This window comes from Cajanus cajan, chromosome 4 (genome assembly GCF_000230855.2).
Source record: "Cajanus cajan strain Asha chromosome 4, NIPB_CcT2T_4, whole genome shotgun sequence".
Taxonomy (NCBI): Eukaryota; Viridiplantae; Streptophyta; class Magnoliopsida; order Fabales; family Fabaceae; genus Cajanus; species Cajanus cajan.
The window spans coordinates 3,311,031-3,443,745 of NC_138520.1; the positions used below are offsets into that span (position 1 = coordinate 3,311,031).

The following is a 132,715-nucleotide window of genomic DNA, read 5'->3' on the forward strand; positions in this document are numbered from 1 at the left end:
TCTTCCTTTCCTCTTCCATCTCTATTTTAGTTTTCCCCTCTTTGTTTTGAGAGGTTCTATCCATTGTATTGGGGTTTTGATGTAACCAACAAACTCTATTGTAATCCTTTTGTGTTTAATGTTATATATGTTTTGTTTCATTCCTTGTTGTGTATGATTCTATGCTTAATGCTTGCTTTGGCTTGATCACCCTTTGCATGATTTAAGGTTTCATTGAGTATTGGGAAATATCCTTGAAACTAGTTATGAACATATGCCTAGTGGGAATTGTACCTAGGGATAGGGCTTGACCCATTAGTAGTCTTAAAACCCTAACCGGTAATGCGGGTGGAGGTATTGAGTACTCAAGGGATTGATATTCAATATTTTGCACCTAGGCTCTTTCTCTAAGGAATTAGGTCTGAGTAAATTTATGGTTGACTGAACAATGGATGTAACAAGAGACATAGGATTCACTAGTGTTTGTTTGGTGAAATCAAACCCCCACAACTTCAAGTGTCCATTTTACCATTTCTCACCCCATTTCATTTCTAATTCATTCATTTGTGTTTTAACAATTCCAGTAGTTTTGTTCTTAAATTCATATTCATATTTATTGGGATTGTTCTCAAGTCACAAGTAGCCAATGAATGCTTAGTTTACCTTCTAATCCCTGTGGATACGATATTTTTACTACTTGTACGGCCGGTACACTTGCCGTGTTTGAGTCCGTTGAGGGAAGTAATCTAATCTATAATTATAAATAAAAGTACTTCAACGGAATTATCAACAAGTTTTTGGCGCCGTTGCCGGGGATTAGAATGGCAAATTGAGTATTTATAGCTATTTGTGACTTGTTTGTTTATATGTAAATATGTTTTGTGTTATATGTTGTTTGTGTTATGTATTGTTTGTGTTACTTGTTAAGTGTGTGAATCATGTTTGAAATGAGTAAATATAGGTTATACTTTGTTTGGAGTGTGAGATATGAGGTAATTCTGGTTCTGGTTGGTTACAAGGTTCCCTTCAAAGCAAATTTAGGCAAAATGTAACCATTTCAGAGTACCACGCCCAGCGCGAGTTTGTGCTGCGCCCGGCGCGGTATCAGAATTTGAACCTCGTTGGCCTTTTACTGATATGGAGCCCGGCGCGAGTTTGTGCTGCGCCCGGCGCGAGCACTCTCCTGAACCTATATTTCTCTGTTTTCAAGCATGTTTCTTTGTGGTTAATTTTGGTCTAAGGTTGTTCTTCATTTTTGATATAATTGTATGGTCATCATTGTATACTATGCTCACCATGTTCTTCATGATTATACTCTTTCACAACTTCTGGTTACTAGGACTTGCAGGCATATACTGGTTGGCCTGGGGACCAGGCTTCTAAATGTGGGGGAGTGGAGCTGCTGATGCAGATGCGGTTGAGCACTTACTGAGGAAGATGACCAAATTTGATGGAAATAGATGAAGCTCACCTTAGTTCACCTCTGTTTGCAATTTATTTTTCTGTTGTTATTTTCAGTATTTTAATTGTTTTTGGATTACTCTGGTTGGTACATCTTTTTGAATATCCTGCTAGAGCATGGTTTTTAATCTTGTTGAATACTTGTTTTGTATGTGATCAATTTTGGATTGAGGTTTGCTTAATGTTTATGGTGTGTGTACTTTAGACATTTTCAAGTCATATTAGAGCTTTAGTTCATGATTAGTTGCATACGGGTTTCAATGTTGATCATAGACTGAGCTGAGTGTGATAATCTGTGGATGCCAACCGAGTGAGGTCTGAGCCTAAATACTGATGAGAGAAACTACACTTATGTTGCATGATAGACTTTGCTTGAGTTTCCCGGGTGGTTTGCTAGTGTAGTGTATTTACATGATCAAGGCATTTCTATATTTTGATAACCATCTAAGCCAAAAAGCCATATTTATTTTTCTTTTGACCCATATCTTCCTAAGCTTAAACACTCAACCTTCCACTTATCCCAACTTTGAAAAATTAACCTTAAATCCTTGTTTTGGTTAAGAGAGTATATTGATGACATCAAATAAGTTTGGGGGAGTTGAAGAATGAAGAAATTTGAGAAAGAAGAAGTATGTGGTCAGTAAAAAAAAAAAAAAAAAAAAAAAAAAATTTGAAATAAGATGCAAAAGTGTACAGATGCATCATATAAAGGCTAATGGCTGGAATTGGTTGAGGGCATGTGCTAAAATGATACATTGGGGTATGGAGAAAGAAATTATTGAAGAAATTTCAAGTACTCTCTTAAGCTATAGCACCCTTATTCCTTGAAAAACCATGAAACCGCTATGCTTGACCCTAATTACCTTAAATTGCCCTAATAAAGCCCTTGTGATAAGTGTCTGCATGTGTATTACCATTGGTTTCATTTGGAAACGAAGAGCAAAGTTGAATCCTGTGGCGTGAGTAGTAGATATGAGAGAAACACTCACCCCTATACACTAGTGTGCATATGAGAGAAACACTTTCCTAGTGAGGATGCATTCATAGATAGTCATTAGCTTTTCTCAGTTCTTTGATCTCTTTTGAAACTTTTGTTTGCACATTGTCATGTTCCATTGCAATAATTGTGGCTGAAAATTCGTTTAAGGTTCATGCTTGTGAAATGAAATTGTAAGTGAACCAAGAATAAGGAATTTGACACACATGCATTGCTTGTTATCTGCTTGATTAATTACCTTTTGCTTGAGGACAAGCAAGGTTCTAAGTTTGGGGGAGTTGTTAAGTCTCAATTTTACCTCTTTTTGGATGAGACTTATACAAGATTTAATGATCAAATTCTTCCATTCTTTGTATCATTGCATTTTAATTGTTCTCATTTTGGTTTCTTTTGTATATGCAGGTATTCAAGTAGAGAATTGAGGATAACAAGGCCAAAAGGAGTGGAAATCAAAAGAATTAAGGAGCAGAGCAGGCAACCGCGCCGGGCGCCGTATTAATCTCGCCGGGCGGGCATAAAATAGAGTACTCTCAGCCTTTGGAAACCTCGCGCCGGGCGCAATTTAGAATTGCGCCGGGCGCAATTCAAGGCCGCGAGCACATTGAGCATCAGGGGAAGCCCGCGCCGGGCGCGAAGTGTAACGCGCCGGGCGCAATAACCCTAATTTGTCTCCTCAGGCTGCATAAAAGGAAAATTTCGAGGGTTTTCTCCCTAATTCGCCCAGGGGCGCCTCCAGGAGCTCTGCAGGAGGGATTCTCAGGCTTCGGAAGCCTCCCACGGTGGATCATTCCTTCGGTTCTTCCTTTCCTCTTCCATCTCTATTTTAGTTTTCCCCTCTTTGTTTTGAGAGGTTCTATCCATTGTATTGGGGTTTTGATGTAACCAACAAACTCTATTGTAATCCTTTTGTGTTTAATGTTATATATGTTTTGTTTCATTCCTTGTTGTGTATGATTCTATGCTTAATGCTTGCTTTGGCTTGATCACCCTTTGCATGATTTAAGGTTTCATTGAGTATTGGGAAATATCCTTGAAACTAGTTATGAACATATGCCTAGTGGGAATTGTACCTAGGGATAGGGCTTGACCCATTAGTAGTCTTAAAACCCTAACCGGTAATGCGGGTGGAGGTATTGAGTACTCAAGGGATTGATATTCAATATTTTGCACCTAGGCTCTTTCTCTAAGGAATTAGGTCTGAGTAAATTTATGGTTGACTGAACAATGGATGTAACAAGAGACATAGGATTCACTAGTGTTTGTTTGGTGAAATCAAACCCCCACAACTTCAAGTGTCCATTTTACCATTTCTCACCCCATTTCATTTCTAATTCATTCATTTGTGTTTTAACAATTCCAGTAGTTTTGTTCTTAAATTCATATTCATATTTATTGGGATTGTTCTCAAGTCACAAGTAGCCAATGAATGCTTAGTTTACCTTCTAATCCCTGTGGATACGATATTTTTACTACTTGTACGGCCGGTACACTTGCCGTGTTTGAGTCCGTTGAGGGAAGTAATCTAATCTATAATTATAAATAAAAGTACTTCAACGGAATTCTCAACAAGTTTTTGAAGTATACATATATATTTTTATGATGTGTGTCGGTATAAATAGAGAGAGAGTTGTTATGTGTTCTGACTTGGAGAGAAATTCATTTATATAAGTTAGCTTCAACACAAATATTTAGTATGTTGATCGAGATGATATGGCTAGCTTTGATTACAAGTTAGCTTGCCTCACACGGTCGTTATCTTCTCTCCTGCGTGGACACTAACACCGCAAGCATTTATCCATTCAATTCATCTATTATACGGTACTTAATTAATTACTCAACCACTTCTTTGGGATTTTGGTCATTGTTCAAGTCAAACCAAGCTTTTACACATGATTTTTAAACCAATCATTAACGATGTTCTAAATCCAAATGGATAGGGAAATTGAGTTGGAAATGACTCGAAGGTTCTTGCAGGAATCACCTAAGCGCGTCCAGAATTGAGGGATCATTGAAAAATTAATAGCGCATTTGTTTCGCGAATTAAAATACTATTTTGACAATGTCAAATGGGAAGGTAGAGTTCTTTTTCTTACACTTGTTTTTTAAAAAATATTTTTAAAGATATTATTTTGGAAAAAGTAGTTAACTCATGTTTTAAAATATTTTGATTCACATGTTAAGAGGTGAAAACGTTATATTTCTATAAAACAAATTATTAGATAATCCTTAATTATATAGCAGTTAATTAGTTTCTATAAAATATGTAATCAAATATTTTTTTTTTTGTGAATTGAAAACTTAAATGCAATTGTATAATGATTGGTTAAGACATAGACATATGATAATCTTAAACTATTTAATAATTTATCTCATTTTCATGAAAAGGTGAGAAAATATTCCTCCCTCCATTTTTTATTCATAGTCGTTTTGTCATAATTTGTCATTTTTTTCATTGCCATTTTACTAAAATTAATGACTTATCAATTTTTTATTTTTATTTTTACCCTTGATAATTAATGTATGTTTACTGAACAATGTGTCTATTTATTTTTAATGTTTACCAATTTTTTCTCCAACTACTTATGCAAAGTTAATGTTATATTTAAAAGAGCAATATGTTTTCAACGAAATACTATAAAAAAATAGAGGGTAGAATAGGAAAGTAAGTAATAAATATTTTTTAAAACTAAGATATCAATTATTTCCTTAAATCCCGTGCAAAATCTTAAACGACTATGAATAAAAAACGGAGGGAGTATATTAAATTTAATTATAACTTTCATTCTGACCTCTATTTTTTATTTTAAAATTTAAAATATTCATGAGAATGTTTTAATTTAACCGAGTCTTTTTTAATATTTTTAAAAATAACATTTCTGATTTTATTATTTCTCGAAATATGCCCGGATTTAAAAAATTAATAAATAATTAATTATTAGATGATAGTAAGATGTACGAAACGTAATGGGTTTAGAGGTCTTACTAGACAAGCAAGAGTTATTATAATTTTGTTAGGTAATTTTAATTTGTACTGTAATTTATTCGTACGTTAACTATACTAGCAAAATATGAGATTGTAATTAGACAATCTTATTACTTAAACATATGCTCTATTAATGATTCATCTATTCAATTTTTTTTAATATAAAAATATATATATTTATTGGATAACTAACATTGTAAGTTAAGTTAATTGGTTGAAACAAATATTTTTTGACTTTTGAAAAATGTCATTAAATATAATTATCACTAAGGACTATTTAATTCTAGGATAAAACTTAAATATAATTTCTTAAATGTCATCAGTATTATTTTTAGAATTCAAATTTTATTTTAATAATATATATAAATGTATATTAATGAGACCTACATTAAATATAAGTGCATAATATTGAAATAAAACTTTAACTCTCACATTTAAAAAATTGCATTTAAATTTTATCTTTAATTTTATGAATATCTTTAAAATAAAATTTCAAAATTTGATACTATTAATTATAATCAATTAATTTAACTAGTTTCATTAATTTTGATAAATTAAATATTTGTTTCTTAAATATAAAAATGGATGTAGTGATATTAAAAATAGCGTGGAAATAAGTTACAACACGCATACAAATCATAAATGTTGTCCAATTAAATGGGGATGATTTTGGAAAATTCAAATTCAAGTTGCTTTGCGAAACAGGTGGCAGGTCCTGAAATGAGATAACTATTGATTACAGGGCATTTTGTGTACACATATCACATATTAGCATGGCCTCTTCATACTTGCCTTCAATATTTGCCACGTCACTACGGACCTTCTAATTTCATCAATATTTCTAAGAACAAGTTATCCACTTCATCCATACAGATTTTCATTTCCTTTCAAGAAGCAATGCAAAATAATTGAGTGATTACATCAGCAACAGTGATCCACCTTCCTAATTTACTTATTTGAAATTAAAAAAATTATATATGCATTCTTTGTTTAATTTTTATTATTATTAACAAAATATTGAATTTTCTGAATTTTCTTTTTTATTTATTATATATGATTTTAATGAAATTTAATCAATAATAAAAAATAAAGACTCACAACTATGCAAGGTGGTATTAATAAGACATGTATATTTTATTTTAATTAGTGATTTGAAGTAACAAAAGAATATGATTATCCTATTTTACTATCTATTTTATATTCTTAAACCAGAGCAATTTTTATTTTACAAAAAAGTTAGATTATAAAGCAATCTTCTATAATAATGTGTGTATATATTATATCATTAAACAATGTTAAATCAATATATATTTGGCTGCATTCCTTTTTTTTGCAGGGAATGTTTTGGAGACGGTTTTAAAACAAAGTTTTCGATGTATTTGGAAGGTAAAAGCTTCAAAAAAAGCAATTGTTTTTGCATGGTAATTATTGTTGAATTTGCTACCAGTTCGAGCAAGTTTAGTAAGGTGTGGTATTCCTGTTATTAATGATTTTTGCACTTTATGTAATAATGAGGCAGAGAACGTATGTCATCTTTTTTCACACTGCAGAATTTCATGTAAAATTTGGTATTTGGTCCTTCATTGGCTTGGTATTTCACCGTGCTTACCTAATGCTTTGGATGAATTATTGTTAAGTATGGGTGGATTTGCATTTGGGAAGAAGCAGGGAAGGATATTCACAACTATTTGGATTTCTGTTATATGGAGTTTATGACTTCATAGGAACCGTATTGTTTTTAATAATGGGATGCTGGATATAATGAAAATTTTTTAGGCCATTAAATATCGATCTTGAAAATGGTTGTGTGTGGATTTGAAGAGGGATCAATTATTGTATGTTAATTGGCTTATGGATCCTATTTCTTATATCAAGTGTGTATCCTAGCACCGTAATTTATAAACAGGTTGGAATTCCTTTGGTAATCTTTTATGGAAAGTAAGGGGTTATATTGCCTTGCGGTTTGAGTTGCAACATATTCAGGATGATAGAAAGTGGACACATGGATGATTGACTCTATAGGCTTCCATGTAATTGATCACTCAATGATTGCAGTAGGACACATCAATGTCATTATCAACATGCAATGGGTCATGTGGGAGACATGCTTTACACCATATCGCAACAAAAATTTGTATTACTCATGATAGGAACATATAATTTTGGAGTAGTATAAGACTCTCATTTCTTATTTCTCAACATTTTTGTATTTGGGTTTGGCACCCCTAGTACCTCCTTAATACATTTCTTTTAGCTGATAAAAAAAAATTGTATATATAATTGGGAGCATATATAAAGTAATAAGAAAAATCTTTATAAGAGAATGTTAAAATAATTTATTTGAATCATATAAATATCATGGTTTTTAAAAACATATCAAAGTGACTAGTTGAACCGGTTCAATTGGGAATCAATTCTCAACTAATTTGATTGATATTCAAAATTATTTAGCAATAAATTGGTTCAAAATTGATAAATTTGATAAAATTGAATTAAACGGTTCAATTAATATATATATATATATATATATATAATATATACATATATTTAAAATATTTTAATAAAAATATATATTTAATATTTCTTATAAATATAATTTAATTATTTAGTTAATTTTTAATTTTGAATATTTTTATCTTTTACAATTTATATTATATTGATTTGATATTTTTTTATTTTAAATGTATTCTTGTTATTATTAATAGATATTGTCATATTTTATTAAAATTTAAATATAAATATTATATTATATTATATTATATTTTGAACTTAAATATCATATCACATGTTCAAATTTTATAAGTATCATTTTATTTTAATTTTTATTGTTATAAAATCATGATATTATATATTTATTTAATATTATTTTTGTATTAATAATAATAATTATTTTATTAATATTAGATCGTAATTTAATCATTGAATTTTGAATATTTAGACCGGTTGAATGATTAATCCAATTTTTAAAAAATTCAAAAACATATACCAATTATTAGGTTTAATTTTTTTTATATTTATATAAACATTTTTTAAAAATAAACACATGAGTTTGTCTTTTAATATTAACATTTCATTATTTGATTTAATGTACATAATTTACTCTTATTATTTTCTCATAATAAAATTATCTCATTTAATATGACTCGTATATATAAATAAATAAAGAAAAAAACATAAAACAAAAAATAGCAAGAAAAACTATAATATTAATTATTCATGTATAATTAGTTAAATGATACAAATTTAAATTATCACATCATTAAAATGAAAATTGTTTTCACATAATTCACTCAATATATACATGTGCGTAATATGTTTGTTTATATTAATAAATGCAAACAAAATTATATATATATATATATATATATATATATTATTTTTTTAAGATGACATGATTATTTATTTGATAGTGATGTGATAATTGTAAATGTTGAAGGTGAGAGTTGATCTACAAATTCATTAATACGAGTTCTAAAATAACACGAGATTCATTATTAAGTTATTTAACACATTTGATATAAATATAAAAATATCCTTATAATATATATTTTAGTTAGTAAGATAAAAAATTAATAAATAACTCTAAAAAACTTAAGTATATTACGTAATTTTAATTAAAAGTGTTTATAAATATGAGCTTTAAACATAAATTAATCTAAACTAACCTAATTATTTTGCATAATTTTTTTTTAGTGTTTGTATCAAATTTAACTCATGTAAGTTGAATAATAAAATTTTGATTTTCAAATTCAACCTAATTAAATTTTACTCATACTCATTGTATATTATAAAATTTATTATATATAATTATATATTTAAAGTAAAAAAAAATACAAATTAAAGTGTATAGTCTTATCTCAAATTATCTTTCTACATCAAATTATAAGACTCGTACCTTTCTTGTTATTCTTCTCACTCATCTCCTTCTCTATTTCCCTTTCAACTCAATTTTTTTTTTCTTCAGTTAAGCAACCTCAAATTCAAGGATTCCCATAGATGCTGGACAATAGAGAAAGTAGAAAGCCTTGAAGCCCGGAGTTGGTTCGCATCACCATTTCTCTTCTTCTTCTTCTTCTTCTTTTTCTTCCCTGTGAGCTCGAAACCAGAATTCTTCTCCCTTCGAGATAAGCGAAGCTAGAATCTTGGACTATTGTTTGAATTGAAACGTAATATTTGTTAGATTCTTGGAAAATTTGAGTTTTGGGGGTGGGTTCAAGGTTGGTTGCATGTTGAAAGCTGAAACTTTGTAATTGTTCTTGATGATCTCTTGAATCTTGGTGCATGCATGTAGTGTGTCTTGGGGTTTCTGAGTTGTATAAACAAAATGAGTAAAGATTATGAAGGTATATCGTGTTTAGAGGTAAAGATTGATAGATTTTTGGTGAAAAACGAAGAGTGAAGTCATGGGAGGGCAGGAAGCTCTACATTTTTCGCTGGAGCCCTGAACCGGTGCTGCAGTTGTGGGAGAAATTGTCTTGGCAGAGACTTGGAGCTGCAGCTCCAGATTGGGCGCTGCAGCCCTGAGAGAAAATAAAAACTGGAAGAGAGTTAGAGCTAAAACGCTGAATTGATCGCTGCAGAGGTGGGGCTATATGGCCGAATTTGGTCTTAAGGTCTTCACAAAAGTTGTAGTCTTGGATGTTAGCTTTCCAATGGCACCGAAATCACCCATAAAAGAGGTCTAGAACTCCAGATATAGCTGTTTTAGTGAACAGGGGTCAAGTTGTCAGCATTGGTTATAGTTGTTGCAGTTTTTAGAATTTTTAACAAGGTAGATGATGGAATTAGGACTTGGTATCTTCATGAGAGTTGTAGGAAATCTTCTTATCTTTCATATGAGATAAGAATGAGCATGATAGAAGTAGTATAACTTCGTATATTCTGCTTTATATGAAGGTTGTCATTTCATAATAAGTGATTTGGTTAAGTTGAAAGTTATTTTGTTAAGTTGAAAGTTATTTTGGGTGCTTAGGTTGATTGATGTTGTTTGAGTGTGTAAGTTGGCATGATAGATGAGTTGTAAACATGTAGTATGAGTTGTATTATGTGATGAAAATGTTGTGTGTTGATAATAGATGATTAAATATTGATTAATGATGTTATTGGTGATGCTTTTGTGATGAAGATGAGATGTAAATGAGATGCATGAGTAGCTCTTATGTGTTGTGAATGTTGTATGTGGTTAGAAATGATTGCACAGTATGGGTTGAAATGTTTTGTGTTGAAAGATGATGTTGTGTAGCATGTTGAGGATACTTAGTAGTGAGATGTGAGATGCATGTTGTAGTTGAGTTGTGAAGTTGTAGTTGTATATAGGTGCTAAATGAGTTGAAGAGTTATACGTTGAATGAGTTGTTGTGCTAAATAGAAATGTGTTGAATATATGGTATATTGTTAAAGTTGTTATATGTTATGTGTGGACTATTTATATGTTGTGAAATATGATGAGATGATCTAGCTTGAGAGTTGTGAAGTGCATGATGATAATGTTGTGAGTTGTGAGAAGCATGATGTGCAGTGTGTAGATGTGTTAAAATTTATATAAAAGTTATTAGTAGACTGTGTTGCTAAGTTGTTACATGAGAGTTATATGTTGTTATAAAGTTGTATGTTGTACTATGTGTTGAAAATATATTACTTTATGATGACTGAGTTGTAAATTGTGAGTTGAGCTATTAAGTTGTTGAGTTGACTGTGTTGTTCAAAGTTGAAATGAGTTGATAATTAAGCTGATGAGATGATAACAATGTTGTTAAGGTTGTGAGTTGACTGTGTTGTTCAAGTTGAAAGTTGATTGAGATGATGAGTTGATAACTGTGTTGTTGTGCTATGATGACGAGTTGTTGATCACTAGGATTAGGGGAGAGGTTTTTGAAGTTGCTCATCCCATTGTGTGGATTGAGAGTGTTGTAGTGCTCTAAGAGCCCAATTTTTTGAAAACCCTCATTGGGAAGTTGTCCCTTAGAGTGGATGATGTGTTATTCTCCTCTAGGACTTAGTTGGTCCCGTGTGTGAGCAAGGTCGAGGCACACATGTATGAAGTGACCACAGTATAGGTGCCAGGTCGAGCTATACCAATTACAAGCGGCCAATTCGAGTAAAGTACGAAGTTGGGAACTTAGTTTCTAACCGAGTATCGGAGGGTTGTAGTATTTGGAGGATAGTTAGTAGACTAATCCCATAGGTGGCTTAGTTAAGCTAACTAATGTCGTGGTAAGCCTAAACCCAACTGTCCTATCCTAACATAATACTATACTTACTTGTTTAAGTGGCAAAGTCTGATAAACCGTTATCGTGTTGTGAATTTTTATCCAAATTTATTATTTACCAAGCAAGCCCAAAAAGGTTCTATGATGTCGATTCGGTAGGATCTAACCACTTAAACTACTCACCCTGTGTTGTAGGAGATCTCCGAGTTGAAATGCGTGACGACGCATATGTGCTGATGAGTTGATATTTTGATGATATAAGTTGTATGTGTTGATGAGTTGATATTGTGATGATATGAGTTGTATGTGTTGACGTGTTGTGAAGATGCTGTTGAGATGCATGTTGTCTATGTGTTGTGTGTTGCATGATGAATAAGTTGTTATTGCTGGTAGTGACATTGTGTTGTAGGTTGCTTTTATATTTGTACGTTGTTTTAGTATTATGTATTGTATGTTGAACAAGTTGATGAAAATGATGACAGTGATGCTAAATTGCATGTGTTGTGTGTTGAACTATTTGATGATGATAGTGATGTTAAGTTGCTAATGTTGTAAGTTGTTTTCCTATATATGTGTTGTTTATGTGTTGTGTGTTGTATGTTGAACAAGTATGATAATGATGATAGTGTGGTTAGATTACCTATGTTGTAAGTTGCTTTTAAATATATATGTTGTTGAGAGGTATGTAATACATGTATTGTTTGTTGTTATGTTGAATATGGTGACTATTATTATGAGTTGTTTATTTTTCTCTAGCTTACCCTTGCATGTTTGCATGTGATTTGGACAGCGATGATCATACAATGTATGAGAGCAAGACAGAGATAGGCTGAGAGATAGCTACTAGAAGCCAGGAGGTGCTTGGAGTGAATATGTTCTTTTGTAGGCTACCTTATATTAATAAATTTTGTTGTATATAATTAGATTTTTTTGGTTGCTTATTTAGCAACTTGTGTTGTAAATATTCTTATTATACTATTTTAATATATATTGTAGTAGTGTGTTATGTTATTCTACAGTGTGACGACTAAGGCAGATCGTTACACACATAACACAAATATACAAGAAAAAATTAATATATAATTTTTTTAAAGTTATAATAATAAAATTTAATTTAGAAGCACTGTGCTGTTGTTTGTTTTTGTAAGTTTAGCAACAAGTTGTAGTTTTTTCTATGATTACATTCACACCGCATATATTTGGACGAGTCTTAGAACAAATAAAACACATAAATACACTATTTAATCTTAAAAAAACTTATATATATATATATATATATATATATATATATATATATATATATATATATAGGAAACATATCAAGTGAGAGAGAATTTATTATAAAAGATAAGATGGTTAAAATATAGTCCTTAGATTAATTCCATCTCACTTGATTAAACTCCAAATTTTAACTCTTAGATTAATCAAGTGAGAGGAAATTAATCTAAGGGTTATATTTTAACCCTCTAATCTCTCGTAATAAATTTCCTCTCAGTTAATATGCTCTCTATATATATATATTCTTTAATGCTTTCATTTTCTTTCTCATACCAAATATATCATTTATATACACTAATATTTTATTTTGGATAATATACATGTTAAATGTCTAATTATATATAATTAAAATTTAAAAAAATTATGTATATAAATAAATATTATATTTGAATACGTAAATTATATTTAATATTTAAATAAATAAATATTTTTAAATATATAAATTATATATATTACTAATTATAAATGAAGTGTGATAATTCTTCACAAGCACTTGTACAAAAGAAAATAGAGAGAAAAAACTGAAGTTACCATTTTGTACAAAAGAAGAAAAAGAAATTTGTACTGGAGAGAGGGTAATACAGTAAAGGAATATTTTGACTGTCAATTAAAGAGAAGAATAGAGAAGAGAATTAGGTTTCGTAAGCCAGCTACTGCCACACTTTGTTTCTGTTTCCGCCGAGTTGCAAAACAGAAAAGAGGAGAGGCCAAGAGAAGAGATCGCAGGTTGCGTCCAGAGTGAAACGCAAGAGGTTGAAGAAGAGGCCCTTGCTATCCACATCACATACCTTCGCAATTTCATTTTGATCACGCTTGCTTTGCCCCTTTCTACACTCACAAACCCTAACCTATTTTTTTCTTCTTGTTTTAATGTTATTTATCTTGGCTCTTCAATTTAATTTTTGATTTTTGATACAATTTTTGTCCACAGATTCGTTTATTTATCTGCCAATTTATTTATCCATGCTCTTGTTTATACACTGATCGATCATCTATCTATCTATCTCTTTTTGGCGAAATCGGAAACCCTAATCGGCAATGGTTACCACCACAGTTGATTCTTCCTCTAATCATCACTCCCCCACTAGTGTTGCAGAAAACCCTAACTTCCCGCGAAAAAACCTGCCTTCACCGTGGGCCCAGGTTGTTCGCGGTGCTGATTCCGAGCCTAACCACCAATCGCCGCCTTCTTCTTCCTCTTCGTCGTCCCTTGATTCTGTTACTTCCAATGGGGCCTCTGCAGCCGTTGATGCCTGCGATGCTGCTGTGAAACCCGCATGGAAGAGACCCTCCAATGAGGTCGCGGATGTTGGGCCTGGGCCTGTAATGGGCGCTGTCTCTTGGCCCGCGTTGTCCGAGTCCACCAAGCCCGCTGCTAAATTAACATCTGAATCCTCTGCTAAGACTGCCACTGACGATGGGTCACTCACCACCCCTCAGGTTTGGTTTGTTCACAGGCCTAATTCTATGTTTAGCTCATTGTCCTCAGATTCTGTTAATCTGACGAAAGAAACAAATTTCATGATTAATCTGAGGGGTTTCTAGGGTTCATAATGTGTTAATGTTGTTTCTCTGTTCCTAAACTTCTGGGCGTTATTACATTTTGAACTATCCAAAATCACCTAAAACATGTTTTTTTTTGTTAATTTTCTCATGTTTGTTTTCGTGTGAAAGAGTTGAAAATTTGACTGAATTAAAATAAATTTAGATAGCTTGCATAAAAAAAATTATATCGAAGTTCACTGCTGACTTTCCTTTGGAATTGAAACATCTTAAGCATAAATCACATCACTTCAAAATCAACTTTAACCAAAATCAATTTTGCGAAACAAAATTCATTTAAAATCAATTTTGTCAAAACACTCAAACACACATAATATGTCCTCCAGGAACTTCTGTATTTACAGAAAATAGTTTACATCCTTTCTGTTGTTTTGCAGGGGCCTGTTATTTCAGACTCCCCTCAGAAACAAGGTACTGGTAATGTGAAACCTAGTCCTGCAATGAACCATGGTATGGTTAATAGGCAAAGATCAATGAAGCGTGGAGGGGCTAATAGCAATAATGTTGTGCCTGGTCCTGCTCAGAACAACTTCTCTACACCTTCCCCAAATCTTTCTCCACCACCTCCACCACCCTTTCCTGTGCTTCAGATGCCTCCAAGTACATTTGCGCATGGGATACCAGGGGCTCCAGTTCCTATACCTAGGGATCCTTACAGGAATAATAACTGGGATACAAGGCCTCCACTTGGGGGTTTTATGCCGCCAATGAATGAGCATCGGAGTCCCTCTCGCAGGAGCAATGCCGGGCACCATCCGCGGGATGGTTCCTATCATAACAGTTATGGCAACAGGCGTGATCAGGATCGTGGGAGTTATGCAAATACTAGAGATACTCATGTAAATCAACAGAGGATACCTCCTAGGGGATTAATGAGGCCCCCACCACCTAATCCTGCTTCATTCATGGGGCCTCAGCCTATCCGTCCCTTTCCAAACCCTGCTGGTTTTCCTGGTCAGTTTGTTTATTCTATTTTTAATTATGTTACCACAACAAAACAATCTAATCATCTCTTCCTTTATAGAATTCTATTATTTCCCAACACTACAATTTGAATCCTTTGGGGGCATGCCATTCTTCACACATGCACCTCCGCCTGCAATGTTCTTCCCGGTTGCAGAAACTCCGCTCACCAATACAATAGTCAACCAAATTGATTATTACTTTAGGTAATTTATTTTGTTCTGCTATTCATTAGTTTGCCAACAAATCCTGGCTATTGAATTTTCTATTATTGCTTATTGTTTTTGACAGTGATGCTAATTTAGTGAAGGATGAGTATTTAAGGTCCAACATGGATGAACAGGGATGGGTTCCTATTACTTTGATTGCAAGCTTCCCACGTGTGAGTTAATTGTGCCTGATCAACATTTTTTTCTGTCAAGTCTTTGAGTATATGATACAGTGTATGATATATGTTGAAACCAGAATTCATAGCTAAAACATTTGTATAGTGGTGGTCTTTTGATATACTTATTGGTTGTTGTATAGTATGGTTGAATGATTTTAGTCGTATACAAACCATTTGTTTGCTGTGGATATTTTTAATAGATCCTTATTTACCTTTAAGGAATTTTGGCTTTCATATCTAATGGTAATGTTTATTACCTTAGAAGCAGTTGTAGTTGTAGAAACTGAAGATAAAATTTTACAGAATAATTAAGCTGAAAAAAGAATTAAAAAGAATGCATTTACTGAGTGCTTTAAAGAATACATTCTGATTTTCTTATATTAAATTGCCTAGCTTTTTATTGGAATTAATGTGGCATCTATGTGTTGCTTTACTTTAATACTTGATATCTATGCTCTGAGCTCTACATCTCACCAGCAAAGATCCCCTGTGGGTTTAATATTTTTCATCAATTATTTCACCACTGTTAAAGCAACCCATTGCCATAGGAAGCATTGTCCTTAGATTGAAATGTTATTTAACATGCATAGACTGATGGTAGGAACAACTATGGATTTCACAAAGCTTTAAAATGGTGTTAAAGTGTTCTCTATTTCCAAGTCATTTATTTATTATTGTTATTGTCACAATTTTATTGCTCCTTTTCATGAACTTTTCTTTTTCAACATATACAATGCCATTGGTATTAATGTTGGGAGGAACAAGTCTCCAATGACTATGTGCTTTGGTTAGCTATGGACTTGGTATTCAAGTTTGGATTTTAAATGATCTAAACAATTACAGCTTTTTCCATTTCATTTTATGCCCGATACTAATTTATGTTTTGGATTGATCCTTGACCCTTATATTGCCAATAGTTATCATATACCATCAACGTTATGTGATTTGATTAAACTTTCATAGGTAAAGATTATCCTGGGTTTCTTTTTGCTCTAAAGATTATCTTTTTGCAGGTTAGAAGTTTGACAAGCAACATTAAACTGATACTGGATTCATTGAGAACTTCCACTGTCGTGGAAGTGCAGGCAAGTTAATTTCTTATTAAGTATTGTGTCATCCTCTTTCTGCTTTCACTGAACACACATTCTACACATTTCATTTTTGTTCATTCCAATGTTAGAGATGCAGTGGAGGTATGTTTGAATTATATTTTAATTAACGCTATTCAATTTGTTATATTTTCTATTTAGTTATTTCTGCCCTATCGTATTTGGTGTAGGGCGACAAGTTGAGGAGGCGTAATGAGTGGATAAAGTGGCTGCCCTCAGCTCAACTTCGTGCCAAGGCTGGTTCAATATCCCCTAGCGGATCAAGTTCTAATAACCTAGCAGCTGATTTTGAGAAGATCACAGTAGATGAGACTATTACAGAAGATGTTAATTCTGTGCCTACCACAAATGATGCTGCTGCTGAAGGAGAGTTCTCCAGTCAGTCCCAAGTTCCAAATGGTGATGCTACTACTGCAAGTAGCAACTAAAATTCAGCACAATTTATCTACCCATCCCAAAATACTTGGCCCATTCTAGTATCTGGCCCTGTGTGACTCTTGATTTTAAAAGGGTTTTTTTTTTGGAGGGGTTGGTAGGATAGGTTGTTTGGAAGTTTGATTCCTTTCTACAGTGACTGAGGTCGATTTTGGTAGCAATTGAATCAAATAGGGAAAGAAATAAGAATTCTTCGGAATTATTATGGTCTAAAGAAAAAGAAAGAAGTAAACGAGACAGAAGAAATCTAGAATTTTGATGGAGGTGAATTTATTGAGTTTTTTTTTTTTGTATAGCTTTATATTTGTTGCGGCTGATTTATTCTTTATTTTCTGCTGGTTTTGGGTGGGATGTGTGGGTAAAGTAATTTTTTTTTTATCAATGGAATTGTTTTGAGCTCGTACTAACTGTATGTTCTTTCACTTCTGTGTGCTTCCGTAACACGGGTTGTAGATTGTTTGATAGTTTTGCGCTTTCATACTTCTGGCCTAATTATTTGTGATTTCTTGATTTGCTTATTTCTCTATACTGTCTCACTTATTTTTTTTGTCGAGTATAATAGTCATGTATTCTCAGATTAAATGTTTTTATAATATTAACTAATAAGAAGTAATTCTTTGTATGAATTCTAAGATAATAAACGTTTATGCAACATTAACCAGCAAGGAATCATTCTTTGTATGAATTTTAAGATAATTAGTATCAAAGTCCATTAAATTTATAGTCAGTGTATAGTTTGTTTTTATTTGCAGTTTGGTTTGGTTTATGTTTTTATAGTTAAAAGCAAAACGAGTCAAATTATCTTCTAATATTCTTATGTTGATATGCTTTTTTTTTATTTATTTATAATAATATGGGTTTTTTTGTTAATTCACTGTTTATAACCATGTTAATATTACTTTCAAGGATTGGTTATGACTAGGTTATTAGTTGCTTTGTTGTTAATTATTAAATTAAAGACAATATAGAAGTCATAAATAAATGAAATTAAATAAAAAAATGAATCAAATTGAATTGTAATTTATTAGTTTGTTTTAATTAGATTTGATAAGTTATTTTAGGAAAATATTATTATGATTAATTCAATTGTTTTATAGTTTTAAAAATCAAACCAAATCTAACATAACGAAACTTATACTTCAGCTGTGATAAACTGATAGCAGGCGTTACACTGCACATGACTCGAGTTTCCTCCAGGCACTTTGCTGTTTGTCCAGTATTATGCTAATTTTGGTCTGATTACTTTATAAAATATACCAGTAAATGTAAAATGGAAACTACATGTGACTTCCTCCGTATTCTCATTCATCTTTTCTATACAGCATAGCATGATATTAATGAAACCATTGAAGAGAAAATAACCTACGCACTATAGCGTAAAAACTTAATCACGATTCATTATATATAATAAATTTGTTTATCTTTATGAGAATTATCTTAAATGTTATACAATGATTTTTTCTATTAGTTAATTGTGTATTTTTAAATATCAATTTAAAATTATGTTCAATTGAAAAATGTATTTTCTTATATAAATTTTTTTTTTAGTGTAATTTTTGTTTCAACTCATGTTGAGTTGAACTCAACTAGTTCCTAAAAGATTTTACACCGACGATACATCAATATTAAATTCAGTTTAGAGGAGATTTTAGTCTATGCATTGATGGTGAAAATGTAATAATAATGTAAAAGAAGTTTTACATTGTAGTTCAATCTCAAGTATCATATATGATAAATTTATTGACTTTTATAATAATTATCATAAAAGTTGTCAAATAACTATTTTTTATTGATTAATAATGTAAAACTTTTTACACTCTGTATATAAATAATACATTTAATTAGGAAGATAAGACAACGTTGATAGTTTAAAAGTTTTTACACTAACAATAGTATCATTCAGTTATGTAAAGAAAATGGTCTATGTACTAATAATAATGCATAATTGTTCTATACTATCATTCAATCATAAATTATTATGTATGATAAATTTGTTATTGAGTTCAATGATAACTATTCTAAAAGTGATACAAATGATAATTTTTTATTAGTTGGTAGTGTATAATCTTTAACTCCAATTAAGAAAAGAAAATAGTCATTAAAATAGTTTTACATTATCATTTAATTATAAATTATATGTTTACATGCTATTTAAAATAATTATTATAAAATTAATAAATTTATTATTCATGATTTACATGATCATTATTTTTCTTAGTGGTGTTTGTAGACAAAGAACCACAATGTAATTTACTCATTGAGCGTACAACTTGGTCTATATTAACTGCAAGTAGCCTTATGCTCAGAATATCAAAATATAATTAGTCAAGTAGTTCAGAATATTTTAATCAATTATCTTCATGAACAATCCAAAACGTTTGAGCTGTAGAACAATCCCCCAAAAGATGATAGGTTCACTATGTTATCCACTAATAACAAGCTAAAGCTGGATAATACATCTGAGAAACAGTCGCAGAATGATTATAGGAAATCAAATAAAATTCAGGATAATATTTTAAAATAAAATTAAAAATAATTGAATTTTTCTTATAACTAAGAGTAAAAAAAAAAAGAGTGAATATTTAAATGCACATGATTTGTATAAAAAAGTTTATTAATAACTTTATAAAAAAAATTAACTAATCATGCCTCCTATAATATATTTCAACTGAGTTATGTTTTCGTTGAAGTAAAATAACTTGGTTAAACTAGAATTGTGAAAATGGATCACAAATCGTGAGTCAAGTTGATTTACCACAGTCGGATTGAACTCAAAAGGATTTATAAATTTTAATATCACTGAAAATAAAAAATAAAAATGAACTCACCGGCCACATCCCATTACATAAAAAAAAAAATTTAATCCAGAGTCCAGTGAGCCTAGCTAGGCATGGAAACGGGGTGGGAGCGGGTTTTACATTACCCGCTCCCGCTCCCTCAGATTTAAACTGCCCCCGCCCCCGTTCTCGATACTCGCTGGGAGTAAAATCTGGCCGAATGGTACACATCCCATCAGTCTATCCCCACAGTTGAAGTCGGCACGGTTGATGGTCGAGACAACCACATCATATCGGCACACATCATGTCGGCACGGCCAATAATTAAGACGATTCATATCCAGCTGGCACGAGATGGGTTACCTCGACTCGTCTTGGTGTTTCTGATTCCCGATACTCGTTTGGCATTCCCGATAGGCGAAAGGACCTAAAGAGCAGTTTATGGACCACATAATCATCCTTAATCACAGATTAGGGGATAATTATGCATACGTACTAATTAGCGGTGTATTACCTAATTTGGTAATCCTAGTACAAGGCCCATAGAAGACATGGTCCATTAATGTCAGTATAAATAGTTCACATCTCGAGATAATGTCACTGATTATTAATTACTATCGATATTCGTGCTTATCTTGACTTGAGCGTCGAAGTGTCTTTTGCAGGTATCCTCCTCCTTACCAGAATATTTGCTTAGAACTCTTGTTTAGCCTTCAAAGTACGAAAAAATTACTAAGATGCCCTTTAGATAAGTACAAAATTAATCTTTGACAGACTAATTTAATGACAAAAAAATTGAAAAGACTAATTTGTTAACATTTTTTAAGTTAATGTGGTGGCACGAAAATTTAGGGATCAAATTAAGGATTTATTCATTATAAAAGCATCGGCTCTTCTGTAACTAAGGAACTGAATCAATCTTTTTGACATCCAATGAACCGAATAAATCTAATAAATAGAATATTCGATGAATTCATTATTTTTGATAAATTTTATGATTCTAGCTACCTACTCCAAGCATATTGCGCTTCGGTGAGAGGTAGTAGAATCAAAATAACCCCAAGTGTGTGGTTCAGCGATAGGAGTTGATCCACGCTTAAGGAAGGTAAGGGGTTCGAATCCTGCCTTTGTGTATACAGTCGCGTTAAATCTTGGGGTCAGCTATCCCACCCTTTGAGGTGCATCCAACGTAGCGTGGAGATTAGTCACTGCTATCAGCGGTGAATACTCCAGGAACGAACAAAAAAAAAAGTAGAATCAAAACGTATTAAAAAAATTGAGGATTATGAAACAACTATAATTAAATAGTTAAATGGAACAAATATAAAGTGATGGCTTAAATACAATTTCAGCATAAAAAATGTATTTTATTTTATTTTAATCTTATTAAAGTACATATTTTTAATAAGTTAAAAAAAAATTAAGCCTAAAGTTGTATATTGTGTGCCGATGCGTTATTGTCGTTTAAAACTTTAATTTTGAAGAATTTAGAAATTTATTGAATTAAACTTACACATATTATGAGTGAACACCCAATTTAATCTCTAAAAATTAGTAGATGTGGCAATAAGTTCATGAAATATTTTTTATCACACCTGAATTTGTAAATTTTAACTCTGTTATACAAGTTAATATTTTCACTATACTCAATTATTAATCCTATTGATCTTTTGGCCATTTAACAGTTATTTATTATGTTACGTTGTCACATATTTTCTCTCTAAGTTAGTTGTTCTTTCTCCTAAACACCTAAATTTGGGTTTAGGATCTTGTTAATAATCAATCTTTTCTAATAAATAATGTTTTTCTTTGCATCTTTGTGCAATAAAAACATAATATAAATATCCAGAGAAATGTTAGTTCTAATTTGTCTCTAGAAGATTTTTGTAATGTTTATCTATCCGTGGGTGTGCACAATGAAACATACCAATATTTCATCAAACCAAAGTTTTTAGTATTAGTAAGTGGGAGAGAGGATAGATGCATTATGATCCACACTAGGTGATTAGGATAAATAAGTGGGAGATAGAATACATGTCAACGTGAGAGTTAACTATTAACTAGTAATGAGATTAATATAACTAGTAATTGAGTATAATTAAAGAACTAACTTGCATAACAAAATTAAAATTTAGGAACTTAAATGCCACAAAATTTTTTTTAGAGACTCATCGATCACCTCCACCATCTTTTTAGGAACTAATTTGAGTGTTTACTCCATATATTATCTTTGCATTGTATAGGAAAAATGTGGTTGGAAGAGAAAACTTCACTAGGATCTGGTTTCTCGATGAATATTAGTTATTGACGAAGTCAATAAATATTCTGTACCAATGACATGGTTACCAAAAAAAAAAAATTATCTTCACAAATTGTAACTCCTTAATTATATTTATTTGTTCACACACGCTTATATAAATTATTGAATAAATCACCTGGATCAATATAATATTAATGAGATTAAATGAGTATATATTGAGTCTTAGATTTAAATCATAGTGTTATAATTGAAAATTTGATAAATAAAAAAATATAAATTATTGAATAATAAATGATCTTGTAACATTTTAAAATGGCCTTAGTGACTAATTGTATATGAGGGTATGTATTATGAGAAAATTATTTTTTATTTCGAAGTGAGAAGAGTAAAACGGATAAAAAGAAAAAAAATGTGATAAGAGAAAATATTTACAATATAATTATGTGAATTTAATTAATATATACATGTGTTATCGGCGTATTTATTTATTTATTTTTATATATGGGTTGAATGAGAATTAATCCTATTATCATATTATTAGAATAATTATAATATGACGTACTAACAAATCTTGAGTGATATTAATTTCCATCTCTTCAAAATAGATTTCAAGTTTAAATCTTGAACAAATGAAAAAAAATAATAATTAAAATAAAAAAAAAATAAAATAAAAAAAATATATATATATATATATATAATTAAGAAGACTGTTAGTAAAATTAGCCAGAATAAAACCCATGACAGATATTAAAGTTGTATGATTGTTACCGCCATTTCTGATTCTTTTTAACACTACATTTTGCAAAACTGTTTATCGTCAAATAATACCTTCATCGACATTTCTTGTTATTTTTTTTTATAAGTAACCGTTACAATAATAACAATATTATGTGAAAATAAAAGCTTGTTTATAGTGTATACTAAATATTATACTTTTAAGTTTTTTTTATAATTTTGTTAGCATTATGTTTAGAATAAAATAAATATTAATTAATAATATATTCTCTAATATCACTTTTTAATATTTTTTTATTATTAACTAAAATTTATTAAAAGTAACCTCCTCTATCTCATTTTATGTTTTTAACTAAATTTAATAAAAGAATCTATATTTAACAAAAAAAATGTAACTAATATTTCCGATTCATTGATAGTACTCTTTCTGCGTTTTTTTTATTTATTTTAAATTCAGTTGTCTAATTCATTGTAATTAAAGAAGTTTTTTAATTTAGTTAAAAATGCTAAATTTTGAAATCTATATATTATTTATAAAAGTACTCATAATATTAAAAAGATATATTTTATTTTATATTTAATTTTTTTAAATCTCTTTCATCATTAATATCGTCTGGGTCATTGTACCATAAATAAGAGCAGTCTCTACCTTAATGAATTAGCATTTAGCAAGAATGCTCTCGTCCAAGCAAAAGAAAATGAATTTATTATTTTAATTTTTATGACATGTCAAAATAAGATTTACAATTTTTTTTTGTATTTCTAAGGAAACGGAAGTAAGGTTTACAAATTTTTCTCCATATAAAACAAAAATAAACTCTCGGTCCATCCTTTTGACTTTTTTTATTCTTCATCTTGTCTTCTACTTTTACTCCTCTAATCATTGTGTGGTCTGTATTTTACAACTCTTATTATTGTAGTCTTCTTCTTATTCTTACAGTATATTTTTTCTATTTATTATTATTTACCCTCTTTCTTTTTCTGCATTTTTTTTAAAAATTCTTTTACCAATATGAGTTTTGTTTCGTATTAAAAGTTTGCCCTTTGATCGTGGACTGTATAATTTATGTGTTCTTATTTTACTATTGTATGCATAACATGTTCCTTGGGGTTGGAAAGTTTGTTCCTTTCAAAAATGTATTTTACTGTATTTTATTTTTATTTCAACTTGTTCATCTCAATTAATATTGTTTTTATCTAAAGTTGTTATTTATCATAATATTTTCTTTTTTTTTTTAAATATTTTATTTAAAATTAATTTTATTCAATTTTATTCTTTAAATTTAATTTTAAATACATTTTTATAATCTAAATTTAAAATAATAACTAAATTAATTATTTAAAATTTCATTATAATTTTTTTTAAATCTATATATTTTAAACTGAAAAATTAAAAAAGAAATTATAAATCTAGGAAAAAAAACTTAAAAAAAAAACAGAAAAAAAGGGGGGGGGGGAGGGGGCCTTTGAGAAATCGGTTACCCAGTAACCGATTTCTCACCTAGAAAACTAAATAGTATATTTAGGTAAATATATTTGAGTTTAGGTTATTTAAATAAATATAAAAAAAAACAGTATATTAAAAAAAAAAAGTCGCATCCTTTTACTATTTATCATAAAAAGAAAGAAAGCAAACTTTTAATTGGATTCTTTAAAAAAAAAAAAAGGGATAAAAATTACCATATTTAGCAAAATAGTTTGTGGTGAAATAATTAAAAGTGTTGGTTGTATTGGTGGCCAAACCAAAATTGTACGAAGAAAGGAAAAGTGAAAAAAGTTGTGGTGGATGTTTAATTGTGTTGGGACCTGTTCTGGACATCTTTGTCGAGCCCAAATGTGGCAATAGTCTTGTTATCACCAAACTGAGTAAAAAAAAGGAGCACGGTCTCTTAAGGATTCAGGTGCAGGGTTTATTATTTGTGAGATAGAAAAAATATGGCATCTTCTTCGCCATTTGATTGTGACTGTGATTGTGATTGTGATTGCTGGTCTCATCTCTCTGATTCTTCTTCACTTTCCCAAACCCCTTCTTCATCCGTCTGGAACCATACCAAACTTTCTTCCCTCTCCAATCCCACCGTTGACTTCCACTTAAACCATTCTTCTTCTTTTCTCAACTCTTCTTCTTCTGCCTCTCTTCCTTCTCACAAAACTACTCACCAAGATCAACGCCATATGCGCATACTCAGGAATCGAGAATCCGCTGTTCGTTCCCGAGCTAGAAAACAGGTACACCATCTTTCCACGTACAGATTTCCTCGTTAAATTAATAACAATAAAGAGGTGAACTTCTGTTGCTTTTTTTTTTTTTTTTTTTTTTTTTTTCTTCTAAACTCGTAGAAAACAACCTCTGCAGGCTTATAGAAAAGGCTTGGAAGCTGAAGTTGTCCGTTTGACTGAAGAGAATTCAAGATTAAGAAGCCAGTTGGAAGAGGTGAGCTAATTACTTGTTTTCATTTCAGTAGTGTAACTGTAGCATCATCTTGTTCGTCAGCTTTAGAATATTTTGTACAACATATTTTATAGGCAAACGAATATCATCTCACAATTACTTCTTATATTAGGTATCAACTTAAAAATTAAATAAATTTATAACTTATAAATTTAAAATGTATATATTAAAATAATTTGTCTAGTATAAGATGAGTTCAGCATATTAAGACGATTCAATTAAGTATTAATTTATTGACTATTATACTTGTATTCTTTTAGATTTGTGATCGAACTATCTCTTAGATTTATAATCGACTCTTTTTCTAGGTTTATAATCGACCTACTTCATTGACCCATCGTCTATAAATACAAAGCTAAACATCTTAATAATTATTAACTTACAATGAATATATCTATGGATTTGGCCCTTGAATCTATTAGATGATGTTTACTGTATCTTGATAAGTTAAAGATGAATTGATCCCTTTAGATAAAGGAGAACTGACTGCTTTGTTCCACCTTTAATGATGATTTACTTAAAATATCAAACAAAAAATAAAAATTATTATTTGATAAGATAAGTATATCGAGATATGTGGGATCTAGAGATTATGGACATAATCGTAAAATAATGAGATCATGATGAAGAAAGATGTCAAAAGATCAAGAAAAAAGTCAAGTAATTAGATTAAAAAGAAAGAGACATCTAAAAAAATTAGACATTCACTTTAGAAAGAAGAAAAGTATATATATATATACATATATTTTTAAGAAACAAATCTATTTAAACTTACTTTATTTAATAATTTATGTTTTATATCAAATTTTAATTATTCAACCATTAAATTTAAAGTTTTTAATGTATAGATCAAGTTTGTAAATTTTTAAAAAATTTAAAAATTATTTGATATTTCATTTTATTAATTCAAATTGATAGGTTATCGTAAAATTATTTTATACGCTAATTTAAATTAATGAAAAAAGTATCTAATAATTTTAAAATTTTTAAAAAATTAAAAATCTTATTTATATATTAACAACTTTAAATTCAATAGTTAGATTGTTAAAATTTAATGTAAAACATAAGTTATTGAAAGAATAAATATAAATAAAATTATTTATGAAATAAAAGAATATCTGTTCGTGTATGTATTTATATAACATTTGAGTGCTCTTTATGATTGGGGCCGGAAGAATACCGAAAATAATTAAATAAGGGTTTTGGATTTTAATGAATTCCGAATTATATAAAATTGGTTTTTTGATTAATTACAGTTGCAGCGCTGCATGTGGTCCTTTGATGAGGCTCCGAGGAAGAAGGCTCCATGTAGAACCTCATCATCTCCATTTTGATTTTGAGAAGAACATTTGATTTGAGTATCCTCCTAGTTAAATAGCCTCTAATAATTCACTTTTCCCCACTTTTTATTCGCCAAGTGTCTCTACCAGATCGATTACATGTCCTTGTTGTTGTTGTTGCTGCTGTTAGACTTGCCATTTTTCTTACTCTAGATCTTACTTTAATATTTATATAGAAGTTTATCCAATTAGACTTTAAGTGTATTTTTGGATGTTAAAAACGGAAAAAGTCAAATTCATCATGATATTTTGAAAGCAACACAAAAATAAAATCACATTGAGTGAATCACACAGATATGAGATAACTATTTGTTGATTCCAAAACCTTAATAATTTCAACTCACCACGATCTTAAGATTCTTAACAACCACCAACCATATATAGATACAGTGTATTAATGTGTAAAGGAAAATGCTATTCTTTACGAATTCGTATATATCCCACAACAACGGCCCTTGATTTTTGTCAAAGGTTTTTTATTTTTTTATTTATTCAAAATTCAGCCAATAATATTTACTCATGTGTAATCGTTTGATCTTTCGTGCAAAAAATATTCGCATTATATACCACTACTGAAGTATATAAATTGGCATTGGAAAATGCTAATACGTACAAAACGATGCTTTCGTAGATACGCACGAAGCTTGTGTGATTTCGTCAAATTGAATTTTTCACCTTTTTAATTTTTAGATAAAATGTATTTAACAAAAGGTTATTGATCCACATATGAATTCGTGCATTTCGTACTTTATTCTTATACCGTATGGTGGCTGACTAGGTCAAATACCCGAGTTCGTGGCCGACTAGGATGAATACCCGAGTTCGTGGCCGACTAGGCCGAATACCCGAGTTCGTGGCCGATTAGGCCGAATACCCGAGTTCGTGGCCGACTAGACCGAATACCCGAGTCCGTGGATGACCAGGTCGAATACCTGAGCCCACCGACCACTCACAATCTGAACGGAACGTGTCGGTGTGCTCGGCCAAGTCACGGATTTACGCCAGGATAATTATGGAGAGGTTAATTTATGTAATGCACCGGATTAGCCCCCTAATTTCCCGGGGCCCAGTCCTTAATCGCGGCCCAATAAGAATCACTATAAATAGGACCCCAACGAGGTATGTAATTGACTTTCAACTACCGCATTTATTACGCCGAGCACTTACTTGAACGTTGGAGTGTCTTTGCAGGCACCCCCCTCACTTCGGACTGCTCGGAGAGGAACGAAAAGACCGAGACCCAGGATCAGACCCGCTACAACAAGGATAATTGAAGTGTGTATCCTAACACAGGAACATTTGGCGCCCACCGTGGGACCGAAGAGACGTTTTCAGCCCCTTTTAACTCTACAACTGAGATCGAGATATGGTAGTAACACGCAAAGGACCATCGACATCGACTCAACCGATCCCCAACCCCGAGAACAATCCCGTCATGACCGGCCAAGAACGTTACCCATACGGAATGCCTCAGACACAACCGGAGCCTGTGATACAAGAGGTCCGACCGAATGCCGACGGAGCCCCGCCCGACCTCCACGATGACTTGCGCGCATTACGCGAGGAAATGGCAGCCTTCCGAAGACAGAGAGAAGCCGATGCTAGGGAGTTGGCCGAACTGCGCCGACAAAACGCCGAGCTTCGAAGTCTGAACCAAACCTACGTGCCGTCAACTCCCACACTCCCAGAGAAGTCGGCCTATCATGCCCCCACCGACCATGTAACCCGAACACCGGTTACTTTTTTGATTGGTGTCAAGATCGACCCCACCACCCACTGGTTGAGACACCCCTTCTCCCGAAGGATAATGGAGGCAACCCTGTTAGACCATTGGAAGAGCATGTTGATCGAGAACTATGACGGGTCCACCGACCCCGAGGAGCACTTGAACGTTTTCCTGACACAAGCGACCCTCTCTACTCAAGATGACTCGGCTTTGTGCCGGATATTCCCCACATCGTTGAAAGGTAAGGCTCTGAGTTGGTTCATGCGATTGTCGAGCGCTTCCATTGACTCGTTTAGCGAGCTGTCGTCCCAATTCGCTCTTCAGTTCGCGACGAGCAAACCGTACAGGACGACCTCACTAGCATTGGCGGGGGTTCATCAGGAGAAGAAGGAAAGTTTGAGAAGCTTCATGGACCGATTCAACAAGATCGCCATGGAGATCGGCGACCTTAACCCAGCCGTGGCAATGGATCGGCTGAGCACTACCCTCAGGCCGGGGCCATTTGTGAATAGCTTGTGTAAGAAACTGCCCGGTGATATGAACGATGTCCGACGCCGAGCCGAGAAGTACATGCAAATGGAAGAATTGGCGGAGACTAGAAATCAGGCCAGAGCCGAGGAGGGATATGGACGAAAAGAACCGGGTCGAGACCCGATGAGAAAGGCGAATGCCGAGCCCTCAAATGCTCGTCCCCCGAGAGGACCACGTTACACAATGTATACAAGACATTTTTAAATATTTTGTCATGCCGTTCCTTATTTTAATATATATATATATATATATATATATATATATATACGTTTAGGTCGCGCTCATGCAGGTCCAATCTCGAATAACGCACACGTCGACGCCGAGCAATCCTCGGCTGATCACTCAAAAAGTGCGCTCGAGCCCGACAGGTTTCCCTCCCGAGTAACCTTCTCGACTAAGGATGTACCTAGGCCGAGCATTACGCACATACGCTGACGCCAAGCAATCCTCGGTCGATCACTCAAAAAGTGCACTTGAGCCCGACAGGTTTCCCTCCCGAGTACCCTCCTCGGCTAAGGATGTACCTAGGCCGAGCATTACGCACATATGCCGATGCCGAGCAATACTCGGCCGATCACTCAAAAAGTGCGCTCGAGCCCGACAGGTTTCCCTCCCGAGTATCCTCCTCGGCTAAGGATGTACCTAGGCCGAGCATTACGCACATATGCCGAAGCTGAGCACGCTTCGGCCGAACACTCTCAAGCCGACCACTCTTGCGTGCTAAATACACTTCGCGTATCAAATCGCATGATCCGACTCCGAAGCTGAGCACGCTTCGGCCGAACACTCTCAAGCCGAGCACTCTCGCGTGCTCCAACACACTTCGCACATCAAATCGCGTGACCTAACATTTCGGGGCCGACCATGCTTAGGTCGAACACGCTCAAGCCGAGCACTCTTGCCGATTAAATACACTGCGTATCAAATTGCGTGATCCGACTCCGAGGCCGAGCACGCTTCGGCCGAACACGCTCAAGCCGAGCACAATCGCAAATCAAATACATCGCGTATCAAATCGCATGATCCGACTCCGAAGCCGAGCACGCTTCGGCCGAACACTCTCAAGCCGAGTACTCTCACGTGCTCGAACACACTTTGCGCATCAAATCGCGTGACCTAACATTTCGGGGCCGACCACGCTTAGGCCGAACACGCTCAAGCCGAGCACTCTTGCGGATTAAATACACTGCGTATCAAATTGCGTGATCCGACTCCGAGGCCGAGCACGCTTCGGCCGAACACGCTCAAGCCGAGCACAATCGCAAATCAAATACATCGCGTATCAAATCGCATGATCCGACTCCGAAGCCGAGCACGCTTCGGCCGAACACTCTCAAGCCGAGCACTCTCGCGTGCTCCAACACACTTCGCGCATCAAATCGCGTGACCTAACATTTCGGGGCCGACCACGCTTAGGCCGAACACGCTCAAGCCGAGCACTCTTGCGGATTAAATACACTGCGTATCAAATTGCGTGATCCGACTCCGAGGCCGAGCACGCTTCGGTCGAACACGCTCAAGCCGAGCACAATCGCAGATCAAATACATCTCGTATCAAATCGCATGATCCGACTCCGAGGCCGAGCACGCTTCGGCCGAACACGCTCAAGCCGAGCACAATCGCAGATCAAATACATCGCGTATCAAATCGCATGATCCGACTCCGAGGCCGAGCACGCTTCGGTCGAACACTCTCAAGCCGAACACTCTCGCGTGCTCCAACACACTTCGCGCATCAAATCGCGTGACCCAACATTCCGGGGCCGACCACGCTTAGGCCGAACACACTCAAGCCGAGCACTCTCGCGGATTAAATACACTGCGTATCAAATCGCGTGATCCGACTCCGAGGCCGAGCACGCTTCGGCCGAACACGCTCAAGCCGAGCACTCTCGCGGATCAAATACATCACGTATCAAATCACATGATCCGACTCCGAGGCCGAGCACACTTTGGCCGAACACTCTCAAGACGAGCACTCTCGCAGATCAAATACACTTCGCGTATCAAATCGCATGATCCGACTCCGAAGCTGAACACGCTTCGGCCGAACACTCTCAAGACGAGTACTCTCGCGGATTAAATACACTTCGTGTATCAAATCACATGATCCGACTCCGTGGCCAAGCACGCTTCGGCCGAACACTCTCAAGCCGAGCACTCTCACGTGCTCTAACACACTTCGCGCATCAAATCACGTGACCCAACATTCCGGGGCCGACCACGCTTACGCGGATTAAATACACTGCGTATCAAATCGCGTGATCCGAATCCGAGGCCGAGCACGCTTAGGCCGAACACGCTCAAGCCGAGCACTCTCGCCGATTAAATACACCGCGTGTCAAATCGCGTGATCCGACTCCGTGGCCGAGCACGCTTCGGCCGAACACGCTCAAGTCGAGAACTCTCGCGGATCAAATACATCGCGTATCAAATCGCATGATCCGACTCCGAGGCCGAGCATGCTTTGGCCGAACACTCTCAAGACGAGCACTCTCGCAGATCAAATACACTTCGCGTATCAAATCGCATGATCCGACTCCGAGGTCGAGCACGCTTCGGCTGAACACGCTCAAGCCGAGCACTCTCGCGGATCAAATACATCGCGTATCAAATCGCGTGATCCGACTCCGAAGCCGAGTACGCTTCGGCCGAACACTCTCAAGCCGAGCACTCTCGCGGATCAAATACACTTCGCGTATCAAATCGCATGATCCGACTCCGAGGCCGAGCACGCTTTGGCCGACTCGGTGACCTTTGCATTGGCGGTCAATGCCTCCAACGTTGCCTCAGCCTCCTTAAGCCGCCCCTGCAACCTCTCCTCGGAGATAGCCGACCTCATCATAACATGCTTAGCAATTAGGGAGGACGTTTGGCACAAGGAAATTCGAACCGGCCACGACCACCGAGGTTAGCAAAACCGACTACACTAGGAACATGCACACTACTACTAGCGGTCAGAAGCAACATTTGCCATTCCACGCCGAGAACCACAACCCTATACAATTAAAACGTCTTCGTCTTTCCCATCCTCGACGTTGCGGGGGTTGTATACCGTATGGTGGCTGACTAGGCCGAATACCCGAGTTCGTGGCCGACTAGGATGAATACCCGAGTTCGTGGCCGACTAGGCCGAATACTCGAGTTCGTGGCCGATTAGGCCGAATACCCGAGTTCGTGGCCGACTAGGCCGAATACCCGAGTCCGTGGATGACCAGGTCGAATACCCGAGCCCACCGACCACTCACAATCTGAACGGAACGTGTCGGTGTGCTCGGCCAAGTCACGGATTTACGCCAGGATAATTATGGAGAGGTTAATTTATGTAATGCACCGGATTAGCCCCCTAATTTCCCGGGGCCCAGTCCTTAATCGCGGCCCAATAAGAATCACTATGAATAGGACCCCAACGAGGTACGTAACTGACTTTCAACTACCGTATTTATTACGCCGAGCACTTACTTGAACGTTGGAGTGTGTTTGCAGGCACCCCCCTCACTTCGGACTGCTCAGAGAGGAACGAGAAGACTGAGACCCAAGATTAGACCCGCTACAACAAGGATAATTGAAGTGTGTATCCTAACACAGGAACAATTCTCATCGTGCCAAATATCACTGCTGATTGGTTATGCATTTTATTGGATTAATCGATTATTATTAGAACAGAAAATTATATTTATACTAATTAACTTCTAATCGCAATGTGTACGAAGTAAATTATGAACTCCCTTTGCTTTTCATTAGATATCTAATCACGGATATAATAAAGTTAGAAATGTATGGTGATTTAATTTTTATTTTATATCTATAACTATAGGGCATTTGACATACATATTTCATTAATCTTTCTTTACCTTCTATTTATTACTATAATAATAAATTTGATTTCTTTTAATATAGGATCAAAATGGTAACTTTAATATTGAAACTCTTAATAATTTTAGACTCGTACAATTGCAATATTGTGCATCACTTTTGACGTTATCTTATTATCTTTTATGTTCAATATTCATAATTTTCATGCGTTTAACATCTATATTAAAAAGGTTTCAACAATGATTCTAACATTTTACAATCATCTCCCATTTCTTTTAATTTTGTTCAATGTGATTTTTGTTAAGGGAGTTTAGTTCTTTTTAATGTTCTTCATTAAATGCTTAACTCTCTCTATAATCGGGTTCTTTTATTTTCTCTCTATGTTTTAACTTTTTCATTTAATTATGTGTCGACTTATGTACATTTTAATCATAAATTTGGTGTAATGTACATGCCCATCATCACATCATCTTGATTAATTGCCTAACAATTTTTCATTTTCTACTTTATCATATGGGAGCAACATAAGCCATGAATTTTATTTACCATTTAATTGATTCTAATTTTACAAATCATAATCTTTATCAAACCACTCATGCATATTTGTTAAACGTGACTTTTTCAGGTAGCTAGTCGAGCTGAAAATTATATTTCATTTCTTGAGCATCATCTTTTTCTCCATCTATTGTTTTCTTTTCACTACCTTTCTCTTTCAAGTTGTTCCAACACTTTGTTCAGCACATAGTATTTTTTGTTTTTCTTTTTTGTGCTTTTACATGTTTACCTTATATTATTATACTCATTTTATTAAATTGTTGTTACTTACTCTTCCATTTTAAACCCCCTGAATCAAGGGGCCTATGGCCATTACTATTTTACATACAACTATCTAGATATTTTTATATTTCATTTCTTTTCACCTATTTCTATATTTTATTCTTTTCACTTAATTCACTTGAATTTAATTTTTGTTCACTTAATAAAATATGTATATTAATGTATTTTAATTTATAGTTCGTATATTCTATATTTTACTTACGTTAATCATGCATTTTTTTTTATAAATTAATCTACACAATTTTTTCCCTATGAAAAAGTGAGTTTCTATTAGGTAATAACATTTTTGTATGATTATCAATATTTTCAAACTTAAATAAAATATAAAAAATATAAAAATGTTTTAATTTATAAAAAAAACATAATTAACGTAAACAAAGCATAGAATATACGAGCTATATAAATTACATTACATAAATATAGATTCTTTTTATTTTAAAGAATTTCTATTTTTAATTTAAAATATTTAAAATTCTCATTTTAATTTTTAATTTGTGATTGGATAGTAAGATGTGGAGTCAAAATTTTCATAAAAATTAATTATTAATAAAATTGATAAATATTTCATACTTATAACGTATTTAGAAAATAAATTTATAATCTATAACAATAGGTGAAATCGTTACCGTATTTTCTTATACACATTTTGGTATGTCTTTTTACTCTTTAATTTTATCCCATTATTTTTTATATTTTCTTTTATCAATAAAAGACAATTAAATAAATTTTATTTATTATATTAATTTAATAATTAATTAATTAATATTAAATTACTCCTTAACCCCCTCTAACCGTTTATCAACTTTCACTACATGATACACATAAACAAAAAACCTTCACTACACACATGACAAAAAAATATGAGAACGTGATTTTTCACCTTAATTGAACTACTATTTATAACAATATATAAAATAATACAATATTTTTATGTACACATTCCATTATATCTCTTTTATCATATTATCTTATATTTTCTTTTATCAGTAAAAGATAATTTAATAATTTTTATTTATTATATTAATTTAATAATTAATTAATTAATATTACCAATCTCCATTACATAAAAAGAAAATCACAACGTGATTTTTCACCTTAATTGAAGTACCATCTATAACAATAAACACCTTTTTATCACATTATCTTATATTTTCTTTTATAAGTAAAAAATAATTTAATAACTTTAATTTAATAATTAATTAATTAATATTACTAACCTCCACTACACACATAATACAACAAGAAAAAACTCCACTAAAAACAAAAAAACTTATTTATATATAAAATTATAATTGTCTCTTCTCTCGACTCTACCGATAAATATAATGCGATTCTAGCTTTTACTAGATTTGAATATATACTTTATTCTTTTCCTCTTCACCTTAATGTTTTTTTAGTCATTTACTTTATTTTGCTATCATCATATGTGTTAGAATATATGATAATATATTCTGATTTATTATAATATCTGTTAGACGTATATTTAGTTCCTTATTTATAGCTAATTTGTTTTCCAATTTTAGCCAAATTATACTTTGTATAATGTGTATATAAACAGATGATTCTAATGGAATGGATCAAGGAATTATTCTCCTCTCCGAATCCTTTATCAAAAGGACCCATCTTATTCTCATCTTCGGGTGTTTGAGTGTTTATGTTATCCTCTCATTCCTTCTACAACCATAAACAAACTTCAACCTCGGTCTACTTCTTGAGTTTTTTTGGGGTATCCTCCGAATCATTGTGGGTACAAATACTTTGATTTATCATCTCAAAAAATCATCATTAGCCGTCACGTAATATTTGATGAGACGCAATTTCCCTTTGCACAGTTACATACTCCTCAAAATCACACTTATGAGTTTTTAGACGATGGACCATCTCCCTACATGGTCTATCATTTGTCTACTCAAACAAGACCACAAGCTACTCCCTTACCCAACTCGCTAGAGCCCATTTTGCCAGATCCAGCAACCGACTTGCCCAATCAGCAACAAAGCCTTCCCATGCCGACTAGGCCGAGCCCCTCCACCCCACCTCCTCTCCTACCCATCTCTCTTCCTCGCCCAACTCCAAGCTCACAACTAAGCCCACCAAAAAGGCCTTACCAGAAGCCAACATGGGATTTATAAGCCTAAAAAGTCATTCACTCTTCTTACCTCTGTGTCTAAGTCCCCACTACCTCGTAACCCTGTATCTGCTCTTTGTGACCCGAATTGGAAAAAGGCTATGGATGATGAATATGATGCTCTTATTAATAATAAGACGTGAGAGTTGGTGCCCCGTCCACCTAATGTTAATGTAATTCGGTCTATGTGGACTTTTTCTCATAAAGACAAATCTGATGGTTCTTTTGAGAGGCATAAAGCCCGTCTTGTAGGTGATGGTAAAACTCAATAGGTTGGCGTGGATTGTGGTGAAACGTTTAGTCCGTTGGTTAAACCAGTAACTATTTGCATAGTTCTCAGTTTGGCTCTTTCTAAAGCTTGGTCTATTTATCAACTTGACATAAAAAAATGCATTCTTACATGGAGAACCCAAGGAAATTGTTTACATGCATCAACCTTTGGGGTTTCGGACCCTGATCGACCTAATCATGTGTGTTTGCTAAAGAAATCTCTTTATGGGCTTAAACAAGCCCCACGAGCTTGGTATAAGAGATTTGCTAACTATGTCCGTACTCTTGGGTTTTCTCACAGTACTTCGGATCATTCTTTGTTCATTTATCGTCAAGGTACTTCTATGGCTTATTTATTGTTATATGTGGATGATATAATTTTGACTGCTTCTTCTAATGAGCTTCGTAAGTCTATCATATCCCTTCTTAGCTCAGAATTTGCTATGAAGGACTTGAGACCTTTGAACTATTTTCTGGGCATCAATGTCACTCGTCATGCAGGTGGTTTATTTTTATCTCAAAAAAAATATGCTGCAGAGATCATTGATCGAGCTAGCATGTCATCGTGTAAGCCATCTCCTACTCCTGTTGATACCAAACCAAATATCAGTGCTGCTACAAGCACACCTTTTGAGGATCCATCTCTTTATAGAAGTCTTGTAGAGGCTCTTCAGTACCTTACATTCACAAGACCCGACATTACATATGTCGTGCAACATGTATGCTTATTCATGCATAACCCAAGGGAGCAGCACATGCACGCTCTCAAACGCATTTTGCGTTACCTTCAAGGTACTATGGATTTTGGTCTTTATCTATATGCATCTTCTACATCAACCCTTCTTTCTTATACGGATGCTCATTGGGGTGGGTGCCCAGATACACGACGTTCTATGTCTATTTATTGTGTTTTTTTAGGAGATAACTTAATCTCTTTGTCCGCCAAATGACAGCCTACCTTATCACGATCTAGTGCAGAGGCGGAATACCGAGGGGTTGCCAATATGGTTTCTAAGTCATGTTGGTTGAGAAACTTACTTTTGGAGCTTCATTGTCCAATTCAAAAGGCTACATTGGTATATTATGATAATGTTAGTGCCATATACCTTGCTGAAAATTCGATTCAGTATCAACGCACTAAGCATATTGAAATGGATATACATTTTGTTCGAGAAAAGGTTGCTTGTGGCTAGGTTCGAGTGCTTCATGTCCCCTCACATTATCAAATTCCAGATATTTTCACCAAAGGTCTTCCGCTGGTGTTATTTGAGGATTTTCGAGACAGTCTTAGCATTCGGCGACCTCCTACTTCGATTGTGGGGGTGTGTTAGAATATATGATAATATATTCTGATTTATTATAATATCTGTTAGGCGTATATTTAGTTCCTTATTTATAGCTAATTTGTTTCCCAATTTTAGCCAAATTATACTCTGTATAATGTCTGAATTATACTCTGTATAATGTGTATATAAACAGATGATTATAATGGAATGGATCAAGGAATTATTCTCTTTTAATATGGACGAGTCTCTATCTGAGAACACGAGTTTGTATGCGAGAGAGCTTGTATCTCTGGCGGGACCATGCTTGAGTGTTTCTTTGTGGGATTGTTCTAGAATTCTCGTGCTCGCGCTCTGGGTATTTCTCGCTGCCGCTGCAGTACCTCCTTGCCTTATCAGATTATTTGGTTTCAGTTACAAAAAACTTAAATATATTTTTAACTATTTAAATTTAAAATAAATTTATTTTTTATTTCTTAAATTTTGAATTAGTCTTTTTAATTTTTGTAATTTTAAAAATTTTGTTTTAATTCTTATATTTAAATTTTATTAAAAAATTTGTTAAATAATGTTATACAAAATCTTTTTAGTAAAAACAATTATATTAAATCTAACTAATATGTATAATTATCTCAATCAATCACTTTTAAATATGATATTGGTGACATGAAAGACTAAAGTAAGACTTAAAAAAATTATAAAAACTAAAAACAAGTTTTAAATTGAGAGAACAGAAATAAATTTATCCTAAATTTGAGTGATTAAAAATATATTTAAACCAACAACAAATTATGTTATAGAAGGTTTTCTTGAGAGAATTTAAGAGAGTAATTTATGCATTTTTTTAAAATTTTAAATTCATGAATTATTTTTAAGAGAATTTAAGAGAGTAATTTATACATTTTTTCAGTGAATTATTATTATTTTTATCTCACTTATATATCTTTTTATCTTTAATTTTACTTTCTTCTCTCTAATTTTTATCTCATATTTTTCTCCTCCCTCTCTCCTCTCCATCTTTCTTTTATCTATCTCTCATTCTTTGTTCTCTCCTCTTTATTTTCTCTCTTTAATTATTGAATATTAAATTTTTAAATATTTAAGTAGTCTATATTAAAAATTTTAAATTATTAAATATTTAAAAATTGGTTAATATTTAATTTTATAATACTAATATTTAATCAATTTTGTCTATAGTGAAAGTTAAATTATTCTATACAAATTATGAATTTAAAATTTAATAAATTGAAATTGATTTATTCAAACTAAGTATTTAATAAATGATGAAAATTAAAATTAAAGTAATTTAATTTTTTTTTCAAAATTTTTAAAATATCTCATCCAAGTATATTCTTATGATGTTATTGGAAGGGAAAGGGGGAATGGGGAAAGGGGGGGAATAATATTAATAATAATGTTAGTTATATATTTGTTAGCATTAGGGATTAGGGATGGGTTGATGGACTTGGGTCTACGGACCGATTAATTAAGCCTACAACCTTATGGATAATAGTCTCCTCTTTTTTTAAATCTATATAATTATATTTAAGTTTTGAATTCAGTCTGTGATGTTTGTAGACTTTAGGACTTAACCCACAAGTTTACAGACTTCCCAAATTAATTTTTCAAATATTAAGATTTTAATTTTTGATTGTGTATTTGAACTTTAAAATTATTTTGATATTAAAACTATGCTTAGTTGATGTGTATTTATCATTTAGATTATTTTTAAGAAATTTTGATTTTTTTATTATTGAAAGTTTGAGACTATTATATAAGTATTGGTAATATTTTTAGTCTTAATATACTTTAACAATTAGTGTATAAGACCATTCTAAATGTTCATAAATTTTAGTGTGATAGATTTGAGCTAAAAAATAAAAGGTTTTTTTTTCTTCTTTTAATTTTATGCATTTTTATTTTTAAATATATTTTTTAAATCATTATTTAGACTCACATATAGGTTTTTATATTCGTGGGTTTTGGTGGACTAGACATGAACTTGAAAAAAAAATCATTTATTTTGTGGACTAGACTTGTGTAGCCTATATAAAATGTGAGTTTCGCAAGTCAGGCCTTAAACATGTCAAACTGGTCCATGTAGCCACCTTTGGTTAGCATTAACTAGGGATAACAATAAATCAAATAATTCAAAAATAGTTTGAAACTTAATTCTATAATTAACTCATTAAATTTGGTTCGTGAGCTAAATCACTTGAAATTAAGTTAAAAATCAAGTTCAGTTGAAGTTGAACTATATATAAAGTTCAACTCATTTGGTTTATGAATTGACTCAACATATTATTTATATAATTAAATTTTGTTTTTATTAATTTTAGCTTGTTAAAATTTGAAGAAAAAAAAAACCTTCAAAACCTAGCTAGATTCATAATAATATAAGAAGTGGAGTAGTTTATTATTATTATTAATTTAGTTAGGTTAATAATAATAATAATTCATGGTTATGAATTATGTTTCTATTATTTTATGCAAAAGTGGAGTAGGGTGTTTATTAATTTCTCTATTAGCAATAACTCTCCAGCTTGTTTCACAGTCATACCATTGAATACCTTAGCAAGTTAGTTGGCTACAATATATCGTCCTCTAAAAAAAATAGATGATGGAGTATGGAGTGAGCTTCTTTTATCCTTGACAATGTCACACATAAAACAAACTTGAAAGTTCCACAACAATCTTATATGCCATCATGTTGTGGTTTTCTAGCTTTGTCACTCAAGAGTACGAATACGAATCCTAATGTATATAGCAAAAATTTCACCAATTAGGCTCATCACGCCACTAAAACCCATTGGTCTCATAAGTTTCTTTATGGATGACAATTGGGAGCACTTGTTTTACCTTGGTACTTGGAGCAGACACTCTCACCAATCATGGTTATGCCTTGCATTTGTCAGGATTTGCCAAGTCGACATATGTTAATTTCCTAGCCACATTGAGTCTCCACAACCTGGCACCTTACTATCCTCAAGGACTTGAAGCCAACAAGCATGCCTTAGGTACCTTCTATAGTCATCCATATCCTCCTTTTAAGGACATCATCACACACAATATTCTTTCAAGACTTGCATGAAGCTATATTTCCAAAGGTACATGGAGCAACTATATGTCATGTGTGCATGAGCTGAAGCTCACAACTTCATCTCCAAAAATCAATAAATCAAAGTAAATAACTTCAATATGTGACTATAACATACATGCCTTTTAGCCCCACCCATAATTCTGGTCTTTTTCACAGGAGTCCACACATGAATACACTTGTGCAATCACTTTTTTTTCTTCCCATAATAGCACATCAAGTGCAATAGGAACAAAGTACGCTGTCAATTATACTTTTCAAATAAAGGTGAATGAAAATTTTCATTCTTTTTTCTCAACATCATCGCATCCACAGTGTTTCTTGTGTAAAAGTTTGGGAACCAACCTTGGTCCCTGGGGATAGCTCGATTTCGAAGTCCTAGTCTTGCTCTTGTGAACATGGAATGTATCTTGCACGATTTATCTATCCAGACCAGGCCTTGATAGTATGTTCTTTTGTGAGAGTGCATAGAGGGTATGATACGACATGTACTCCTATACTACTTTACGTGTATTGCTAGCGATAATCATAAGTGTGATATATGATGTTTTACTGGTGCCATATGCCTGATAACATGTAGTTCGTGTTCATTGCATAATGCATTATAATGAAATTGTTATTATTTATTAAGCTATGACTAAATGATTGTGGTTATAAAGTTTGTCTGTGTATGATTATCTTGTATTCCTTGTTTATGTTTGGCTATCCAGTTTGCATTCCTACACCGTGAGTCAGAGGAAAATGTTTCTCACTCCTTTTGTTTTGTATTGTTTTCTTTGATTGTTATATAGGTGATTATCAATATAAGGTTGAAGATGTTAGTGATGATGCTTATATTTTATTGTTGAATTTTGCTTTGATAGAACATGTGACCTCAGGACATAGGTAGAGACTAGATTATGATATTGTTCTGTTGAATTATTTAGGAAAATATTAGTTTTATTTCCATACAATTTCATTGATTATGTTATTTGATTAAGTTAAAAGTGTGATACTTTCTATCTAAACATATTTGGTTTATTTGTGAAGATTATATTATTCAGATTATTTTATTACTTATGTTTTATGACATGTGAGATAGAGAGTGTCACAACAACAGTAATTAGATAAACTTATTTAAAAATATATGTAAGAAAAAAAAAAGGAAAAAAAATCAATTTTTATAAGTCAAAATTATTTCACATATAAATTAATTTATTAAAATTATTTCATATGTAATTTAATTTTTTATAAGTTAAAATTACCTCATATATAAATTAATTTGTTATCTATAAGTTCTTTTAATTAGTCTTTTTTTTCGAATAATGTTGTAGAGCTTCCTGTGGTTCAGAGTTATTTACGTGACCGAAGTTGGGAAGAGTCTGCACAAAATGTATGAACAGTGGCTTTCCATTTCCATTTGCCTGGTATCTCACGTCTCTCAAAAGAAGCAAACGGCACGCAATGCACTGCAAATATTCTTCTTCTTTTACTTTTTTTCCCCTATATTTTTTAGTAGCAAAAGGATTCACTTTGCATGGTCACAAACACAAGGTAAACAAAGAAAACTAATCGTGAATAAAGATTTGTTTTTCTTTTCTAGATTACATTTTTATCTCCCTATTTTTCTTAGATCCGTAGTTTTGATTCTTTATTTTAAAACAGAGATTTGGTTTTCTACTTTTAAAAATATAAAATTTGTTTTTTTTATCAATTTAATTTTTATGTATCATAAAATTTTGACGCTGTTAACTAATCTATTATAACTTAAGTAATATAATATTTAATAACACAACAATTTAATCTCATAGAATATAGATGATAAATTTTTTATCGATAAATTTAACAATGGTATAAATTTGATTTCGATGATATGATATTAAATCGCATCAATATCACGAATAACAATATCTGAACTATCAAATCGACTCATCGTGAAAAATTAAATAGTATAACATAGGAAGATCTTTTATCCATACTAAATAAAACCAAAAATACATTTCTTTTTGACGCAAATAAAAATTTCCTTTTCTTTTTTTGTCGAAACCTTTACTTACCTTACCTGAGAAAAGAAAAAAAGCAAAAGATATCCCTAATAAAAACTAAAAATAACATATAAATTATATATATATATATATATATTTATTATGAATGATTAATATTTATTTTATTAATAAAATTTTATTGTATTTTTTTTAACTTTTAAATGTCTTATGACTAAAAGTGATATTATTTCAATATGGATAAATATTAAATTTAATGATTAATAAATATTAATTTGATGAGATGATTAAAATTTTATATTTTTTAAAATTTAAAATTTAAAATTTATATTTTAAAATAAAAAGATTAAAATAATGGATGAATAAAAATACAATTTTATTAATGTTTTTGTTTTGAAGTGCAAGACTAATTTTAATTGCGGGGTCATTTTTTCAATTCAATCTTTAACTCTAATTTAGTCCAATTTTTACACAAATTCACATCAACCATTCACTACTAAACATTCTTGCCCCTCCAGCTCTACCACGTTAATCCCTCATCGACTTCTTCTTCTTCTCTAGAGCCAAGTCAAAGGAATTAGCCTCTGTTTAGTTTCACGTTTGAAATGTGAAAAATCACGTTTAACGTGAAGCTACACATTATAGCTTCCACGTTAAACATGATTTTTTACGTTTCAAACGTGAAACCAAACACGCACTTAATTTTATTTAACTCTTCTGTCTTTCTCTATACAAAGTACAAACTTATTGTTTTCCTTTGTTATTAACTTCCCTTTTCCGCAGGCTTATCAAAACCGATTGGGAACTAAATTGCCCATTTAAAGCAAGAAAAATCCACACTCAGAATACAGCTACAAGAGGTCACTATCTCTCTCCAAATAAATAATAATTTCAATATAAATTAAGAGATAATTACCTATATACTGTCAGAGTAAAGTCTTTTTTACACCAGCAACCAATTAGATTTTTTAATTGTGTCATATTATTGTTAAAAATAAATGTGTTTATAGTAACATGACACAATTAAAAAATATAATTGATCGTTAGTGTAAAAAGATTTTATGCTGAAAAGAGAGCAAGAATTAATTATAAAAAATAATTAGTTTATTAGTTTATTAGTCTTTGTTTTGTTGTTGGTACAGTTGCAGTTGGAGCCATGTGCTGCGTTGCTTTGCGGGTTCTCTGAATAGAACCTCAACATCTCCATTTTGAGAAGCACAATTTGGAAAGCAGAGGGGTCAAAAATTCAGCAATCTTACTCTGAACTCTGAACTGCAACAAGGACATCACCCTTTATTTTATTTTCTCACAAAGGATCCACCTCTTTTTTTTCTATCCAACCCATCATCTTATTTTCTCTCTATTCTTTTTTTCTTTTATGGAAACACAATCCAATCCTCTCATATTGCCCCTTACTTTAATAATACTTTGAAACAAAATCATAACTTTTTATTAAATAATCATTTTGATTCTATTTATTGTAATTATAAAGTGTACTAGATAGGTTTTGGAATCAAGATATCGTGATTTTTCGACCTTAGACATTTTAATATTGAGCATTGCGAATCAGGTTCAGAATCAGCGTATGAATGATTAAAATAATATTTTTTAATAAATTTTTTATAAAATAATTATTTAATTTAATATTTTATTATTTAAATCAAATTTTTTTAATAATTCAAGTTTCGGAATATTTTTAATATCATCTTTAACATGTCTATTTATTTTTTTGCATTTTTTCTTTCCTCTATTCTTTCAGGTCTCATACTTTTTTTTAACACCAATGAACCTGTAAATTTTATATACTAGTATCTCATTTTTCTTGTTCAATGTTTAATTTTGTGTGATGTGACTATTTTATTAGATTCGACTATGGTATAAAACAGGTAGTCCACATAATATAAAAGTTTACATGTTCCATACTATTTAGGCAAATACAGCCAGTACATATAATATAAAAGTTATAATATATGTTTCATATAATATAAAAATTACAAATAATGTAATATATGGTCTAGAAGACTGAAAAACACTAACAAAAAATATCAATAATGTTCTAAACAACACCAACAATTATTTGAATTACATAATAAAAACGAACAAACTAAAGTTAAAAAAAAAGAAGTTAAAAGGTTATGTTGTGAACATCATTCCTATAAAGTAAGTTAGTAAAGTTAATAACATTAACAGTGTCTCATGTTTAGTAAATTCATTAGATTAATATTACATAATTAAAATTTAATTATTATTATTATTATTACTATTATTATTATTAAGTTGAGTTGATTGTGTTAAAACTTCACTGACATTTTATTCAACTCAATTATAATTAAATTAGAAGAAAAAAAAATGTTCAATCTAACCTAACAAAATTCACCCACTAAAATGTGATGTGGTTGAATTGGCCAGCGGATTAATCTCGACCTATTTACATTCATGTATAGAATCAATTTTGAAGCTTAAAATTATGGTGTAAAATTGAAAAGTTAAAGCAATTAATATTTTTTTGACCTTCAACATTATATTTTAAATTAATTTTGATAAAATTAAAGTTAATTTATACACATACATACTACATACGTCTATATAGCGTCAAGGGAGTACGAGTACCTCTTTCTCCAGACCAACTCCAGTCCAACCAGACCAATTCCAATCTCAACTCCATTCCAAAATTACCTCTTTCTCTAGACCAATTACCTCTTTGTCCAGACAAACTCCAATCCAAAATTGTGTGTGTGCCTGTGCGTGTCTGTGTCTGTGTGTGTCTGAGTGTGTTTGTGAGTGGCCATAACAATCTCCCCATTTTTTTTTAATTAAGTTTTGAGTTTTTTCATTTATTTTTTTTTAAAATTGATAAATAAAGATAACTTATTTAAAAATTTAAAAAATGCAAGATTCATTTGATAAATATACCATTTTTTTAAAAAATAAATCAATTTCATTTTCTCAAACATTTAGAAAAATAAATTCAATTAAATGAAAAAAAAAAGTGATTCATTTTTTTTTAAATATTACAAATTTAAGAATATAAGTTTTTTGTTATAAACTATAACGACTTTTATTTATCTATTTTAGGTTTATTTTTTCAATTTTTTTTTAGAGTCGTTGGTGATTATTTTTTCCATGTATCACTTATATCGTTATGATCATAGTGCCTACCAAAAACAGTCTAGAAAACGTAAATAATTTTAAAGCAATCTTACTTACATAATTTATTTTAAAAAAGTGAACAACAATTGTAAAAAAAAGCCCCAAACCCATTACGAAATGAAGACAGTTGTGTGCATCGGCCTTAACCAAATCAGAAAAGAGAGAAAATGTTTCAAAACGGGGAACTAAGCCCAAACCAAATTAAAATAGAAAGAAAAAGATAAAAATGAAGACAGTTGTAATGCATCCAAGTGAATTTAGAGAGAAAAGAAAAAAAAAAGGTTATTTTGAAAGTTGAATCCAAAATAAATAATAAAGAATAGAAGTAGAATAAAAAAAAATTAGGCAAAATCCTAACTAATTGAAAAAATAGTGATTAACAATTAAATAATGGTCAAAAAGTGAAAAATAAAAGACACGACATTAGGTCCTGAATCCTATAAAAAAAAGGGAAATGGTATGTATTGTAATACAAAGAAAAGAAAGGTGAGTAGATAGAAAAAAGGAAAGGAAATATATATATATATATATATATATATATATATATATATATATATATATATATATATATATATATATATATATATATATATATATATATATATATATATATATATAAAGTGAAAAGAGTGGGATGAGCAACGACGTGTTAGAGAAAATAAGTTAAAAAAAAAGACGAGAGTAAAAGAAAACATAAATAAAGAATAAAAAATATTTTTATAAGGTCTTATATTACTTGAGAGTAAAGGTAATCATAGTTTATAAACACACTTTTTCTATGTCTTTTAAATAGAAACCTAAAATATTTGTGCACTATTTTATTTATGTCTTTTAAGAATGAAATTGCATGATATATTAAACATAAAAAATAAACAATACTTATTGTGTAGTGACTTTAATGATATAAAAAATTTGAGTTAGAAACATTTATGTGCTAAAAGAAGAGTCTAAGCTACTTTTCTCCTTTAATTTTATCTCTTGCATATTTTTAATGTATCAAAATGTTATACATCATTTAAAAACTTAGACTAAAGATAATTTATAAATAATTTCAACGTTTAACCGACAAAGATATTTTTTAATGATAAAATTATGAAAACTTACATGAAAAGTAAATAATTAATTAATTACTTACATAGAGTCTAATTATACAAAGAACTTGAAGATAAGAGAAAATTATAAATATTATTTTTCCTTATCCTACACTAATTATTAAAAATTTTACATCAATAATATAATGAAAATATAACATATAAGGAGATAATTTTTACTCACTTTAATATATTAGGACAATCATCGATTTAAGTAATATACTAGAATAATATATATGTATATGTGTGTATATATATAATTTTTTAAGATTGAGGCGCAACAAATCACATAATTAAGATTAACGATGCAAAGAATTTGAGATGAAAGTATATCTTTTTTGACCTTGCTAAAACCCACTTTGTATATACTATATATGCATTACGGTACAGATCCACATTAGAAGACATGATAGCAATTAAAGGTGAACATGAGTGGAATTGTCGCTTATAATTGTTAATCATCAATAGTTAACTTATAAAACATGAAGAATGGAATTATTCTGACCAAACTTTTATACTCACCTGAATCACGTGGTGTATATGTATAGAGATATATAATATATGAATACTAATTGCCAACTTGCAACTTCAATGTGTATTATGTATATTGCTGCCTCTCCACAACCAGATATTGCATATACGGTGGCCAGCACCATACACAATTTTTTAAGGACTAAACAGTGATTTAGTCCTAAAATATAAGTGTTATTATATTAGTCTCTTAATATAAGAAAATAATTAATAATTCTATAAACTGTTAAACAAATTTTTAAATTTAATCATTAATTGTTATTTTACTTTTTTATTTATTTATAATATATTGATATTATTACTTTGATAAGTCATGTGCCATTTTAATAGTGGACTAATGCATCTATTAATTTACATTTTAAAAATTATTTGACATTTATAAATTTTATGAATTTGTTCTATAATAAGTGTTGTATTTGAAAAAAAAAATCCCACAATAAATATCATTTTAATTTTTTAATAAAATATTAATTATTTATTTTTTTATTTATATTTTTATAATATTATTAGAAAGTAATTATTATATTAGATCAATTATAATAAAGATAGATTAATTGTTAAAATTATTAATCTCTATTATTTTTTTATTATTATTTTTATAATTTGTATAAAATAATTTAAGACGATGTTTATTATAGACATTTGAAATAATAATTTTTATATGTTTGTCTATTTTTTAAAAAGGTAATTTTATTTTTACAAAACAACTCTTCCTAATTTCTTATTTTTTGAAACTATATTTTTAAAGTATTTTTTATTTAAACAAACTAGTAGTACTTTGTGCGGATTTGATTGCTTAATGCGGATTTTTTTATATTTAAATAAGCTTTATATTTTTAAATGTTCGAGTGGCGCATTGTGGATTTTTGTGCTTGCCGCATAATTGCAGTGAGCACATAACTAAGCCATCGCAGATTTTTGTATTCCTTTTTTTAAGTTCCATGTTCATCTTCGATATTATTTCTTAAACGATAGGCAAGAATCATTTTTAAAATTCTGACATAGATAAGATTATATATAAATAACTAATAAGAACGAAATCTTAATAATAAAATATTATTTTATTTTTAATAGAATAATTTTAAACAAAGTATAAAAATAGTAAAATTTATTGAAAAACTCATATAAAGTAAAATAAAAATATAAAGTCAGGGGTTCAAATTATGTCTTGTGTATGCAGCCGCGTTAAATTTTGGGACCAGCTATTCCATCCTTTGAGGTACCTCCAACGTAGTGAGAAAATTAGTCACTGCTATCTGCGTGGATACTCCAGGAACGAACAAAAAAAAATGCAAATTAAAGTTTTTCCATTGAAATAGGATATAAAAAAATTCTTAAATTTTATATAGTATTGAAAAATAAAAAAAATAAATTAAAAATTTAAAATGAGTTGCATATTCTCATGAGTTTTTTTAATCAGATTATCGGAGATGATCTGACTAACCCGTATCTTAGTGTTATATATATACATGCAAGCTACTTGAACACCAATAAAGTGCCAGAGAATATGAACATGAAAGACAATCCAATTACTTTCTTGCTATTATTCTATATTTTCTTAGTGTTTTTTGGTGTGTCGAAATCATCATCAGCAGACATGATTGAAGAAGGGAATGGAAGTGACCGTGAAGTTTATATTGTGTATATGGGGGCAGCAGATTCAACTAAAACTTCTCTTCGGAATGACCACGCTCATGTTCTGAATTCAGTGCTAACGAGGTAACATTTGAAATTTATAGTGTTATAAATGCGATACAAAAACTGTGGTAGTTGTATTTGTATAGCAATAGCAATGCCTGAAATGAATTAGTACATTAATTTGATTGGAAGGAATGAGAAGGCTCTAGTTCGCAATTACAAGCATGGTTTCTCAGGGTTCGCAGCTCGTTTATCAAAAGAGGAGGCAGAGTCAATTTCCCAGAAACCAGGGGTGGTTTCTGTCTTTCCTGATCCCATTCTGAAGCTCCACACAACCCGTTCTTGGGATTTTCTTAAGAACCAAAGTATCACCGTCAAAATCCACCACCCAAGCAAGGTCTCCAATTCTGCTCCCTCTAAAGACGTCATCATTGGCATCTTTGACTCAGGTATTATAAGTATAAAAAATAACTTTTCTATATATAATATTATTTACGACACTATTCTTTTTTTTTTTTCCTTATACTTTAAATTTTACATTTTACTCTTTAGTTAAAAATATTTTATTTTAGTTTTTATATATACTGGTGCAAATTTTTTTTTACTGTACTCATCGTTCTCATTTTTCACACATGTTAGTGGGAGAAGTTGTAGTTGTTATAATTCAATAATAGTTTTAATTATAAAACTTTTACAGAAAAAAAGAATTTTGTAACTCTTGTTAATTATTATCATGTAATTTTTATAATGGGTTAAAATTATAAAAAAAAAATAATTAATGTGTATATCAAAACATAAAATGATCTTTATATATCAATATAAATAAACTTTATTTTTTTTAGTCTTTATAGTTATATAAATTTTTTCTTTTAATTTTAATATAGTTAGATGACAAAGCTAAAAAGAAGCAAAAATGATATATATAAAGATTAAAATGAGACAATTGTAATTATAGAGGCTTTTCTTACAAAAAAAAAAAATTGCAAGTATTTTAATAGTGGGAATAGTATCCTGATTGTTCCAATATTCGCAATAGTGAAAATCATCTAAAGAGATATTCCAACACTTAAGTTAGAGAAAAATTTAAGTTAAGAATAAGATTAAGATAAAATGATATCCTATATCCTCATATATCATATCTTGAAGATATATTCCAATAATTGTGCAAAGATATTATTATTGTCTAATGAAAATATTATTTCTAATAAGTAAAAAAATTTTGTTAAGAAAATATAATATGTTTGATTACAATTTACTAGAAGATATTTAGGTCAAGATAACTATTAAAAGTCAATTGCCAAGGTTTCACTTTAGGCTGATAGAGTAGAAGTTTAACATGAATGAACAAATGAAGGCTAGCTCAACTTGATCGAGATAAGAAATACAAAAACTAAAATGTAAAGTTTTGAATTATATAAACCAACACTAGTTAATACAAATACTATTATCGTGTCTCCTAACCAAATTATTTAAAATTTGAATTCTAATATTATATATAAAATAAACTTAGGAGAAAAACATTTATCTGATGTGCACTCACAATTTCAAACAAAAATAATTCATCATTTTCAACAATAATACTTCATACTAATACCAAAAAAATTAAATCCTGATTTTTAAAAATATTAAATTAATGATATTATTTGAATAATTAACTAATGGATACAAAATGGGAATTTAGGTATATGGCCAGAATCACCGAGTTTTAGCGACGAGGGAATGGGCCCTGTTCCATCTCGGTGGAAAGGCAGCTGCATGAAATCGTACGACTTCAATTCATCTCACTGTAACAGGTAAAAAGGTTGTGAATGAAGCCTAATGCATAAAGCTCTATTACATGATGATTTTGATTTTGATTTTGATTAGGAAGATAATCGGAGCAAGGTATTACCATGACCCGGAAGGAAACAGAGAGTATGAGACAGCGAGGGACAAAGACGGCCACGGAAGCCACGTGGCATCGACAGCGGCGGGAATGAGCGTGGCCGACGCATCATTCTACGGCGTGGCGGCGGGGACAACCAAGAGTGGGTCTCCAGAGTCGCGATTGGCGATTTACAAAGTGTGCTTCCAATATGAGTGCCCTGGCTCCGCTGTTCTTGCGGCGTTTGACGATGCCATCGCTGACGGAGTTGATGTCATTTCGCTCTCCGTTGGTTCCTTCTTTGGTTTCAACCCCGAGTTGAAGGACGACACAATCTCCATTGGAGCCTTTCACGCCGTCGAGCGCGGCATCCTCGTCGTTTGCTCCGCCGGAAACAGCGGACCCAGCTTAAACACCGTTGTCAATGACGCACCTTGGATTTTCACCGTTGCAGCCTCTTCCATAGACCGGGATTTTAAGTCCAACCTTGTCTTGGGTCATAACAAACTCATCAAGGTATTTACTCTTATTCTCTTATACTATCTCAATTTATAGTATTAATTTTAAGAAAACGGTTAGAAAATTATTCTTTTTTACACATTCTTTTTGTTTGGTTATTGGAAAATATAAAAAATTAGTGAGTCTCATGCTTTATTTGATGATTTTATTTTTCTTTTAATTTTATGATTTTTAATAAATTTTAATCAATAAAAAAGAATATTAAATAATGTGTTTTTAGGATTCCTCTTATTATTAATATTAATGTCATCAAAAATTACGGTATCTATTTAATATAAATGTAATAAAATTGTATTTGTTAGATTTAATTATCCTTTTGTTGTTTATAGTTTTGTAAATTTTACATTTAAGTGTTTATGACGAAAAATACTTTATTTTGTTTCTATATATATTATTTTTGTTCTTTTTCTAGTCTTTTATATTTATTCTTATAAAAATTAAAATGTAAAATTTATAAAATTACAAGGACTAATATATACGAGGATGAATTCATTTATTTTAAGAGTAAATTTATTTGCACTTACTCTATTTAATAACTCACGTTCTACATCAAATTTTAACAATTTACGTTTACAAGTTCTTAATACATAAATCAAATCTGCATTTTCAATTATTGTATCACTAATTTTAAATTAAAAAACTAAAAAAATACAATATTTTTTAATAAATATATTATTAATACAAATTATCTATCAACTTTCATACATTATATATATGATATGCCAAGAGAAATTAATTATATCAAAGAAAACGTTAATATCATAATATGATATGATTCATGCAAGTTGTGATCAGTATTTAAAATTATTATTATTAAATTTCAGGGGGAAGCCTTAAATTTCTCTCCTCTTTCAAATTCCCCAAAGTACCCACTGATATATGGAGAGTCTGCCAAGGCAAAGGATGCCAAGTTAACTGATGCGAGGTATGTACACAATCTACCAACCAACGAGTAAAAAACTAATTTGAAAAGTAAAATTTCAAGAAATTGGAATTTACTAACTATTTAAGACATGAGTTTGATTGATTAATTATTTGTAAAAGGTTTAGGTAAAAAGTTAATTATATCAAATATGAAATGCAGACAATGTTTTCCAGACTCATTTGATGAACACAAAGTGAAAGGAAAGATTGTTGTATGCGACGGCACAGATCATTCATATTCAACTAGTTTAAAAGTTCAGGCTGTGCAAGATGTTAGAGGAATAGGTGTGGTTCATATTACTGACCCATTAGGAGGAACACAGAGAGATAATTTTGGAGACTTCCCAGTAACCGAGATAAGTTCAATAGATGCCACCACAATCCTTCAGTATGTTAATTCAACTCGGTAAGGATGCATCGTGAAATGGTTCGGTGTTTAATTAGAAACATCCCCTTAACTTTAGAATTCACTTTGAATCATAGTTGATCACAAGTTAATTTAATTGCATGAATGTGCATAATTTATTTTGAAGGAATCCAGTGGCAACAATTCTACCAACATTTTCAGTAATTGATTTTAAGCCTGCACCCATGATACCGTCCTTTTCGTCAAAAGGGCCTTCATCACTTTCCAAGAACATTCTCAAAGTAAGATTATAAATTGTGTTAAATTACAAGCCATTGTCAACTCTAAGTAGGTCTCACTTTCTTTGTAGCCTGATATTGCAGCACCCGGAGTTAACATTCTTGCATCATGGATTGGCAATGACAAAGAAGGTGTTCCGAAAGGAAAAAAGCCCTCCCAATTCAACATCATCTCGGGAACTTCCATGGCATGCCCACATGTTTCAGGACTTGCAGCTACAATTAAATCTCAAAATCCCACTTGGAGTGCCTCTGCAATCAAATCAGCAATAATGACCACAGGTAACACTTTATGTTTATAATAAATAAATATCAAACCAAAATGTTTTGTATCTCTTAAAACACCATTTTTTTTAAAAAAATATAATGTACTTTTCATAATTCCTTTTTCCTTTTTCATTTCTTATATAACCCTTCTATTAATCGTTTGTTAATTTGAGTAGACATATGATAGAATGGATTTAGAGAAAAATAAATTACGCGACTTAAATTTTTTACAGGTTAATCCTAAAATATTATGAAATTTATTTATTAATGTTATTTTATTATAATTTTCAAATTATGATGATGACACTTATAAAGTGATTGAAATTATAATTGTATCTCTAAGTCTTTAAAAACATCAATGAAAAATATCAGTATTTATCTTCATCTTCTATATAACTTTCTTTTAACTCTATTTGATAAAATTCTATAAACAAAAATAGGGTAGTTTTTGCTTCTTATGAAATGGGGCTTTCATCAACTTATGTCCACTCTAACCCTTCTCCACCACCACGGGAACTGCCTCGTTACCATATCTTAAAAACTGACAGAAATAAGCCACTGAGAACACCACCAATTTTCTCGTCACACTAATCTTCTACGTTTCATTGATTCCGGCCACGCAGCCCTCACCTCACAGAAAAGATTATTTCGTCCAACCTCAACCTCTCCAACATATGCATACCAATAGCTTCTTCCTCACATGCAACATAAACACCTTCACGTTCCTCCACCATTAATTGCAACATATTGCTTCAGCTCAACATTTCCTCATCAGTCGGTGACTCTTACTCCTACTACTACTGTTCAACTTCAAGTGCATAATACAATGTCACATTTAGTAACACCTTCCATACAAAACATACAGCCCATTTGATCTTTTTCTCGGATCCTAAACCACACCTCATCTCACCACCATTTGATCTTCCTATGTCGCATACTCGCATATTTTACCTTTGTACTCCAACCTTCCTACGGGCCCCAAATTTTCCAACGCTAATTGTTCAACAAAATTCCCCCTAGCCTAAAACATTTTCCCTACCACGCGTCACTACAACTAAATGATGGATTTATTTCCCATCCCAATCAATCTTCATCACTCATTCAAACTCCAACCCATGTGCATTTCATTTTATTTCTCACGCTCCTTTCTTATGGGTTCCCAAATTCCACTACCTCACACCTTCAATGGAGGTTTACATTTTGCCATGTCCAAGCTTCTTAATTTTTCCACTAAAATAAGCGATGCAGGTGACGTGTGCAAGCTTGTCTTTGGCTCCCTTTCCACGTGCCTAGCCTACCATTCCTTCACATTATGGCCTGTTTGTTTAAACATAAGAAAAAAACGATTATAAAAAACATTTCTTATTAAATTACTTTTTCAAGAAATTTCTTATGGACGTAGTTCTAGCTTCTTCATAAAATTTGATCTCATTTATGAAAATAAGGATCACACACGAGACTCTTTCAAAAATGGAAGATAAAAAAGAAGCTGAGCTGATTTGTCTCCGAGAGACACATTAAAAAATTAGTTTATTTATGTGGATGTATAATAACTTTTATAGTAAAGAACTAAAATTAAAATAGTGATAATTTGACTAAGAAGAATCCTAATTTAGCAATAAAAATCAATGTCCCAGCTGGGAAATGAAATCCTGAATATATAAGATCTAACAATTCGTCAACTGGTATATTTCTCATTGCAGCAACTCCAAAAAACAATTTGAAGGCTCCAATAACAAAGGATAATGGATCAGTAGCCACACCATATGACTTTGGAGCAGGGCAAATGACAATATATGGACCATTCCACCCAGGACTAGTTTACGAAACCAGTGCAATTGACTACTTGAACTATATATGTTACAGTGGATATAATATAACCATGGTTAAGATTATTTCTAGAACCGTTCCTGATAATTTCAGTTGCCCTGAGGATTCAAGTTCTCGTCAAATTTCCAACATTAACTACCCTTCGATAGCAATCTCTGACCTCAATGGGAAAGGAGTTGTGAATGTGACTAGAACTGTGACAAATGTTGGTGAAGACGATGAAACAATATATTCCCCTGTTGTCGATGCTCCCAGTGGGGTAAATGTCAAGTTGATACCAAATAAACTCCAATTCACAAAACAAAATAAAAAACTATCGTACCAAGTTATTTTTTCCTTTACTTCAACGAAGTTGAAGAAAGATCTATTTGGATCCATTACATGGAGTAATGGTAAGTATATTGTTCGGAGTCCATTTGTATTAGCTACGTAATTAAACTACAAGCATCTATATGCATGAATAAATGAGCCTAATTCTTCTACTTAGTATTTAAATATTGTGTGCATGTTGTAGTTAATAAATTTCAATACCTTTTTATCCATTGCCTAATAATATTTAAACACATGTATTCACTATGTCATCTTATTTAATAACATCTACGTCTCATTCAATAACATCTATTTGTCAATGTTGTGTGCAAGTCCAATGAACATTTTTTCTTTTCTCTTTTTTCTAAATATAATATTTATAGCATTACCAAAGTGAATTATATATAATATCTACTAAATAAACTAATACTAAAAAAATATTTTATTAAATAAAAATTGAATAACATAAAAAGTTAAAAGAATTTGGAACTATAAAATGATTTAGGTGGTGTAGGAGAAAGAACGTAGGGTTGAATGATAAGTCTTTAAAAAATAAAAATATTCTTATGCAAGATAGTCATTCATATTTAATATATAAAAATAAAAATAATGAAGGAAGATGATATTATATTAATAATATTAAATGTGATTTTTTTTTTGTATTTTAAAAGTATAGAGATTAATATTAAAAGTAATACATTTAATAAATATGTACTATATTTATTAAAATATTATATTAATAAATTTATTCGATAATATTTATCTTAATGTTACCAAGGCTAATTATATATAATATATAATAAATACATTAATTAACACTATATAAGAAATAAATCATTTTAATTTTTTTTATCAATACTATATTATATCAAATTTTTATTCTTATATTTATAAAATATAACATTAATAACTAAATATTATATTAATAAACGAGTCTTAGTGAATTTTACTTTTTAAATTTAGTTTTTACTACAAGAAATATTACATATAGTAACATACAAAAAATGTCACTATACGTATAATTTATACTCATATTTTTTTTTATAATATATCGATATAGACAATGACGGATCTAGAAAAATTGTTAAGTGGGGGCAATAAAATATTTTATAATATTTTTATTAAAAATATAATAATTTTTTAAAAGTATATTTTTGTGATAAAAAAATTTAATATACCTATTTTTATAAATTAAAATTTTTTCATAAATAGAGTGACAATTTCTCTTCTTCTTTTTTTTTCTTCTGTCAGATATTATATTTAAATGTGATGCTATAATTTTTAATGACTTATTTAATTTTAAAGGAATAAAATGATATAAATTATTAAGATGAAAATAATATAATTACTATTTATTTTCTTTTGTATCTCTTCTAAATTTCTACCTTCATTTAAAACAAAAATATTTTATTAGAACAACACCTATTTTTTTATAAGTAAATTTATTTATTTTTATTAAATATGTTTAAGTAAAATATAAATAAAAAAATTTGTGTGACAATTACTCTCATTCCTCTTAATTTGGATCCTCTCCCACTAACACATAATATACATATACAAAATTAAAAAGATTAAAAACTAAAATAAAAATTAAAAAAAATAACTTATATTTATAAACTAAATTATGACATCTTTAATGAATAAAGAAGTAATAAACTTTTCAGTCAGTGAAAAAAATTACACGATAGTAAAAGTAATTTTTAGTGGTAATTTTTGTATCATTATAAGGTGCATATTACTATATGACAAATTTCTTGTAATGTGTGTTAAAATATATTTTATAAATAATAATAATGATAATAATTTTAGTATTTTAGATATTTAAGAGGAGTTGCACAACCTTTAAATAATAAATAAAAAATAAAAATAAAATTCAAAATTGCTAATAAATTCCTTAATTTTAAATGACAAACCATACAGAAAAATTATCTTGTAGTGTATGACACAATATTTGACAAACCATATTGTATTTGTCCCTAAAAATTGTTAATATTTGTCACAATATTTGACATATGAATTTCAGAATTTATGATTTTTATGAATCATGTTTCTCATGCATGAAAATTTTTTTTTATGTACCAATCGTCTTGTATACCTAACATTTCTTATATTCTACTCATTCTTTCTCAATCTCTTCTTCTTTTTGTTTAACGTTAATTTTGACATGAGCTAGAAAAAACATTTAATTAATACAAAGTATTGTTAATACACCTTATTACTAAATTATTCTCATTAATTATGAAATGATGGTAGATAAGAAAAAGGAGGAAAAATATTATTAAAACTGAAGGATTTTAAGGAAAAACAGAAAAATGATAGAAGAAATATAGTAATTTTTAAGCGAGAGTACAATTGGAAAATGGAAAAGAAATTGACTGCACCTCAAATTTCTATACAAGTTATAATAATGTAGTAGGAATAGCAGTTATACTGGCTTCAAAATTGATAGTGTTGGGCTGTGTATATCCCACCTTCAAATTACAGACAATATACTCTTGTTTAAGGAGAAAAGACTCGCGGAAATATGCTGATGATAATACTCGTGTCGGGATTAAATGTGTTACTCCTAAAAACATGTTATTTTTAATTAAATTAAATTATATATATATTAATTGAAATGTTGGCACAGTACCAAACACAATTAAAGATCAAATTAATTGCGTTGAATTGTGCCGATTATAATTGTTAGCTTTAATTATTGACTTTAAAAACAAAATTGGAATTATTCTGAGCAGCAAGAATATGGAAGGTTTTTGGCTCAACTAAATCACATGGTGGCAAGGTGTAACTATCTAGTTGCTACCTCCATTTCCAGATATATGGTATACACGGTGGTTAGCACCATCTACAAAATTCTCCAATATCTTCAAAAGGCGCACTTTGCGTGGATTAAGTGCTTTGACATGTAAATGCAGTGCGCATAAGGATATATATAATGGATATATATATATACTGCTGCCACATTAATTGAAGCACCTAAAGAAGCTTAATATTATATTTACCAAGCATGCTTGCTCCCATTGCCTTGTGCAATCTACGGAGGTCTTGTGATATATACTAAATGAACACCAACCAAGTACAAGAGAATAGGAACATGAAAGACAATCCAATTTTATTGGAGAGTCAAAATCATCATCATTCAAGAAGGGAATGCAAATATTCAACAAAAGCTACTCTTCGGGATGTCCATATGCTTATGTTTAGGGATGACAAAAATACTCGCATCGGCATGTATATCTGCAGGTAAAATCCGCTACGGATAATAAATGGATATGCTAATTGGGTACTTGCAGATAATAGAGACGAATAATTTTTTACCCGTTTATAAACGGGGCGGGGGCGGGTATGATGATATTCATACTCGCAGGTAAGCGTTTAATAATATTTCTTAAATATCCTAATTATCCTTATATTACATAACCCTAAAATTACACTCTCTCATCTTATTTTCTTACAAAAGTGAGGTTGATGAAGTTACCAACATGTGTTAAACATGTTATAGAATTATGTTGGATGTAATTTGATTAATTTTCTAGCTTTGATTCGATCAATAAGATTTATGTATTTTAAGTTTTTTACTTTCGTTTGGAATTATGAGATTGAATTATTGTAGCTTTGTGATGAAGCTTTAACTTACTTGTGAGATTGATGTATTTTAAATTATTGATTATCTTGCATTTTTATTATTATTTCAACAAAATTAACGTTAAATACAAGTTCAAAATTAACAGTGAATTTTTATTTTTAATATTTCAATGACATTAAATATAAACTTAAAATTATTTATAATTAATTTTTTTAATTTCTTAAAAAAATTATAAATATCCATGAATATCTGTGGGTATTTAAGAAATTCATGGATACCCGCGCGAATATGGAGTGAATATTATTTCAATTTTCATCAAGTGGGGCGGGGGGCGGGTTTACTATTACCCGCCCCCATGGGGCCCCATTTTCATCCCTACTTATGTTCTAAATTCAGTGCTAATAACGAGGTAAATCAATATTTATATATATAGAGCGGTGTAATACTTAGTAAAAATTACACCGGTGTCGTTTGAACCCTTATCATATATATATATATATATATATATGAGGAGGGATCCGTTCACTCCAGGACTAAGTCTATCTAGACTTACTCCATTCAATAACTCATGTTCTACATCAAATTTCGACGATCCAACCGTTCAATTTAAAGATCTTAATGCATAGATCAAATATATATGCAAATTTTTAAAAAGTTTGAAAATCATTTGATACTTCGTTTCATTAATTCGAATCAATGTATAAAATGATTTTATAATTATCCGTCAATTTGAATTAATGAAACGAAGTATCAAATGATTTTCAAATTTTTTAAAAATTTGCATATTTAATCTATGCATTAAGAACTTTAAATTGAACGGTTGGATCGTTAAAATTTGATGTAGAACATGAGTTACTAAATAGAGTAAGTTTAGGTAGACTTACTCCTAGAGTAAACAGATCCCTCCTCTCTCTCTCTCTCTCTCTCTATATATATATATATATATATAAGAAAGGATTTGTTTACCTCAGGAGTAATTCTATCCAAATTTATTCCGTTCAATAACTCGTATTCTATATCAAATTTAACGATTTAATTGTTGAATTTAAAGTTCTTAATGCATAGATCAAATTTATAAATTCTTAAAAAAATGTAAAAATCATTTGATACTTCGTTTCATTAATTCAAATCAACTTATAAAATGATTTTATGATTATCCTTCAATATGAATTAACGAAATGAAGTATCAAATGGTTTTCAATTTTTTTTAAAAAATTTGCAGACTCGATCTATATCAAAAAATTTAAATTCAATGGTTGGATCGTTGAAATCATGAGTTTTTTGAACGGTAGACTTACTCTTGGAGTAAACAGATGCCTTCTCTCTCTCTCTCTCTCTCTCTCTCTCTCTCTATATATATATATATATATATATATATATATATATATATCTTTCTTTCTTTCTCTCTCTCTCTCTATATATATATATATAATGATAACCCGTTTGAAATTTAGGTAATGTATTTAATTGAGATTTCAAAAGATAATTTTAGCATGAAAAAATATTATAAATATGTCATGACTTTTAGAATTTTAATCAAGACTTTGTAATTCAAATTTTAATCAATTTTAATGAATTTATATAATAAAATTTTAAAGGATTTTATGAATTTCACAAAAAAATATAGATTTATAACACTACAAGATTTAATAAAAAAAATATAACATAAATAATAAAGAAAAGTAAAACTAACACAATTTTTTTATCTTTTGACAAATAATTGTGTCTGTTTTGATAAATGATTGACTTTAATGTCTTCCTAATTAACATTTTTTTTATATATCTAAAGTTATATTAGCCCTCTATACATTAACATGCATGGCAACGGGGCGGGGTGGGGGTGGGTTTTACGTTCCTCGCCCCCGCTCCTATTTTTTTTCCTCTTTTTCTTTTAAATAAATATGAACAAATTTTTTTTTAAAAAAAAAAAGTAAAATAATACAAATTTTTACATATAAATATTTCTAATTTTGGTTTATATATATATAAAAATAATTTTTTAATTATATTATTAAGCAGGGCGGGGGCAGGGGCGGGGGCAGGACAGATATTAACATCCTCGTCCCCACCCCCGCCCTCGATTTTATCAATCGGGAAAAACTCGAACCCGATAAACACGGGTTTTCCCCGTCCAAATCGAGGCGGGTACTCACGAGGGCGAGTTAGATTGTCATGCCTAATTAACATATTCTTTTTTATACACTTGAGTTTGAACAGTATGTTAAAAATTATGGTCTTTATTAATCAGTAACATATTCTTTTTTATACACTTGAGTTTGAACATGACTTGGTCAGATTGTTTGATTCATCACACAAAATCTATTATTTAAAATAATCCATTCAAATTCCTATATTTTTGAATACCTTTTGATTTTTTTAAGTAAAAAAAAATTTGATTAAAACAATCAGATTTTGATAGACTCTTAAATTTTTTTTTTGATTAACTTAATTGAATATCACTAAGAAAAAGTCTTGATTGAATATCACAAAAAAAAATATAAAATAAAAAATATTTTAAAATTTATTAAAATCCTAATCCAATATACTCCCTTGTTATTATTATAAATGTGATAGGTTGTATTTCTTTTGTGTGAAATCAATTAGTACATTTTATTCTTTTCATAAGTATTTATGAAATAAAAATAAATTCTTATAAACTAAAATTAATTTATGTATAACATATAATTAGCTTTTAAAGAAATTCATATGAAATTTAACAAATTAAATTTAATATATAATTTTAATTAATTTGTTGGTGTAATAATTTATTAGTAATTTTGTTTCCTAAATGGATTCCTATACCACTCTTGAAAGCTTTCTAACAGTGATGACCTTGGATAACCGTAAATGGACAAAAAAAAAACTAAATTTCATTGATCAAGTCATAAATCTCAACTAAGGAATAACAAACATGTGTTTCATCTAATGCATGCCAAAACTCATGACCTGCCAGCAAAAAATTAAATCATTTGTTAAGTAACAAGGTTTAATGTACTCATGTAAATTATAAGTCAACATTCCTAAGTAGTGTGATCTAGAAATATATAAAGACCTATATTTCTATATATACGCAGCAACTCAAAACGACATTTGAAGGCTCCCATAACTACGGATTCACGGTCGGTAGCCACACCTTATGATTATGATTTATGAAGTAGGAGAAATGACAACCTATGAAGCATTGTAATCAGGACTAGTTTTCGAAACTAACACTATTGACTACTTGAACTTCTTGTGTTACATTGGATTTAATATAACTACAATTGATGTCATCATTAAAACTGTCTCTCATAATTTCAATTGCCCCAAAGATTTGAATTTAAACTTTACTGGTATAGGAATCGTGAAGAGTAGAGCTGTTACAAATATTGGTGACGAAGATGAAACAATGTACTCCCCCATTGTCGTTGCTCCCAATGAAGTATCTGTTAAATCAACTGCAGATAAATTTCAGTTTACAAAAAGTAATAAAAAACTAAGTTACCAAGTTATATATTCTCTTCAACTTTAACCTCCTCGCACGAAGATCTCTTTGGACCTATTACTTGGAATAAGGGTAGATATATGGTACGAAATCCTTTTGTATTAACTAAATAGCAAATTCAAAAGTCACAATGAATAAATGCAAGCTATGTTCTTTACGGTGTCTACTCTTGAATCTTGATTATTTATTATTCATTTGCTCTCAATTTTAAATTAATTAATTATAGTTTTAACTTCTAAAATAAATTGTGAAGAATTAATAATAAAAAAACAAGTTTATGTTTTGATATTTTTTATATAAAGAAATTTAGCACATTTTTTTAAATAATTAACGTTGTGGAAACCTGATTTCATTATGGTAATTTTTTTGTTGTTGTATTTGAAAGAGAAACTAGTTTTTATTATGTATTTGTGCACGATGAAAACTAATTTTTGTTGTGTACTTGTATTAAAAAAAATTTCCATATCAGCGAGAGATTAATATACAAAATACTTAACCCGATTATATACAAACTCATTTTACGGTGTCGTGTAAAAACAAAACAACAATATCTTTTTGTTATTAATAGTAATTGTTAGTAAAATAAATAAAAAAATACTAGTACAAATCATCAAAATAATTTCATGTCCACCTGTTTGAAAGATGAAATTTTTTTGAGCACATTCAAATTTTTATTATTTTTTATTATTTTTATTTATTCCTGCTTCTCTCCACTAACTTGGTTCTTTATGTGTAAAAACAAACGACAATATTTTCTTTTTTTGGTCATTAATACAAAATTTCGTTTCATGCAGTCATGCTCCCATTTACTAATGGGCTTATAAGCCCAAAACTTGTAAACAATGACACCCATCGGGCCTTCACCCCTTTATAGTTTTTTGTTAAAAAATAAAAACCGTAATCAAAATTTCAAACGGTAAAAGTGAACCTTTACACGAATTTTGTCTCATTTTTATTTTACGGATTCCGTCTTCAAGTTTTTATTAAAATACAAATAAAATATTATGATTAATTATATTGTGTACCCCAAACTTTTAGTTTATTACAAAATTTGCTTACAATGACGAACTTTCTTCTAATTTTGAAAATGCTATGAATTGTAATCCTCACTCACATTATACTTTATATGATTATAAACAATCATTTTTAATTTGTAGTAACATTCATATAAGATAACATATATATTTATGAAGAGAGGTTCACTTATTTAAAAAATAAGCCTATTTAAACTTATTTTACATAATAACTTATATTTTACATAAAATTTTAATGTCTCAACCGTTAAATTAAAAAAATTTAATGCATAAATTAAATCTACAAAGTTTTAAAATTTTTGAAAACTATTTGATATTCTTTTTCATTAATTCAAATTAAAGGATAATTATTAAAATATTTTATACGCTGATTTGAATTAATGAACGAAGTATCAAATAGATTTTAAAATTTTTAAAACTTTAATTCGCATACTTGATTTACGCATTAAGAATTTTTAATTCAATAGATGAATCGAATATTGATGTAAAACATAAGTTATTGAATGAAGTAAGTTTAGGATGACTTATTCTTGGAGTAAGTAGATCCCCTCTCTCTCTATATATATATATGTGTGTGTGTGTGCGCGCGCGTGTGCTTATTAGATAATTCGATAAAAATATAGGTTAGATTGCTCAACAAAAGTCTATGACATAACCTACGTATTAGGCCCAAATTAAGTCGAACCTTTTTAGAAAATAGGCTAGGTCAAGACTTTTATTAAAACATATTTAGTTAATGTGATCCATGTCATTTAAAAATCTTTTTAGACCCAATAGATTAACATATTTAAATAAAATAAGAATATTATTATTATATTATATTTGTTAATATAATCCGACTTATATAAAATAAATATTTATTATTATAATTGTTATATCAAAGTCTAGTATTCTCTAATGTATTTTTACTCCTAATGCTAACATATTAATTTTATTTTAATATATTCATATTAGTTGTATTAATGTATTTATATACATGAGATATTTTTTTGTCCTATTATGAGTATCTCCTAATTCATTGAGTAGAGACTAATTATGCTTGTAGTATTGTGTTTCCCATAAGTCTGATATATGAGTAAGTGATACTTAATTATTATGTCGATTCATTGAGTTATTGTATATGTATTAATATATGTGATATTTGTATTAATGTACTAAATTATCTAATATTTACCAGTTATCTTACATGAATATTAATAGAAATTTAAAATTATCATTTATAGTCATATTAAGTATAGTATGATGGTGTATTATGATTCACAATATTTTTAAAATTAGAGAGAAAATTTAACAAAAAAAATTATTTAAAAGCAAAATTTGAAATAAAGTAAAAGTTAGGGATATAAATTCAATTAATTTTGACACATATGTTAGCATTCCATTTATATTTAATGGAACATTAGCGAAGAAATACAATTCACAATTAACATTATAAAACTCAAGGGTATAAGAGCACCTCCAGCGGCAGGTGCTTAGAGTGTTGCTTGTTGATAAGCAACGGTGCTTGTTAGAAACTGTCATTGGAGTGATCCTACATGGCATTTGCATTGCTTAAAATTTTTTTGGTGTTGCTTGTACAAGGCACGGTGCTTAGCATTGTCAAGAGAATTTTGATTGGTTAAAATGATCTACGTGGAATGTGGAGCAGATTTATGAAAATAAAAAAAAAACAGAAAAAAACATGTTCACCTCATCTTCGTTCGTCCCTGGAGGTCTGCCAACGCCGGCCCGTGTCGCCGGTCGCCTTTCGCGCGTCGCCGGTTGCCGTTCGCGCGTTGCCGGTTGCGCGTCGCCGGTGGTGTGTCTCCGCGCGTGACCCCCTAAGCCCGCGACCCTTCCGCGCGACCCAGTCAGCACGTTCATCTCCTCCGTGCGGGCAGACCCCTTCGCCACGAGCGCGCGGCTCCATATAGCCAGACCCGTCACCGGCGCGGGAACCACCTTTGCCCCGCGAGCGCCAGAAGCCCCAGCCGAACCCCTCCGCCCCGCGTGCGACCACCTCCGGTCGCGACCCCTCCGCGCGCGACCCCTCCACGCGCGACCCCTCCACGCGCGACCCCTCCGAAAGATCAACACCTCCGCGCGCCGGTCGGAGAAGAGAGAGTGCAGGGAGAGTGAAGGGAATACTTTTGGGATTTTTATTATTATGTAATACTTTTTTTTATTTGTGATATTCACCTAGAGTTGTTTTTATTATTAAAATTTTTTATTTTTTTTATTATTACAATTTTTTAATTATGTAATTTGTTTTAATTATTAGTTATTCATATTTATATATTATTTATAATAATTAATTTTATAAAATTTTTTTATAAAATATAATGTGAGGTGTCAAAAAGTGTAGTATGAGTTGTAAAAAAGTTGAGGTGCTTATAAGCAATTTGTATTGGAGCAAAAGTTGTAAAAATATAGTATGAATTGCTTATGAGTGATGTGACACAGTGGGACCCATTTAAAGTGGTTGGGAGTTGTTTATAAGCAACTCCTATTGTAGATGCTCTAACAAAATTTTTAAGAAAGTCAACTTCAACCTCACTTGCAGCCACATCTAAAGAAGTAATATTTGTTTCCATAAATAGTAAATATTTTGAAATAAAAATCTTTTAGAATCAGAGTTTTCTCTTTGGATGGTTAGAAATAGAAATAGAAAAAAATTGTTAATAATTTAAATAATAACTTAAAACTTTCTATTTGTATATCGTCTAACATTTGCTTTATATTAATAACTTATTAAAATAATTTATCTATGTCTTTTAAAAAATATATTTTAAATAGAGAGTTTTTCTTTAGTATGTTTCTACCTTCATATTCTTATTTGGTCTTTGACATTTAATAGGTTTTCTCTATTGAGTTTTTCATATTGAAATAAGTTTAAAAAAGATTTGACTAATTTAACCCACGTGTCAATTAAACTAAGTCAGGCCAGTAAAATTTAGGATTGAAAGATACCAAACTTATTTGACTCAATTATTTTTGAAATTACATGTAAAATTATTAAAAATAAATAAAATGACTCAATTTGACCAAATTTGATATGCCAACAAATTATATGTCAAATTAAAAAAAAAACATAGTTGTGTAAAATTTAAGTTGGATAAAATTAATCACTTTTTTTTTTCCACTCAATCAGACAAGCTTGGTCAAACCTACATGTTTGACAACTCTAATAAATACGATAACAAGGTAAATGAAGGAATATTGGTTAAACAATCCAATGAAATTAAAGGTATAGATATATTAATAATAACACATAACAATTTTTAAGAAACTGAACCTGAACATCACTAGTAGCAATATCTATATATAAAAAAAAAGTAATATATCTTTCTATGATTTTGAAAGAAAAAAAAATAGAACCAGAGTTTTCGCTCTCGGAAGATTGTTGGAAATATATAGACATAGTTTATTCATAATTAAAATAATATCTTAAAATGATTCTATTTGTGTTTCGTCTAACACAATACATCCTAGGCCTGGTTGAGAAATTTAAGGAGTTTTATATAAAAAAAATTGCATGAAAAATCCATCTTTATTATTTATTTTGGAAAAAGACTGTGACCAGCAGTTGGATGTTTAATTTCCACCTTCATAGTTAACGGTGTACCAACTGATATTAAGCACCCACCATATTTCATTTTCATACCATTATATGCATTAACCCTCCATAATCTTAATTAGTTATAATTATTTTCATCACATTATTCCTGCATAGCAAACACCTTCTTCAACAAATGTGCCCTCTCATTATCATATTCATGATCACTGTGATGGAGTTCTCTTAACAGTTTAAATATTGATACGCCAACGCAATTGACATTAGATGTTGCACTTGCACCTATAAGGACATTTTGTTCCTTATGAATTAATTAATCTGGATAAGATAACTAACATTAGAGGCCAATCTAGTTGTGCAGAGCAATACTGCATGCGTAAGTAGATATCATAAGATCAAATGTGGAAAATGGAAATAGTGGCGCACTACGCTAATTCTGATCAATGACTCACGCATATGGATGAGACAGATTCAGAAAAATAAAAATTAAAGTGGGAATATGCATCCATCCAACTCCGTCAATTGAAGAAACCAAACTAATTAACACCTTCAGCATCTCTGTGTGGATACAAATAATCAACTTATCTAATAAATTACATAAGATAAGCATTTCTCCACAAATGGTGAACTTAAGGGCGTGCCTTCCCTCAGCCACATGATTCATTTCTAGTTCGATAATCATTTTAATTTCTCCATCAGAACGCACTCACCATGTGTATGTTATATAAATCATGTACATTTATGAAATTTTACGTTAACTCAAAATTATTTAGTTTTTAATATAAATATATGTTTTTAAAATGCATAAAAATAACAATCATTAAATTATGTTTCCTATTATTCAATAAAAAAATAAAAACAAACATTTAATAAAAAAATATAACCTTCGATATATTAAGAAACGTTATTTCTTAAATACCTTTTATTTTAAGATTATTAAAAGTAATTTAATAGAAGTAGACATCACGTGTGAGTTTATGTATATATAAAACCATACTTAGACCAAGGCTGACTTTTTTTTTTCTTGTGATATCTAAAGTTTTTATTAAAACTTATTTAGTCAAAAAGACTAGAATATAAACTATTTAAAAGATTATTAGTTGACCTATTTAAATAAAATAAATAAATAATTATTATTATAATATCAATTATAATGTATTAAAATCATATAATTCAAGACATATACATATAAATTTAGGAATTAGCCAATAAAAGAAAAATTAACAATTGAGAAATTAGGAAGAGTAGTTCAAATTATAATTTTAGAGGGACAAAAAATCTATAATTCAAAATATATACATATAATATCTTAAAAGTCAGGTTGCAATTGCACTTCCTCATCAATTACGCATGAAACCATCACTGGATAGTATTTAAAAAAGGTCTATAACCAGTAAAGCTACCAACTTTATATAATATATATTTAAACATATATACCAACTTTATATAATGTGTATTTAAACAATGTTACGTCTGTTAAATAAAGTCTAACTTATCTAATCTATTTTTATCTTTATATATATATATATATATATATATATATATATATATATATTATAAAAATAGTTATTAAGGAATAAAAAAAAGATTTAACACGGTATACAGTCCAAATATAAACAAATTTTTTTAATTATAAAATTCTTATCAAGTTCTCTTAGATTTGTCGTATATATAATGATTATGGTACAAACCCACGGACAGGCCACGATAGCAAAGGTCATATATGTGTGTGATAGTGCTGGTTATAATTGTTAATTACTATACTGTTAATTTACTTTTCAAAATCGGGAACTTATGATGAATGCCAAGGATAAGGAATGTTTTTGGTTCAGCTGAATAGCATGGTTTGAGTAATTATATTTATGAAACAAATAATTTTATTTAAATCAATTGTATTAAAGCCGTAAACTAACTAAAAGGACACTTAATTAACGAGGTAGCTATTAATGCAGGCAATAGGCGTTTCATTCCCGTAGCTACTTTAACTAATGAATGAGTTTGATTGATAGCAATAACATACATTGCTTAGTTAGCTTTAACAGCGAAATATGTTGTTCATATAATAATATGGATCGACATGCCGCATTAAATGTTACCAGCGGGTTGCTACCTCCACTTTTAGTTATCGAATATATGGTGGTTGGCACTAACTGCAAAATTTGCATATATTGTAACTACATCTCAAATGGCGCACTTTGCGTGGCTAGAGTGCTTCACGCGCGTAATTGCATTGCGCATATGGAAATATGGAATAAAGCATGCCATTATTCCACCATCGCAGATCGTACCTTTTTCTTTAACAGTAGATCTAAATTGCTCTTCATTGCTGACACAATTAAGCACCCATCCATTGCTTTATATATAACATGTGAGGTTGTTTCCAAACCACACCAAGTGAAACTAAGAGTTAAGACAACTTGAAGTAACATGAAAATTAATAATACACTTTTCTTGCATTTACTCTACGCTTTCTTACTGTTTCTTAGAGCGTCAAGCTCTTCAAATGCAGGAAATGGAAGTAATAACAGTAAAGAAGTTTATATTGTGTATATGGGAGCTGCAGATTCAACAAATGCTTCTCTTCGGAATGACCATGCTCATCTTTTGAATTCAGTGTTAAGAAGGTACGTAATATATGGTAGTAACATATATTATTATGTGCTCATCTATAAATTAATTTGATGATATATATATATGTTAGTATTTTGTGACAATATTTTTTTGTTATGAATGAAGGAATGAGAAGGCTCTAATACGGAACTACAAACATGGTTTCTCAGGGTTCGCAGCTCGACTTTCGAAAGATGAGGCAGCCACAATTGCTCATAAATCTGGTGTAGTGTCTGTTTTTCCAGACCCTATTCTCAAGCTCTACACTACACGTTCTTGGGATTTTCTTAAATACCAATCTCACGTCAAAATCGACACCAAACCAAACACGATCTCCAATTCTTCTTCAACGTCAGATGTCATACTTGGCATCTTAGACACAGGTTATCAATGATTAAAGAAAAATGATAACATTTACGTAATATATATGTACATGTTATTGATTATGCATGTTTCTTCATTTGAAAAATATTAACACAACAAAGGAATATTTCATTTTTAGGAATATGGCCAGAGTCAGCGAGTTTTAGCGACGAGGGTATGGGTCCAATTCCATCCCATTGGAAAGGCACCTGCATGAAATCTCAAGACTTCAATTCCTCTAATTGTAACAGGTCAAATCTCAAGCACACACTTATATATCCACCAAAAACATATAAATAAATAAATAAAGAAAAATGTTGCTATTGTTATTAACTAAAAATGCGATTAATTTCTAACAAGACGGGTGATTGAATGATAGCAAATTAAAACCACTTTAGTTGATTCATTGTTGTTTATATTATTAAATATTTCCATCATATTGATGTGTAGTGGGTCCCACTAGAGTAACTATTAGGTTTGTGTTGACTTTGACTTTTAAATTTGATTAGGAAGCTGATTGGCGCAAGGTATTATGCGGACCCTAATGAGGATGATGACAGCACGGCAAGAGATTCATTTGGCCATGGGACCCATGTGGCGTCCACCGCCGTGGGCGCCACCGTGGAAAATGCATCGTTCTACGGTCTTGCGGCGGGGACCGCGAAGGGTGGGTCCCCAGATTCAAGATTGGCGGTTTACAAAGTGTGTTCTAGCTTTGGGTGTCGTGGTTCGGCCATTCTGGCGGCATTTGACGACGCCATTGCCGACGGAGTGGACGTGCTGTCGCTGTCACTGGGTGCTTCCCCTGGCTTCACGCCGGACTTGACGACGGACCCCATTGCGATCGGAGCGTTCCATGCCGTGGAGCGTGGCATCGTGGTGGTATGCGCTGCCGGGAATGCTGGTCCCAGTCCCTACACTGTAGTCAACGACGCGCCTTGGATTTTAACCGTTGCTGCTTCCACCATCGATCGAGATTTTCAGTCCTCCATCGTCTTGGGTAGTAACAAAACCTTCCAGGTACATACTGAATTCAAGTCAATTTTTCAACTTTAATTTTTTTTTATTTTTTTTCTCTTTATTTTTCATATATAGTTATGAAATAAAATGAAATCTATCAATTAAATTTCATATAGAAAGGGATGACACTGTTAAATTATTAATATATAGTAACGATACATGATCATTTTTGTACATGTATTCATAATAAATAAATTGATTGAGAGATACATATAAGTGATGTAGTATAAGTTGTTGTTGTTGTTGTTATATATATATATACGCGTATGAATTAAAAAGAAATAATATAAATCAATTCTCTGAATTAATGACAATAAACTAAGGACCTTAAAAATAATTTTGTTTCATAGAAGAAAAAAAGAAGCAGATATTAGAATGGAAATTACTGAATTATGTGCCATGCAATATGATAATGCTTCAAATGCAAAAAGTTTAAAGAAAATGGTAGTCAAACTAACAAGTATGGCTTTTCGAAGAAAGGAAACTTTTATCTTCCAAACATCTTCTAGGGCCAATCATGAGTCACGGATCCAGAAATTTTAGATAGTGAGGGCAATATTTATTTATATATTTATAGTATTAAAAATTTTATGTATAAATTTTAAAGACATAAATATATATCATAATTATTTTTTTACAAGCTTTTATATCTACAATTACAAATTAAAGATAAAAATAAATTAGGTCAGATTATATTTTATTATAATTTAGTAAGTTTGAACCTAACTTTTTTTAAAAATATATATCATAAGTATGACTTATTTATCTATCATAGACATTTTTAAAATGTTTGGATAGAACTACAATCCTAAAGACCTACTTTATAATAATTTAATACTATTAAAATATAAAAATAAATATGTTAATTTTTATAAAAATCAAGTTTAATTTATTTATGATATAATCATGTTTTTAATATATAATATATTTTTAGATGATAATTTATTTTAAAATATATTTTATAATAACAATTCTAAATGAAATATAAATCTTTTGATTTTTTTTTATTTTGATTTTTTTAATCAACATATACAATTTTGCTATTTTGATCTTTTTAATCAACATATACAATAAATAGAAAATACAAAAGGTAAACATGCATACTGCAAATTTTATTTTATCAAAAAATATTTTTTTAATATATTACATTATATATGTGAGTATTAATATATATATATATATATATATATATTATAATTAAACTTTTTTAAAAAATTGATTCATTATTAAGGAGTATTCTTTATCACATAAAAGAATTAATCTCTTTTAAAAGTTTGACAAACATCAAATAAATAAACATTTTTTTCGAATTTATATTTTGTACATATGATAATTTAAACATATATATTTGTTTTATTAGAATATAATTTTTATTTTTTAAAATATACTATTTTTTTAAATAAAAAATTATATATGTGTCAAATAGTAGCCCCCACTCTCTAAAACGTGGATCCCTCCTTGCGGCCAATAGATGATTATTCTTTCATTTAAGTTTCTAATTAAATTCAAGCACTTAAGTCTTGAATTAAGTAAATTTTAGATCATGTAAAAAAGAATCAGATGAAAAAAATAGTTCATTTTAGGATTTTGTTAATAAATGTTTTAAAAGTATTATTAGTTAAATTATGTATTTAATAAATTGTATAATTAGTTTTTAATTACTTAAAAAATATAAAAGCTTCTTTATATTTTTTCACAATTTTTTACTTTTATTTTAAAGGGCTATAAGACAACTAATGCTATCTTTGCCAATCTTTGATAACTATTAAACTTCAGGGAAGAGCCATAAATTTCTCTCCTCTTTCAAATTCTCCACAATATCCACTGATATATGCTGAGGCTGCCAAGGCAGATAACATAGACTTAATTGAAGCAAGGTACGTGTACAAAATCTACTAGTTATGAAAAACCCTATCAATGAATTAGATTCTTAAAAAACTTGAGGGTTCAAAATTGGAAATCTAAAATTCAACTAAGGAATATCAAGCATGTGTTTCATTCAAAACCTTTCAATAAAGCATATGTTTCATTTGTCCAATGCAGACAGTGCCATTCAGATACATTAGATGCAAATAAAGTCAAAGGGAAGATAGTCGTTTGCGATGGTAAAAATGATGAAACATATGTAACTAGAGATAAAGTTGATATTGTAAAAAGGGCAGGAGGAATAGGTTTGGTTCATATTACCGATGAAGAAGGAGCAATAGCATCAAATTATGTGGACTTTCCAACAACGGTGATAAACTCAAAAGATGGAATCATGATTATCCAGTATCTCAATTCAACAAGGTAAGAATTTCACATAAAATTATTACAAGCAAACATTTAGTTTGTAAATTTGTTTTGAATCTTATTTGAGATCAAGATTAACAATCACGTCTAATCACGGCTTAATTTAATTCTTTGTACATATAATATAAAGCAAACCAGTAGCAACAATTCTACCAACAGTTACAGATCTTAATCATAAGCCTGCTCCTATGGTGCCTAACTTTTCATCAAGAGGGCCTTCAACGCTTTCTAGCAATATTCTCAAGGTACAATATGGCATAAGGATTATATATGTATTGAAAACTATCTCAATGCTCAACACTACAAAATCTATTTCTTCTTTTTGTAGCCTGATATTGCAGCACCGGGAGTTGACATTCTTGCAGCATGGATTGGAAATAGTGCAGAAGAGGTCCCCAAAGGAAGAAAACCCTCTCTATTCAAATTAGAGTCAGGGACTTCAATGGCTTGTCCACATGTTTCAGGGCTTGCAAGTAATGTCAAAATACAAAACCCTACCTGGAGTGTATCTGCAATCAAATCGGCCATCATGACTACAGGTCAAACATTTGATAAATATACAATTTTTTTGCTTATTTGACCTTTGACATTAACAATAACCTCCTTACAAAATTTTGGGTAAAAAATGATGTCAATATAATGTATAATCATATAAATTATAAATAATTATTCCTAAGTTATGTAATATAGCAATGTTTCTACTTTTATATGCAGCAATTCAAAATGACAACTTGAAGGCTCCCATAACAACAGATTCAGGGTCAGTAGCCACACCTTATGACTATGGAGCAGGGGAAATGACAACATCTGAGCCGTTGCAACCAGGGCTAGTTTATGAAACCAACACCATTGACTACTTGAACTTTTTGTGTTACGTGGGACTTAACATAACCAATGTTAAGGTCATCTCCAGAACTGTCCCTGACAATTTCAGTTGCCCCAAGGATTTGAGTTCTGATCTCATCTCCAACATTAACTATCCTTCCATAGCAGTAAACTTCACTGGAAAAGGAGTTGTGAATGTGAGTAGAACTGTCACAAATGTTGGTGAAGAAGATGAAACAATATACTCCTCTATTGTCAATGCTCCTAGTGGAGTAAAGGTTACATTAACTCCAAATAAACTTCAGTTTACGAAAAGTAGTAAAAAATTAAGTTACCAAGTTACTTTCTCCTCTACTCTAACCTCTTTAAAAGAAGATCTATTTGGATCTATTACTTGGAGTAATGACAAATATATGGTTCGGAGTCCTTTTGTATTAACTAAATAGCCGGTTAAAAAGAGAGATGAATAAATTCAAGTTTAGTTCTTCATGGTGCTTACCCTCAAGTCTTCATTATTTATAATTCATTTGCCCACCATTTTAATTTAATTTAATTAATTATAATTTAAATTTCTCAAATACACTTTTTCAAATATATAAGCTGGCCTACTTACTATTTACACTTAAAATGAACTCCAATTTACTCAAACGCCTTTTGCTCCCACCTTAATACAAAAAAGAAAATTAGATTAATGCATAATTGGATGGAAGTAACCTTAGTTTTTAACACGAGATGCTAAATCAACGTCAATTTAGTGCTTCAAATGCAAGCCTCTCAAAAGAAGTTGCAGACTAAAGGATTGATTTTTCAACAAAACTTGTACAAAGCAAGGGGGCATTAAGCACATGAAATAAGGAAATGTGAGTTTTCAATTGTTGTAATGTTAAGCAGTTGTCTGTTTGCATCATACGAAAGTTTAGTCTGGTCAAATTATTATAGGGTAATTGAAGTTAGAGGTTAACGAAGGGTAGTATTACTACAAGCATGCCACAGATATACTTCGGAAGTTAAAATGTTTTTTGTATTGAAAGGTGTTACCATGATTTTCATATTTTGTGACAAAAAGTTGTCGAGCTACTATGGAAAAACCAAAACACAACTAATGAATTATGAGAACTACATTTTTGCATGGTTGATTTAGATATTCACCTTTTGTTCCTTTAAACAATAGAAGTTTTGATCGAAGAATCTTGCCATCAATTAAATATTAAATCCCATTAACAAAAATATAGCTTAATAGAATTCACCGTTTCATTAATCTCTCTCTACCTTCTTCTTTCACATTTCACACCTTCTTATCTATCAATCAACTCCATTTATTTTGCTCTAAGCGCAACCACAACCATGATAGATTGAATGTTGGAAAAAAAATTAAAGGTTGATTTTATCATTCTTATCACATCAATATCAGAATGTAGACATTTGAATCATTTAGACCGAACAAATTTTTTTAATAGTAAACATGTATATATTAGACTGATCTATTAATAGTAAGTTCCTAAATATTATTTTCTTTAGATATACTCTTAGTTTTGTACAGTCACAAAGCAGTGTAAAATGTATATATTTTATTAATAGTTTTATCATCAACAATGTCATAACACTCAGAATCCTATATTTCAAGATGGGCATTGCATTAGTAAAATAACGTGGTCAAATTTTCAATGAACAATACTACCATCTATCAATTGAATTAGTATTCTTTGTTGTGATATCGTGGAGCAAAAGAAATGAAGTTGCGGAGTTGTTATACGTGAAAGAAGAGGGGAGAGAGACTAATAACAGAGTGAGTAATATTGGGTTATAATTTTTTTAACCCAATAGGGTTTAATATCTAACCGATGGTTGAGATTCATCAAACATGAATTCATCTATTAAAAGCAGAAAGAAGAGGATTTGAACCCTTTGCATGGTCAAGAAGACCACCGATCTCAACAAGAATTGACTGTGAAACTTATATATCGCTCACTAACTGTGGAAATCTGAGAATTATGTATATGTGTATACATTATTATTTTAATAGTCAAAAAAATATTGTGTCATGCCTGAATGCATTGTACCCAGGATGCATGATGAATAACTTATGCTAAAGATCATCAGATTATCCCAAACTAATCTAGAAAGCCAACATACATTCTAGAACCTGTATGAAATGAATGAAAACCAAACATCTTTTGAACCAAACAAATCTATATAACAAAGAATAGCTAGTCATATTATATACCTGGTCAAATAAAATGTTGAAATCTGAACAAACTGAAAAGTATGCAGGTATTCATTACAGGGACCAATTAGATTGAAGCATTAAAGCAGCTATTTTAGATTTCCCATCCATTCCCAATACAAGACCTGGCTTCAAACAAGAATTATTACCCACACTAAATTTTAGATAGGATTCAGCCTGAAAATGAGTTCCATTTGCTGAATCTCCAATTGTCCCACTGAGACTCGTTCCCCAGCCTAATGAATCTTCAGAATCATCAGATATGATTACACCCAATTGTACAGATTTGGGATTTAATTTGTTCATCTCAATCCAACCTCCAATCTTTGTAAAGCCATCAAGTTCCGACTCCGCCAAAAGAGCAATAGAATCAGCTGAGACTCGTGACTTCATTCCCATCAATGGTGACGCTTCTGGTACAGACTCAGATACCTCATTTTGCTTGAAGACTATTGGAATTGTAAGTGCTCCGAAATTTCCGAGCTGTCTTGATGACAAAGGCACTTGGTGAACACCCAAAACAGACAATTTAGTTCCTCTAGGAAATTGAAACGCTAGTTGCCCGAAAGTGCTAGATCTATTCTCCATTGTGTTAGAACTAGGCGGCATTCCCAGACCAGTTACAAGTTGAGCCAATGAAGCAATAACATTTGACTTTCTCACAGTAATGCCGATAGCAGTGCCATTGTGTGAGTTCAAAAGAGGTGGTCCGAAACAGGAAAATTCTGTAAGCCTCTTCCCAACCTAAACGGGAACAAGACCATGTCAAAGCATAACAATGACCCAATTAGCAAAGGGTGGAGTAGATAACATTTTAGTGTTAACATTTTTCTTTTACGCTAAACAAAATGAATGTCTCTAGTACAAGCAAAACAATATGGTCCTAGCGGTTTACTAAATCTGTGGCCCCCAAGAAGAGATTTGCAAATCCAGATAAACAGCAGGCAAAGTAAAACTATTTATAATTCATCTACATACTAGATAGACCGGTGAATTGACCTCAGGATAATGAACCACATTTATACTTCGGACAAACCCATCCACACACAAGAACACTTTTGCTACAAAGTTTTCAAGGCTAGGCATTGTGTTTCTAACGACTAGCATGTTGTTTGGACTTGCACTCACATAAAAGTTTCATTCTACAGTAAGCTTGATGTTCCCTCATCTAGAATTTTTTTTCTATCCGTAAAAATTACAATGACCCATGCATACTATCCAATCCCCAAGACCCTAGTAGAGAATTTTATATCAAAAAACCATTCCTGGATTCTCATCTCCAATTTGAAGAGAACACCAAATACCAAAAACTGCAAGATGGAACAAATTCCAACTGGAAAAACATAGAATTAAACGGTACCTGATGAAAAGAATTGGAAGCAATTGCAACATCCCTGCATCGAGCACCTATTGGCAAAGCCACAAGTGAAAACCAATCATTGACATTTGCTGTAAAACTAAGCTTGTTGAGAGAAAGAGGCTTCTGATCACAATGTTCCCTCTCTCTGTGAGTGGCCACAAACTCAGCGGAACCAGTTCCCTTGTCTCCAATGGTTGTTTCAAAAATGAACCTGGAATCAACGCCTGTTCGGATTCCCCACCTATCTGCAGCATCCTCTAAGCTAACATTATCCAACACCAACAAAGCACCCGAAAAATCCACGTGGCCTCTCACGTGAGTGGCGTTCTCTCGAAAGGGACCACCTTTGGAGGTTTGGTAGAAAGAAAGTAATCGCTCAAGCTTTTCTTGACGGTCTCTGAGTCTCATAAGATCGGAGAACGCTTCTCTCTGCAACCGTTTAAGGATTTCAACCTGAACTTACGATTAATCATGGTTAAGGAACACTAAAGAACCTAAAACGCGAGAAAAAGAGAGAGAGAGAGAGAGAGAGAGAGCAAATACCGGATTGCGGCGCCCAAAAAGGCCGTCGAAAAAGTCGTGGCCGGATTTCGCAAACGCTTTGAGTTGCTCCATTGTTGTTATCCACGGAACCGACAAAACCTACGTTGTTGTTCAGTGGGCACCAAGGTATTTTCTCTTCGTTAGAGACAGAGCAAACAGGGTGGTTTTGTAATGTTCTGTTGTTTCTTCACTGTTCAGTTCAGTTCTTTGCTCTACTTTTCTTTTTCTTTTTTTGGTCGAAATGGTTCTCAAAACTCAAAAGGGTTCGTCACAGTCTCATCTGCGCTCTTACTTGGGCTTCTACAGAGTTCTAGTTCTAGTATTGTACCCGCAAAAAATAAGCCCATTAATATACAAACTCAAAGTGAGCCCATTAATATTAAAAAAAACATCCATTTTCAATTTGGTTCTTTACTTATTATTTCTGCTTGCCCCTTCACTAGTTGCGTTCGGTTCTCTACTTGCTTATGCTCCCAGAACACTGACACCAAAGGCCATCACCCTTTTTTTGTTTTTTCTTAAATAAAACAAAAAAATGTAATTGAAATTTCAAAGGATATATTACATATATATATGTTTGACACGATAAATTAAAAACAATACATCTGCGTTGAGATTTTTAACGAGTTTTACAGAACAAAATCACATGAAAAATGATCTTTATATGGAAATTTTGGAAAAGAACTTTCACCAGTAGCTGGATGGTGCAACTGTAATACTGATGTTTTAGCGTCATTATTAACGGTGTACCAACTAATATTAGCGTGTCCAAATCCAAATGTGAGATATGGGAATATTGATTAGACGCACTACGATTAATAATTCAATCTACCTATCTATTTAATGGAGAATTGAACGTTATATTATCTAATTATGAACCCAGAAAAAATTATGAACGTTATATTGCACATGGAGTGATAACAAGGATATAATTATTTGAAGTGGTTGTATAAATATGAAGATATAAAAATATTTTGTCAAGGATTATATAGATATATATTATTAATTTTTTAAAATTACATGTTTAACTTTTTTATATAAGAGTTAATTACCTATACACCGTCAATGTAAAGTTTTTTTACACCGACAATCAATCATATCTTTTAATAGCGCTATGTCATTTGCTTATTTAATGAAATAAAAATAAAATAAAATCTATTAAAAAATATGGTTAGTTGTCAGTGTCAAAAATTTTACATTAACAGTGTATAAATGATTAACTTTTTATATAATACTTCGTCCTATCTATATTACAATACAAGGAAATTTTAATATAATTACATTTATGCAAATTAATATGAGTAATTAATTACTTAGTTAATTTTATTAATTTTATAAAATAAAAATCTATACAAATTTTACTCTTCTTACTTATCATTAAATTATCATGACAAAGTTGAAAATATTATTTCATTTCAAAATTTATGTATCAATACTAATAAAATTCATAAATGACAATTAAAAATTTAAAATTGAGAAAGAAAATATTTATTTTTTAAATTCTCTTCTCATTATTACACAACAAGAAATAGACACACTCACAATAATACGGACAAAAAATAAAGAAAAAAAATGTAATATTTTATAAAATTGTAAAATACCTTATAAAAAATTATTTTTTAAAATGTCAAGACGGCTCTAAATGCAGTGAAAAAGGAGCCAACCTTTTTTTTTTTTTTTCCTATAACCGTCTATATTGTGGTGTTTTAGCATCTTCTTTTAGCTAACACTAAAATGTAAATTTCTTACGTTATAAATTTAAAATATATTATATTAATTGATTTACCTATTTCAATAAAAATAAAATAAAATATAAAAATAAATACAGTACAAATATAAAAACATGTTGTTTTAAAGAATAAATTCATTAATTATCATGTCAATGGAATACTTACTATCATACATCACAATTTCCAGCGGTAGTTCCGCTTCATATTTTCTTGGTAACTCTCAACCTTTTTCTATTATATTATTATATATATTACATCAATCAATTTCGCTGTTTATCTTTTCCTTTTTCATTCTATTTCTTTGTTATTCTTCTTTCGATGGCAATCCACCCGAAAGGGGTGCGGTATACCTGTAATTATTTTTCAATATTCCGAGGATAAGGAATCTTTTCGGCAGTGCTGTAATTAGCGAGCTTAGAGTAATGCAGCCAAGAGATTATTCTTTCCCCTACCTTGATAACTTGGATTGCATGATTGCACACGTTGCTTGGCTTTAACCGTCGTATATGTTGTTTATATAACCTTGGCATGCCGCATTAAATGTTACTACCTCCACTTTTAGTTATCGAATATATTATATGCATGGTGGTCGGCACCAACTACAAAATTTTAACAAACGCTTGGCTACTATATTTTCATATGCCACATTTTGCATGGATGGAGTGCTTGACGAGTACGTAATTGCAACATGCAACAATTCTACCATCGTAGAATAGTGCTGACACAATTAACCACCCAACCAGACCGATTGCATTATAAATAACAACATGCGGGCGTGCACACTGAGTGCAACAAAGTGTCAACATGAAAGGCAATCCACTTTTGTTGCATTTGTTCTACACTCTCTTGCTGTTTCTTGGAGCGTCACGCTCATCAGCGGGGAATGATAGTAACGATGACACTAAACCTAAAAAAGTTTATATCGTGTATATGGGAGCCGCAGATTCATCAAATGGTTCTCTTCGGAATGACCATGCTCAGCTTTTGAATTCAGTATTAAGAAGGTACGTGCACATCATTAAAGTAATATGATAATATAGTACATATTTTGTGACAATTTTCCTTTTGTGAATGAAGGGATAAGAAGGCACTAGTACGAAACTACAAACATGGTTTCTCAGGATTTGCAGCTCGTCTAACAAAAGAGGAGGCAGACTCAATTTCTCAAAAACCTGGTGTTGTGTCTGTTTTTCCTGATCCCATTCTGAAGCTCCACACTACACGTTCATGGGATTTTCTCAAACACCAAACTCGTGTCAAAACCAGTACCAAATCAAACACGGTCTCCAATTCTTCTTCCTCGTCGGACGTCATCCTTGGCATCTTAGACACAGGTTATCAATAATTTTAAAAAAATATTTACATAACATATACTAATAGAAAAAAAAAACAAACAAATTAGGACACTTCGTAGCTCTTAAATTTAAAAAATTATAAATAAGAAAAATAAATTGAATGAATGATTGTAAGCGATGATTATTCACCATACATCTCATTCATAATATATATAAATATATACATGTTATTATTTATAATATATAATTGTCAAGTACTATATATTTTTTTTTCTTCATCATCAACTGAATATTGCACTCCATACATATATTTCATCATTTAAAAAATGGTGACTCAAAAAGAGAACATTTCAGGTATATGGCCAGAGTCAGAGAGTTTTAACGACAAGGGTATGGGTCCAATTCCATCCCATTGGAAAGGCACTTGTGTGGAATCCAAATACTTCAATTCCTCAAACTGTAATAGGTAATATGCATGTCAAACACACTTGCTCCCACAAAAAAAAAAATAAAAAATTATTCGATAATTTTAAATTACATAATTTATAATTAGTCTCTAAATTATTAAGTGATTGTTAGATAATATAATATAACTAAATATTATTTTTTTAATATATATTATATAATTATTGGTTTCCAGCAAAGCTATCGAATAATTTCTGAAAAAGAAAACATAGGAAAGCGAAATAAACATATAAATAGAAAATAAATGCAAATGTTGTTGCAAAAAGTGATTTCCAAGATACTTGTGAAACGTGATAGTATGACAAATCACAAGCATCTTGCATTCTTGATTAATTATTGTATACGTTATTAAGCATTAAGGTTTTGGATGGTATGGATGAGAAGTGGGTCCCAGTATCTTAACGGTTACGTTTGTATTGATTTTGAATTTGATCAGAAAGCTAATCGGCGCAAGGGTTTACGCCCAGTCTTTTAGTTCTACGAAAGACGGGGACGATAACACGCCAAGGGATTCGAACGGCCACGGAACACACGTGGCGTCCACGGCGGTGGGCGCCGTCGTGGAGAACGCATCGTACTACGGTTTGGCGCCGGGAACCGCAAAGGGTGGCTCGCCGGGTTCAAGATTGGCGGTTTACAAAGTGTGTTTTGGGATGTTTTGTGACGGTTCGGCAATTTTGGCAGCGTTTGATGATGCCATTGCGGACGGTGTGGATGTGTTGTCGCTGTCGCTGGGTGGACTCCCTGAGACCCCAGCAGAGTTGATCAACGACACCGTCGCGATCGGAGCATTCCACGCCGTCGAGCGCGGCATCGTCGTGGTCTGCGCCGCAGGGAATGATGGCCCGTCTCCGTATTCGGTTGTCAACGACGCGCCTTGGATTTTAACCGTTGCAGCTTCCACTATCGACCGGGATCTTCAGTCCGACGTCGTTTTAGGTGATAACACGATAATCAAGGTACGTACATAATATGGATCAAAAAAACAAAAAAGCTACGTACATAATTATATGTTATCAACTTTTTTTTAATAATTAATAGTATATACTAATTTTTTATGTAATAGTAAAATTCAATTTGTTAATTTTAGTATATCTCATTTTTTATCTCGACTCGTATATTTCACCCCCTTTTACTATGGAAATTATTATTATTTTAATTGTTAAGCGACACTATTTAAGTTGCTTATATAAATTAATAATTATTTTCTATAATATTTCTAACTCGTTTATTATTTTCAAATGAACAGGTTTTACTTTAAGAAACAGAAAAGCAACTGCGCTAGTTGCTCTTGTGTGTTTTATTTGTTTATAAGGTAGCTCAATAGCTATGTGCTTGACAATTGTTTTTTATTGAATTAAAATTTACTTCTCTCTTTTATCCAAAAGATATAGAAATATAAATAGTTTATAATTATTATTATTATTTACAAGTGTAATGTAAAAGACATAATATAAATTAGACTTAAAATTTCAATTAACAGATATTTATTTTTGGTCCTCAAATTGAAATTTTGATATTTTCAATCTTGAAAATCAAATATATATAATCTCTACTCAAATATTGTTAATAAATCTATATAAAAAAAAAATTCACATGTTATTAAATCTATCTTACAATACTTATTTATTAACACCAAGCGTGTGGTTCAGCGGTAAGGATTCCACGTTTAAGAAATGTCAGAGATTTGAATCCTATCTTGTGTATGCTTAAGTCTTGAGGCTAGCTATCCCACCCTTTGATGTGCCCAACCTAGTAAGGAGATTAATTACTGTTATCGGCGGTGGATATTCCGGGGACGAACAAAAAAAAACAATACTTATTAACATTTTTGTTATTAAAAACATTACATTAAAAGAGTTGCACAACTAACTCAGTTTGTTAATTCAATGATATCATTAATTGTCATGAATGACTGAATAATTTTTAAAAACTTGAAAAGGGTTCAGTTCATATAAAAAAAATCATATGAAAAAAATAATTCATTTTAGAATTTTACTAATAAATGTTTTAAAAGTATTATTAGGAAAAAATATTTAATATATCATAATATGTGTTTTCAATTACATAAAAAATTATTAAATATATACTTTTTTTTTATATTTTTCATCACAATTTTCTAATTTTATTTCTTGTTTATACTTTAAATCGGTATGGTGCAACTAATCTTTGCTTATCGTTGATAATTACAGGGAAGAGCCATAAATTTCTCTCCTCTTTCAAATTCTCCCAAGTATCCAATTATATATGGTGAGTCTGCGAAGGCGAATAGCACCAACATAGCCGATGCAAGGTACATATACAAAATATATGAGCTATGAAAAACCTGAATAATTAATTAATTAGAAGCTAAAAACTTAAGAGTTTGGAATTGGATAACTTAAAATGTAGTAATCAACTAAGGAATAACGAACTTGTACGTTTCATTGGTTATGTGCCAAAACTCAAAACGTGCCGGCATTTAAAAGACTAAATCACTGGTTAAATGCAGACAATGCCACGAAGATTCATTAGATGGAAATAAAGTGAAAGGGAAGATTGTGGTTTGTGATGGCAAAGATGATGGTTATGTTTCGAATACTTATACGAAAATTGATAGTGTAAAAGCACTGGGAGGAATAGGGCTGGTTCATATTAGTGAAGAAGATGGAGCGGTAGCATTTAATTATGTGGACTACCCAGCAACAGTCATAACTTTTAAAGATGGCGCCAGACTCCTCCAATATATCAATTCAACCAAGTAAGGACGACATGAGTGGGTCAAAATTTTAGTGGAAGCAAATGTTATTAATTTTAAAATCTTGTTTGATCACGAGTTATTTTATTTTTTGTTGTTTCTGCATATATATATATAAAGCAATCCAGTGGCAACAGTTCTACCAACAATTATTGTTCCTGATTATAAGCCCGCTCCAATGGTGGTACGCTTTTCATCAAGAGGGCCCTCATCGCTTTCAAGCAATATTCTCAAGGTAAGATATAATGATAGGATTATATATATATCTATATATATATATATATATATATATAAAAGAAATGATTCACTTATTTCAAGATTAAATTTAGCCAAATTTATTTCATTCGGTAATTTATGTTTTATATTAAATTTTAACAATCTAATCATTGAATTAAGTGTTCTTAATTAATAAATTAAATATGTAAATTTTTTAAAAATTAAAAATCATATAATACTTTGATATATAGATTCATATCAACTTCTAAAATGTTTTTATGTTTATCCATCATTTTAATTTATAAGATGAAGTATATGATTTTCAAATTTTAAAAAAATTTGTAAACTTGATCTATGAATTAAGAAATATTAATTAATCGATTGGATCGGTAAAATTTAATGTAAAATATAAGTTATTGAGTAGAATGAGTAGATTCTTCCTTTATATATATTAGGGATGACAATTTAATCCATTTATCCATTATCTATCCAATCCATCCACAAGTAAATTCATCTAATTTATTCATTACAACAAAAATAAATAATAGATTAAATCTAGTCCATTCATTTAATTTTATAGATGGATAGTAATTCATTCATTACTTTTTTAAAATTCATTAAATTAAGATATGAGATATTTATTAGATTGAGATTTTAAAAGATTATTTTAACATGAAAGTAAGTATTGTAAATTTTAAAAGACTATATAAGAACGTAACAACAAGAAAAAAGAGAAAAATAAAATATTTCAAAAATAAAAAATTATTTTAAATATCCATCCATGAAAAAAAATGTTAATAGATGAATTGGATGAATTTTTTGCCTTAAATAAATTGGATGGATTAGATTTTTATATAAATTTTTAATGGATTTAAATGAATTAATATATTATTTTTATCCGATTCATTATGATTTACTTGAAAAATTATCCATTTCATTCATTTGTCACCCCTAATATATATATAGGAGTGTTCAAATGACACCGATGTAACTTTTACTAAGTGTTACATTGCTTAATAACTTTATATTAAATGTAAATTTTGTAAATTCAACCGTTAGATTGAAAGTTCTTTACTCTTAGATCATTTATACAAAATTTTATATTAATCTAAGATGATTTGATACTTCATTCTTATAAAACAAAATTGACGTAAAAGTTACATCGATAGCATTTGAACCCTCCTCATATATATATATATATATATATATATATATATATATATATATATATATATATATATATATTAATTCTCAAAACTAAACATGAGAGAGAGACTTGATAAACTAAATTGGTGATTTATTCTTTTTTATTTTCTTTGTAGCCTGATATTGCAGCACCAGGAGTTAACATTCTCGCGGCATGGATTGGAAATAGTTTCGAAGATGTTCCAAAAGGAAGAAAACCTTCACCATACAGAATAATCTCAGGGACTTCCATGGCTTGCCCACATGTTTCAGGGCTTGTAAGCAGAGTCAAAACACATAACCCTACTTGGAGTGCCTCTGCAATCAAATCTGCCATCATGACTACAGGTTAGGCATTTCATAAATATATAATGACCAAATTAAACCTCACACTTTTTGTAGTTTTTTTGGGATTGCACACAATACTCTTATCTTTTTAAGGATTACATCAACCCCCTTACATAATACATGGTATACTATATTACTTTGGTAACAAGGAGTTCAATTGAATGTACTTGTATATAGAATCATAGATTACAAATCAGTAATATTCTTAAGTAATGTGATCTAGCAATGTATTAACTCCTATCTTTCTATACACGTGCAGCAATTCAAAATGACAACTTGAAGGCTCCAACAACAACTGATTCAGGGTTTGTAGCAACACCTTATGACTATGGAGCTGGGGAAATTACCACATCTGCACCATTACAACCAGGGCTTGTTTACGAAACTGACACCATGGATTACTTGAACTACTTGTGTTATATTGGAATTAACACAACCACAATTAAAATTATCTCCAGAACTGTCCCTAGTAATTTCAATTGTCCAAAGGATTCAAGTTCTAATCTTGTCTCCAACATCAACTATCCTTCCATTGCAATAAATTTCACTAGTGAAGGAGTTGTGACTGTGAGTAGAACTGTCACAAATGTTGGTGAAGAAGATGAAACCGTGTATTTCTCTACTGTGAAGGCTCCTAATGAAGTAAATGTCACACTAATTCCAGATAAACTTCAATTTACGAAAAGTATTAAAAAGTTGAGCTACCAAGTTATTTTCTCTTCAAATTTGACATCTTTAGAAGAACATCTATTTGGATCTATTACTTGGAGTAATGGTAACTATATAGTTCGAAGTCCTTTTGTATTAACTGCATAGTAAAATTAAAAGTAGTAATGAATAAACTTGTGTTAATTTCTTCATTATGCCTACTTTGATGTCTTCATTATTCATATTTCGTTTGCCTTATATTTTAATTTAATTGTTATAATTTCAGATCTCAAACATACTATTTTTCTTTTTCAAATATAAAAGCTGACCTACTTGCCATTTACACTTAAAATTAGTTCTAGCTTATTATTACAAAAGGAAGCGTGTTTCAATTGCCCACTAAGTCATATCCGGAAGCAACCTCGATTTTTTACACCAGTTGGTAAATCAACATCAATTTCATGCTTCAAATGCAAACTATCCTCAAAAGTAGTTGCAGACTAAAAGCTAGATTTTTAACAGAACTTGTACAAGGTAACGGGGCAGTGAGTTCATGAAATAAGGAAACATGGAAATGTCAGTTTTTGACTGTTGTAGTGTGAAGAGCGTTTGGGCCGTATAAAAGTTTATTCTGATTAAGTAAGAAGCTGACAAAGGGTAGTATTTATTATAATTTTAGATTTTGTTATATTATGATTTTTTTTGCTAGGCATTTTGTTATATTCTCATATACACTTGATTTTATTATATTTTAGTTGTTGATTTTCTAAAAAACTAATATATGTGTACTTTTATAATTAATCTAGTAATATATATACATAAAACCTTGATAAGAATATTAGAGGTGGTTATCACTTACACCAAATTAAACAAAATATTTCTATTCAAACTTGCGGACACTTGTGTAATTTGACGCTAAGCATAAATTATATTAAATGGGAGTATTCTCGATCAAGAGAAGCTGTTAATATATCTGTTGATAATTTCAGCAACAAGAATCTGGTATGTCCTCTGTGTGGGGTGGTAGTACCAAACCACATATTTGGAATCGTTTGTGCATGTTTCCAGATTTAACGGGTTGCACAGAAAAGCCGTTTCTACAGTTCCTGTGCCGCAGCATCCCCTGTCAAAAACTTCAAATCCTGAAATTCAGTTAAAAGATTTAGGATTAGAAGAAGTAAAAGTTGTTTTCACCAGCACTTGCAAATTTTAATAGAAGTTATTCGTGAAAGGGAGGAACAAATTTTACTACCATGTTTAGTTGGGTTTTGGATGATATCGAGCAAAGGGTCGTAAATATGGATATACACGACCTTTGCTTGAGGCAAACTTTGGTTTAGGTTTTGCAACTCTGAAGATAGTTTAGAATTAAACAATTTTGATGCCATGTTTATTTCTTCGATGCACATTCTCTCTAGACCTCCAAACGATGTTCGCAAGAATGGCAAGCATCCAAGGGGAGGTGCACCAAACACTCCTATTCTCCTTACCCCCACTCCATATAATTCCTATAAATAAAAAAATTTGAGACATCACAATTAAATAATAACAATTCAAGAAAAAAAAGAGAGCATAAATTATAATAATTTATCTTTTAATTAATCAAGGTGTGGTGAGCGATGTTTAATTACCTTAATGAAAGAAGAGGCAGTTTGCACCAACATACGAGTGTAAGTGGGAATATCATACTGCAGTTTCCTAAGTCTAGATGCAAAATAAGTATTGGCAATGTCTTCGTTGCTGGATACCACAAGTACTAAACTTTTGGACAAGATGAAGTTGGTTTTTGCGTCTCCAAAATTTGATTTCACATTTTCTATGTATTCTTTGAACTTCTCCAGTTGCTCAGATAATGGTATGACTGACTGTATCAGCAACAAAGTACGAGAAAAACAAGATATTTGGTGAGAACTACAACATTGTTAGCTTCTAATTAATTAACCAAATCATGGGAAGGCCAAAAGCTTGTCAAGCTACGAATGGTTTTGGTCGATGAGATTTTTAATGAGACACCTTGTCATAAATAATAATATGATAGATTTCAAAAATGTACAAATTGCTCAAATTTTATCAACCAAGGCTTCCTTACCAAGGATATCCTCAACTAAGGAAATGCCTATAAAATCAACAAAGGGTTCCCTACCAAGAATCACCTTGGCTAAAGACATGCCTATAAAATCAACCAAGTTTTTCCTATCGAAGACTCTTTCAACTAAGGACGTGCCTATAAAATCTGTCAAGGCTTCTCGACCAAGGACCTCCTTAACTAAGGACGTGCCTATAAAATTAACCAAGGTTTTCCTATCAAAGACCCTCTCGACTAAGGACATGCCTATAAAATCAAAAAAGGTTTCCTTGTAGAGGACTCCCTTAGTTCATGACACACCTATAAAATTAAATAAGATTTTTCTGTTGAAGGACCCTTTGGTTAAGGACATGCCTTATAAAATTAACAAGGTTTCCTTCTTAAGGATCACCTCAGTTGAAAATGTGCCTATAAAATTAACAGGACTTCTCTCTCGAAAACTCCTTCGACCAAGGATGTACCTATAAACTTAATTAGGTTTCCCTTCCGAGAATCCTTTCGATCAATGATGTGCCTATAAAATTAATCAAATTCCTCCTGGTTAAAGAAATATTTAAAAACAACAAATTTCCATTTCGAAGATAATCTATTTTAATTTCAAAGACTCTTTAAGTTATAAGACATACTCATTTTCAAGGACCCCACCAATTAAGGAAGTATTTGTAAAACAAGAAGCTTTTATTCCAAATACTTTAACTTAAGAAACTCTTTAAGTTAAAATGGCGAAGCTCCTTTCCAAGGACTTACTCGGTCAAAGAAGTATTTATAAAACAAGTGTCTATTCTAAAGATAACAAAGTTAAAAAGATGGAAACTATTTATGACCTTGTTAATGACATCTTCGGTCAATAATTGTCTTATTTTAATTTTTTTGTATTCGAAAATTTTATCTAATTTTTCAGGTTATCAAGGGTATCTTTGGTCAAGAATCAATTAATTATAAATTAGTAACATAGAAAATTTCAGGAAATAAGAGACTAAAAATTAATGATAATTTCATTCATGATGGAAAGAGTACAAAAAATGAGAGGTATCGCATAATTCGTAAAAACTAGTGACTAAAGAAATACAAGTAAGTCTAATTTTTATGGGTTTTCATCTTTGTTAACTTCTTCTTCCTTGACAGATTGAAGAGAAGGATGATGAAGGGAAGAAGGAGCAACAATGTCCTTGGAAGTGGACTAGTCAAGAATATCATTAAGATCCATAAAGTTCCCCTACATAATTCTTTTCCAAGATCAAACTTAAATTTAGAGGGAACTTCAAGAAAGTGTAAAGCTTGCCAAACAACATGATTAAAACCTTCCATCATACTCATTATAAATTATATCTTTAGCATGGACCTTATAAGCTTCATAATCAAATCCAACCTTATTCTTCTCAATGGTCAACTCATCAATCTATTTCTCAAGGTTCTCAATCAGCTTGGCTTTGGAGTCTTCAGACTCCCTTAGTTTATCCTTCAAATCAGCAACCAAGTCTTGAAGCCTTCAACAATCAACCTCAATTTTTTCATTGTCATCAATGATCTCTTGATTTGTGTTAAGAATTGAGCAAACATAGTTTCAAACTCTTTAATCTTGGTCTGAAGTTTATCAGATTATCCATGAAGAGGGTTTGAGTAATCCCCATGGAATAACCCATTAATTCACACAAAAAGACCACTTGGTGAGTGAGTTCTCTTGAGAAAGAAATTTGCGACCATTGGGAGAAAGGAAGCCTTGACCTAAGACCTCTTGAGTATTAATGTTGGGGGACAAGAAGCTGCTAGATGCCAAGGTTGGAGGAAGAGTAAATGACCCTATAAAAGAAATTGTAGTGGGTTTTTTCCTTCAAACATGGTGAAAGGAGGAAACGTTGGCACCTGAGGAATCAATAATACTTATACACAATCTTTTGAAAAAAACCTACTTTAAAATTTTTGTATAAGGAAGTAAAAAGCTTGAGAAGTTTTTAGGAAGAAACTTGAGCTAAAGAAACCCATTTGACTTGTTCAATGGGCTGGCAATAATAGTGAAGAAGGAATAAACTTGAGGTAGTTCTCACATGAGTAAATTTACAATGACTCCAAAATGCTTGCATGGCAACCTAGCTATTTGGGTGAAGTTGGGTGGATACAACGTTAAGAATCCTAAGAATATTAATAAAAAAAGGGTTAAAAGCACTAGTGGAAAATTAGTATATTATGTCACCCCTTTTACGTCAGAAATACGAAAATCCGACGTAAAAAAATGCGGTGGCATTTTTGTAATTTTTGCAAACTTTTTTACGTCGGACCCTATCAGGTCCGACGTAAAAAATGACGCAAATTTGAATAAGAGAGCGCGAGGCACACCGCGCGCATTCACTCTTCATCACTTTTCATTTTTTTCTCTCTAAACCCTCTCCCTCTCCTTTGTTACTGAATTGTTTTTTTGTCTTTTACAGAGAGATGAACTCTTTGTTACTCATTTGCACATTGTTGCTGCTCCTCAGGTATGAATCAAGGTTTCGTTAGCACTTTTCTACTTCGCATTGCTACTCTGGCTATCTGTTTTATTTGATTTTTTTGGTTGTTCTATTTGTATAGGTAGTGGGCGTTTTCTTTTGGGTTGTTATACGAAGCTGAATGGCTTGTTCTACAAGCAGAACGGCCTGTTCTGCAAGCAGAACGGCCCGTTCTCTAAGCAGAACGACCTGTTCTGAAAGCAGAACGGGTCGTTCTGCTGGCATTTTTATGTTTTTTTTTATTTTTTTCCCTACTTTTTTACGTCGGATGTCGTAATGTCCGACGTAAATTTACGTCGATTTTGCAGATCCGACGTAAAATTTACGTCTCCCGCTTCTACGTTGGTATGTTTTCTAACGTAAAAAGCTGAAAATGTCCGACGTAGTACACCTCTTTTGTACTAGTGAAGGTAGAGTGATACCAAAGTCTCGGAAAAGGTAGTCATATATATAAAAAAAAATGTCGCTGCTCAGAAAGAGGTATTTGTGCAAAAATGTAATTAGGATTAAAGGAGGCATCAATTTTACAAGACTTTGCAAAAATTGGGAAAGGTTCCTCCTCGGTAGAAAAGGTAGAAATTTACAAGACATAAAGTTTTCTAAAATTCTTGGGTCACTAAACCAAGAGTTATAGGTGGTTACTTCTCTATGAACCCATTCAAACCCATATACTATTTTTAATTTGCTATCATAATGAAGGTCTAAGCCTTTGTCCTCAACCGAAGGCTCAACCTTTTCTTGGTTTAAGTTTTTGGGTAGGGACGAAGGTCATTGGCAACTTGTTGAGAAGAATCATTATCGGTATAAGAAGACAAATCAAAAAAGGTAGAAGAAGAATAATCAGTAGATGAAAATGCGTAACTCATTTTTGCCTTTAATATGAAGAGGGGAGAAGAGTCTTTAGATAAGGAGGTAAAACAAGGATTAAAGAAATAAAGCTCGATTAAGAAAAATACGTAAAAGAGTCTTCGATCCCAGAGTAGAAAATGCAGTAAAAATGAACCTATATTTATAAGTGAATATAAGACTTTTCATATGCCAAAAAATGAATCTCTTCATTTTTGAAAAATATGAAGAAATATAAAAACCGCAGTGTTAGAGGTTATAAATGCGATACAACATTTGACTACCAAAAAAAAGAAAAAAGAAACCAAGTGACTCTTAGATTTTCTTCTATGTTTGTTGTCAATTAATCAGCAAAAGGTCTTCAAAATCTATGGATCTGTATATCGGAGGGACTTGGCAAAAAGGTAAAACTAGGAACTCGATTTATATTAATGATTGATAAGGTCTAAAAAAAAAGAAAAAGTATTACTAAAGGTATGATGATTGTTAATGAATCTTTCTTATAGATTTAGGTCCAATAAAATTAGTATACATAATGATATATATAGAAAGAGAAAAATGCATATTTTTTAACATTTATTATAACATTGACTTATTCGAATCCGAAGATTAACTAGAAATTGAAGTGTCTTTTACATATATTTTTCCTTTTTTTTCTTGGACAAGTATGTCCGAAATCTACTCATATCATTATCAAAGTAAAATATAGTGTATTTTACTCTTCGAATTAGTGTAATCTAACACGAACAGAAAATTATAAAAGAAGACTAAGAAAACAAAGGACGAAAAGACGCAATGGAATTACTTACATCTCCTTGTGTAGGTACATAATCCATCCATATTTGTGGCCTAGATAAATCTATAAGACAATGCTAGTGGTGTTCAATTGTTCCAACACGTGGTTAAATTAGCTTGCCACGATCACATGGGAAACTAAATGCCGTACAAACTACGTAAAGGAAGTTAAAATTTGGTGAAGACAAGCACAGAAATTTCTGGTTTATTACGTACCAGCTTCCAGTTGGGATATTCAATATATTTTAATATCCTTTCAAATATCCCTATACAAAAATATACAGTCATGTGCTTTTTATGGGTTACTTGTGAATTAAAAAATTTAAATGTTACCCAATATTTTTTTATTACATATTTTTGTTGTTCATTATAGTACTCACTAAATAATCATAATTTTATCTTTAAAAAGACGATGAAAGAGTTAAAAAATAAAATGTTTATGTTATTAATAGTTCTTACTATTAAATGATCTATATAAAATTTTTTGAACATACTTAAACAAGCTCTTTAGTTGAGGGAAAGTAGTAAGAGTGAACTATACCTTTTTTTTAATGTTAATGTTTTAACTTCAAGTTTATTAAAATCATTAGAGTCATCACATTTATAACACTCATTGAATAGTTAATATTTTATTCTCAAAAAGGTGTTTAATTGAGTTAAATTGAATTTTAAATTTTTTTATTGAAGAGGGATTCAGTTATTTTAAAAATAAGTCTTGATAGATTTACTTTATTTAATGATACATTTTTATATTAAATTTTATCAATTCAATTATTAAATTTTTTAGCAAGTTTACAAATTTTTAAAAAATTTAAAAAATATTTGATACTTCATTTTATTAATTCAAATTAACAGATAATCATAAAAATATTTTATACATTTATTTGAATTAATAAAATGAAGTATTAAAAATAATTTTAAAATCTCTTAAAAATTTACAGACTTAATCTATACAGGGAACTTTTAATTTAACATTCATATTACTAAAATTTGATATAAAATATGAGTTATTGAGTGAAATAAGTAAATATATCCTCTTTTTTATTTATAAAGTTAATCATTGAAAGTTCAGTTAACTACTTTAAAATTCATACAAATCTTAATTTTAAATTAGTTGCTAAAACTTTTTTCAATAATACATCGCTATTAACCTCTTAAAAATAATCAATTATTCGAAGTGCTCTTAGTTTTAAAATTCAACAAATATAGAAATACCAAAAAATTATAGAAATCTGGAGAAGACCCGTTACAATCATATATATACTTGACAATCAGAGTCACTATCAACTTGATAAACTCGATCGAACATATTCATTTTCTTCGATGATATGATATGTGTTACAATTAATATTAAATAGTGTCATGCATGTCCAAGAGCATCTTTAGTAGGGATTGCTTATAGGCAATCTCTTGTGTCACATCACTGCCACATTAACTCTGGTTCACTTTATGGGTTATTTAAATTTTAGCAAAGTTACTTGTAGAAGCAACTTTACTAAAATTTAAGCAATTCATAAAGTGGGCCAGAATTGATGTGGCAGTGATGTGGCACAGGGAGTTACTTATAAGCAACTTCATGTGCCACATCACTGTCATATTAGTTCTGGCCCACTTTATGGGTTGCTTAAATTTTAACAGAGTTACTTCTACAAGTAACTCTGCTAAAATTTAAGCAACCCATAAAGTGCTCTAAGTGAAACTCAGAAGAACCGAGTCAAATATTTTTGAAGGATTTGGACTATGAGTTGTCTGTATACTCTTTCGGTAGGATGATAACTATCCCAAAATACATATTCCGTATCATCGGGACAAGTGCCGTCCAAATGGTTGCATAACACAGAAACCTCTAATTTGCCTGTGCCACAGCAACCTCTATCCGCAACTTTATACCCTGCAATTAATGCAATGAAATATTCACCAACCAACTTAACTAAAATTTGAAAATTATATAAGTAAATGAAATGATTAGATTAGCTATACGTTGGGATGAGATTGATTTAATTACCATAACGTTGGTAGTTGACAATGATATCTAATAGGGGGTTGTAAACGTCGATGTAAACGATCCTACTATCGGGCAAGTTGTAGTTAAGAGAATTTAGTTCCCTCGAGAGTTTTGAGTTAAATAACTTTGCCGCGTAATTGTAATTTTCTGCGCAATCTCTTTGTATGCCTCCAGCCAGAGTTCTCTGTGATGGAACGCACCCTATCGGAGGTGCACTCAGTACTCCGATTCTGCGTGCTCCAAGTTTATATAATTCCTTCACATTTTACAAAACAATCAGAATTTGGTTGTGTTAAGTAGTTGTAGTTGTTGAAAGAGAAAAAAAAAAAAAAAGTAAAGTAAAGTCTACCTTTACGAAATCAGAAGCGGAGTTGAGCATAAGATCAGTGTAAGAAGGAATATCGTATTGTAATTGTCGAACGCGAGCGATGAAATAGGTGTTGGCAATGTCGTCACTTCCAGCTACCACTAAGTAAAAACTGTTGGCTAAGATGAAGTTTGCTCTCTCCTCTCCAACAATGTTTTTAAGCTTCCCTATGTATTCTTTGAACATCTCTAGTTGATCCGACATTGATATCACCGACTGATCAGTGGAAACAACATTTGCATAACAATGATATATAATTAGAATTAGTGGTAATTAGAGCTTAAAGATAATTAATTATATATACCGTAATTTTTGGCGTTAAAGGATCGTATCCGGTAGCACCAGAAGCAAAGCAGACTCCAGTTACCAGGTCACTTGGTTTCAGATTTGGATCCAAATAAGCTGGTAAAAGCTCCTTAATACCCAGTTCTTCAACTGAATTCAAAGTCAAACAAGCTACTAATTATTTCAGATATTAATGAAAAGCTGATCCATAATACTCATGACTGAATTCAACCTAAAACCACATTTGTATAGTAAAGTTTTAACCAATTGTCGACCAATGATAGAGTAGAACTGTTGAAATAATATTTACATGTCTTACATTCAAATTTTCTTATTGTTAATGTAATTATTCTAATAGGTAAAAAAATAGTGAAATTTAGCAATTTAATTATAGGTTTAGAATAATATCTATAGATTTTATATTTGAACTTTCTTATCGTTAATATATAATTCTAATGAAATAATATTGGTGTTAAGATTTGTCTTTGTTAATGCTAATGGAATAATGTAATCATATCCATGCTAATCAATATCTATAACATATATAAAGGGTGATGGGTTAATTTTGTAACAACTTTCAAACTACTCTTTTTTATTATCTCTCCCCACTATTTTTTATTTAATTTATATTTTTTTTCATAAATCATTAACTAAACAATAATTACTTATTTTATAGGAGATACCAAAGAAAATATTTAATCATTAGATACCAATAAAATTATTTAATAAAATTATTTTTTATTTATCATAATCTCCTACTAATCAATAATTATTTATATTTAATTAGGAGATACCAATGAAAATAATAGTTACACGTAGAGAGTTTTTGTTTTTGATGTACACAAATTTTAGATTATTTTGTTTCTATGATTCTTTTGTTATATATATCATTTTACCCTATATATGTATACAAAATCTGCCTTTGATTGTTAATTACAAGTTATTATTTAATCTTAATCATTTTTATTCTTATTTTTTATAAAAAAATACACACAAAAATGCAAAATTCCTTTTTAACGTTAATTATTTATAAAGATGATATATAATTTAATTAAATATATACCCTAATAATTTAATTTTTAATAAATAAAATCTATATTAATAAAGGAAAATTCGTAATTAACATTTTTAGAAAGTTAAAAAATTACAATTTTTATTATAGTATCGCAATATGTATAATTATCTAAGCATGGACAAAATATTTCTTAATTTTAAAAATTAGAGGTACCAAATTTATAATAAACAAGTTTTGAGGACCAAAATTACACGAACACAAGATGACAGTGAATTGTATATGTATTAGAGATGAACATATATTTTCCTAGAGTTACGTACGGTTACTTACAATGTAAATGTTCACTTCCATAGAACGTGTATATCAAATACTTCTTGACCCAACGTAACATTTTCGATTTTTTTAAGTTGCCTTGCATGGCCATTATGTATGCACCCGTTTCTTACATAATGATGCAAATATGACCAGAAGAAACCAAATAAATAATTATATTTTATTAATTCATCTATATTTGTACGTCCTTTAGGAAGATTGCCCTTGCTAAACTTTATTTTATTATGTGTTAACTAACACAAATCATGCTACATATTAGCGACGCTCAAGTATAAAAGTTTCCTAATAAGAGACACGCAAGCTTCAATTTCTAATTTCTATTGACGTTAGATTCATATACTTTGAGATCAAGTCATCGTTTTCATTTGAAAGTGATAAGTTTGACAGATTTGGGCTTTCAATTCCCATACTTAGCATTTAGATAATTGGACCAGCTTTTGGTCCTAAAAAATGTTATTAGGAAACAAACTCATTTATATGCTTAATGTGTTCTCTACACTCTACTTTACCTACCTTGAATATCAATTGAGTAATGATTGGTGTTGGAGATAATTTTTCTGATTTTAATATTTTTAATTATTATTTTATATATTAATCTCCAAGCATTAGGCTTTAGGCCAACCTCTATAAGTTGATCTCCTCTAGAATAGTCTATTTAATTTCTAGAATGCAGACAACCTATAAAAGTTTAATAGACGTCTAAGTCAAAACACTCCCATTAATAATTTAATATAACGAAGTTATATTTATATAGATGTATGTTTGCCTATCAGTGTCCCTAGTTTTTCGTAGATAACTTTCGAAAATCTCATGCAAGAACTAACTGATTATCCACTAATAATCTAGCCCATTGAACTTCCATTCTACTGAATCAACCTACAGAAAATCCACCAAGTGCGGTTTGTCTAAAACCTTAGATGATACAATTTATTTTCCTTATAATATCGTAATACTTATTACATGTTTTTTTTTTTCTCTCACTAAATTAAACATCATTTAAAGTAAATGTGTCCATATAAATCATTTTTTCATATCAATATTTGTTTTCATGTATTACCAACCCAACTTTCATTGCTTGTCCAAATTTCTTTCTTTCAGGAACTAAAAGTTAATGGGATATATATATATATATATATATATATATATATATATATATATATATATATATATATATATATATATATATATTATAGAGAGAGGGGAGGGTTATAATAATACCAGTATAACGTTTACTAAATATTACACCGCTCAATAACTTTATATTAAATGTGAATTTTGTAAATCTAACCATTAGCTTGAAAGTTCTTTACTCTTAGATTATATATAAAAAAATTTATATTAATCCAAGATAATTTGATACCTCATTCTTATAAAACAAAATTGACGTAATATATACATTTCAAAATATACTTAACACTTTGATTACCTTCAAGTTGTAGTTTAATTTTAACAAAATTTGATATATTCATATAAAATGATATGAACTTTCAATTTAATGGTTGAATTTACAAAATTTATATTTAATATAAAGTTATTGAGCAGTGTAATATTTAGTAAAAATTACATTGATATTATTATAACCATCCTTTTATATATAAATGATTTTATAATTATTCATCAATTTAAATTAATGAAATGAAGTATCAAATGATTTTCAAATTTTCTAAAAATTTGCAGATTTGATCTATGCATTAAGAACTAGAAATTGAATGATTGGATCGTTGAAATTTAATGTAGAATGTAAGTTATTGAACAGTGAAGTCTAGGTAGACTAATTTCTAAAGTAAAAAGATCCCTCCTCATATATATATATATATATATATATATATATATATATATATATATATATATAATGAGTCCTTATTTTTATCAACCACACTACAACAAAATTTGTTATTAACGACAGTTATTTAATGGCAATAATTTAATTGCCGCCATATATAAAAATATTAATCGCTAATATATAATAGCTACTAAAAATGTATTTATATTACACTAAAGTTTACTATTAGCGACAATTATTTATTAGAAAAAACTTAAGTCTCACATCGATTAGAGATAAGATAATTAAATAGTATATAAGTGAGTAATAATTATCACCTTACAGGTTCATTTTATAAGGTTGACTCCTAATTCACTATTCTAAATTGGTATCAAATCACCCATTATTACCAAATTCAATAGTGTTATAAAGTAATTAGAGAGCAACTTTCACCTTATAAATCTCACATTTCTTAAGAGACAAGATAATTAAAAAAATAAATTAAAAAATATATAAATAAAAGATAACCCTCATCTTACAAATCCCGCATCGAGTAGAGATAAAAAAAAGTATATAAGTTATGAATTTAGAAAAGGAAATTATAGGAATAAATTATTTAAAGTAAAAGAGACAATTGAAAAAAATAACTTTTAATAGCTTTTAAAATGGCTACTTCACTAAAAAAAATAAGTTTTTCCAACAATTTAGTAGATCTTTACCAGCATTTTATATAAATGCTGGTAATAGTATTAGCGACACTAGATACACCAACCTTTATTTAAATGCTGATAAAAAAAATGATGACCATTTATATGACTGCTAAATAATAAATTAATTACCACAAAAAATTAATTTTGGTATAATGCCGTGAAATATACAAGTCTGCACACAATATTTAAATTATTGTGTTCTAAATATATTTTTTCTTCGTAGGAATCAAATTCAACAATAAGAAAATTTACAATAATTTATACACCCTACTCAAACAACTAAATTAAACCTTTTGAGAATCCTAAATATGTTTTGCAACATATTTATAATTTTAAAATTATAAATATCATGATAATGTTATAATTTTAAAATTTAATAATTGAACCGAATTTACAAATTTTATAAAATTAAAAAAACCAAAATTATAAAATTAAAAATCAAGGACCAAAATTATACAATGAATATTATAGAAGGTCCAAAAGTATAATTTAATTCATAAATAAAATTATAATTGTTACATAATTGTCTTGAAAAGGTTTCAAAGTGTCAATTTATAGTTAGTTAGACAAAGTTTTCAAAGCTAGTGTGCGATGTGACTATACAATGGCAAATAAAGACAGCATAGTTACTATCCAAGTACAAAATCACGGAAATTTAGGAAAAACCTTTTATTAAAAGAATATTTTACCAAAATTAGAACAGATTCAGTTTATGCATATAAAAGGTAGAAAATTAAATTGCGCAACATCCTTGATACATTCATTTAAAAAAAAACTGAGTTAATCATGTAAATTATTTAATAAATTTAAAATATTCATTTTACTTCAAAATTCAATGAAATTAATAAAGAAAGCAAATGATGATTTTATAAGAAAATATTAAATTATAATTTATAACACACATTAATGAGCTTAAGTACATAATTTATAGAAAATCATAATTATCCATATATTTTCCGTCACATTTTCAACTCACTCACATAGTAATACACATTAATGAGCTTAGGTAAATGATTTCGCTTTATCTCTTTTCCTCTCTCTTTTTAGTTTACACGGCTAATATCCTTTGACCGATAGTATAAACTAATTTACTGGACACAGAAATCACTATACGTAAAGTATTTTCTCACTGTAACTTTTGTATTTTCTGTCTCAACAACGCAAAGAGCTCCCACTATATAAAAGGTAGGATAATGATGTAACTTGTAGGATGTGAGTGAGACTTTGAAAGATGTTAAAATCTTGGAAAACACCAAAACTGCATAGTCTTGTAATTTGCAAGCAACACATATTTGGCGTGAGAGCTAATATGGTATGATAAAAATGTAACATGTCCTCTGACTTGATGAGGTATTCTTGTTAATTATCATAATTTGAAGCAAGTAGTATTTCGGAGTATGGAGTAAATAAGATTGAAGTTAGAAGGATTTTGAAAAGTAAAATCTGTTGAAGAATAAAAAGAAAGTGGATATGTACCTAGCAAATCTGAGGGAATTCTACCATTGGTAAATCGACCGGTAGGGGTCCCTCCCTGAAAATCTTTACCATAAGGAGGGAAATTGCACTTGACGAGGGTTTGAATCCTGTTGTTGTTGCCAGGGTCCACGATCGAATCTCCAAAACCTATCACTGCTGGGATTGAAACATTAGCTGGTAGTTTCACCACCCCCTTTGTTCTCCACGATAACACAAACAATATCATCAAACGGACAATTAAGCTACTTGAACAACAATTAAACACAGCCATATATAGTACCAAGGAAATAACCTATTATTATTCCTATTCGCTATACGCTGCGTAGGGTCTATTTATAAACGCAACCTTATCACGTCCTTTTACTCATTTATTGCACTAGCAAGACTAATTGCATCCAGCGGTAACTTTACTATATATGCATTCACTTCTCAACTTTTTAATATGCCAATCAACCAAGCTAAAGGATTTTCCTATGTACGGAGGCTTTCAAATTATTTATATCGTCGTAATTTTTTTTTTTTTTGTATGTATATATGAAAAAATAAAAGTAAAAAAAGTGCTACTTAATTAATTTCATGATATATATATATATACGTTCTGAATACGGATGATTTTGGTTCCTTCCTTTACACCTACATTAGTACTTAACGTAGACCCTTGGTCTTGGGTGTCTCTTATTCCTCTTTCTCTGGTAAGATGAACAGTTTAACTTTCTTATGGGTAAAGTTTAATTAGTAGCCAATACGTACGCTAACAGTAACTTTCAATTTGTTGGGAAGTATTTATTTACTAGCAAACAATCACATAAATAAATTCAATGTTTCTATTTAACTAGTAATTTTAAGTTTTAATCTCGTGAATACAACTCTATTATATATATATATATATATAGTTAATCACTTATATACTGTCAGTATAAAAAAAATTTATACTGACAATCAATTATATCTTTTAATTCTATCATGTTACTGTTAAAAGTAAATGTGTTTACAGTGACATAGTAGAATTAAAAGATATAATTAGTTGTCAGTGTAAAAAATTTTTACACTGACAATGTATAAGTGATTAGCTCATATATATATATATATATATATATATATATATATATATATATATATATATATATTAAATATTTAGAATAAATTTTTTGTCACTTATATAATTAATTAACCCTATTCCACTTAAGCGTAGAACATTGACATGCATCGTTAACGTAGAAACGTACAGCAAACTTCGTCCACCTTTTTAATGAGGATAAAAGACGAAAGAAAAATGAATGAGGAGAAAATGTTGACTACTGCATTTGTTGTTTAATTTCGCTCTTGTAAGTCTCTCTCAGATCCAGCTAGTTACTTCATCCATGCCGTGGCAGGGTAAAACCATTCAAACAAACTAATGAAAATTATATTTTCACACACGTGTGCATATATATAACTTGATGACAACTTGTACTGATTTCGTTTTTAATTAACTAGAAATCAGTCTGATTACGATAAAATAATAAAATAATTTTAGTGACATAATATTTCATGCTTAATTTTGAAAAATTCGTGTCACCTAATTTCATGCTCCAAAGCACATGCATAGTATAAACATATATATATATATATATATACTTTAGGTCACTATTTTTTTAATACTTTTAATATATAGGTAAAAAAAAAGTGGGAAAAAATTAATATATAGTAAAATACAAGAGAAGATGGTTTTTAATTTATCATGGCTGCAACATATGGTTTCCCTTTTGAGTAGAAGCATCACAACATATGTGGGATTTGAAGTGGAGAGAAGGGACATGGCAACATATGGGTTGTTGTTCGTTGGGAACTTGGTGATTGGCTCATCAGGTTTTTTAATGAGGTGAGGTCCTCTCGTTCTAAAGAAGTCAAATGTATACCCTCCTCGTTACAAATGTGCCTTTTATTAATAATACATATAGCAATTAGCAAGTCTCATAATATCTCATATCTTTATTAATAAGACAAGTTAATATAACTAAATTTTAAGTTTAAAAAAAAAAAAAAAAAACGATGGACGGCAACAACAACTGTAATCGAAGGATAGTGACGATCACGGGGATCAGAGGATGAGGATGAGAAGTATGATTGTAAGATACTTTTCGGTGATGCAAACCAAATGTTGCAAATGCAAAGCCATCACGTGAGAGTCGAAGGTAAGGTGACGCCACCATGAAAAGGGTTCAACTTCAACCAAGCAACCACCGTCTAAATAATTAAATTTACTACTCATACTATTTTCTTTAATTAGCATTTCGTAACTTTTGAAAGACTTTAAATTTTATTTATTTTAAAAAATAAGTGAAAAAAATAATTAAAAATTTAAAGACATTATCATATTAATCCTTGAAAATATAATATACATATATATATATATATGATAAAAAAGTCTTTATAAGTATAAATTAACAATTACAATTGTCTGAAATTCAAAATAAAATGACTAAAGGTATAATATTACTCTATAGACTTAAACATGTCTTAATTTTTTTTTAAAAACTGCAAATTTTGATTTTGATCTCTAAAAAATATTTTTCTTTGACACTAATTTTGGTTCTTATAATATTTTTTGATAAATAAATAATATTTTCAATAATTTATAATATAAAAAAAATAGAGGTATCACACAACAAAGTATTATCAATTGTGATGAAGATGTTATCTAAAATGATCATTTAAGCTTCTAATAATCAATCAAGTAGTTAAAAATAATTAAATAATGGTAAAGACTAAAAACAATAATAAATTAAAACTCATTCATTTTACTTAAACTAAAAACTTATTTAATCTTAATATATGTTTAGGAACTAAATGATACATAATTAAATTTGATATTTTAAGAATTTATTTAATATTTTCTGATAATTTAAGAGATTAATATGATAATATTCATCATTTTCATAGACTAAAATAATTAGTTACTCAGATAATTATATTAAAAAAATAACTCTTTTTCTCACGAAAACACAAACCCTAAACCCTATATATATATATATATATATATAAACAAATTAGCAAAGACATCACACATGTGTGGCATTAGCAATAATTGGAATGCATCGTATAAATGATGCTTGGAGTGGTTGGCCCCCTACCACCATCAACCTACTATCCATATTATTTAGATATCCTGATCTTGATGCCTTGTCAGAACAACAATATTTGTTTGTTTATTTATCTTTGATAAATTTAAAACGCAACAATAATAATGATTGTGATCGAGAGTATGTCAGCAACAATATGATTTTCTAGGGTATGCATGGGACAACCATATAATGAACAAAATGAATATAAAACATTATCTTTTAACTGCGTGTTTAAATGAATATACAACATTATCTTTTACCAAAATGTTTACCATAAGAATTAAATATATCATAAAATAGTTCCTTTTTTTTTCAATTTCATTAAATTAGAACTAATAATTTTCAATGGTATCGGCACCGAATAAAATTTTACAATTGTAGAGTCTGAATATTTTAACTCAATAATTGAATTCTTAAGTTAATTCATATCAAAGTGACTTCTAAATATTGTTTTTGAAAAAATATGGGAGAAATAAAAAAAAAAGTGAGGTAGGTGCATATCATGTTCTCGTGAAGAAATGTGCAAGAGTGATTCACTCATATGCAAGCGGGCGGGCTACCTGGTTTCATACGTCAGTTCATAATCACTTGAAATTTATTAATAAAAAAGAAAGGTTATCAATACACTTTTTCACATTTTTTTAAGAAACTTTTTTTCAATTGGTAAAACTTTATTAAAATCACAAAATGTTGTGATTTTTTTTTTTTTATTTACACCAAATAGTTAATATTATTAGAATAAACAAGTACAAGGGATACCTAAACCCTTTTATACTAGATATATGAAGCAATTAAGAAGGAAAATATTAAATTACAATAGTCTTTATATAGAGCAAGGACCACCCAATTAAGAAGAAGCAAAATAAACCTCTACCTTTTTTTTTTTGTAAAACTACACTTGTCAAGAATATGGGTTATTAAGAGCATATGTCATACCACCGTACATCCACTACACCAGTAAGGTGCTTAAATTCACGTAATTGACAGCTTACTTGGTTTATTTGAATACTATACAGTTTATTTGAATGCCTTTCTTTTACTTATAATTAGCATTAAAAAAAAGGTATTTTGTGTTTCTCTATATTTTAAAAAAAAATATATATATATTTTAGTCTTTTAATTTTCACTAATTTTTTTTATTTCCCGATCAAATTATATACTAATTTGTGTATGAAATTTTGTTGATTTTTATTTTTTTTCCTTAAAACTTTTTTATGTTAATATTTTGGTCTTTGTTGTAAAAATTTTTATTCATAAATTCTAGGAACTAAAATTAAATAAAATTTGTTCAAGAACTAAAAACAAAAATTCAAGGACAAAAAATATAATTAACCTCTTAAAAAATAATAAAAGATAAGAATCATGAAGTAGATTATTACTTTAGAAGTGAGAGAAAAATGAAGAGTCGATGATTATAAGGATAAAACAATCTAAGAAATGTTTACACAAAAAATGTCTATCACCTTTATTATATTTATGAATTTTGTCATTTTTAATGAATTTCAAATTAATGTGTTAAAAAAGTGTTATTGATATTCTCCTTATTCAATAATGTTTGTGGATGTACTCAATGGTAAATGTCTATTTCATTACTTAATAAGTATACATATATATAGGATGTTTGATATGAGAGAAATTTTTCATACTTAAGAATTATGATTCTTGGGAATTATAAAGCCCGAGAATCATAATTTTTTGAAATAGTTAAAATATGTATGATTACTCATAATGATTTTGGGAATATTCATATAACATTCTCGAGAATTAAAGATTTTAATGTTTGATTACAATAATATATTATTGGATTTATAAATATTTTTTACAAAAATATTCTTTATTAAAATAATCTCATCAGATATATTTTTTTACTCAAAACTTATTATAAATATGATATTAAATTATTTTTAAAAAGTTGAAAACTTATAATTAAAATTATTTAAATATAAAATTAAAAAATAAATAAAGAAAAATGTTACATGATAAATAAGAAGGATAAAATATATTATTTCATTCCATTCTAATAATAAATAAATAAGTGTTAACAAATACCATTAAATCGTAGAAACAAATCAAACGTTAATAATATTATTAAAATTGACAAAATCAAAAAATAATAAAATACAAGAAAAAGATAGAGAAAATATATATATGAAAGAAAGAGGGAGAAAAAGAGGGGGAGTGAGAGTGACAAAGAGAAAGAGGTAAAGAGAAATAAAAGTAGAAAGAGAGAAGGAAAAAGAAATAAAGGAGTGCAAGAGAGAAAGAGAAAGAAAAAAAAAAAAAAAAAAGGAGAGAAAGAAAGAGACAGTAGAAAAATGAGAGTGAGAGAAAAAGAAAAATAAGAGAGACATTTTATATTTTAAAAAGAAAGAAGTGATCTATTCTCATTCTATCATATTTAACAATTTATTATTTCAATTTATTTGTCACAACTCTTAATTGAATATGAAAGTTGAGTAGGAGTAATTGTCACAAATCATTAAACGTTGAATTGATTGTCAATTTATTTGACACTACGTAATTGAATGTGAAATTTGAGCAAGAGTAATTGTTACAAATCATTAAAAGCTGAATTGGTTGTCAGGGTTTCAAAGTATTTACACATAGCAAAAATTAATTGAAGTTTCTTTTTTTCTTTAATAGATGAATAATAACCTTGATGAAAAAAAATATATTAACAGAAAGCTCAAGTTATAAACACATAATTCAAAATAACAAACCTGGTACAATTAAAAACTTACAATAATTTTAGGGTTAAATATCCTTGTGTGTAATATCAAAACCAACCTTTTGGATTTAATCATTCATTTTTATTATTTAATCTAATTATAGTACTCTATCCAAATCCTGTTCACTATCATTTTATTCACAATAGAGTTAGTGTACCAATTGAGAAGTAACAAGTAAGAATGCTTAAAACCACAAAATATTAAATTAAGTTGCCAAAAACCAATTTAAATTCAAGTTAGCTTAAGTAATTGCATTTGAAAAAAATAAAATAAAATAAATGAAATACTTAATATATTTATATTTTATTTTTCTATTTTAATTATAAATAATTAAGTTAAACGTATATTAATATTTTGTTTATATTTTAAAATATTGCATAGTTTAGAAATTAAAATAATGAGACAGAATTTGTTGACACGGAAGTAATATTTTTAATATTTTTTTGTAAAATACTAATTCAATTGTTTTAACCATTATATTTAATAATATTACTAATTAAATTAAATATAAAAAATTGTATATAATTCTAAAATTGTTTAGTTATTCTTCATATTATCTTATTTCAATATATAAAATGATATTTAAAATATATATAAATATATATTATTATATAACATTTAAAAGGATCTAAATTATTTAAAATTTAGTATACATGATTATGAGTGTAATATTATTAAATACAATAATTAAATTGGTTAAATTTATATTTTATAAAAAAAATTATTAAATATATCATCTTACTAATTTTTAACCATATTATTTACTGTTTCTAAAAATAAAATAAAAAGGGCAATGGGTTAATAGTTTTCTACAATTGGTAAGTGGTTACAACTTGAGAGGGAGGTGACAGTTATAAGATTGGTGATGATCTAACACACTACAGCACTGCTGATTGTAACCGGACTGGTCGGGTATGAGTTTTATGATACCTGTCTTTATTTTCGCGACTCAAATTCATTCTCGTACTCATATCCGTACTTGTCAGGTATGTAATTTTCGTACCCATACTTGTATCCGTAAAAAATTATTATCATTATTATTTTATAAAAAATATACACAATATTTTTAAATTATTTTTAAATTAAAATTAAATTATTTTTCTATCTCATATTTTAATGAGAGATTTTTTAATAATTAAATAATTATAAATATTTTACATTATAATAAATAATTACACATAATAAAATATTAAATTATTTTAACATAATTCAATCAAGGACGGTATTGGTACAGGGCGAGTATATATATATATCCATATCCGTACCCGTACCCGTACTCAGTCAAACTAGATATTCCTCATCAAAGTTAGAACAGATTTGAGTATTACTCATGGAGTCATGGGTATGAATTTATTTGTCATCCCTGCTGCTGAACACTGTTATTAGGAAAATTCTTAGTTCTGTGAATGCAACCTCTCAAATATATTTCGAATGTATAAAAAAATAATTTAAATTATAAAATATTAAATTAAATAATTATTTTATAATAAATTTATTAAAAAATATAATTTTTTTAAAATTTCGGAGGATGATTCGTTTCATTTTTGGGAACGTGTAGCAATCCTCATATTATTATCAACCTTCAACTACTTATTGACTGACATATCTAACAACTAACGAGTTAGTTGGGTTCATATGAAATTAAATGTGGCCCCCGGATGCACGTGAACAAGATCCTACTTGCCTTCTTAACGGAATATGCCTCAGGCCTTTTCAACTTCACTAAAAAAAAATAATAAGGCTACTCATTATTAAAGTTATAATATTTATACAAACTCTTAAATGTTAGATTCGAGTTTAAATTTGGGAGACATAAATCCTAACCAATTTCTGCAACAACAAAAAAAATTGCCACAAAATTCTTCTTAGAATGTCTAGAGTAATAACATGGGTCACAACTTAAAGACAATTCTATATTTATTTTTGAGAATTTATAGTAAAATTTATGAGGAAATATAGAAAGCATTTAATGCTCATATATTACAATAGTTTGTGATTGAATGAAAATGTGAAAAAAAAAAATCTTTAACGCATATTATTTTTTTCATTATGAAAAATCTTCCATGTTGTATATTAAAATTATAATAACTATATTAAATTAAAATTCTTTTAATCAAAGAAACCTAAAGAATTTTATTTCAAGAGTTAATCTAAGGGGTTTTTCTTCTATAAAAGAATTTGTATGTTTTTTTTAACATTTTTAAACTTATTATTTTATCTTTATTTTAAAATTAATTTTTAATATTTTTAAAAAGTATCGATAATTTAAAAAATAAATTTTTATTATAATATAAATTATTTATCATAAATCTAAAATATAATTTATAAGTTCAGAATATTTATTTATGAATGATAAATTGTAATTATAATATAATTTATCTTCAAGAACATTTATTTATTACAAATTTTTATCATAATTGTTGATATTCTCACAAATGCACCAAGTTCATTGCAAAATATTTGGTTATCGTACTCAAAGGAAATTGTCAAATATTTTATAATTTTTATTATCCTAATTAAAACTTGTGAAATAAAAATTTATAATTGCACATAAGTTCGTTGTTTTGAAGGTTGAACATTAAATTAATAAGCAAATAAGTATAAAAATGCAAATATAAAGTTTAAAAGAAGATGATAAGAACAACTATTGGAATTGAATTTTATCTATCATATTCCTCTACACTCCTAATTAGGATTTTCGACACATGATTCATATATCTCAGTATTATTGAATTCTTAAAATCATTCAAGTTAATCCCCTAACTTTTGAAATCCTAATTAAGGATAATAACTTAATAATCAATTCCTTAGTTTATCAAATTATAATCTTTGTATTAAGCTCAAGATTTAATCAACTAACAACTCTCTAAATCTATCTTTAGGTATTTAGAATCATTAGGTAATTTCATTTAAATTAGATTCATAAATTATTTTGCAATCAAAATCCAAATCTCAAATCATAAGATGAGTAACAAGAAATCATATATATAAATCAAAAGAATTACAAAAGAGTTTGATATATTTACATTTAATCTTAACAAAGACAAGGATTAGCTACTCATAATGGTGAGAATAGTCTCCTTTTACAATGAAAGTATAAGAAAAGAAAGATGAACCCAAGATCTTCCTTCCCCATAGGTCTTGAAGTGTTATATCCTTTTCTTTTTCTTCGTTCTCTCTCTAGTCCTCTTTATTTCTTCTAATTTCTCCTTTAATATTAGCCAATTCAGAAATAAAGTATCACTTAAGCGACCCAATTTGTTTAACCATTTCTAATTTGGTTGAGTGAAATTCAAATTCTTCAAGTTGAAGAAAGCTATTTTCATTAAGCCCTTTTTGATCTCACCTAACTTTTTTTGCATCCAAAAATCTTTGTTCTCTAGGCTAAATCCTCTCTACCATTTCTAATTTGCCTAAGTAGAGTTTTTGCTCTTTGGATCAATTCTGCTCAACCATCTCTGATTTGATTCATGTCAAGTCTTGATAGTGTATTTCCTTTATTTTTTTCTTTGATTCTATTGAACGGAATTTGCTTTGACACAATGATTTTCATAAACTTTTATCATCTTTTTTCAAGAAAATCGACTAAAGCAAACTAAAATTAATTATTAATTGATTTTTTTTTGGATAGCAAAGATAATTATATTACTTAGGTACAAAGGGTACCATAAATCCATATACAATATATTTAACAGACCTACATAACTCCCTCTTCCTTCCTAACGGAGGTTAATAGGTAATTTACATTTGAACCGGTATAAATTACCAATTAACCAAGGTTTACAATTTAATTTGTATGAAGGTTAGTTCCCCTAGCTTGCAGCAATCCCGCAGTACTTTTGCCCATGTTAGTATTACAGATTTGCATTTGCTAAATACATTTATTTAGCTTCCACAATTAGACCTTCCATATAATCAACCACCCCTCACGTCCATGCTCAAGACATCATTATGTTGCCAAAGTGGTATTCAGACATGCTGTGTTTTGGCCTCCCATATCAGCATTGTCAGCTTCAGCTCTTCAGAATTGATTGATTTGGTTTGAATCACAATTTAATTTAATAAATTCGAATTGAAAGTTTATTCCAAATCTGAATGAAAACCCTATTATTTATTGAGGCAAAGAGCAGATCAACATGATGTCCACTTTTGGCAATAAAAATGGACATACCGTGAAGACATTCGACAGAAGCACGAGTTCCCATCTCACGACACAAAGAAAAATAATTGCACAACCAATGAATGGCATTGATGATGATAAAGTTGACCAACATTGATATATTAAGTTCCACAATGAACCAATGTATAAAACATTTTAATTCGTATGCATTAACCTATATTTTACTGGCTGTATAATAATAAGTACTACTCCTATAAAAGTTCTTTTATTACATTAATAGTATATTAAAATTAAAATGAATGATTAATTATTTTTGTTGCAAGAAGAGTGTGAAACTGATGTCGCATATATATAACGCTAATAAGAAACTCAGAGGAACTGGTACAAATATTTTCGAAGAACAGGAGGTACGAGCATTTTGTAAACATTTTCCGAAGGATGAAAACTATCCCAAAAAACGTAGTCTTCCACATCCAGACACGTGGCATCCAAAGGGTTGCAGAACACTGCGGCCTCTATCTTTCCTGTACCACAGCATCCTTTGTCTCCCACTTTAAAACCTGAAATTATAAAGCCATCACAAAAATATCATTTCAGTTTCTTTTTATATATAAATATTTGTTTTCAGAATTTTGGCATGAAAGCACTCACAAGGGTAGTAGATTTAGTTTCTAAAGCTAAAATAAAAACTAGTGGATTCGTTTATAAACAAATGGGTGTTACTCATTAGGATCGGCCTGTAGTGAGATTTAAATAATTTACATAAAATTCTTGATTCAAATTTCATTATCATTATACATAATTCAAAAAAATGGGAGTCAACTCCTCAGCGGGTTAAGTTTGGTTTTCTCACCATTAGTCTAAATATATTGTGGAATAAAACATTTTCTAGTTCTCAGTTTGTTTTTCTCGACTCTGTAGTGCATGATGGCTTAGAAGGCACCTAGTAACTTTATGAATTATGATAATTGATTTGCTTGACAAATAGTAATAATATAAGTGTGTAATAAAAGTGAAAGTTGGTGAGATTACCATAATTTTGGTAATTTACAATGATATCGAGTAGAGGGTTGTAAACATCAAGATAAACCATCCTGGCATTGGGCAAGTTCCGGTTAAGGGAAGAAATCACGTTGGATAGTTTGCTGTTGAATAACTTGGCTGCATCATTGTACTTGTCTGCACATTTTCTAGTTATTCCTCCAAGAATTGTTCTCTGAAATGGCACACACCCAATTGGTGGAGCACTGAATACTCCTACCCTCCGAGCACCTAGTTGATATATTTCCTTTCAATTGTATGGAGAATGATTAATGTATGTACTTAATTATGGTGAGGTAATTAATTAATCAAAAGGGCATAAAAAGTGTTGTATGCATAATGAGTGATATATGTGCATAACTTGTATAAACGTACCTCTAAGAAATTAGAAGCTGAGTTGACCATTAGGTCAGTGTAATGAGGAATATCATATTGCACTTCTCTAGCATGACTCAAAAAGTAGGTGTTGGAAATGTCGTTGCTACCTTGTACAACAAGAACAATGCTATTGGCTAGGATGAAGTTTGTTCTGTCCTCTCCAACAAGTCCTTTTAGCTTTCTTATGTATTCTTTGAACATGTCGATTTGACCAGACAATGATATAGCTGCCTGATATTAAAACAGTAACCAAGTAAGAAATACAGTAGGAATAGGACATAAAAGAAAACTAAAACAAAAAATTAAGAGCTGAGAGAGAAGAATATAACTGAAATTAAGTATCCCTACCGCTAGTTTAGATGTGAGAGGATCGTAGCCTGAACCACCGGATGCAAAGCAAACACCAGTGACGAGATCACTAGGTTTGAGATTTGGATCCAAAAATGCTGGCAGAAGTTCCTTAATGCCCAATTCTTCAGCTGATCATACAATAACAAATTATGTTACAATATATTCCTTAATGCCCTAGTTAGCCTAATTTATCTAAAGAACAATAAAACAAATATTAAAAGAATATCTATTAACTGAGCTGGTATATATTTTGATGTAAATTAATAATTCTGCAAGTCCTGTCTTAATTTTATTATTTCGTTTCAGCTTTTTTTCGGGGTATTATATTGGCTGACATTTCTCTGTATTTCAATCTTTCATAACTTTTTAGAGTTCTATTTTTAATATTTTTTTTAAAATGAAGCATAAAAAATTTTAAAAATATAATGTCAGACTAATAAACTGAAAAAATCAGTTTCATATTCACCATACACCTATCATCAATAATAAATTTGATATTTTTAAAATTAATTCCATAAAATTTACCATACACCTATCAATAATTTTAAAAAAAATATTTAATAATCAAAATGTAATAAAATAAATAAATATAAGTATATAAAATAATAAAATATTTTAAAAATTCATCCTCTACTCACCCAAAAAAAAACATATGAAAAAATTACTAGCTATAGCAACATATAATTTTTTTTCATCTAATCAAATTATTTTTTGGGTTAAAAATGTGTGTGTATAGCAACATATAAATTAAAAAATATATTTAATAATCAAAATGTAATTAAAAATAAATATAAGTATATAAAAATAATAAAATATTTTAAAAACTCACCTATGTGTATGTGCATAGCAATATAAAATTCCAACTTGAAAACTTGTTTAAGGGAATCGAGTCCAATACAATTTGGACCAACAATTTGTTAGTGTTTTTGATGAAATTCAAAAGTATCTCTTCATAAATTTCACAAAAATTATTTTTTATGAGAATATATTAGAAAAAATTAGAAATAACTCTTATAAATTAATCGTAAGATATTTTTTATAAGTTTTTCCAACTATATGTTTACTAAGTAAAAGATAAGTGTAAATAAGTTGTTTATAAATTCTTCAAATAGGAGTAAAATAATGTTTATTTTTTTTTTTTTATCAAATCACTATTATCAACTAATAAAAATATTAAATAGTTTTTTGAGAAATCAAGATATGAACTGTTTTTGTTTAATAATTTATTGTGTTGCAAGATATAGTGCTAAAAAGTACTACCTCTTAACAAAACTCATATCTTTAATAGTTAAGAGAGCTAAGACCGACAAAAATTTGAGATACAAACCTCAATTAAACCCTTTAGTTGTTAATGAATGTATACAGAGAGAATTAATTAGTTTCAGATTAGCGAGCAAACTTCCATGGTTAGTAACCAGCATCAAGTTGGACCAAAAAGTACTATTTGTCTAAAACACGTTTAATTTGATCGATTCGGTTAATTCAGTTTCACATCTTTATCACAAAATTGAAAATAAACTAATGTTCATAAAAAATAAAATATTGTTCTTCGTATACTTTTTCTTTTCTTTTTTACGGTAAAAATATAGAAAGAAAAGTTAATTTTCTATCTTTATTTAGAAGAAAAATATTAATAAATTTTAATTCAGTTAGTTCAATAGAGTATAAATTATTACAAAATATTTATTTAAATGAGACTTATTAAATTTGATAATGGAAAAAAAAATGGAAAAATTGAAAGTCTCGACATGTTATAGATATAAGAATATTATTCAAAAAAATATTGCGTTGAAATAAGATTGTGATATTTTTGCAAATGAAAATATAAAATAAAGCCCAACCTGTGTTGCAAGTTGAGACAGCAGGGCATGGGAGGTTCAGACTTTAGCAGTTCTGATTCGCTCATTTCTATCTCAGCTACTATTTGGAAATAATAACAATTTTCTAAAAATACTAATTAATGTTGCATTAAAAACTAAAATGATACTTATTAGGTTTTATTTTCTTCTTTCACATATAACTTATCATAGGAGGGAGCTGAGGGAATAATTAGTTCAATTGCAAATACTCATATTAAAGACAAAAGAATATTTTTAGTCAGAAACAGTTATCAAACAGGACCTTAATATTTTAGAGTAAAATTTCAATTCTATTAATTTAGTTTCTCTATCTCATTTATCGTAGGAGAAATTAATATGTAGATGTTTGAATATTAATTTATATTTGCTTAGAAATATCAAAATATCATTTTCAACATTGGAATGTTACGATGACTATGCTATTTTCAAGAGTGTTATATTAAAATGGTAAGAGAAATTAAACTATAGAACCTTTAAGGGCAAGATTGATAAAGTGAATTGAATATGAAAGAAGCATGCATAAACGGTTGAACAGAAATGTGAAGCAAATGGCATATAATGTATGAGTATGATGAGCATAGTGATGAAAAAATAGTAGTAGCTAGCGTACCAACAAAATCTGATGGAACCTTTCCATTACCAAATCGACCAGTTGGGATGCCTCCTCTGAAATTTTTGCCATAAGGAGGAAAATTGCACTTAGCAAGTGTTTGTGTGTTGTTGTTGTTGTTCCCAGTGTCCATTATTGAATCTCCGAACACCAACACTGCTGGAATTGAAACATTTGGTGGAAGCTCCACCACACCCTTCGTTTTGCAACAAACAACTAACAATAACAACATCAAACGAACCACCAAAGTGCAAATTGAAGAAAGTGGAGAAGGTAGCTTCATTAAAAGATCCATGGTAGTGTTTATACTATTCTGTTCCATCAGCTGCATTTAAATAACTTAGAATCTTATATTTACCATTCAGATTTACGATTATATAATGCAATTGGGTCCTTTTCCTTTTAGTTTTACCTCATTCATTGGCTTCATCTAACTTCTGACTGCACGGACAATTCATTTATGATATCTTTTTATCGATTTACTATATTTAAGGCTTAAGCAAAAATCGTACGTTAAAGCTCAACCATGCAGTTACAGTTATTATACATATTGCTTTATTTTCATAGTTTTATATTTCATATATATAATGTCATATTTGTATTAATTAAGATTTTCCTTTTTTATTTGAACTTGTTTTCAGTTTAACAAAGTAAAGTCGGGCAAGAATAAGTAATAAGCCGGGAGCATCTCTAGTATCCACATATTAGTAAGCTAAATAATACTTTTTTGGAGGAAGGAGAAAAACTAACACATCACAAGAGTGTGGGTGTGATGTTATATGATTGGTCAAATTTTTTTTATCAAGTTATAGTTTTTATAAAAGAACTAGAGAGATAACTTTTATTTTAAATTTTATCTTAATTATTTTAAATTTTAAAATATTTTTGGAAATATTTAAATCCAACGAAACATGTTTTTGTAAATATTTTTGGGAATAACATTTTTAATTATATTATTTCTAGAAATATAATTCCTAATAATATAATGACTAATGAGATCTCACACGTTTAATCTGAAAAAAAAAATGTTAGAAATTTCACATTAACTAATAATGTATATAATGTGTAATAAAAAAAAAAAAAATTTCTCAATCTATAATGGTATACACTTTGAATGCAGGTATTTTAGTGTACAAATTGAGCTTCAAGTACATCTGGAACACTTACATTATTGTTATCACTCTAGCTAGGGATTTTTGTTTGAATTAAATTAAGGGTATTTGTGGAATAAGTTAAATATGTTTATTTTTATTTCTACTGATCAACTCAAAATTTTGGTAAACTATTTATTTATTTAAATTTAATTCTGATGAAATTAATTAAGACCAAATAATGTATGAAATAAGACTAGATCATTATATTTTGTTGAGATAATATATCAATATTCATAATATAATGAAATAATAAAATTAAGCATATAAACTAATATATAAAGGAATATTTTATAATATATATTGTAAAATAACACAAAATATAATTCGAATCAGCAGTTCAACATTTAAATCATGTCAAAATTAACTTTCGTGAATATATATACATCTAATTCGGACACCGATGGAAAAAGAAATACATGCATCCATTGTAAATGTACAACGTGTGTGAACTAATTCCGTTGATACTATGTATAAATCTAAATATTTATGATGTGTTTAGTACATAAGAAAAAAAGAAAAAAAATAAATAAATAAAAGAAGAAAAAAAATTAATAGAATAAAAATAAAAGTTGTTTGGTAAAAAAAAATGAAAAGAAGTTAAATTAAAAAATAATATATTTTGCAAATAAAAGAAAAGTTTAAATTATATTTTTTTTTACAATTACATCTATGCATCTCATATTATTATTAATTTCATTAATTTTTATATTGATTTAAAGGTTATGTAATCAATTATATTTCACATATAATCAATTATATAATTGATATTTCTTTAGGGAGAAGCAATGAAAAAATCATATAATCGATTGTAATGGAACATGTACAAACAACAACATATATAATCGATTATACTTAAAACATAACCGATTATACTTTAGTATCTTGGTAACAAGTTTTTTTATTGAGGGTAAAATGGGTAAAAAAATATATTCATTTTTACTTCTGCATAGATCTCATCAATTTTGAGGGTGTGATTTTTCAGTCGAGATCCACCAAAACAATCTACACACTTTTATTTTATTTATCTATATCAAACAACTATGAACAATAAACTTACCCTCTAATCCCCAAGTTTCTCTCATCCTTTTCTCCTTCTTTCATTACAAAAATATAACATTATACTAAATCTTATATCTTTAATAACATTTTATATAATATAAATATAACCGATCTAACCATTGAATTAAATAATATCATATTCAAGATCATGTATATCAAATTTTACATAGTCTATAATTTTTAAAAAAATTAAATTATATGATATTTTATTTTTAAAAATATTTTATACGTTGATTTAAATACATATAAAAATTATCATATAATTTTCAAATTTTTTAAAAAAAATTGTTAACTTGATCTTGTATTAATAACTTTTAACTCATGGTTGAATTATTGAAATTTGATGTAAAACATGAATTATTATTATTATTATTTTATATATATATATATATATATATATATATATATATATATATATATATATATATATACTCTTAGTTTAACTAATAATCTTAAATTCAAATTACAGATAAATGTAGCTACATTAAATATTTAAAAAAAAATGTGCTATCTATAGTAGTCATACACTCCTTTAACAAGATTCGTTGACACTATTATTGAATAATATTTTGTAAAATACAATCTTATCCAAATGTTGTATTGAAATTTTTACTAATTCAATTAAATGTATAAAATTTTATATAATTTGAAAATTTTTATAATTTATGGCATTATTTTATTTTATTTTATCATATAATATAGTGTATATATATAATTAAATAACATATACAAAAATTTAAATCATATAAAATTTAATGTATACATAATCATAAATGTAATATTATATAATTTAATAATACAATTAATTAAAATTATAGTCTAAAAATAAAATGATTTAAACTCATCTCTGGCATAATATCCCAAATGCATAATTTTATGATCTGAATATATGTTATTTGAATTGATTGATGAGTGGCATAAGATGTTGGTTAGGACATTAATGTCTTGGGCGAGACCTACTAATTGAAGAAATATTAATGTCTTGGTCTGCGCAACTGTCTGTGATAGATGCATTTCATTATTGTCATAAAGTTTCTTTGAGGTTACGAAATGCCAAATGCCAGCGAAGGGAACAAAGCACGTGCGTATTGGTTGACAATTCTTGTGTTAAAAAATGTAAAATAAAGTACAGAGAGCTTCAGAGTGAAGTAGGTACCCATCATATCATATCATTTGAGTGTAAGAATTCAGATCAAATAATTACAAAATTACTTACTGGAGTGGCCAATCAATTTAATTTCAGTGAGGCCACATCATTAAAACACTACAACATTCAAATTCCAAAGTTTTAGCAAGTCAACCAACTATTAGGTTCATTTTATATCAATGTTTTTAATGTTTAAAAAATTGAGTAATAGTACACACAATAAAAGTTATACAATAATTTGTATAATATTAAAACTTTTGTGTTTATCTCTTAATTATTAATATTATCTTTCTCCATAATAAATAAAATGATAGAAAAAGATAAACACAATAGTGATATTATATGATTTTTGTTATATATGTAACATTATTCTAAAAAAACTTATATGATCAATATAAAATTAAATTTTATTAACTTAATAAAGATTGATTTCTGAATAACCGATAATAATTATTGCATCTGTACTTTTATAATAGTTGTTTTATATAAATTAAAAAAATATAATAAATTTTTCTATTTTTTATAGAATGATCTTAATGTTTTTATTAGACTTTCTTTCATTTTTACTTTATAATAAATGCTCATCAAATGTCATGTGTAAATTAATTAAAAGTTTGTTGATGATATATAAGGGTATAATTGATAATATAATAATTAATACTATTTTGAAATTTAAATATGATAAATAAATAAAAATAAAATTTTACTAAAAATTTGATAAATAAGAAGAAACAGAAAAAAATATATATATAATTTAATGATGATACACTAATGATTTAAAATAGTTTTGAACTATCATCCTATCACAATTTATAATGTAAATAATAAATTTGTTAATTTTTATAATAATTATCTTAAAAATCAAATAAACTGTAATTTTTAATTAATACAATGTGCATATTACGTTGTGTCACTTCCGTCGGTGGATCACTAATAAACTCATAATTATGAGTTTTTGCATTATTTAATGTATTAAATGATAAAATAATAGTCATAAAAAAATTAAATTATAAAATTTAAATTAACATAAAACGACTGTAAGTCTGTAATATATATGTAAATATCAAATATAAGTATTTATTCAATTAAAATTTTAATAAACTAAATTAAAAACTATTTTTTAATTTAGTTTGCGTTAACGATTTTTTTATACCAAATTTTATTGATTCTGTTCAAATCTTGTCAATTGTTTTGATCCTAATCCATATATATTACATAAAGGGAATACCTCTTATAATCAATATTTTTGCTTTTTAGTTTTACATGAATTATTTTCTTTCTTATTTTTTTCTGCAACTTAAAATTACATTTTCTTACAAGCAACTTTTCATTCTTTTCTATTGTTTTATTTTAAAAATTATAATGATTACTCATAAAAATAATTATTTTCTAATTTTAATAGAGTGTAAAACATGAAATGTCTTTTCCGTAGTGGTCCTAATAACGTGGAGACATCGTGACAGTCAAGAAATATGAGAATCAAATACATTGAAGCTATGTTCTAAAAACTCAATTTGTTGGAATGTAAAAAAACAAGTTTAGGGGGAAAAACAGACCCAAAAAAAAAACATTCTTATAGTTCATTTCTTAACAGTTCCCGAATTTAATTTTTGAAATTTAATTTTCCGAATGATGTTACCAAAATTATTGAAATAAAACTTGACAAAGAAAAATAAGGGATCAGTTAATAAAAATATTTCATCCCACCCAGAGAGAGCAAACCAAAAGATCTTCTCAAGTTTCATAGATGCTTGTGTTTTCCGCCTAAAAAATACTGTCTCCTTATATTTACAGGGAAAACTGAAACATTTCTTTAATCAATACAAATAATCGTTTTTATCATAATCATAATTTATAATAAAATCAATTTTTTTTATTCATTTTAGTACATCAAAATATAACAATCATTTAACATTTTCTATAATTAGTGTGAGAAAGACACTACGTGTATTATTTAAAATTGAGAAGAAGAAAAAAAGGATGATTAATTAGAGATTAGTGAAAGGCAAGAAAAAATTAGAAATTAAATATGATTAGTTTGATAGTAATAAGAATAAAATAGTCTGAAATTTGTGTACACCAAAATAGCCTATGGCATTTATATATTGTTATAAATTAAAAATATTCAAGAGTATTCATTGGTCATTTACATATATGTAAAATTAATTCAAATTTTAAATTCCTTGTTAATTTAATTTTATGTGACATTGACTAGAAATTAAAAAAAAAATCAGAAAATAAAGAGTAATTAAAGATAATCTTACCCTCTTAAAAAAAATTATCCAACATTACTGATGCTATGCTCAGAGCGGATGAACCATCGATTAGTCTTTAAAAACCAGAATGAATTCAACATAGCTATACATGTATACATATATGTTCCGTGTCTACTTTATACAAGCGGGCAAGATTTAAGATTGTACCGTTCCAAGAGAATAAACAACTAACAAAGCACATCATTCCACCAAGCTCAAAGCACAAAAAGAATAAAAATAAAAGGATGCGGATAAAAATGTCATGAAACAAGCCCAGAGATAAAAAAAAGAAAGGCAATCACACTCATTAATTATTAATGTGCAAGAGACAGATCAGTAAAACAATTGAAATTTAAACTTGTGAAACATATAGACAGACACCTTCATCCGTATTATTGTTATCTGAACTCAATGAGCACTCACAAGAAATGGGTTCTGGCAAACTCCACACTCAATGGTCTCTGAACCAGAGCTAGGCACCTGAACCTGCAATAAACCCAAAACGAAGCGCCAAATGAAGATGATGTATGTGTAGGACAAAAAGGGGGGAAATAACAATAATAGATTCAAACCTGTAGATGGACAGTGCAAATAGGACATGCAACTTCCTTCATTCGTTTTGCAGATCCATCAGACTTGGAACCTACAAAAAGACCACTTAACTGAGCTGCAGAGATAAATTTCCAAATATTCAACAATAAAAAATCCTGGCCATTTCAACTAAATTTTCAACAGATTGCTTGAAACCTGACTCCTTTGGGAAGTTATGAATCAAAACATGTACTGTAATTTTACAATTCACTGATTCAAAGTCCCAAAAATTAAAACAGATTACATTACCTGATGTCCTTCGATTTCTCTCCAGCTCCTCCTGCCAGGACAATCACAAAGTAAGATACACAAACAACTAAAGAAACTATAGCCTTCCATGGGCAATAAAGCAGCACCAACAAATGATATAAGGACCAAATCATTCACCTGAAGTTTCTTGGCAAGATCCTCATGACTCTGCAATGCAGGTTTACTTGATGACTCTTTAGCACTAGTCAGACGCTGCGTCACTTCCGCCTAAACAGCAATGAAACTATAAGACTTAACAATATCGCTTCAAAAGCAACAACATAATCCAAAATAATATCCCTATTTTCATCGACTCCAATGTGATTGAGTGAAAGCCAACAAATATTACACATACCATGCAACGGTCACACACACGTACAGGCTGAGCATTCTCATCAGCAGTTAGAGCAATTCTACCGTGTGTACATTTGTCACAGAAAATATCACCACAGTTCCTACAGTGGTGCTGTTACAAGCACAGAGGATCATGACATTAGCAACAGAGCATACAAAACAGATAACATTGATTGATAAATGATACAAGGATATCAACCTTGCGAACAAAAGCGCTAAAATCAGTGCCACATGCTGTACATTTTGAGACAGCTTCATCTGGTACCTATACAAAAAAAAAAAAGGAACCAGGTAAGAACTCCACTTTTGTAATAGAAAATTATCACACATCATAGTTCAACTGAAGCAGGTAAATATGGTTTGGTCAATTTATTTTTTTCATTAAAAATCGTCACATTCAGAAATATCCCAATAGTTGAAAGGAGTACAAAACACACTAACATTTGAAAATTAAGTCGACAAAAAACATTAACTGGAGCCACAATATATGTTCCAACAATTACAATCATCTATCAGCATCCTAGGGAAAAATGAGAAATTATTGAAGGAAAACATCTCTTCTAAAACCTTAGACTCTTTTTTTTTAAACAAGTAGGGATACGAGGATAGAAACAATGAAGATTGCATCTAATGTTTACCCAATGATCCTTCTCTTCATTGGCAGGTTTAATCAGATTCATCCAATCACCAAAACCTTTCTTTCTTTCTGCAAGCTGTTCATTTATTTTCACTGATTCAACAGGCCTCTTGCTTCCACCCATTTCCTTGAACTGCATTAAAAAAAATTTAAAAAAATGAGTAATTAAGAGTTTAAGACACGTAAGAAACAATTATCAATATCTAAAGCAACATAGTTGTTCATAAGTAGACAAAGACCCCAAGAAAAAGAAGGACAACAAGCTATTTAACTAGAAAACCTTTATGTAGAATTTGAAATAGATTAAGTGACCAGATATGATGTTGATAGAAAAGCTTTTATATCATTGCAAAAGCCGTGATAGAAACTATATGACAGCTTTTAAGGAATATGAACCATAGTTATCAAAATCCCAGATAGTGGCAGGGAGCAAGCAACCCCAAAACTGTGCTATAGCATGATAGCAGATAGTGGGACGACCCAATATTATGAAAGTTTTAGATGAAAATTAAATAATTTATATTACATACATAAATCCTATAAAAAAAACACTATTAAAGGCATATTTATAATAATTAAAAGTCATAATTTTAAGCCAAATAAAGAAATTAATAACAAGATGATTCATGTGTGTAAATTATTTAATTTGCAGGGTGTGTTGGCAGGTGAGCAGAGATGTGAACAAAGACAGCAAAATAATATGCCAGATTTACAGTGTGTGGGTTGGTTGGAAAAATGTTGTGAGGGGTGCATGGCTAGAGAGCAAGTAGGTTTGTTCATAGAATAGAGGATCAGAGGCTAGGACAAAGTAACAAGAGGTGAGAAACAAACAAGAGAGTTCAGATTATTGTGGTTGGCAACTCTACAAGTTTGCCCCCAAAAAATAAATGAAACAACACTGGTTTCAGAGGCAAAATTGAACTTCGACATATCCCCTGCATAGCACCCAATACCAGATAGGATTGGCTGCAAAAAGCACTGCTCCAGCTGTAATGGCCAGGTGCGACACAACAGAGGTTGGAAGAGCGGCAAGGGGCCACAACAGCGCAATAGCACCACTACTGCACATTAACTACTATGCTAGAGTAATTGAACATTATATTTGATCATTTCATATTTTAGGCAGTGATTTGTATTCAGCTTCTAGTTGCCAGGATTAATACAACAATAACTTCATGATGTTAACTTAAGTTATAAATTTTTGTTTTCCAGAGCCAACAGCCAAAATCATGAATACATGCTTAAAGTCCATTTATCAGCAACAACAATTAATTGGATGTCAATCCCTGGGAGGCTGAACATGGCACTGTAGCCACAAATTGATTGAATTTCGTATGGTAACCGAGATCTAAGTGGGTTAGGAAGCATCCATCAGTGGACTGAAAGCAGTTATTATTGTGTGTATATGTGGCATAAAATAACTTATCTTGTGTATGATTTCTATGTCCAGTACTGTATTTTATTAATTTATCAATAGGTGTTCTATCATTGTCATGAGGTCAATTACAGAGGAAAGAAAAGTATAAATCAGCCCATACAACCATTCGTGAATTGTCAAAAATAATTGTTCGTGGTAACATAACCACTTAAAAAAGCCGTGTGTTTTTCATTTAATCTTGAAATTTCATGTATGATTTTATGGTCTATTATTAAGTCTTCAGAAAATACTATACACACTAAAGGCAAAAAAAGATGCCCTTGAATGTACCCTTTTCATTGTGATAGACCCCACACCAAAATTCTAAAGTATATTTTCTGAAGAGGTTCAACGGAAACAAGATTTGAACCCAAGGATAGCATGGGAGTTGAGCAGCACTGATAGATACCTAATAGTTAGTCGGGTTAATTATTTAAAGAAATACAATGACCAGTTGATGCCTCTAAAGCAGTGTAAAGAGTGAATTCAGACCTCCTGAAATATCTAGAGCAGTGTAGTGCTGACTGGGGGCTTCTCCTGTAATTTCGTTCAATACAAACCAGTAACTTCTCATAATTATGACACCAGTTGGTTAACTGGTATCAGAGCAGTTGATCCAATGAGCTGTGGGTTCATTCAAAATGGATTCTTGAAGCTTTCTTAGTGAGAACTCACGGAGGGTTCATCATGGTATCCAACCAAGAGCTTGAAGCCAAAATTGAAGGGATTCAGTACCAGCATGATTGGGTTTGGCACCTTAACAAGGTGCAACTTGAAGTGTAGGGGCGGCGAAAGAATCTTTGAAAGAGATAATGAAGAAATGCTTGCTAGCTGAATTGCAGGTGATCCTGAACCTGTAACACGATCAAGGGGGCTGAGGGAAGGAGAAGAGGCTCTTTCAGTCAAAAGGAGGATAGCAAAACCCACCAATATTGCATTTCCAACATTTCTTGGGAATGGGTATTGGCAACAGAGAGCCAGATGTAAGGAATATTTCATGCTGGATGAAGAAAACAGAAGTAAAGATGAAGTTCTAGGGATCAAGAGCCAAGAAAAGATCATAGTGGCAGAGAAGGGCCCAAATTGGTGGATCTACCGAGAAAAAAAATCAAAAAAACAGCAACAGAAGAAGAATCAGAGAAGTTCCAAGACCAGAGGGTCAGAAAATAAAACTGGTTTTAATGGCCATGGAAGGAAAGGATTTTGCAAGGTAAGGCATTATGTGGGTCAAAAATAGACCAAACAGACCAGACTCCCAGTAAACTTGCAGACGCAGTCATGCTCTCAGGGATAAAAATACAACATAAAACAAAGCTTTAGAAGAGAATGGAGGCACCCAGTTGTTTGTGTCTGGACCAGGATGGCTTGGGGCTATTTTGAAGCTGCAGTGATGGGGATTGTCTCAGTCATCATGCTTCCAAAAGTGGGACCCTTGAGTGGACTTTATTTCAGCCGCAACAACTGTTCATCTGATTCTAATAAGGTTCTTTCACATATTAGCCCAACTTTTACTTTTTTTTTTTTTCTGACATGAGTACAGTAGAGCATATATAATTCAGCTTGTTTTCTATTTTCCTCTACTTCTGGACCACTGGTCTTGTTATCTATCACATAGTAACTCAAAATAGCCAAGCAACTTTAAACTAAATCCTGTCCGCAAGTAACCTTATAAGAAAGAAAAAAGTGCCAGTGTCTTCCCGCAATTTGTAAAGATACAAACATCACCAAACGATTCTAACCTAATTGATCATTAAAAGAAAAAAAAATGAACAATTGTTATAAAAGAAAATTGAAACCTATGAATACCTGTATGGTTGCAGCAGTCACCGTATCCAAAAGTGTATTAGTAGTGTAACTATTAGATTGCAATCTGATTCGCCTTGGCTCAATGTCCACGGGGCTCTTTGACCAAAATGCAAAGGTTGATGAATCGAATCTCTGCATGATTGATGATTCAATTAGCAAAATCATACATTGAGATTGCGTAGGAAAAATAATTTTAAAGTCGTAATTAAGTTATATGAAGGAAATCAAGAAGCTCACATCACATCTTGTTATGTTCTCAAGAGGATATATTCTCAAAGTCCGGCTGGTATTTGGATCTAGCATTCGAATTCCATCCAAACCAATCTGACCAAACAAATGTTAACAGAGTTCAGATCAACATCAAAAAGATAACGTGCTGAACATTTTTTAGAATTTTCCACGTAAGCCCCAAGTCTAATAAAATTTCCAGTAACAGTAGAGTAAAGAGCGATATATGAACATAGGCATGACAAAGATTTGTCTGCTTACACTAATATGGATACGTCTTACAAAGAAAGAACACAGAAGAAGAATCTCTCTCTCTCTATATATATATATATAAAGAGAGACAGAGAGAGAGTATCATATTATTTGAAAGAGAAGGAGAGAAAATCGTGAGGCTTAGTATATATCAGCAAACCCATCTGGACTAAAATTACTACTGCTTTAGGTCAAAGTCTCAAACCATATCCTCATTAACCTACTTGTACTAAAGAAGCACCCCTCCCCCTCTCAACCATCCAATTGTTATCCAATATGCTCACAGCCAGGGATCCACCGAGCCATTTCAGACACAATAATCAGCCATGATAATTGTTACTATATAGATACTTTGAATACTCTTAACTAAAGATTGCATTTTAACTGAAGCTAACTTTCAAAACACTGAATCTATCTTTTAACCTAAAATTCGTGCAAATATGCCAATTCAAAATTTGTAGGGTTAAAAATAAGATTTTGGAGAAGCTAAAATAAGAGAACTTTTACAAATTAGCTTATGCATAAGATAATTTCAGCTTATGAGAAGTTTATTTCATTTTTCTTTCCTATTTTCCTCTCCTAGAAATGCTATTGTAGAAGTTTACTCAAACAGACCCTATATCTGTTACAATAACATAGCAAACGAAACAATTCAATCACTAAACCATTAAAATCCGACCAAATAAACAAATGCCAATGAAACCTAAACCAGCAGAATAAACACACAACCAAAACAAATAGCTATAGCTGCAATCCTCTTCATACCTGACAGAGAACATCCATAGTGCTCTGACCCCCACTTTCTGCCAACAGCTTGACACGAAACTTTTGCACGCCACCTTTCACGTCTTCCTGGGCATCAACCTTGGGCACCGCTTTCACAATCTTACCCCCAGCGGAAGATTCCTTCTGCGATGGAAAACTAATGGACCTCCCATAATCATCAAACGCCGCCCAAGTGGAGGATTTGGGCGCGGTGCCGCGCGCCCCATAGGGTTCGACTTTGCCCCCTTCGTAAGCATAGACGCCGTCTCCGTAGCCCTCGTCGCCACCGCTCTTGCCGTAATAATCGGATCCCAAATCGGAGTGGGTCCGATTAAAGGTGCCGCCTCCGTACCTGTCGTCGAAGTAGCCGGCGGCGTGCTGGGGCCTGGGCGGAGGGTCGTAGGTGGGAATTGGAGGAACGGAGGAAGGTGCGGTGAGGGAGTAGGGAGCGGAATTGTATAAAGAGGTGTTGGGAGGGGCGTAATTGGGAGCGGTTTGATGCTGATCATAGGGTGGGAAATAGGGCTGTTGTTGGTAAGAAGGGTTTGATTCGAAATAAGGGGGGAAATTAGGGTTGGAGGCAGAGGGAGCAGTGGGTGGAATAGGATCGGGGTTTTGAGGGTAAGGGTTGTAATCGGAAGGAGCGTAATTGGGGGTGAAGGGAGGTGCGGAGGCGTAGGGGTTATTGGGGAGTGGATCGGAGGGGGAAGGAGAAGGGTTAGGGTTTTGGAGGTGTGGGAATTGGTAATAGGGAGTGGGGGTGTAGTCTCCTTGCTGCATGGTCGATTAGGATTAGGGTTTGGGGAAGAGAGTGATGAATGGTTTGGGAAAGAGGAAGAATATTATTGCCTCCGTGTCTGCAACTGCAGGTGAATTGTTTATTCTAGAAAGGGGAGGAATGCGGTAATTATGATGAAGAAGCAATGCTAATTCCTAATTGCTAACAGAACATGTTTTTTTTATATTGGGCCCCACGCGCTTCCACGCTTACTTTAGATTCTTTCTCAAATCACTCCGTCTTTTTTAATCACTTTTTTTAATTAAAAAAATTATTTACATGTTATTTTTCAATTTTAACATGTTAATAATTATAAATTTACTTATCACTTAATTTTTAATTAATTTATATATAAAAACTACTGCGCATTTATTATGAAGTAAAGTATCATAAGAAACATCTTAAAACCATTCTATCAAAAATATTAATATTTATTAGATTTCTTAATTTATGTAAAATAATTATTATAGAGAAATGGAAGTATTACTCTGCCCTCCTTCTATTATTATAAGTAAAAAAATAAATATTTTTAAATATAAAAAAGTTATCGTTAATATATGAAGTTTTTTTAAGGGAATATATGAAGTTTTAATTGCGTTACATTTTGACAAATTTAGAAAGAATGTTATAAAATTAATAAAATTTAATATTAATAATTATTTTTTTTAATATACATAAATTCAAATTATTTTATAATAAAGAATACATGGAATACTATTTAATATTTTGTCAACATTTTTATCTTTTTTATCTTTACACATGATTAGATATTTAAAATTAAATTAAATTTTGATGTCTCAAGATTTTTATATTTAGTTCAACATTGTAAATAAGAATATCTTTCATTTTTATATCTAATATTTAATAACCTCTTATACTTTTATATTTTATATTATCTTTAAATTTTAAATGTTATCCTTCTTTATCATTTTTTCATATATTATAATATTTTTTTACACCAATATATACTTTAATATTTTATAACCTCTTATCTTTAAATATATTATTTTTATATTTATCTCTATTTTTTAAGAAAACATTATCAATAGTTAAAATAATTTTGTATCATAATTTAAATAATTTTTTTATGATAAAACACAACTGTAAAAGAAGTAATTTGTACCTTTATATTTTAAAAAATAATTAAAAAGATATAAATAATAACAATCGGAGGAGAAAGTTTGGAATGGATTAGAGATAGATATAACTTACAAGGGTAAAATAATTAAATATATATATATACGAAAAAAACAAAAAAAAATTAAATATAAGTATAAATTATATATCAAATTATATTATATTATATTTATAATAAATAATTTATATTATGACAAAATTATTTTTCATAATAAGTAATTTATTCTTAAAAAATAATTTATAAATAAATATAATAAATACAAATTGATTATATATAAGCAGTTAAAAAAATTTCTATAACCCTTCTCATTTAAAAAAAGTGTTTGAAAATGTTGTTGTCAAAGAAAAACTCCTAATAAATTTTCACGCAACATAGTCATTTATTATGACATCTATAATCTATAACAATAAGATAATTATTTATTTTATATGACTAAATTTATAATAAATAAATATTTATTATATATTGGTGTTATAATTAAAATTTGTAATAAATAAAATAGTCTTGAATATATAAGTTATATTTTAAATTTATCATAAATAATTATTGTGAATTTGTGATAAAAAAAATTATTTTTAACAATTTTTTTTTTTGTGTTGTGATATTCCCTTTTATTTTGGTATTGGTATACCATAAATACAAAATTGAAAAACTCAAAATTACCCATGAGAAACACGGGATCATAAACTAGTTCCTAATGAAATAATGTTTCTAAGCCATATAGATACAACTACAAGACAAATTATAATTCCAAAGGATAGTTGTATCCTATATTGTTCGAATGTTACATATATGATGATATGTGATAGTTAAGGCATCCTTATGTACGCGTATGTGTGTTTCTTCTCTCTCTCCCAAAGAAAACTCGGGTGTGAAATTGTGAATTGTTACACGTGATTACATATCTGAATCTGCACGACCCTTAATCCCTAAGCTATATAGAACATAAAATGTAAATTTGTGCAGTCCAATAATTGCAATCCAACAAGTTAAAGCAAAAGAGGAATCATAGTGCATGTCCCAGAGTGAGAGAAATGTTTTATTGAATATATACCCAGATTTACCAGAACAGTATGTGATCATAAATCATCACTATAGCCACAAGAAAAATACAAGTGCAAAGCATCTATCGTTTACTTAGACTCAGCAAACTTATTAGAATAAAACTCACTTCATTTCCCGACATAGCATTTGCCTAATCAATTCATAGATTGAAACTCACTAGTCATTATAATTATTCTAGCTATGCTCACTCACCCTGGAAGACTCTCCTACTGCACGATCCATCTCAGAAAACCATCTCCCAATCCGGGTGTGCTCTACCATATCTCTACCTGACTTGAGATTACGGATGGGTCTTAGAACACCAAATACAGAAAGATCTGCTAAATTAGGATCCAACCCACCTGCCAAATTAAAGAATATAAGCACTTACTACTCTTCATGGTAGCATACAAACAACATTTTTTGCATTGTGTGAATCATGTTAGTTGAAAATACCAAGAAATTTTCTGCCCTTCAAAGCATCAACCCATTGATCTGCAGCTCCATACAGAGCTGCACGCTCATCAGTGATGTTGTGTTTCTTCTTCAACTTCTTTGACACAAAATACATAGCTGCAGCCCCACCATACTTTGCCACTAACCTTTCAGACAAACTGAAATTTCCTGCATGTAGAGGGAAACATCTAAAACTGTTTACTCACCATAACATGCTAGACTTCGGGATGAAAAGCGAAAAAGGTTAAAACGGGGAGAGAGAGAGAGAGAAAAGGAAAGTAGGAAACCATGAACTGAAGAAGAATGATTAAAACAACAATGCTTGTATTGGTTTGATAAATATTGCCTTACAAAATACATACATGAAATACTAAGGTAGTTTTTAACAGTTGAATTAGAGCTTCCTCTCTTTCCCTCCTTTGATGTGCCTTCAAGAAATATAATTATTACAGATGCCGTAGTACAATGGTATAAGGCTTAATATGAAGAGGTGAAACAGTTTGATGAATCAAGTGGTCAGTTTAGCGTCAGGGAAACAGGGAGAGGTTAGTATACATCCCATTGTGCATATTTTAGGGTCACTTGAAATAATCAACTTTGCATGAAGTGACTGAAAATAAATAAGAATTATCAGATCTAATAATGAAATTTTCCCATAATCAGAAAATGACCGAGGGGAAAACACTGGTTTCAAGCAATATGAAATTTGGATAAAATGAAACATGGTCAATACATGTCTTAATATTTTCAGAGAAAATGAAATATGCTTCAATGTTCAAAGAGTTACAAAATTGTACAAGGTCGACCAGATGCCACATAATCAGCTTATTATTCATCTGTTAGCTGACACCAACAATTAACAATTATTTTTGCTTATAAATAAAATAATATTTTTGACAGTTTAGTCAAAATCTTACCTTGGGTGGTGATGTAATCAAATGATTCAAGAGCTTCGGGAACATTTCGATATATATTCGGTGACAAGACATGCACCAAATGATTATCCACCCACCTATATAACAAGTCACAGCAAAATGTTCATATGTGGCAGCAGTTTGCATCCAATATTACAACAAAGACAACCACCAGTTGGGTTAAAATAAAACTCCTAATAATGGCCGCGGTGAGATACAACCATGTGTTACCAAAGAGAGGTAATGGTATGCAACCAAGTAATCCAAAAAGAAAAAATCTAGAAGACATAAATAATTAGAGAAGGAGAATAACCAACATACTTTCGCCACTTCTTCTCTTCTTCTGCATCTAGATCATAATCTGGATTTATCCTTTTAATCAACTTATCAATTATGTCTGCCAAAAGAAAAGGGGTGAGTTCAGTTAAAACAACAATTGCTTTAAGATCTAGATTAAGATTTAAGGATGTATAATGTTATATATGGGTTTGTTTGGATAATTTCTTCCATTAGAACTTTTACAGTGTTTGGTTGGAGTGGAGAAATTTTTTTTACACTTTTGTGGTTTGGTTCAATTTTTAAGAGAGAAAGAGAATGGAGGAAAGCAAAACACCACCTCATCTAATGTTAGCTCCCCCTAATATTGGGAGATTTGGAGGGAAGGGAAAGGGTTTTAAAACATTTTGAATGTAATGTCTAAGATATCCTCATTTATGTTTCTGAATTTAAAATTATAAGAACAGAAAGGTAAATTAGATTTTAAATCTCCCTTCTTCCCTTGTAAACCAAACAAGAAAAGAGTAACATCTCCTGCCCTCCACTAAAATCCCTCAACTCCACTCCTCTTGACCAAACATAATTTCTAATCCATCCCCTCCCTTCTCTTCTCCTCCATTAAAATCCCTCCCTCAATTAAGGGAAAAAAAATATGAAGGAAAACTCAAATAAGGTTCTCAATAACTTAATTGTAAGAATTCTCTCATATTAGCTTCTCCAAAAACTTGTTTTTAATTTATTAGCTTATGGGGAAATTTACTTCATTTTTCCTTTGTATTGTTTACCTATGAGTACTTATGAATAGGTTTTTCCAAAGAGGTCCATAGTACAAACCACAAATGAAAGAATCGATAAGAGAGATAAGAACCTGAAGAATCAACCATTTTTTCACCATCAACTGTGAGGATAGGCACCTTCTTGTAGTCGGACCATTTAATTTCCTTCTTGTTGA

At 30.2% G+C, this 132,715-nt stretch overlaps 11 protein-coding genes across 12 annotated transcripts in view; 5 read left to right on the forward strand and 6 right to left on the reverse strand.

Moving 5' to 3' along the window:
• The first annotated feature begins 13,537 nt into the window (after nucleotides 1–13,537).
• Nucleotides 13,538–17,660, forward strand: LOC109815671 (la-related protein 1C). The gene is made up of 6 exons (XM_020380450.3): nucleotides 13,538–14,347; nucleotides 14,848–15,424; nucleotides 15,495–15,639; nucleotides 15,725–15,815; nucleotides 16,835–16,906; nucleotides 17,101–17,660. The coding sequence occupies exons 1-6, from the start codon at nucleotides 13,946–13,948 to the stop codon at nucleotides 17,356–17,358; spliced, it is 1,545 nt and encodes a 514-aa protein (XP_020236039.2). The 5' UTR covers nucleotides 13,538–13,945; the 3' UTR covers nucleotides 17,359–17,660.
• A 7,240-nt stretch (nucleotides 17,661–24,900) lies between these two features.
• Nucleotides 24,901–27,128, forward strand: LOC109815661 (uncharacterized). The gene is made up of 3 exons (XM_020380441.3): nucleotides 24,901–25,366; nucleotides 25,494–25,571; nucleotides 26,846–27,128. Exons 1-3 carry the CDS (start codon nucleotides 25,073–25,075, stop codon nucleotides 26,921–26,923), a joined length of 450 nt encoding a protein of 149 aa, XP_020236030.2. The 5' UTR covers nucleotides 24,901–25,072; the 3' UTR covers nucleotides 26,924–27,128.
• A 21,750-nt stretch (nucleotides 27,129–48,878) lies between these two features.
• LOC109815662 (CO(2)-response secreted protease) lies at nucleotides 48,879–55,540 on the forward strand. Of its 2 annotated transcripts, none has more exons than XM_029274829.2 (9): nucleotides 48,879–49,090; nucleotides 49,202–49,458; nucleotides 50,691–50,802; nucleotides 50,876–51,389; nucleotides 52,217–52,317; nucleotides 52,477–52,722; nucleotides 52,850–52,964; nucleotides 53,033–53,243; nucleotides 54,932–55,540. In XM_029274829.2, the coding sequence occupies exons 1-9, from the start codon at nucleotides 48,879–48,881 to the stop codon at nucleotides 55,489–55,491; spliced, it is 2,328 nt and encodes a 775-aa protein (XP_029130662.1). In that variant the 3' UTR covers nucleotides 55,492–55,540. The 2 variants fall into 2 exon arrangements, with proteins under 2 accessions (XP_029130662.1, XP_029130663.1); XM_029274830.2 differs by having other exon boundaries at nucleotides 53,046–53,243; nucleotides 54,932–55,070.
• Nucleotides 55,541–69,396: 13,856 nt separating this feature from the next.
• LOC109815668 (CO(2)-response secreted protease) lies at nucleotides 69,397–74,623 on the forward strand. The gene is made up of 9 exons (XM_020380448.3): nucleotides 69,397–69,648; nucleotides 69,761–70,017; nucleotides 70,137–70,248; nucleotides 70,507–71,017; nucleotides 72,794–72,894; nucleotides 73,061–73,306; nucleotides 73,440–73,554; nucleotides 73,638–73,848; nucleotides 74,024–74,623. The coding sequence occupies exons 1-9, from the start codon at nucleotides 69,452–69,454 to the stop codon at nucleotides 74,578–74,580; spliced, it is 2,307 nt and encodes a 768-aa protein (XP_020236037.1). The 5' UTR covers nucleotides 69,397–69,451; the 3' UTR covers nucleotides 74,581–74,623.
• A 1,701-nt stretch (nucleotides 74,624–76,324) lies between these two features.
• LOC109815670 (GDSL esterase/lipase) lies at nucleotides 76,325–78,524 on the reverse strand. Its single transcript, XM_020380449.3, has 3 exons — nucleotides 78,262–78,524; nucleotides 77,719–78,171; nucleotides 76,325–77,102 (listed from the first exon to the last, which is right to left on the reverse strand). Exons 1-3 carry the CDS (start codon nucleotides 78,331–78,333, stop codon nucleotides 76,413–76,415), a joined length of 1,215 nt encoding a protein of 404 aa, XP_020236038.1. The 5' UTR covers nucleotides 78,334–78,524; the 3' UTR covers nucleotides 76,325–76,412.
• A 2,241-nt stretch (nucleotides 78,525–80,765) lies between these two features.
• LOC109815684 (CO(2)-response secreted protease) lies at nucleotides 80,766–87,097 on the forward strand. Its single transcript, XM_020380468.2, has 9 exons — nucleotides 80,766–80,995; nucleotides 81,069–81,325; nucleotides 81,641–81,752; nucleotides 82,188–82,710; nucleotides 83,944–84,044; nucleotides 84,243–84,491; nucleotides 84,609–84,723; nucleotides 86,027–86,237; nucleotides 86,497–87,097. The coding sequence occupies exons 1-9, from the start codon at nucleotides 80,796–80,798 to the stop codon at nucleotides 87,051–87,053; spliced, it is 2,325 nt and encodes a 774-aa protein (XP_020236057.2). The 5' UTR covers nucleotides 80,766–80,795; the 3' UTR covers nucleotides 87,054–87,097.
• A 739-nt stretch (nucleotides 87,098–87,836) lies between these two features.
• On the reverse strand, nucleotides 87,837–89,215 carry LOC109815663 (GDSL esterase/lipase EXL3-like). Its single transcript, XM_083073241.1, has 4 exons — nucleotides 88,961–89,215; nucleotides 88,517–88,750; nucleotides 88,138–88,393; nucleotides 87,837–88,027 (listed from the first exon to the last, which is right to left on the reverse strand). The coding sequence occupies exons 1-4, from the start codon at nucleotides 89,213–89,215 to the stop codon at nucleotides 87,837–87,839; spliced, it is 936 nt and encodes a 311-aa protein (XP_082929367.1).
• A 5,089-nt stretch (nucleotides 89,216–94,304) lies between these two features.
• Nucleotides 94,305–101,441, reverse strand: LOC109815667 (GDSL esterase/lipase EXL3). The gene is made up of 5 exons (XM_020380447.3): nucleotides 101,052–101,441; nucleotides 95,775–95,905; nucleotides 95,453–95,686; nucleotides 95,104–95,359; nucleotides 94,305–94,989 (listed from the first exon to the last, which is right to left on the reverse strand). The coding sequence occupies exons 1-5, from the start codon at nucleotides 101,320–101,322 to the stop codon at nucleotides 94,799–94,801; spliced, it is 1,083 nt and encodes a 360-aa protein (XP_020236036.1). The 5' UTR covers nucleotides 101,323–101,441; the 3' UTR covers nucleotides 94,305–94,798.
• Nucleotides 101,442–111,332: 9,891 nt separating this feature from the next.
• On the reverse strand, nucleotides 111,333–115,588 carry LOC109815666 (GDSL esterase/lipase EXL3). Its single transcript, XM_020380446.3, has 5 exons — nucleotides 115,244–115,588; nucleotides 112,772–112,902; nucleotides 112,421–112,654; nucleotides 112,037–112,292; nucleotides 111,333–111,564 (listed from the first exon to the last, which is right to left on the reverse strand). Exons 1-5 carry the CDS (start codon nucleotides 115,572–115,574, stop codon nucleotides 111,374–111,376), a joined length of 1,143 nt encoding a protein of 380 aa, XP_020236035.2. The 5' UTR covers nucleotides 115,575–115,588; the 3' UTR covers nucleotides 111,333–111,373.
• A 5,550-nt stretch (nucleotides 115,589–121,138) lies between these two features.
• Nucleotides 121,139–128,073, reverse strand: LOC109815681 (RING/FYVE/PHD zinc finger superfamily protein). Its single transcript, XM_020380464.3, has 10 exons — nucleotides 127,158–128,073; nucleotides 126,150–126,236; nucleotides 125,913–126,044; nucleotides 122,691–122,822; nucleotides 122,252–122,317; nucleotides 122,054–122,164; nucleotides 121,837–121,926; nucleotides 121,699–121,729; nucleotides 121,431–121,501; nucleotides 121,139–121,344 (listed from the first exon to the last, which is right to left on the reverse strand). Exons 1-10 carry the CDS (start codon nucleotides 127,935–127,937, stop codon nucleotides 121,267–121,269), a joined length of 1,578 nt encoding a protein of 525 aa, XP_020236053.2. The 5' UTR covers nucleotides 127,938–128,073; the 3' UTR covers nucleotides 121,139–121,266.
• A 2,026-nt stretch (nucleotides 128,074–130,099) lies between these two features.
• Nucleotides 130,100–132,715, reverse strand: part of LOC109815676 (uncharacterized) — a 3,103-nt gene continuing 487 nt past the window's right edge. The window contains exons 2-6 of the mRNA XM_020380460.3: nucleotides 132,632–132,715; nucleotides 131,809–131,884; nucleotides 131,491–131,585; nucleotides 130,574–130,741; nucleotides 130,100–130,479 (exon numbers count right to left, since the gene is read on the reverse strand). The exon at nucleotides 132,632–132,715 is cut by the window's right edge and continues 51 nt beyond it. Of these exons, the coding sequence (XP_020236049.1) occupies nucleotides 130,313–130,479; nucleotides 130,574–130,741; nucleotides 131,491–131,585; nucleotides 131,809–131,884; nucleotides 132,632–132,715 (590 nt within the window). The 3' untranslated portion in view covers nucleotides 130,100–130,312. The remainder of the gene's footprint in view (nucleotides 130,480–130,573; nucleotides 130,742–131,490; nucleotides 131,586–131,808; nucleotides 131,885–132,631) is intronic.

Bases quoted from the DNA above. Each gene is read 5' to 3' on its own strand.
- LOC109815667 (XM_020380447.3), bottom strand. From the start codon at position 101,322: ATGGCTGTGTTTAATTGTTGTTCAAGTAGCTTAATTGTCCGTTTGATG. The intron at 95,906-101,051 runs GTACATATCCAC...CTTTGAATTCAG, and splicing joins AATTCCCTCAGATTTGCTAG to TTGAAGAACTGGGTATTAAG. The intron at 95,360-95,452 runs GTAGACTTTACT...TAAAATGTGAAG, and splicing joins CCGCTTCTGATTTCGTAAAG to GAATTATATAAACTTGGAGC.
- LOC109815671 (XM_020380450.3), top strand. From the start codon at position 13,946: ATGGTTACCACCACAGTTGATTCTTCCTCTAATCATCACTCCCCCACT. The intron at 15,425-15,494 runs GTCAGTTTGTTT...CTTCCTTTATAG, and splicing joins AAACCCTGCTGGTTTTCCTG to AATTCTATTATTTCCCAACA. The intron at 15,640-15,724 runs GTAATTTATTTT...TGTTTTTGACAG, and splicing joins CAAATTGATTATTACTTTAG to TGATGCTAATTTAGTGAAGG.
- LOC109815661 (XM_020380441.3), top strand. From the start codon at position 25,073: ATGGCATCTTCTTCGCCATTTGATTGTGACTGTGATTGTGATTGTGAT. The intron at 25,367-25,493 runs GTACACCATCTT...CAACCTCTGCAG, and splicing joins GTTCCCGAGCTAGAAAACAG to GCTTATAGAAAAGGCTTGGA. The intron at 25,572-26,845 runs GTGAGCTAATTA...GATTAATTACAG, and splicing joins TAAGAAGCCAGTTGGAAGAG to TTGCAGCGCTGCATGTGGTC.
- LOC109815670 (XM_020380449.3), bottom strand. From the start codon at position 78,333: ATGGAGCAACTCAAAGCGTTTGCGAAATCCGGCCACGACTTTTTCGAC. The intron at 78,172-78,261 runs GTATTTGCTCTC...TCGTAAGTTCAG, and splicing joins TTTTTGGGCGCCGCAATCCG to GTTGAAATCCTTAAACGGTT. The intron at 77,103-77,718 runs GTACCGTTTAAT...GTTCCCGTTTAG, and splicing joins CTTCCAATTCTTTTCATCAG to GTTGGGAAGAGGCTTACAGA.
- LOC109815662 (XM_029274829.2), top strand. From the start codon at position 48,879: ATGAACATGAAAGACAATCCAATTACTTTCTTGCTATTATTCTATATT. The intron at 49,091-49,201 runs GTAACATTTGAA...TTTGATTGGAAG, and splicing joins CTGAATTCAGTGCTAACGAG to GAATGAGAAGGCTCTAGTTC. The intron at 52,318-52,476 runs GTATGTACACAA...TATGAAATGCAG, and splicing joins GCCAAGTTAACTGATGCGAG to ACAATGTTTTCCAGACTCAT.
- LOC109815668 (XM_020380448.3), top strand. From the start codon at position 69,452: ATGAAAATTAATAATACACTTTTCTTGCATTTACTCTACGCTTTCTTA. The intron at 69,649-69,760 runs GTACGTAATATA...TTATGAATGAAG, and splicing joins TTGAATTCAGTGTTAAGAAG to GAATGAGAAGGCTCTAATAC. The intron at 70,249-70,506 runs GTCAAATCTCAA...AAATTTGATTAG, and splicing joins AATTCCTCTAATTGTAACAG to GAAGCTGATTGGCGCAAGGT.
- LOC109815663 (XM_083073241.1), bottom strand. From the start codon at position 89,215: ATGTCCTTAGTCGAGAGGGTCTTTGATAGGAAAACCTTGGTTAATTTT. The intron at 88,751-88,960 runs GTTGATAAAATT...TTGCTGATACAG, and splicing joins TCCTTGGTAAGGAAGCCTTG to TCAGTCATACCATTATCTGA. The intron at 88,028-88,137 runs GTAGTAAAATTT...ACTGAATTTCAG, and splicing joins CCAAAACCCAACTAAACATG to GATTTGAAGTTTTTGACAGG.
- LOC109815681 (XM_020380464.3), bottom strand. From the start codon at position 127,937: ATGCAGCAAGGAGACTACACCCCCACTCCCTATTACCAATTCCCACAC. The intron at 126,237-127,157 runs GTATGAAGAGGA...TTGTTTGGTCAG, and splicing joins CTATGGATGTTCTCTGTCAG to ATTGGTTTGGATGGAATTCG. The intron at 121,502-121,698 runs GTAATGTAATCT...GTCTTTTTGTAG, and splicing joins GAGAAATCGAAGGACATCAG to GTTCCAAGTCTGATGGATCT.
- LOC109815684 (XM_020380468.2), top strand. From the start codon at position 80,796: ATGAAAGGCAATCCACTTTTGTTGCATTTGTTCTACACTCTCTTGCTG. The intron at 80,996-81,068 runs GTACGTGCACAT...TTGTGAATGAAG, and splicing joins TTGAATTCAGTATTAAGAAG to GGATAAGAAGGCACTAGTAC. The intron at 86,238-86,496 runs GTTAGGCATTTC...ATACACGTGCAG, and splicing joins ATCTGCCATCATGACTACAG to CAATTCAAAATGACAACTTG.
- LOC109815666 (XM_020380446.3), bottom strand. From the start codon at position 115,574: ATGCAGCTGATGGAACAGAATAGTATAAACACTACCATGGATCTTTTA. The intron at 112,903-115,243 runs GTACGCTAGCTA...TTGTATGATCAG, and splicing joins GGTTCCATCAGATTTTGTTG to CTGAAGAATTGGGCATTAAG. The intron at 111,565-112,036 runs GTAATCTCACCA...TTATAATTTCAG, and splicing joins TGTAAATTACCAAAATTATG to GTTTTAAAGTGGGAGACAAA.